This window comes from Sciurus vulgaris (genome assembly GCF_902686455.1).
Source record: "Sciurus vulgaris genome assembly, chromosome: 5".
NCBI lineage: Eukaryota > Metazoa > Chordata > Mammalia > Rodentia > Sciuridae > Sciurus > Sciurus vulgaris.
In genome coordinates this window covers 131,523,861-131,645,756 of record NC_136465.1, presented here as the reverse complement: position 1 = coordinate 131,645,756, position 121,896 = coordinate 131,523,861, and the positions used below count along the sequence as shown (strand labels likewise).

At 37.9% G+C, this 121,896-nt stretch overlaps 4 protein-coding genes, 1 long non-coding RNA gene and 2 pseudogenes across 7 annotated transcripts; 3 read left to right on the top strand and 4 right to left on the bottom strand.

Moving 5' to 3' along the window:
• Positions 1-3,125: 3,125 nt before the first annotated feature.
• On the top strand, positions 3,126-3,992 carry LOC306661395 (small ribosomal subunit protein uS2-like; annotated as a pseudogene). The gene has a single exon. The product of its transcript is annotated as a small ribosomal subunit protein uS2-like (transcript).
• A 19,528-nt stretch (positions 3,993-23,520) lies between these two features.
• Positions 23,521-24,728, top strand: LRRC10 (leucine rich repeat containing 10). Its single transcript, XM_079142217.1, has one exon. The coding sequence runs from the start codon at positions 23,700-23,702 to the stop codon at positions 24,537-24,539; it is 840 nt and encodes a 279-aa protein (XP_078998343.1). The 5' UTR covers positions 23,521-23,699; the 3' UTR covers positions 24,540-24,728.
• Positions 24,729-28,079: 3,351 nt separating this feature from the next.
• On the bottom strand, positions 28,080-48,584 carry CCT2 (chaperonin containing TCP1 subunit 2). Its single transcript, XM_079142214.1, has 16 exons — positions 48,423-48,584; positions 47,399-47,473; positions 47,250-47,315; positions 46,453-46,564; positions 45,850-45,926; positions 45,637-45,749; positions 44,600-44,802; positions 42,944-43,044; positions 42,588-42,715; positions 39,770-39,873; positions 36,116-36,235; positions 35,629-35,757; positions 35,106-35,209; positions 34,406-34,505; positions 31,281-31,422; positions 28,080-28,353 (listed from the first exon to the last, which is right to left on the bottom strand). Exons 1-16 carry the CDS (start codon positions 48,423-48,425, stop codon positions 28,323-28,325), a joined length of 1,608 nt encoding a protein of 535 aa, XP_078998340.1. The 5' UTR covers positions 48,426-48,584; the 3' UTR covers positions 28,080-28,322.
• LOC306662492 (small ribosomal subunit protein uS15m-like) lies at positions 39,955-42,581 on the top strand (annotated as a pseudogene). Its single transcript has one exon. The product of its transcript is annotated as a small ribosomal subunit protein uS15m-like (transcript).
• A 9,365-nt stretch (positions 48,585-57,949) lies between the features above and the next one.
• On the bottom strand, positions 57,950-69,691 carry FRS2 (fibroblast growth factor receptor substrate 2). Its single transcript, XM_079142220.1, is given in 7 exon segments — positions 57,950-63,651; positions 63,654-63,714; positions 65,431-65,498; positions 65,501-65,592; positions 65,941-66,103; positions 66,866-67,052; positions 69,600-69,691. Coding segments are annotated over 7 exon segments (1,524 nt in total). The 5' UTR covers positions 69,666-69,691; the 3' UTR covers positions 57,950-62,764.
• A 40,307-nt stretch (positions 69,692-109,998) lies between these two features.
• LOC306661636 lies at positions 109,999-114,961 on the bottom strand. The gene is made up of 3 exons (XR_013763916.1): positions 114,755-114,961; positions 113,898-114,720; positions 109,999-113,248 (listed from the first exon to the last, which is right to left on the bottom strand). It is a non-coding gene; the product is annotated as an uncharacterized lncRNA (long non-coding RNA).
• Positions 113,268-113,895, bottom strand: LOC306661635 (protein LLP homolog). Its single transcript, XM_079140696.1, has one exon. It carries the CDS (start codon positions 113,846-113,848, stop codon positions 113,465-113,467), a length of 384 nt encoding a protein of 127 aa, XP_078996822.1. The 5' UTR covers positions 113,849-113,895; the 3' UTR covers positions 113,268-113,464.
• Positions 114,962-121,896: the final 6,935 nt, after the last annotated feature.

Here is a 121,896-nt window from a genome sequence, read left to right as displayed (position 1 = left end):
ATACAGCACTAATTTCCAGAATATATAAAGAACTCAAAAAACTCTACACCAAGAATACAAATAACCCAATCAACAAATGGGCTAAGGATATGAACAGACGCTTTGCAGAAGAAGATCTATAAGTAATCAACAAACATATGAAAAAATGTTCACCATCTTTAGTAATAAGAGAAATGCAAATCAAAACTACACTAAGATTCCATCTCGCCCCAATTAGAATGGTGATTATCAAGAATACAAGCAACAATAGGTGTTGGAGAGGATGTGGGGGAAAAGGTACACTCATACATTGCTGGTGGGACTGCAAATTAGTGCAGCCACTCTGGGAAGCAGTGTGGAGATTCCTTAGAAAACTTGGAATGGACCCACCATTTGACCCAGCTATCCCACTCCTCAGCCTATACCCAAAGGACTTAAAATCAGCATACTACAGTGACGCAGCCACATCAATGTTCATAGCTGCTCAATTCACAATAGCCAGACTGTGGAAACAACCTAGATGTCCTTCAGTTGAAGAATGGATAAAGAAACTGTGGTATATATATATATACAATGGAATATTATTCAGCTATAAAGAATAATAAAATTATGGCATTTGCAGGCAATAGATGAAATTGGAGAATATCATGCTAAGTGAGATAAGCCAATCTCAAAAAACCAAAGGACGAATGATCTCGCTGATAAGCAGATGATGACACATAATGGGAGGTGGGAGGGGAGCAAGAATGGAGGAAGGAGGGACTGTATAGAGGGAAAAGGGGGTGGGAGGGGTGGGGGGAGGAAAAAATAACAGAATGAATCAAACCTCATTACCCTATGTGAATGTATGATTACACAAATGGTATGCTGTTACTCCATGTACAACATGTATCCCATTTGTTTACAATAAAAATAAACATGTATCCCATTTGTTTACAATAAACAAATAAATTTTAAAAAAAGAAAGAAAATCTATCCCATTCACAAGAGCCTCAAAGAAAACAAAATATTTGGGAATCAATCTAACAAAAGAGGTGAATGACCTCTATAATGAAAACTACAGAACATTAAAGAAGGAAATTGAAAAAGACCTCAGAAGATGGAAAGATCTCCCATGCTCTTGGATAGGCATAATTAATTTTGTCAAACTAGCCATACTACCAAAAGCACTATACAGATGTAATGTGATTTCTATTAAGGTTCCAATGATGTTCTTCATAGAAACAGACAAAGCAGTCTTAAAATTCATTTGAAAAAATAAGAGGCCCAGAATAACCAAAGCAATCCTCAGTGAAGAACGTGAAGCAGGAGGCATCATGATACGAGACCTTAAATTATACTACAGAGCTATAGTAACAAAAATGGCATGGTATTGGCACCAAAACAGATACATAGACCAATGGTACAGAATGGAAGACACAGAGACAAACCCACGTAAATATAGTTACCGCATACTAGATGTAATACAAAACCCATACTCCGCACTTCCAGGTGCAGCCATTTCTCCCCGCCTCCCAACCACTTGTCAATCTGTGCTCCACCCGCCTCTTACATTACAGGAATTTCCGGCCTACGCTACAGCCATTTTCCTGCTTCCCATGTTACGTCCTAACATGCTAGCTAGCTATTGGTTCATCAGTCAGCTTGCAAGTATTCTCCTCTGCTATTGGTTCCTTCCAGCCCGGGAGATTCCAATATCTGGGAGAAGCGTCCTGGCCATCTTTCTCTTTTTCCTTTCTTTTCACCCCGGAGCAGACGCGCTAGTCGTCCGCATAATAAAATCTCTTGCATGAGGCCTCGTGTCCGCCATGGATTTTTCTGGGAGCTATTCTCGAGTCGCAACTGAGACGGGCGTGCCCAGCGGCAGTTCCGCGGCGGGGGCTGGAACTGCCGAGTCCCGAGCTGAGCTGCATTTTTCCTTACACTAGTCAAAGGCACCAAAAACATACACTGAAGAAAAGATAGCCTCTTCAACAAATGGTGCTGGGAAAACTGGAAATCCATATGTCATAGAATGAAATTGAACCCTTATCTCTCACCCTGCACAAAACTAAAAGTGGATCAAGAACCTAGGTATTAGACCAGAGGCCCTGTGCCTACTAGAAGAAAAGTAGGCCCAAATCTCCATCTTGTCAGCTTGGGAATCAAATTCCTCAACAAGACTCCTAAATCACAAAAAGTAAAATGAAAAAAAATCAATAAATGGGATAGTATCAAACTAAAAACTTCTTCACAGTAAAGGAAACAAGAACTGAAAAAAGAGCGTACAGAATGGGAGAAAAATCTTTGCAAACTGCACCTCAGATAGAGCATTAATCTCCAGGATAAAGAACTCAAAAAACTTAACACCAAAACAACAAATAACCCAATTAGTAAATGGGCAAAGGAACTGAATAGACACTTCAAAGAAATATGAATGGTCAACAAATATATGAAAAAATGTTCAACATCTCTAGTAATTCAAGAAATGCAAATTAAAACTACATTGAGATTCTACCTCACTCTAATAGGAATGGCAATTATCAAGAACACAAGTTGCAATAAATTTTGGTGAGGATGTGGGGGAAAATGTTCACTCATACATTGCTGGTGGGATTGCAAATTGATGCAACCACTCTGAAAAGTAGTATGGAGATTCCTCAGAAAACTTGGAATGGAACCACCATTTGATCCAGTTATTCCACTCCTTGGTATATACCCAAAGGACTTAAAATCAGCATACTACAGTGACTCAGTCACTTCAATGTTTACAGCAGCTCAATTCACAATAGCTAAGCTATGAAACCAACCTAGCTGCCCTTCAACAGATGAATGGATAAAGAAAATATGGTATACATACACAATGGAATATTACTTAGTCATAAAGAAGAATGAAATGATGGCATTTGCCAGTAAATGGATGGAACTGGAGAATATCATGCTAAGTGAAATAATCCAATCCCCCCAAAAAACAAAACCAAATGTTCTGGAGGTACACAGTGAACCAGAGAGACAAAGACCCCTCACTGCTAGAACTTGCCTTCCAGGGTGGGAAGGGCAGAGAGCATACACGTTAATAATGAAGTTTGCCTTTCCTCGCTACCCAGGGAGGGGTCCACACGGCATTGTTCTTGATGCCTGTTGTAACTTAAAGGGAAACTGTCACAATGTCCAGAGCGCTTGATGTCCTGCAAATGAAGGAGTAGGATATCAGCAGGAACCCACTTAGGTGACACCAACCTTGATTTCCAGATGGAACAATATACCTACAAAGGGAAAAGTGATGACATATGCTTCATAAATCTGAAGAGAACCTGGGAGAAGCTTCTGGGGGCAGCTCGTGCCAGTGTTGCCATCAAAAACCCGGTCAATGCCAGTGTCCTATCCTCTAGGAATACTGGCCAGCGGGCTGTGCTGAAGTTTGCTGCTGCCACCGGAGCCACTCCTGTTGCTGGCGCTTCACTCCTGGAAGCTTCACTAACCAGATCCCGGCAGCCTTCCGGGAGCCACGTCTCATGGTGGTTACTGATCCCAGGGCTGACCAACCGCCTCTGACAGAAGCACCTTATGTCAGTCTGCCCACCATTGCTCTGTTTAACACAGACTCTCCTCTGTGCTACGTGGACACGGTCACTCCATGCAACAATGAGGGAGCCCATCCTGTGGGTCTGATGTGTGGATGCTGGCCCGAGAAGTTCTGCACATGCCTGGCACCATTTCCCGTGAACACCCGTGGGAGGTCATGCCTGAGCTCTGCTTCTACAGAGATTCTGAAGAGGTTGAAAAGGAAGAGCAGGCTGCTGCTGAAAAAGCTGTGACCACAGAGGAATTTCAGGGTGAATGGACTGCTCCAGCTCCTGAGTTCACTGCTGCTCAACCTGAGGTTGCAGACTGGTGCAGGTGTGCAGTGCCCTCTGTGCCTATCCAGCAGTTCCTACTGAAGACTGGAGTGCCCAGCCGGCCATCGAAGACTGGTCTCAGCTCCCACTGCTCAGCCTACTGAGTGGGTAGGAACAACCACTGAGTGGTCTTGAGCTGTTCTGCAGACACTTATTAAGCAAAATGGAAATAAGGTTATGGAAAATAAACACCAGTTTCTTAAAATAATAATAATAATAAAGTTTGGTAGGTCGTGACAGTGCTCAGGTGAAAAATAAAACAGGGTAGGTGAGAGAGAGCAAACAAAGTACAATTTTTGAAAAGACAGTAGAGGAAAATTTCACCATCTTTGAGCAACAATGTAAAAAACAGGAAGGCAAATCATGCAATATGTGAGGAAGAATGTTCCAGTAACCAAAACAGTAAGTGCAAAGGCCCTGAGGTGAGGGGATCATTTTCCAGGCATCAGATCGATTTGCTCAATTCTTTCCATTTGCTTTTCCTTTCGGGAGAAAGGAAAATTAGCTCCTTTACCAATTACTGATCCTTGATAAACAAGAGAATGGCTCCCCACACCAATCTTGCTGGGTACTGGCCTAGTAAGCACGAGCCACCTTCTGTGCCTGAGCAAAGTTCACCCAGGATCAAAGATAGCTTGCCGCACTCTTGTTCCCTGCTGCTAAAATGGCCAAGCTCTTTGTAACAAAGGTGGGGGTTGGGGAAGCACAAGAAGGAAGAAGGTTGCTGGCTGCAGTCAGGCTGTGGGGGAGGTTTCAGAGTTCATCTGGGTTGGGGTTCTGATGTGTAAGCTACAGCTGTCAGCCATGACTGCCCTCTGTGGGATCTATCCCCAAACAGGACGCACATAAATGTTCAGGAATCATCTGCTCCTGCCTCCCTTTCACACCTGGTAATGAACATGTGCAAGTCCTGTTCCAGGAGCAAGATATCCGACACTGAGGAGGCCTGACGGCACCCCACCTTCACCAGGATCACAGCCAAAACCGAGCCAAAAAAAAAAAAAAAAAAAACAAGACAATTTCAAGGTGATGAATCTGATAGAGAAAATAAACCAAGCAATGTTCTGGTGACCATGAGGAGTAGAGGGGCAGCTTCCCCTTATGATGGGGGTTTGGGAAATCCAGGGAAGTTTCTCTGAGGCGGTGCCATTTGACCTGCAGGTTGAGTGTCGGAAAGCACCAGTCACTGGAAGGGTTCTCTAGATAGAGGAAGGCCCTGCCAGACCCTGTCATGGGGTCAATAGCAAAGAGGCCAGTGGCCAGTGTATCGGATCAAGGGCTTGGGGAGGTCCATTGGAGGGCGAGCCCCAGACCCAGAGTGAGGAGACTGGATTTTACTGTAGGAGCAATATGGAGCTGTTGGAGGTCCCTCGCCAGTTTCTGTGTGTGATTTACCTTGTTAGCGGATCACTCTGACTGCTGTGCATAGACAGTTCTGGAAAGAGAATGAAGGCTTGGTCTGGACGGTGGCTGTGGAGGTAGGGAGTGGGGGATGGGGCCAGGAGCATGTAGGATCCACGGCAAAGCCATTCAAGGGCTTGGATATGAGTGGACAGGGCAGAGGAGGAATGAGGGAAGACTCCTGCCCTCAAATGACTCGGGTGGTTGGGGATGCTGTCTTCTGAAATGGAAAAGACAGGAAGAACTCTAGGTGGGGGTTGCTCTTAAGAACAGTGTTGTTTCAGGCCTATTAAACCCCATGCAAGTAGCGAAGTCAGAAGAGACCACTGGATATTCAGACGATCTGGATCTTGGAGTTAGACACCAGGGCTGGATAGAGGCGGTGGAGTCGTCGACTAGAAGAACGAAGCCATGGTGCACGGAAGCAAATGAAAGAATACAAAAAGAAAAAGAAACGGATCCGCGATGCTTTACTAAGTATGCAGCGGAGGGGCACATTTCGAGGGGGTGAGTTCACAGGGTTTAGCAGGGCCTGGTCATGAGCGGAGTTGGTCTGTTTCTTTGGCAGGCTCACTTTTGGCAGGCAGGTGATTTTGGCACTAAGGGAGATTGTGAAAGGTCCGATTCCTGAGCTCCCTTTTCCCCTGAGGGTTTGGCAATTCTCTGTTCCCTTCAGCACTGGATGAACTTGCCTACACATTCGCTTGACCCAGGACTCCACCCTCTTCCCATGGCCTCCAGAGCCAGTGACTAGTAGTAAGAGAATGTCCGCCTCCCTCCGCACAGCTGTGTCCTTGGGCTCCCTCAGGGCCCCTTCCCTATGCCCACCGTCCCATCCTGGGGAGATGACCAGTCCTGCCCTGTAGGGAGAATGTCTGCCCTCCTCTCCCAGGAGAGTATTTTGTTTCCACAGCATGTGCATTCCCAGGAGTGACAGGTCAGCTTCTGCTACTGCTACAGAAAGGCAGCCACTTGGTGTCTCTAAAGTTGGTGTCTTTCTTAGCGCCTGGCTGGAGACTTGCAGATAAGCAAGAAAGGAAGTGGCATTCCTATCTTCTCACATCTGTCTACCTATGAATCATGGTGTCCCATGAATCACGACTCCCAGGGCCAGGTGTGCCCTCTGGTGATCATAGTCATAGTGATTTTGATGATGACCACTAACACTGACCATTTCCCATGAGCCACACTCTGTGAAAATCTTACCCAGGCTTCCCCCTGAGGGCTCACACTAGTCCTGTGCAGTTCTGCTGCCCTTCTACTCTTCTCCCATTCCAGAAAGGAGAGAATTTACAGAGGAGATTGTGCTCCTAGACATCCAGTCCCCTCTAACTCCTCAAGATAAACATAAGCCACTCCAGAAGGAGAGGGGGAGTTTCAAAACACATATTTTCCACTATAAAAGCAGGCATGGTGTATGTCTTAGAAAAATTGGAAATAGAAATGACCAATTACCAAAATCACATTTTAACATGCTTCCTTCCAATCTTTATTTTCTCCTTTTCATATTTTTATTATCGTCAAGATATAAATACAAACTCTTCACTGTAGAACATTCTAAAAGTTTTTTTTTTTTTTTTTTTTTTTTTCTCCTTCCAGTACTTTCTATTCTTACATGTGTTTTCCACAGATTTGAGTTTCAAGGCAACAGTATTGGCTTGGACATCCAGGGCAGTCTGACCCAGAGCCGTGCCAGTACTTCTGTCATTTCATGTGTCTGCTGCATACACAGCCCAGAGATTCAGTGTTGCTATGGAGACTTCGTGCAAACTGAAACCTCAGGATGGGTCACAGGGCCTGTCTGAGTGCACTCCACTCAGGGCAGGTGTCCCAGAGGGAAGGTCTGGGAATCTGTGGCTGTCTCATTTCCAGCAGAGGTTATTATAGAGCCTGACCTCAGGCTGCACTTGGTGAGCCCTAGGGAAGTCATTCACAGGGCCTGGGATTCTTGGGAAATTCTACTCTGGACACTAGTGGGACGTGGCTACGAGGCGTCTTTCTCCATGAATCCTTTTCACTTTTTTGCCCTGTTTCCTGGAAAGTCTCTCCCTGACTTTCCAGAGCCAGAAAACTCAGCTTCATTTCAGTGTCAACACACTCCCTGCAGGATGCAGCCCTTCCGGGGCTGCGGCCTCCAGGGTCAGACAGATTTCCAACTCTGTCACTTACTAATTCTGTTCTCTGACCTGTTTCCTTATCTGAAAAATAAGGACAATAAAAGTTTACCCTTTGCAGAGTGGCTAGGGGGATTAAATGGACATTTTGCCAAGTATTCAACACATAGCAAGGGCTTAATAATGGCAGCTGTCTGAGAAATTTTCTCCATCTAGGTGACTGGTAAAGGGAGGTACAGTGCAGTCGTTGGTACAACAGGTAGCTGCACCAGTCCTCTGGAATGTCCAGCTGGTTCCTGCATCCTCTTAGTACAAAGGAAACAGGGAGACTGTCTGTTCCTCCCACCTCTCTCCCTGTGCCATTTTCTAAGAATACAGGAAGCGCTGAACCAGGAGCAACATCTATTATGTAAATGCTTGGGCTGAGCCATATGATGTCAGGCATGGTGCTGAAATGGGATCCTGGAGCGTCCTACACCAGGTGTCACCCCATCTGAAAATGGAGAACAATGCTGGTAGCTACTATGCAGCCCACTAGTGGTATTCAAAGCCCTCAGCAAGATGAATGGCATGAGGTTCATTCCTATTATTAAAAATAACATTGTGGGTAGGCACGGTGGTGCATGCTTGTAATACCTGCCCCTCGGGAGGGATGACTATGCAGAATACTTTTAGGGTTGTAACAATACTCTGTAGAACACTACAATGGTGGGCACATGTCATTATATATTTATCAAAAGACATAGAAAGTACATCTGCAAGATTGAACTCTAGTGTGAACTGTGGACTTTGGGTGATAACGATGTCAGTCTCCACTGATGGTAATAAATGTACCGCTCTGGCTGGGCTTATTAATAGCGGGTGAGTTTGGGGTGGGAGGGATAAGGGCTATGTAGGACATCTTAGTACTTTCTGAACAACTTTGCCATGACCCAAACTGCTCTTAAAAAAAAAAAAAAAAAAAAAAAAAAGTTTGTTAATTTAAAACAAAACAAAATAACAGGCTTCAAACCCAAGAAATTTAACTCCAGAATACACTCCATTAACCCCTGCACTAGACCACCCAGGCCATAATGGAAGGGAAAATCCAACTTTTGATACAAGCTAGAAAGAAAAAAATACATCCATATGAAGGGAGATTGCCGAGTTTAGAATATGACTACAGCTCAGCTTGCCAACCCTTCCTAATCCATCTGGTAGGCAAGGCTTGGAGCCTGACTCAGCTGTTCCTGCCTCACTTGGAGCATTTGATAACAAGCACCTGATGTGTGGCGTGAGGCCGACATCCCCAGGGCCCTTTGATCTGGAAAACAGCTGTGAGTAATCTGGGCCATGGAGCAGAAAGCTTTATCAGCTGGCCTGTCCCAAAGCTGACGGGAAGGCTCTCCATCTGCTGGTGCAGCCGCAGCTCCAACACCCTATTTTTAGACAGTCATTCCTTCCAGGACTGTGCTTCTGATGAAGGAACAAGGGACTGTCCTAAGACATAGGCAGTGAAGATCAAACCACTCATTTCTGCAGGTTTGTGGACCACCCTCCAAAGCATCCAACTAAAGGATTTTAGTTGCTCATTCCCCAGCTGAAGGAACCCAGCATAATAGAGCTTTGTACCCCAGCAAAGGGAACATAAGACATTCAAGGTACTGCTCAAAAAATAGCATCTTGCTGACATATTCTTATCATGCAAGATCAATAAAAAACCATTTTTGCTGTAAAGAAGCAAATATCTGCATCAGAAACTGTGTTAGCTTCCCATAGCTGTGATAAAATACCTGTGATTAATCAACTTAAAAGAGGAAAGGTTTGTTTTGGCTCATGGTTTCAGAGGTTTCAGTCCTTGGCTGCTAGGTCCCATTGCTTTGGGGCCTGTGATGAGACAGAACATTATGACAGAAGGACAGGAAGTCTGGGAAACAAAGTGAAAGAGGAAGGGCCCAGAGCCCAGTATCCCTCAAGGTCACACCCCCAATGATCTAACTTCCTCCCCCCAGGTCCTGCCCCCTAAACGTTCTACCACTTTCCAGTAGTACCACAAGCTGGTAACCACACTTTAACACATGAAACTTTAGGGTACAATTCAGATCCAAACTATAGCAGAGACCAAATACATATTTTTATATGTCACAGAGGAGGAGGTAGGAAGTGGGTAGGAAACTAAGAGGGTACAGAGCCAATCCAGGCAGCTTTAAGTCTTCCTGACACCAAGCCAGGAAGCTGGATAAGGCTTAGGAACAGGGAGAAACACCCCTAGAGTTGGTCCAGGCTCAGTGTCCACCAGGACTTCCTGGGACAATCCCAGACCAATACCTGATAATAACACTTACAACACAAGGATAGTGAGACAAACCATTTTTCAAGTGCTAACAGAGCCAGGGCGAGGCTCACGCCCAGGAACCAAGGTTCGAGGATCGGGCAATTGAAAGAAGATGTGAGGCACAGTGGGAATATCGGTCATTCTTTATTCAGAGGCATCCACAGCCATTAGGCAGCTCCCAGCCAATCCACTTTGCCCCAGTAGCCTCCCAGTCTTTTCCCTAGGCCTTTTCACATGCAGGCCAAACAAAGAAGGCATGCAGCCAACAGGTTACATAAGGGGTGCATGCTCACCAGCTAATGTTTACAACCTTGAGTATATACGCTGAATCAGTAACTCTAACGTAGCTGGTTCCCAGCCCTAGCTACACACTAAAACATAACATAAAACAGGCAGCCAGAAGTCTCCATGAGGGAGCCTAACTAGAGCCATTTGGGGCCCGCCTTCTGTGTGCAAGATACATCAAACACATTATCTTACTGACCTCAGGGCAACCCCATGTCATTATTCCAATTTGGTAGGTAAGTGAACTGAAGCTCAGAGAAATTAACTTAACCCTAATCCATGGCACAGCTGATATTCAAATTTAAATTTTTGTGGCTCTCAAGTTCATGCTTTCTGTGTCTACCTAGGCTGGTTCCTCTAAACATCTTGGGGATTACACAAAAGGAAGACTGGGGCAAAGACTTTGCTAATCTTAACTTTGTGGTCCAGTATTTAAATTAAAATTAAAACAATGTTTTTCCTCCACAATTCCCACCCCACCTACCCCACCCTTAAACTACACTTGCAGCCAAGAGATACAACACATTTGGTGACACCGGAGTCACCCAGTGGAAAGTCCATGCTGCCAAGTTCTTAGGGGCAATATAGTTCAACCCTCTTTTTTCCAGATAAGGGAAAGGAGATCACAAGAAGCTACACAACTTGCTCAAGGTCACATGGCAATTTAAAGAATGCGAACACAGAGCTTCCGAGTCCCAGTTCAGGGCCTGCCCTACCCCACCCCAACCTGTCGCTTCACTCCAGCTGGGCAGGATTCAGCAGGGATTCAAACACCCCTGCTCTCTGACAGACCTCGGCAGTGCCATGTGACTGAGTTGTCACCATTCCTCCCTTTTAAAGTAAGTGAAAAATGAACAAGAGAAAAACACAGCTCGTCCTGGGCCTCCGAAAAATCCAGGTTGGTCTGTGGCATTTCAGAGCCAGATGTATTCAGATCCCCCAAAAGACTCACAAAATCTACTCATGTAATCACATGACTGCTCTTTGATCATCCAGGCATAGAAATACGTCCCGAGAGAAGCACTGTGGATGTCTCCAAGCAAAAGCTTCCAGCTGGTGACATCTGTGAACTCCTCTGGGATCCAAAGACATGCCCACTGGACACAGACTGGATTAAATCCTGAAAAGGCAGAGGGAAGGCTGGGGGTGTGCTCAATGGCAGAGCATTCATCTAATATGCGGAAGGCCTTGGGTTCAATCCCCATGTTTTAGTCAGATTTTTCACTGCTGTGACTAAAAGACCCCACCAGAAAGATAGTAGAGGAGGAAAAGCTTATTTGGAAGGAAAAGTTTATTGGCGGGCACATGGTTTCAGAGGTCTCAGTCCATTGACAGCCGACTCCATGCCTTAGGGGCTCAAGGTGAGGCAGGACATCATGGTGGAAGAATGTGGCAGAGGGAAGCAGCTAACGGTGATCAGGAAGCAGAGAGAGCTCCGCTTGCCATGTATCTACAAATACATACCCTAAAGCCATGCCCCCAATGTCCTACCTCCTCCAGCCACACCCTGCCTGCCTTCAGTTGTTACCACTTGATTAATCCCATCAGGAGATCAATTCACTGATTAGGTTAAGACTCTCATAACCCAATCATTTCGCCTCCAAACCTTTCTGCACTGTCTCACACTTGAGCATTTGGGGGTCACCTCACATCCAAACCATAACACCCCTAGCACCACAAAAGAAAAAAAGAATGACAGAGAGGATGCATGAGGTCCTGGTAGAGGTCCCATCCCCAATTTCGGTTTGTCTCATTCTAATGTCAGTTCAGGAGTATGTGGGGGATGAGAGGTGACAATCAAGAGGAGACAGTGTCAAAAACCAAGACTGTGCCAAGGTTCCCTTATCTCCTCCTAGTTTCAATCTGAAAGCACCCCAGCCCAAGGTCACTTCCACTGTCCTTATTCCATGTTCTCTCTCTACCAATGAGACTTTTTGATAGCTCATGGTTACCAAAGTTGTGAGATTGTTCCTTCAATTTCAGGAAGTTCTCAGGTGGCAGCTATTTTATTGATGTGACTGGAGCTGATCACAGACCTAGGCGCAGGCCTACATTCCTTAAAGGTGTGAGGTGGCACCAAATGAGGATTGACAAGAGAGAAAGTCTGGAGGGGAAAGAATTGACACATATTAGGCTTCTGTATTTTGAGTTTTTATCGTCACTTAATTCTCATCATAATAATACCATACTATTACCCCACTCAAAAAATGTGGGAAGACTTTCGAAGAGGTTACATAACTTCCCTAAGGTAGTATAATTAAAAAAGAAAAAAGGTATAAGCTGGGACTGGGGTGTAACTGAGTGGTAGAATATGTATGTGCTTAGCACATACATGCAAGGCCATGGGTTTGATCTCCAGCATCAAAAAAAATTAGAAAAATAAAAATAAAATAAAATTCCAAACTACCTTCACCTAACTATGGACCCACACACACCAGACATTCTGGGGCAGGATCATGGGTTTTCTTCTTAATCTCCCTTTTCAAGCTAAGGCAGCAATGTGCTCAGCTCCAGGAGACCTGGGTTTAGTAGACTCTACCGTCCTCTGAAATCACCTCTGGTTGAAACCATCTTACAAACAGCAGTTGGTAATAACTGGATCACCACATCACTGCTGTGACAGGAATTAAGCCAATTTTATCCAGGATTCCACCATTCATAGCACTGTTCCTACTGGATTGCAAGATTCACCAGCACACCCCCAACCCCCTATCAACCAAATATAAACAAGTCTTCATTTGTGAGTCCTTTATGAGGCTCATAGTCAATTCAAAAGTCACAGGTGCAAACCTAAAACTGCTTTCACAGTATCGACCCTTCCCTTATCACAAAGTTCTAGGAATATCAAGACTTCCAAAGGAAATTCTTGAAAGTATAGTTGTATTTGGAGTATTTCAATACTATCCCTCCCCACATTAAATTGAAAGAAAATCTTCCTTTACTGGAAAAAAAAAAAAAATCGATTCCATTCAAGAACATAAAATGCTGGTTGTTTTTTCTATTTTATGACCAGAGCATTGCAGTTAGTTCCTGCAAGAGGACTGACTGGCACCAATACAGCCCAGGGTTTCTCTGTCTTAGCTCTAGAGACATTTTGAGCTAAATAATTCTTGGATGTGGGGGTCCTTCCTAATCTTAACAGCGTCCTTCACCCTACTGACCAGAATCAGCCTCTCAGTTATGACAACCAAAACATTTCTTCACATACTGTAACCATCTCCTGGGGGGACATTAAACTTGAGAGAGCCATGAGAACACGCCAATGAAGTAGGAAGTACTGATGTGGGTTCTGAAAGAAAACCCTATCTGTGTAAAGTAGGGAACAGATGGTCTTTGGCTGTAATCACGGGCAAGGCCTCTCATCCAGGCCATTAAGAATGCTAGTTGGGGGCTGGGGAGATAGCTCAGTCAGTAGAGTGCTTGCCTTGTAAGCACAAGGCCCTGGGTTGGATCCCCAGCACCCCCCCCCCCCCCCCCCCCCCCCAAAAAAAAAAAAAAAAAAAGAATGCTAGTTGTAGGAAGCTGGCTCCAAGGGACAGAAGCAGAATCCCAGCAAGGCCCATTTTCCTAACCTTGGTTCCTTCCGCTCTCGTTCAAGCTAAAAAAGGCTATCTCCCCCACTTGGGCACATTCTTTCCCTGACTGCACCCCAAGAGTTGAGAGTAGATGGAATTCCTTCAGTGTTTGTGTTTTATTTCACTGTTCATTGTTGAAGTTTCTATTCTAAGAATAATTGTTTTCACCCAGCCGTTGCTATTGAACAGATTCCAGAAGTGCAACACTGAAAGAGCATCTAATTAACTTCACAGGATATTTTGGGAGACTTCTCTGGTATCCAGCTTGGGATACATCCACAGAGCAGACTCAGCACATTCTCATAGCGGTAGGCTCTGATCTCAGGGGAAACCCTCAGCTTTCCCCCCAGTGTGTGCTCCGGAAAGAATAAAATTGAAGCTCATCCTACCAACTGCCAAGCAAAAATGAAATCTATCCTGGGTTCTTCCAACACTGTATGTATCTTGTTAGTGCTTCTGAATAAATTTTGAGTTCTTCTCTGAACCACTTCCTTTACCTCAAGGATAATCAGTAGTTAAAAAAAAAAAAAAAAGCGTTTATTCATAAATACATACTGTTAGCCAGGCTTGGTGGTGCATGCTTGTAATCCCAGCAGCACCGAAGGCTGAGGCAGGAGGATTGAGTGTTCAAAGCCAGCCTCAGCAAAAAGTGAGGTGCTAAGCAACTCAGTGAGACCCTGTCTCTAAATAAAATACAAAATAGGGCTGCATATGTGGCTCAGTGGTTAAGTGCCCCTGAGTTCAACTCCCAGTACCCCAAAATAACTAAAAGAATAAATAAATACTGTTAAGCCACTGACTCCCAGCAATTTGAGTTTAGATTAGCAAATGGACAACAGTTGATCGTTCATTTGTTCATTCTTTCATTCAAATGCTTTAAAGGAGAGGAAATTTTGTCTGTTATTCAACCTCATTTGTTGAACAGATGAATGCCTACACTCTGTGAAGTACCACCCTTAGTACTGAGAATACTACAGTGAACAGGATTGGCTCAATCCCAGGCCCCAGAGAGTTTATAGTTCACCAAGGAAATAAGAGAACCAAGGAATGACTCAATCAGAAACTGAGCTAAGAGCTAAAATGGAGAGAAACTGAGAATAAAGGCAGCATGCCTGGCCCATTAAGTCCCACGTTTTCAATTCTGTGAATATTTCAATGAAATTGAAACAGATGAATTAAAATAAATTAGAAATCATAATCTAGAGTTTATATATCCTTTATATATATATATATTTAATTTTTCACAATATGTATGGAAACATTTTTAAATGTTCTAATCCCTCACCTATTACTCTTCTCAAAAGAATGAAACTCCAGAGAAACAACATGTATCCCATTTCTTTACAATAAAAAAAAAAAATGAAACTCTAAAAACATAATATTTATTTCACAAGTTACCATAAGTAGTTTATTTGTTGCTCAATTTAAGTTTTTATAGGTGCCCTACATCTGAGCGATGGGACTTAACAGGTTAAATAGGGCTGTCAGGGAGACCCTCTTTGAGAAGACCCCCATTAAAGAGTTGGCCTGGAAAGATTTTCAGGGTGCCTACACAAACAGACACAGACACACACACAAACCCACATGCACCACACATGTACACACGTGCACACACCAAAGGCACAAATACTTTGCTTCAAGGGAACATTTCAGGGAAGAGGGAAAAAATGTCTTCAGCACAAAGGCCCTGAGACTTATTCCTTTGTTTCACTCAGTAAAAAGAAGAGCAAAAGACACTTTATTCCCCATAACAATTGTACTTACTGTAACACTGAGTGAGTAATAGGTAAGAAAACCTTGGACTAGTAACAGTAACTAGTAAGAGGGAATGATAGGAAGTCTTCCTTCCAGGGTCTAGCTCTGGACTTGCTCCCAAATGTATAGATTTCATAGACATGAACTTAGAAGTATTTTTATTATGGGAGAAAAAAAATAACCCTTTATGATTAAAATACCACATGGGAAAGTAACTATATTATTGTCGACTATTCTTTGTTGAAATGTATTTACCCTTATTCCTGTTTTCCACATGAAACAATAAATTTTATTATGTTAAACTACAGGTACATTTCACATCACGTTGTAAAGTCACTACCTACAGCAGTACTGACTGGACTGTGTCCTTTCCAGTACATAGTGCTGTCTTCAGTATTTACAAAATAGTTTCCTGGGTGCAAATCAAAGGTTACTTCGCTAACCAATTAGCACCAGATTATTTGTTCACACTTGCTGAAGACCTGGGGGCACCAGGCCCTGAGTTAGAGACTTGACAGATTCAACTGTAATCCAACCCTCCCCAGATCTCTTTGCCCTCCTGGAGATTACAGTCTAGGGAGGGAAGATGCAAAATCAAGTATTTGCAGAAAAATACTGGTGCATCTGATAAAATTACGCAGTTTGAAGGTCAAGAAGTGATGTGGGGGAGGGCTGGGGTTGTCGCTCAGTGGCAGAGCGCTTGCCTAGCACCTGCAAGTCACTGGGTTCAATTCTCAGCACCGCATATAAATAAATAAAATAAAGGTCGATTGCCAACTAAAAATATAGATGTATTAAAGAAAAAAAAAAAAAAAAAAAAAGGTAACGTGTCAGCTGGCGCCACAAATGAATAAATATTGCCTTTGGCTTGTGACGAAGCAAGGAAGGTACCGGCAGCACCCTGGGCAGAGGGGCTGCAAGAAGGAAGCCGGCCGGGAGGACTGCGGCACACGGGATGCACTGAGAGGGGTCTGGGGAGTTGGCGCCGAGGGTTACTAGGACCCGATGGGCAGGACAGATGGGCAGGGACAATCCTGGAGGTTTTGGGCTTCATTCTATGGGGAATCTGAGCCCCCGCACAGGCTTGAGGTGGGGATGACAGTGCCTGGGTCAGGAAGATTGCCCAGACCCCGGACGACCCCCCGCAGCAGGCACTGGGGCCCACTCCTGGGAAGCAGGTTGATGGGGGCCGCGGAAGGCCCAACCCGGAGATCGCTGGAAAAGCTGCGGGAGCAGGGTAGAGGAGGTCGTGCTTCCTTTTCCAAGTCAAGAGCTCAAGCCCGCATGCTGAACCACAGGCCCTGGGAAACCTCCCAGGAGGTCTGCCAGAAACAGACCTCGCCCCCACCGCTTGCTCCTCAAGGGCCGCCTTCTAGGACACGGACTATTTCTGTCACTCCTCAAAGCCTTTGATCCCCACTTCCAGTTCTTGGCTGATCAGGTCCTGTACAGCTAAGGCCCAGATCCCTCTGGAGTCTGGGCATGGAAAATTGAGTATAGGTGGTCAGTTGGGGTGATACCCCACAGGGTCCCAAGAGCAGTATGTTCACAGACATCATCTGTGGCAGAGAGGTCTCTGGTCTTCCAGTGACTATGAAGATGGTCACATGGATCTATGAAATAACATGGAATGTGAGGACAGGAGCCTGATGACTGATAAAATCCTCTAGAAGGGTGGAATGTTCTGATTTGCACAGGCTGCACTTTGGGAAGGGAAGTGGAGGCTACCCATATGCTCAGTAAAATGCTGCTCACATGGATAGGTCCTTTGTGTGTGAAAGTGACTTCCTAAATCGTCATGGTGTAACCCAGGGAAGGGAGGAGGCCAGGAAGAGGAAACCATCACCTGTGTGTGACAAGAACCACACATGCAACAGGATGTTTGAGATTTGTCTGGACTCTTCAATCTTCTTTTTTTTTTTTTTTTGGTAGTAGGGACTGAACTCTACCACTGAGCCACATCCCCAGCCGTATTTTGTATTTCATTTAGAGACAGGGTCTCACTGAGTTTCTTAGGGCCTTGCTGAGTTGCTGGGGCTGGCTTTGAACACTCGATCCTCCTGCCTCAGCCTCCAGAGCCACTGGGATTAGAGGCCTGCACCACTACCCCCTGGACTCCTCAGTCGTGGTTGCAAGCTGAGGAATGCTTACAAGTGGCTCTCCAGTGATAGACCTGAGGTCCACTATGCAAACTGAGATAATGCAGTTGGGAGAAAGGCCTGGATGGGATACCTGAGTCTAATTCAAAAGAGCAGAGAGAGCTGTCTCGGGGAGAAGAGTGGCTAGAACAGGAGGCCAGGCCAGAGGGAGGCCACATAACATGTAAATGGGTCAAATTAGGATGCTGCACCTCCTGGTGCCTCTGGTCTCTGGAGCACATTCCATCCTTAAATCCCCTGCTCAGTACTCAAGAAGAGAACTTTGGAGCATTGGCTCTGGTTGGATGAGGGATGGCAGAGAATCACAAGCAAGAAAATCAGGTAGAGTCCCTGAACATCATAAGAGTAACCCATATGTCATTTTTCCAAGTAACAGTGATAAAGAGTTAAATTGCATTTCATTTTTTGGATGTCATAGGACTTTTTAAATGTAATACCCAAACAAGGCCCCAAGTTATTTCACCTATATAAGCATACATGTGCCTCTCATTGAATATGTAATACACCCATTCCAATAATTTGCCACTTACCAAGCACCAACGATGTGCTAGCTGTGTTTACACCCCATCTCAATGAAATTTTATAAAACTCCGGCTCTATTCCAGTTCACAGAAGATGGTTTAATCTGGCACTTGCACAATTCTCATAGTTCCTAATGGCTAGCCAATTCCCGGCTCACCGGCTCTTAAATGAAACCAACATAAGTAAACAGCCCTTAAGCACAATGCCAGCTCATAGTTAGCATTACTGTCAAAGACCTTTCTATCTCATTTAATCCTCAAAGTAACCCAACGAGACGGACAACTGAGATGATCGTCATTTTAAAGATGAGGAGCCCAAGCCACAGAAACTTTATATAAAGTCCTAAAACAAATATGTGGCAGAGGGGTGGGGGAAAGGGAAAAAATAACAGAATGAATCAAACAATATTGTTCTATGTAAATTTATGATTACACAAATGGTATGCCTTTACGCCATGTACAAACAGAGAAACAACATGTATCCCATTTGTTTACAATAAAAAAAAATATGTGGCAGAGTCCAATTCAAATTGTGGAATGTTTCTTTAATGAGTCTTTGCTCTTAACACTAAATTATACTGCCACCTCATTAACCAAAATATGATGATAAAAGAATCGGAATTCATCAAAAACCTAAATTATAGAATATAGTAAGAATACATTATTTTCTTTTTTACTTTTAAAATCATGGAACCAGATTAACCAAATGCTACCTCATAGAATTGTTTTGATGAACTGCTTTTATTTCACTTCAGTGTTTATTAGTAATGCTTAATTGACATATTTTCCTAAATAGTACTGTCAACTATTGATACAGCTGTCACATTGAATGTGGCTGAATTCTTTTGAAAAGAGTCTTAAGATTATAAACATTCCATTTGAGATCTTTTAATCCTTTGATTGTTTAGAAAACCAGTCATGTCCAAGCTGTGGGAGTCATCATACATTCCATATTAATTCTGTTTTAATAGACTGTTCACAATAGTCCCACAGATCCAGGAAGAAAAATTACCTGCGCAGGGTCAGACAGCCATAGGAGGGCGTGGGAAGGACCACAGGTTAGTGGTGGAAGACATTCATGATTCTTTTTGGCTGCCAGTAAACAACTCATCTTCCATCTTTGGAGAATTTCTCACTAGATAAATCTTGGTGGTAGACAAATCCACTCCCTGTTATCAATTCTGAAGAGTCAACCAGTGAGCCCCCAGTGGGTTCCTGACTCAACTCTTGGTGATGCAAAGCAGGACATACGCAAAATCCATTCTGAAAAGGGGCTGGCTGTGGAAGTGGCAGCACCAGTGAGAGGTACGAGTGGCAGGAGCTGGGCCCAGGGGAATGTCGATGATACTCTCACAGGACCAGCTCTGGCTCTGCAGCTTGGGGCATTGACCCTGGCTATAGCACCAAAGCTCAGTTGGTTTCCCAGCACATCCAGGATGTCTGCGTTTTCTAGTACCTTATAATGATCATTTTTCAATCCAATTCACCCAAAGATTTGGATGAAAGTTTCTGCTGCACTGAAATTAAGAACCACAACACTAGAACTGCACCTTGAAGCATTTGAAGATCCAGTATCACTTAGTTCTGAACCAAAGTTTGAGCAAACACTTTGGTAGAAGAGTCTGGGTTCAAAACCAGAAGGCGCAAATGGTCAGACTGGGTGAGACAGGGTTGCTTCTAGACTGTTCTTCCGGAAGGTCTGGAACTCCATCTGTAGGCATTCTTCTCTACATCCAGCACCATGGTCACCATGAACTTAAAGGAAAAACTAGCTGCACCTCAAAGCTAACACACTAGAAAACAAACATTTATGTAAACACCATACTGTCTTCCTAGTTGCTTTTTGGGGGGGTGTCGGAGGAGTGGGGAGAGACTGGGGATTGAGCCCTAGGTTTCTGCATGCTAGGCAAGCATTCTACCATTGTACTACATCCCCAGTTCTTTTTGAGTCAGGGTTTCACTATGTTGTACAGGTGGTCTCAAACTTGTGATCCTCCTGCTTCAATCTCCTGAACAGCTGGGATTCAAGGAATGCACACCAGGCTCTATTGTATTTTTTATTGTGAATTATTCATAGTTTTATTTCTTCTTTCCTTTCTTTCTTTTAAAGCATCTTAGTCTTTTCCTGAATGCTATGTCATTCAAGAGCATTTAGAATACAGATCATACAGCAAGACTACCTGGATTCAAATCCTGGCCCTCCTCCCTACTAGCTTGTTCAAACTACAGAACGTCCTTGTTCCCCAATTTCTTCATGTATCAAATAGAAATAACAATGATCCATACATTTCAAAGTTGTTGTAAGCATTTACATTAGCTATATAATCTTATCATGCCCAGCATGCAAATACTATAGTTAACTCTAAATACCATAGTATATACTTAATTGTAATTTTCCTCTGCTCTTTCCAGTGTTTTTGCTTCTTGATCTTTTTTTTTTTTTTTTTTTTTTTTTAATGCTGCTTATTTTTATCTCCATCTTTCAAGTAAGAGTTATTGTCTTAGTATGTTTTCAGGTCAAAATACCCAGCACCGTCCAAAAAAAAAAAAAAAAAAAAAAAATACCTGTGACCAGATACTTCACTGAGAAGTTTATTTTAACTCACAGTTCTAGAGATTAAAGAGCATGATGAGCTCTGGTGAGGACCTCATGAAGGATGGCATCAAGGTGGGAGCACATGGTGGGAGGGAAAGAGAAGCAACATGGAAACACAGGTGACAAGAGACCATTGAGTTTTTATAAAAACTCCTTTGAAACTACTCCACTCCTACCAGGCCAGATTCACTTCTAGGAGACACCATTCATCCATTCGTGAGGGTGGAGCCCCACTGACCCCTAGGCCCCACTTCTTGAAGATTCTCTACCTCAACACTGCCACACTGGGGACCATTTTCAGCACATGAACCTGGAGAGGACAAAACACATCCAAACAACAGCTCTTATCTCTGGCTACCTACTACCTAGGGGCTGGCATTAAGGTGCTGAATTAAAGGTCTGTGCATGGAGGCAAAGTTTGTCATTTGGTGTGACCTAACAAGAAAGAGCTCCACTCCCCTCACCCTGGTAGCATTGGATGTTCCGTGAAAGCAGGGTTCTATTGTTAAGTTATTTGAGTAAACCTCTCTGAGCCACTATTTTCTCATCTGAAAAACTGGGTAAAACATATCTGTGATAAGAATTTACATAACACACCTAAATTTAAGTAACGTACCTAAAGCACATGGGCACAGTGCTTAGCATTTAGCGATGCTCAACATATAATAGCTGTTAGCAATATTATCATCATTACTAGGGACAACAGGGCAGCTGCTTCATGACTATTTGTGGTCGCTACTGAACCAAGCCATATATAGAGGCAAAGCATGGTACTTGTTGAGAGGCTAGTTGTTATGATACATGCTAGCAAAGCCAGGAGAGGGCTCGAGATAATAGTCCTTGACATTCAACATGTACAAAGCCCAAGAACACTGGATTCAGCCTTGATCACAAGTGGAAAGTGGGTTAGTGACATTGCTTCACCAAATAGCTCTGTAGACCCACACCATTCCTTCTCTGTCTGCTAAGTCTGTCACAGTAAAGGCACCGGCAAAGGTTCAAGGTGTGTCTGTCTTCCCCACAGGTTCAGATGTTCTTTCCAGACAGCAGGCAGGCTGATGGATTGTTTCCTGGACATTTATTTATTAGCAGTACTGGGGATTGAACCCAGGCACACTGTCACTGAACTACATCCCCGGCCTCATATTTTTTGTTTTGAGATGTGATCTAAGTTGCCAAGGCTGGCCTCAAACTCATGATCTTCCTACCTTAGTCTCCTGAGTCACTGGGGCTGTAGGCATGTGCCATCACCCCTAGCTACATTTAAAATAATATATGCTATTATATATGTAATATATGTAAATATATAAATCAAACAGTACAAAAGGGTATAAGTGGAAAAGCCAGCATCCCTGTCACCCCCAATCTCTAGGCAGAGTTTCCAGATAATCACTATTATTTCTTGCAGATATTTTTATGCACACACAAGGATTTATAAATACTTTTTCGCAGATGGCAATCATAAAAAAAATTCTGAATCTTTTTTCTCCCCATTTTATCCTAAATAGCTCTCCAAATCAGGATATGTAGATTTACCTTATTTTAAAGAACTCTATTAAGGTACTATAACAGACAAGCTCCCAGATCTCAATGACTTAAAAGTTTACTTCTTTTACCTAAATCCAATTGGTGATTTGAGTGAAGAGTAGGGGGAGAAGGGAGGTGTTCTGCACCTTGCTCTTATTCAGAAATCCAGGATGACCCAAGGCCCAGTCAAATTCAACATATGACTTCCACATACTTGGTGGCTTCTGAAGTCACCCTAGATGACACTATCCAGCCAACAAATGGGGAAAGAATGTGGAGGAAGAGACGTTTCACAATGTGGGCAAGAGACTTGTTTTACAATGAGCCATGTCTAGAGGTCACATCAAACACTTCTGCCCACATTTCCACTGTCGGGGCTTGAAGACCCCATTCTGACACTCCATGAGATAGGAATTTAAACATATTTGACACAGTTGCACTATAGGAATGCATCCTACTTAAGTTCTAGAAAGATAGTTTTCTCTACCCTTACCCCTGCCTTCTGCTTTCCTAATTGTCTTTTGTCAAAAGCAAGTTGGGTTTTGTTTTGTTTTGCACAGTTGGGGATTGAATCCAGGGCCTTGCTCACACTAGGTAAACACTCTACACAAAACTACATCCCCAGCCCAAAGGGAGGTTTTTAAAGTATATAAAAATACTACCCAATAAGAATGAAGAAATAAAAAAATGGACACCTGTGGCCACTGCCTTTTTTTGTTGTTGTTCTTGTAAATGGACATAATACCTTTATTTTTATGCAATGCTGAGGATTAAACTCAGTGCCTCACACATGCTAGGCAAGTGCTCCACCACTGAGTCACAATCCCAGCCCCACTCTGCTTCTCGAGTTTGAAAGCTAATTCAGGACTGGTGGGGGTAGGAAGAATATCACTTTAAAAACCTTTAAAGCATCTATCCTTTGACCCAATATCACCTTTAATATCACATTTCCTATAGCAATTAGTGAATCATTGCACACTTCTGTATATATAAGGATGTTTACAGTAGTCACACATTTTAAGTACTCCAGATGCCCCACTGGAGAACTATTTAATCACTGTATGGTCATACAATGGAATACTATACAGGTGTTTGTAGAATACCTATGAACATAAAAATATGCCCATGTTATTTAAAAAAAGATACATTGGATCTAATTTTCACAAATTGATTACTTACAGCAAAAATGTTGGAGGACCAAATGTTTATATTTATACCTGCAGAATAGAAATGTGGGTGTTCCCCCCCACCTTTTTAATTTGCCCCTTAATGTAATCTCAGTATTTTATCATCAGAAAAAAACAACATAGTTCTTTTCAGCTTTAAATGAAAAAATAAAAAGTAGATGGGTTGGGGCCTAGGTGATTAAAGGCAAGTATGTGAGACACATGGCCTTCCAGGCCCTGCCAGTCTGTTATGTGTGTCACCCAACACTCAAGTTGCTATCAGAGGCACTTTTCTCTGTCAAAGTGACTGGCTTTTGTCACGCAATCCTCACTAATAAAGGGAGGGCAGGACAGCCCCAGAGCAGTCAGAACTCGCCCTTCCCGGGTGAGTCTGTGGGTAGAAGCAGCTCACCATGCCTCTGGTTCCACATGGGGAACACCATCAAGGCCTTTGTGGCCTTCATCCCTGGTGACCGCTGCCAGAACTATGTGGTTGGAGACCTCCAGGAGATGCCACTGGATAAGATGGTAGACCTGAGTGGAAGCCAGCTACGCCGCTTCCCTGTCCACGTGTGCTCCTTCACAGACCTGGTCAAGCTCTACCTGAGTGACAACCACCTCAACAGCCTGCCCCCAGAGCTGGGGCAGCTGCAGAACCTGCAAATCTTAGCCTTGGATTTCAACAACTTTAAGGCTTTGCCTCAGGTGGTATGTACCTTGAAACAGCTCTGCATTCTCTACCTAGGAAACAACAAACTCTGCAACCTCCCTAATGAGCTAAGCCTGCTCCAAAACCTCCGGACCCTATGGATCGAGGCCAACTGCCTCACCCAGCTGCCAGATGTGGTCTGTGAGTTGAGTCTCCTCAAGACTCTGCATGCTGGCTCCAATGCCCTGCGTTTCCTACCGGGCCAGCTCCAGCGCCTCCATGAGCTGAGGACCATCTGGCTCTCAGGCAACTTGCTGACTGAATTCCCCACTGTGCTGCTTCATATGCCCTTACTGGAGGTGATCGATGTGGACCGGAACAGCATCCGTTACTTCCCCAGCCTGGCCCACTTGCCAGGTCTGAAGCTGGTTATCTACGACCACAATCCTTGCAGAAATGCACCCAAGGTGAGGAAGGGTGTGCGCCGTGTTGGAAGATGGGCAGAGGAGACACCAGAGCCTGACCCCAGAAAAGCCAGGCGTTATGCATTAGCTAAGGAAGAAAGCCAGGAGCCACTGGCACCTGCCCCACATCCTCTTCTTTCTCCCACCAGCTCCTAAGGAGCTGCAGTCCGTCAAGGTCAAGGACTTGACTGCATGTTCATAAGATTTCATTACAGTGGGACTGTTCTGCATCATTGGAGGGGCTGATAGGGAACAATGAAGAAACACTGAGAAGAAAAATTTCTGACCAACAGCATCTCTTCCAAGGAGAAATTGTGTGCTTTCAGTGGCCCTGGAAACCTGGAGTCCTCCAAGCAGTTATTTTGAAACGCAGGAGTAAAAAGACTCACCTTTGCCTCTTTCACATTTCAAAAATGACTGGTAATGAGGTTCATAAGATCCTCAATAAGGTATTTGTTAAAGAACCCACTAAAAGTTCAGATGATCTAGTCCTGGCAGGACATACTTTCTTTACTGTGAATGACCATGAACTGTGTAACAAGGTATTGCTACTAATTCAGACCACTGAAAAAGACATTTTAACCTAGTGAGATTCCCAGAAAAAAGCTGTTTGTTGTTACAGAGGCTCACGATAAAACATTTCCCCAGTATTTTAGCACCTGTTGAAAAGACCCCAGATGAAAAATACTTCTTGGGGTTCAGGCATTAAACTTGACAGTATTTCATGTTGATTTCTCTCATTTTCCCTAAAAGGTTTAACTCAAGGTCTACTACCATCTATTTACTGAGCTTGGAAGTCACCTGCAAAGTAGAACCTCTCTTCCTCTGCCAGTCTCACTGAAGTCACTCCTCATTGACTTTTAGGCCACTACTTCCCTACTTCACCAGCACAGCCCATCTGCTTATTCACACCAAGAAACTGAGCTGAATGGAATCCCTTCATCACGGCAGAATCATAAGTTAAAGGCAATAGGTGAGAAATCTGTTATTTGAAATAAGTACTTTGAAATTTGAGTTGCAGGTTGTGGAGGATGTCAGAAGTTGCCTCTTTATTCTCAGTGTATCTGCTTTAGTTCCAGTTTAATTTTTGTAGATAGGGTCTTTTGACATTGTACAAACCAGGTATTTGGGGCATTATTTTGTTAAATACCTCAACTGTGACCTTCCCATGAATAAAGTGGGTAATTTAATAAACTTTTCAGCAAACCAGGACAGTGTTACCTAAACTGAAGCACAATGTATTGAGCTTTAAAAACTGTACTTTTCCCATAAAAGCATCTCAACCCAGCAAAGGTTGGTTCTAAATGAAATAATAAAGCAAGTATTTTTTGTATTCCTGTCAGAAATATTTGTTACTCCAGAGTAAGTTCCATATCACCTTATCACCACCTCCCAGAGCACCTACAACCCACTGATCAGTTGGTTGGGAACCCTTTTAATAATTAAATATAAGTAATCAGCTCAGATTTCTATTAAAACAGAATTTCTCTACTTTCTCATTCCTAATGATTAAAACCAAATGATGCTAAAAATGTTTGCCAGGGCTAGGGTTTGTGGCTCAGTGGTAGAGTGCTCACCTAGCACATGTGAGGTACTGGGTTCAAAAAAACCTTACCTTCTAAACTTTATACCAGTTTATAGATTGCTTTTTTGAGTGGGGGAGGGGTTACAGGGATTGAACCCAAAGGGCACTGACCCACAAAGTCACATCCCAGCTCTAGTTTTGAGATGGCCTGTTGCTCAGGCTCACTTCAAACTTGCAGTCCTCCTGCCTCAGCCTCCCAAGCTACTGGGATTAAGGGCATTGCCACTGCACCTGGCACTGATTTTTTTTTTTTTTTTTTTTTTTTTTTTTTTGTGGTGCTAGGGATGGAACCCAGGGCCTTGTTCTTTGCCTTGCAAGCCCTCTACCAACTGAGCTATATCCCCAGCCCCTGACTTTGTTTTGAACAGTCTTTCCCTCCTAAGTTTTTTTAAAAAAAATTTTTAGTCACAGATGGACATAACATCTTTATTCATTTTTATGTGGTGCTGAGGATTGAACCCAGTGCCTCATGCATGCCAGGCAAACGCTCCACCACTGAGCCACAACCCCAGCCCTCCCTCCTAAGTTTAATGGGCCCATATTTTCCAATGTAAGCTGCAGACTATATAGGTATAAAACTGAGTGAAGTCAATTGATCTATATAAAATTCTCACTGAATGAGCTAACTATTCTGAATCAAAATGTTAAATTATAAACATTTTGGCCTATGGTCAAGCTGTTTTGTTATTCTAAAACAATATGCAACAAACATTACTCAAATAACAGTTAAGTGGTTTTGCTGTCCAGAAATGTTTTCAGTGTAGGTTTTCAATTTTATAAAGCATATAAGTGTGTGTATACATAAATACGCATACATACATATATGTATTTTTTATTTTGGGAGGAGGCGTACAAGGCATCAAACCCTGAGGCACTATACCACTGAGCTACATCCCTAGTCCTTCTGAGACAGGGTCTCACTAAATTGCACAGACTGGCCTCAAACTTGTTATCCTCCTGCCTCACTATCCCTAGTCACTGGGATTACAATTGTGCACCACCACGCCCATCTGCCTACTTCCACAACCCTGTTATTTTGGAGATGCTGACATCATTAGACAGTAAAATAATGGGAAAATACTAAAGCAATAAATAACTTTTTTTATTCCTTAGCTCAAGCTATATCACTATTATAATTTTATGTTTAAAAAATGGGCTTCTGCCCTAAAACTCAACTGAACTTAATCTTAACTAAAAACACAAATAAGTGATCCAGAAGCAGTACAGCATCAGGGTTGTGAGCATGGTTCTTCAGACCATCTGGGATCAAATCCAGGCTCTGTGTTTACCAGTCAGTTACCACCTTTGTGCCAGTTTCCTCATCAGTAAAATAGTTAAATTTATATCAAATAGGGCACTGTAAGAATTAAACCAACAACTGTGTATATACTGAATAGAACAGTGCCCCCGGCATGTGACAATAAATGTGTACATGTTATTTTACTAAGCACTACATCATGATGTACACTTAAATTTACCCTAAAATTAGTATAAATCCTTGTTTGAAGGAAAAAGTATGAATGGCTTTAGAAAAGATCCCTCCCCCAATAATATCTATAGTCCTTAATGTAAAAAGTATAACCACAATTTTGGTCAAACACTCCTGGCTTACTTATACAGAAGAGACCTGATTCTCAAGGAGTTAATTTTTAAATTTATAAGTGAATATTCTCTGCCCTTTCCGTTATTCTAGAAATCACAAAATCACCAAAGCATTTAAAAATGTGACTATTCCTTGGTATTAAGTTTCAAAGTCAGGCACAATGGCACACACCTATAGTCCCAGCTACTTGAAGAAAATCTCAATGACTCAGCAAGAAACTCAGCAACTTGGTGAGAGCCTGTCTCAAGATAAAAAAGAACTGGAGGTGTAGTTCAGTGGTAAAGTTACTCCTGGATTCAATCTCCAGTACTCGGGAAAAAAATTTTAAAGAGAAAGAATAAATAAGATCAATCATTAAGGACTTTGTCTTTTTTAGTTTTTGTGGTACTGTAGAATCAAATCCAGGGCCTATGCATGCTAGGTTAATCATTAATTAAGCTGGATCAATCATTCACTTCCATTAAGCATATTTCAAACAGGGTACACACAGATCATAAGACATAAGAAGTAAATGTTCAAAAATTTAATGCACACTGAGAAATGAATTTTTTAAAATCAACTAAATTGTATGGAAAATGAAACAGCAAATAAATTAGACCCATGTTAAAACAGAAGGTCAGCTAATATTTGAATTTAAGGATATAATGGGCACAGACAGCCACTGATTCCACAGTTTTCTTCAAAAGGTTGAAGTCTTTCAAACAGAACTTTGCTACCAACTGGTCCAGAGATCAACAGCATATGGGAATGCTTAACAGGGATGGTGATCAGGGACACGTTTCCTGTAAGGAAAAAAAAAAGTTAAAAAAAATGTCAATGGTGAAAAACCTGATGTTAACCAAAGTTTAATGCTTAAGATGGACAATTGGAATTTTAATTTTATTAAAACCATTACAACTCAAATTTCCTACAAAGGATGTTTCTACCTCTAACATTCAAGTACCATGTTATCAGAGGACATTAGAAAATCTGTGGAATGTGAAGGCCTGTTGATATTTGCTAGTTTTCAACTTCTCATCCAAACACCCTACTTAAGATACATTCTTCACACTCTACTGTCACGTATATCTAAAAAACAAATTTAAAAAATCGTTCAGAAAAAAAGGTTAATCCTGATTTGTTTTTTTTTTTTTTAACTAATATATATGTTAGGTAATTTTACTATATTAGACACAATTACTTTTTTTTTTAATACCTTTATTTTTATGTGGTGCTGAGGATCAAACTCAGGGCCTCATGCAAGCTAGGCAAGTGCACTACCTCTGAGCCACAACCCCAGCCCAGACAATTACTTTTAACCAGAAGTTTGTGAAACAACAGGACACTGAAGATTCTAGATAAAAATCCTCTGGACCTTGGGTAGGGTTATTCACTTCAGCATGCCAAAAATATTCCTCATGTCAAATAAACATTTTTCACCCTCAGTAGTTTAAGGGGAAACTAGGTTCCTAATCAATGTAAAAAAAAAATTATTAACCAGTTATCACTGGGCACTAATCTGAGAAGCGAGTTCTGTTGAGGGTTAAGAAAAAAATACAAAGGCTGGAATATAGCACACTGGTAGAGTGCTTGCCTTGCAAGCACGAGGCCCTGGGTTCAATCCCCAGCACTGCAAAAAAAAAAAAAAAAAGAAAGGAAGAAATACAAAAAATGAGTTCACAAAGTTTGGCAAGGCTGAGTTGAATAAAAATTATTCATGTTCCTTTACTGCAAAAATACATATTTCAAATGTGGTTGAGTTATTGTGAAGATTTCTAAGGATAAGGTATGGCTGTGATCTTGCCCCTCTATCAGAAAGTTAATGGCATTTAATTGTCTTTGATGGTACTGTGTCCAAGAAAATACTGTCCACTTCTTCCCTCAGTTTTCAAAATATAGAATATTCCCCATTAACTTATCCTGCTAAAACCATTAGCACAATACAGCACTTCTAAATGTTGTAGCAATCTTCTTCCCATTACACCAGAGTAGACTTAAATACCACAGCTCATCTTTTTTCTCCATATTCAAATCACTACTTTTACTCTTTCCTTCCTCTAACAGTAACTGGATGGCTGCCCTTCGTAGAAGAAAGTCAAAGAAATGAGAACTACAAGGTTCTACATGAAGAAATTCCTCATAAATTAGTTCTTCCAAGGGTTTAATTTTAAAAATCATGTTCTCACAACTTCCCTTCAGTTCCAATAATCAAATTCCATTATGCTTTTATATAAAACCAATTCTTCCTCTAGACCTACTTAGTGGAAAGTTTTTCTCTTCTGCATATGATTACCTCTCTACTAAACCTCTCCCACTTAACTTCTTCTTTTGGTTACTGAGATACAAATTCCCTTGGTTGTCCTCCTGAAGTGGCATCCCTCTCAATCTATTTTTAAAATTTTTTAGTATGAAAAAGTTTCAAATGTAAATAAAAGCAGATTTTATAACAAAACCTCCCACACTTTACCCAGGATTAACAATTTTCTACATTTGTACATTCCTTCTTGATGTCCTCTGTTGGATGCTCTGCATCTTTCCAAACTTATTATAGGAGTCTCCAGCACTCAGTCCTTAATAACCCTTTCCTTCTTTACAACATTCACTTGTAGAGGCTCAAGCAATCTGGCTTTACCACATATAGGCTGACAACCCCTAAATTTACAACCACATCTCAGATTTATCCCCTAGACTACAGATTCAACTATCTTAACTTCATTATCAACAGACACCTACATGTCCATAACAGAAACCCCTATATTCCTTCCCTCTTTCTCTCAGAGCCTTTGCATTTAGACAAAAGAAACCCATTTCTTCAGGCAAAAATCCTTGAAACACTTTTAATTCTCTTTTCTCTCACACCCTGCATCCAACACATAATTAAAGCGTACTGGTTCTACTTTCAAAATACATCCATAATCAATCCCTTCATCACTTTCACCACAATTTCCTGGTCCAAACTACCATACTTTCCCATCTCTTTGAATCAATTCTAACAGTAAAAATGAATGACTAATAACTACTAAGAGGCAAATGAAAATCATTAACTGAACCTTCATTTTCAGTTAACCTTTTTTTTGGGGGGGGGGGGGGGGGGAGTGGTAATACTGGGGAGGGAACTCAGGGGCACTTTAATCACTGAACTACCTCCCAGTCCTTTTTTATTTTTGAGACAGGATCCTTGCTACGTTACTGAGGCTGACCTCAAATCTGCACTCCTCTTGCCTTAGCCTCCTGAGTCACCAGGATTACAAGTAAAACCACTGTGCCCAGCTTTCACTTAACTATTTCTGTGAATGAAATTTTAGAACAATTTAAGTTGCCAGAATAAGACCTGTAGAGAAACCTTATACAATGTGTGCTTTAAAAATGTCTAAACAGAAGTGTATCCAGGACAGAAAACAATGAAGCTGGTAAAAATTTTTTTTAAAAAGGGTTATTTCAACACCGCCATCCTCAGCCACCAAGCTCCCTGATATTTGACCTTTCCAAGTCTGGCTCTTTATGTGCTCTTTCAATTCTGAGAGCTACCATGGTTGTCCATGTCTCTTTCACCCAAAGCTTTCCTGACTTAAAAAATCTTAAAAATTGAGACTATATTTTAAATAACTCATGTAGTACTTTTATCTAGGCAAAAATGTCTCCACGTCCCATTAACTATAATTAAATCAAGTAAATAATGCTCTACTTGTCTCAGTGATAGTAATTTTTTAGGAACTAGAAGTGCTCTGACCTTGGTGCTGCTTTGATTATGTTGTCCACACGTAGAATCACCTCTGCTGCTTCAGCTGCACTCAAAAGAACTTGTCGCTTCACTTGGAAACTTTCTGTGATGCCCAATATTGCCATATCTCCAATGGTACCTTCCTTCATATCTGCAAAGAAAAGGTATTTACTTGGTTTAACAACTAAGGTATCAAAACATCCCTAATAACTTATAACAAATAAAGTAGAACCTGAGTCTTCTAAAAAAAAAAAACAAACAAACAAAAAATTCTAAGATTATAACACCCAACTACCTGATGTAGTTATTAGCAAATTAGTCCATAAAAAAACTCAGAAAAGCCGTTTTAAAAATTAAAAAGAGGGCTGGGATAGCTCAGTTGGTAGAGTGCTGGCCCTGCAAGCACAAGGCCCTGGGTTCAATCCTTAGCACTGCAAAAAAATAAAAATAAATAAAATAAAATAAAATCAAAACATAAGATCTACAGCTGGGGATATAGCTCAATAGGTAGAGTACTTGCCTAGCATGCACAAGGCCCTGGGTTCAATCCCCAGCACCACAATAAATAAATAAATAAATAAATAAAAGATGTAGGGCTGGGGTTGTGGTTCAGTGGTTGAGTGATTGCCTAGCACATGTGAGGCACTGAGTTCGTTTCTCAGTACCACATAAAAAAAATAAAGGTATCATGTCCATCCACAAGTAAAAAAAATTTTTTTTTAAAAAGTTAAAAGATCTAACAACAGACATACCCATGTTTATAGCAGAAGAGTTGAATTATGAAACCAGCCTAGGTATCCATTAACAGATGACTAGATAAAAAGAATATAGTACATTTAACAATGGAATTTTACTCAACCATAAAGAATTTGTAGGTAAATGAATGGAATCTGAGAACATCATGTGAAGTGAAATAAGTTAAACTCAAAACGCCTAGGGTTCTATATTTTCTTTCATATGTGGAAGAAAAAAAAAAAAGGTATTTGTGTGTGTGTGTGTGTGTGTTAGAGCTTATGAAAACAGAAGGGAGACCATGTTAGCACAAAAAGAGAGACTGGAACAGAGTGCAAACTCCACGCATCAGCTCTTTCATTCAGGAATGAAGTCTCATACAGGAACAGGAGTTCAGGGATAGAAATGGCGTCGTGGAACTCAGTTTCCTTGGTGGAAAGGGAGCCCCCAAACAAAGAAAAGGACTGGGTTTATATAGGTTATTTTGAGGGGTAGTCTAGTGAACATACATCAGTTTGCTTAGATATGCAAAAGCCTGTGGTCAGGGTCTGCAGACAGTGTTTGAAGAGAGTTTACTTTTGATGACATTAACCAACCCCCCAGAGACTGCTTCCTTTAAGGGTGGTAAAACACTTTCTCCCTATGTGCATCTGGTTGACGGCTGGTAAACATTTGTCCTGGGAGATGAAGGCTGTTCAGTACACAGCCTTCATTTTTCACTCCCTTTACCCAGGTCCCATTATCTTGGGGATCTTTTTATTCTCCATATCCATTAGACCAGACAATTGGTACAGTAATGTAAAGGAAGGGGACCAAGGGAGGCAGGCAGAAAGGGAAAGGCAAGGTAATACATCATCAACTGTGTGCACATGAATATGTAACAAATAATCCCACTATTATAAAGTACCTGGGACTGGGGATGTGGCTCAGTGGTAGAGCACTTGCCTAGCATGTGTGAGGAACTGGATTCAATTCTCGGCACCACATATAAATAAATAAAAATAAATGTCTATCAACATCTAAAATTTTTTTTGAATTATATATAAACTACCAATTTAAAAATATAGCGAGGGCTAGGGATGTAGCCCAGTAGCAGAGTGCTTTGCCTCGAATGTATGAGACCTTAGGTTCCAGTACCACAAACGGGGGTGGAAGATCAAATGTCAATGACTCCTGGGTGCAGTGGCATATACATGTAATTCCACCGACTCAAGAGGTCCAAGGCACAAGGATGGCATGTTCGAGGCCAGCCTGAGCAACTTAGGAGGTCTCAAAATAAGAAAAATTATACATAACACTAGGTCACTTAAATTAATCTTCTCTCTTTACCTATACCCATATAAAATTATTGCAGAAAATTTGCTTATTGCTAACTACTATGGAGTCTTAAGACCTGGAAAAAAATTTATAAGTCACCTACTCAATCTTTCATTGTTTGTCAGACAGATAATTAATTGGCCTTTTTTTAAAATGACTTTCTAAATTCTATATGTGGTGCTGAAGATCAAACCCAGGACCTCACACATGCCAGGTGAGCGCTCTACCATTGAGTCACAATTCCAGCCCTAACTGGCTCTTATTTAATCATAGGATTATATACCTTAAGACTGTTCCCATAATGCGCTGTAGAGCTTATTAGAAAATTTTAATCTGAATTAAATCTGCCTTGTTGGCCACTTTTATCTATGGATTAAAGATCTGCTTTCAAGAATGTCTGAGTTTACTATAAAATTAGGAGTTAGCTGAAATGGTGGCACACTCCTAGAAACCCAGCAAATTTGGTGGATCACAAATTCAAGATCAGTCTCAGCAACTTAGCAAGACCCTCAGCAGTCTCAGCAACTTAGCAAGACCCTCAGCAACTACTGAATGAGACCCTGTCTTAAAATTAAAATAAAAGACTAGGTATGTGACTGAGTGGTTAAGTGCCCTTGAGTTAACTCCCTATATCGTTGATTTTATACACACACACACACACACCACACATATAGGTATTGTGTATATTATATAACATTGATTCTATTTTAAGAAATTACAGTAGATGGGCTGGGGATATAGCTAAGTGGTAGAATACCTGCCTAACAAGTACAAGGCCCTGGGTTCAATCTCTAATATCAAAAGAAAGAGGGCGGAAGAGAAAAGAATTTACACTTATTTCAGAATATACGCATTATTTATGCATCATTATATACTAACCTAGTTATCAATCTTCTAACTAGTTTTACACTTCCTAGGGTAATACTGATAATATGAAGTTAAAACACTTCCCCAGCATATATAAGTTACAAAAAGAAAAAGGAATCTTATACAGTTATCATGCAAACTTCTTTTTCTTCCAAAAAAAGAAAAAAACTTGAGATCAACATTTTTGTCAACACTACAAAGTGCCACATATTTCTTACCCAGTCCAGCAGTTATATTGCCTTCACTATGAGCAGCTCGGAGTTGTGCCACCAGATCTGCACTGTCATAGCCTGCATTGTCAGCTATGATGGTTGGCAACTATGAAATGAAGAAGATAAATTAACTTTATAAAAAAACATAAATTTACTGCTATTTAGAAAGGTAGCTTTTAAAAACTGTACATAGAAACAATGTAAAATCTGCTTTCTGTTAGTCATTGCTTATGAAGAGTATAAAATCCAGAATCAGGGGCTGGGTTTGTGGCTCAGTGGTAGAGCACTTCCCTAGCATGTGCAGGGCACTGGGTTCAATCCTCAGCATTGCATATAAATAAATGAATAAAATAAAAGTCCATCAACAACCAAAAAAATTAAAATTTAAATTAAAAAAAAAAAATCCAGAATCAAATTTGAAAATAGTGTGAACTAATTCATATTCTTAAAGCCAAGGCAGGGGCTGGAGTTGTAGCATGCCTAGCACATATGAGGCACTGGGTTTGATCCTTAGCACCATGTAAAAATAAATAAATAAAATAAACGTCCTATGTCCAACTACAACGTAAAAAAAAAAAAAAAAAAAAAAAAAACAAAGCCAAGGCAGTGACCATTTATTTTATTGTCTTGGATGTAAAATGTGTTCATTTTAAAACATCAATAGCCACAAAATTTAAGTTGAAATTTCTCATTTTTAGTAGCTCACCATTCTCAGTGCTTTAGCATAAGACTCCATTGCAACAGCTTCTTTGCCTGGTGTTCTACTGGCAAGCTGTGTCACAGCATGAGCCATCAGCATCTCAGAACAGCCTACAAATAAAAATTCCATTAAAATATCACCAATTTATCTTCATGGCGCTAAATTATTGACTTCCTTTTTCAGACACTGTCAAGCACTTTAAAATAAGTGCAAAGGCCAGGCACAACACTGCATGCCTGTAAAAACCACCTAACTTTGGAGGCTGAAGCAGGAAGATCACAAGTTAAAGGCCAGCTTGGCACACAAAGAAATCCTGTCTCAAAAAAAATAAAGGGATGGGGATATAGCTCAGCAGTACAGTACCTCTGGGTTCAACTGCCAGTATTGCAAGGGGAAATGAGAAAAAAAAAAAAAAAAAAACCATAAGTGCAAAGACAATATTTATTGGTTCCTTAGAACCAATAAAACCACTTATGAACCATACTGTACTTTAAGAAATAGAAGTGTTTAATATTTTCCAAATGCTTACCTCCTCCATAAACTGTTCTAGAATCCTTTACAGTTTGGGCAAGAACACAAAGAGCATCATGTAAAGATCTTTCTGCTTCATCTAAAATTTGCTGAGTGGCACCACGCAAAACAATGGTACAAGCCTCACCTAAAATTAAAACATAATATTCTTATGTCATAGTGACAAATTAGTCATAAAACACACCAGTATGCCCACTATTATTTATATAGGTGTTCTTTATATTCTTGGATTTTGAAAGCTGATATATTCTCCTATTACACATTTTCTTTCCTATGCTCATAATGATTCTAAGTTATCAAGAAAACTATGCTGAATATGCATTCTTCACAAAGGTACAATAAATACAATGTTTACTTCAAAATATGCCTTTTCAAAAGTTAAGAATTACAAGACATCATATTCCTAGTATGTAACTTTTTTCACTTCAATGTAGCCTAGCAAGGATTTAGGAACCACAAGCTACATAATAACTCTAATAACTCACCAAGGGCAACCCCAGAAAAGTGAATGAGTTTGTCTTCTCCAATCATGACTTCCTCAATAAGTTTGCAACTTCCAAGCTTCACCAGTTCTGGGTGGTCAAAGGTAGAAGCAATTTCTCCACCTACGAACATAAACATAAATTTGATGCAAGATAGGTTTAAAATTTCTGTATTCTAACAAACAGTAGCAGATATATTAATAACATATTAACTACATTTTAAAAACTGCTTACTACATATGCCAGTTGCTCTTTTAAGTACTTCATGTAGATTGGTTCCTCACATCTACTGTATTCTAAAGGTGAATTATCTGATTTGCACATGGCAAAAAACAGGCAGAGAGCTGGTGATGTGGTTTCATGGTAGACCACTTGCCTGGCATGTGTGAGGCCCTGGGTTTGATCCCCAGCACCACAAATAAATAAACAAACGAAACCCCAAAAAAGGACAAAGGTTTAGTGATTTATATAAGGTTACACAGCTAGTACAAACTGAAGCTAGGATTCATATCCAAGTAGTCTAGCTTCAGACCTGTATGCATAATGTGGATACTATTCCCCAAAGGTTAAATCATTTATCTTTAAGTTAAAAACATTTACCCTTAAGTCTGAATTTAAATTCCAATTCTTTTATTAATCCAATCTAGAATACTAAACAATTTCTCAGAACACAACAAAAACCTCTAACCAGTCCTATTGTGGTGACAAATACTTGATAGCTCTAAATTTTCACAATAATTGAAAATAACCAGAAAGTCCCAGTAAAACCTAGAAAAAGGAGAAACGCATACTGAGAATTTCCCAAAGCAAAACTGAGGTATCAAGAGTGAATTCCTTCTAGTTCTTATGTCTTATTTTTATTTCTAGCTAACCTCCATCTTCCATGCTCTATAAATTTAACCATTCAGCTACTTCTTTTTCTGTTTCTGATCAAAGCAAGTTAAGTTTCCATATCAAAATTCTTTTTTTCTAATTGTTTTCCTTCCCTTTTAATAATGTGAATTTAATGTATTATCAAACCATCTTTTCCTATTTTTGGGGAATGAATTTTCTGATTAATAAATGCTGTTACTTTTTTTTAGGGCAGGGGGCTGGGATACCAGGGATTGAACCAGGAGCATTTTACCACAGTTACATCCCTAGACCTTTTTATTTTTTGAGACAAGGTCTTGCTAAGTTGCTGAGGCTGGCCTCCTACCGCAAACTCCTTAATCATTGGGATAACAGGCATGTGCTACCATGATCAGCAATGCTATTATCTTATTTTACCATGAAGACTGTTCTAAATTCTACGAATTTATACTCATGATCTGTATAATCTCTTTACTTTTGGTTGACAATCCTTGAGACTGCTTGTATTACAAATGTGAGACAATTAAAATCTGGGACATCACAAACAAAAATAAATTTAACTTTACTTTTGGTGACATTCACTTCATCTGCTTGAGACATTTCTTGACATTTGCAATAACCAATTTCACACACATTGACAACAACTTAGCACCTACCATGGGGTCAATTTCACAGCCAGAATTATTGTGCTTATTAGGGCAATAAATTTTCTACTGGATGTATATGATAATTTCAGGCACTAAGTCCTTATGATATTAATTTGTCCTATGAATTGTGATATCATCCATACATATTTTTTTTTTTTTGCGATACTGGGGATTGAACACAGGGCCTTGTGCTTGCAAGGTAAGTACTCTACCAACTGAGCTATATACCCAACCCCATCCACATTTTTTATGTCTTCATCAGAAAGGCTGAGGCAGAAGGATTGCAAATTAGAGGCCAGGCCCAGCAACTTAGTGATCTTTCTCAAAATAAAGAATAAAAAGCTGGGGATGCAGCTCAGCGTTAAGAGCACGTACCTAGCATGTGTGAGGCCCCGGGTTCAATATCCACAATCAGGAAGGGAGGGAGGAGAAAGGGAAGGAAGAACAAGGGATTTACTCTGAGATGAGATGATATCTACTTTCCAAATGTTAATACATTAATTTCTTCTAGTATTTATTGCATTTCCAAACTGAAATTTCCTACACCCAAGTCTTCTCAATTCTCAAACTCCAAACCAACTTTCCAACCTATTTATTGGATCCAAATGAAATTCAGATGATAAACTTGGTTTTTCTAGGGTTACTTAGTAACCACTAATTATTACAACAAAAAACAAACAAGAAGACACACATCACTACCTGATTTGTAAACACAATTTCTATTTGACACATCTGGGATCATATCATTCAAACCTCCACTGAAGGATGTTAAGTGTATACTTTCATCATATATTGCTGAACTGTTTCACTTATTCAACATTTATTACTTTCAGAAAATTTTAAAAATTAAAAGTACCAATACTTCACTCTCCAGAACAAAGTGTTCATTAAAGATTACTATTGTAACTGTATTACATAGAATACAAAGCATTCAACTACTCATTAAGCAACAGAAAGACTTAAAAGACTCAATTTTTTTGTTTTTTGTTCTTTTTCTTGGTACCAGGGACTGAACTCAGGAGCACTCAACCACTGAACCACATCCCCAACCCTATTTGTATTTTATTCAGACAGTCTCTCACTGAATTGCTTAGCAGCCTTGCCTTTTTGCTAAGGCTGGCTTTGAACTCACAATCCCTCTGTCTCAGCCTCCTGAGCTGCTGGGATTACAGAGCTGCTGGGATCACAGGCATGCACCACCATGTCCTACTCCTTTCTAAAGCTCTAGTTTGTTTAGACTATATTTAGAAAATTTGTCTTGTAAACTGTTGAGAAAAATTCAGTATCTTTAGAACAATAACACCAACAAAGAGAAATCTGCAGCCATGGTAAACTTTATATAACTTGACATACAGGTTAAACATTCCTAAATTAGATGTTAATTCAAAATATAAATTTTGAACATGAACACAACAGCACAAATGCAAATTTTCCCACCTGATCTTATGTGATGGATCAGAGATGCACTAAAAAAATTGTATAAAATTTCCTTCAGAATGTACATAAAACAAATGAACTTCATGTTTACAACTGGGTCCCATCCTCAAGTTATCTCATTATGTATATGCAAGTATTCCCAAATCAAAAAACAATATCCCAAACAGAGAAACAACATGTATCCCATTTGTTTACAATAAAAAAAAAGAAAAAAAGAAAAAGTTAAAAAAAAAAAAAAAAAAAAAAAACAATATCCCAAATCCAAAGCCTTTCTAAGTCCCAAGCATTTCAGACAAAGATTACTCAATCTGTATTAAAAACACTGTAACTAGTTGGGTGTGGTGGCACACGCCTATAATCCCAGCAATTTGGGAGGCTGAGAAAGAGGATGGCAAATTCAAGGCTAGCTTCTACAATTTAGAAAGGCCCTGAGCAACTTAGGGAAACCCTGACTCAAAATTAAAAATAAATTGAGCTGCAGGGGATGCAGCTCAATCCCTGGTACAGAAAACAAACAAATAAATAAATAAACTAAATTATAAACATCCACAAGTTTAAGTCAGATTCCAGAATAACTCTTAAGACTTCAGAATAACCCTAAAATTCTAAACTCCTTACAGGGATTTCTTCATATTTTCAACAATGAATTGCATATAGTAATGTTCAATAAATCTAAGAGTGGCTGTTATGATTATTAGAAATTAATGCCTTTTATCCATACCTGTAACAAGGGCCAGGCGCTCTACACCTGCGAAATCTGCATGCTCAATAGCCATAACACCAGCAGCACCAAAGAGTTGTTCAGGATAATTATAAATTAATTGCCTGCAAATAAAACATACAAGAACATTATGCTTGGTACCGCAAAAGGAACTGTGGCTGCGGTGCAGGGGGTCAGAAGTCACCATGCTGAGGGCCATGTGGAGGGCCCTGAGTTTGCTTTGAACCCAGGGAGTGACCCAGGTCCCAGCCTCTGGCCTGCTGGGAGGAGGGGGTGCCAGGCTTCACTCCAACCAGTGGGGCCTGACCCGTGGATATGCCATCCAAAAGCCAGTCCAGCCCAAGCAAGACAATGACCTACCCCCTTCCACGCTGTTCAAAGACTACCAGAACATCCCTAGAATTGAGAAGGTTGATTATGTTGTGAAAAGACTTGTCTTTGGAAATGGCCATCCAGAAAGAGAAGCTAAAAATCAAGCAACAACAGTTGATGAACAAAGTCGTGGCAAACCCTGAGACACCAGTTCCCTGGAGGCTTGAATTGTTGCCTTGACCATCAAGATTTGCAATTTGAAGAACACATGAAGAAACATCGAAAGGATAAAGCACACATCTATCTACTGATAAGTACTGACCAGAGGAAAAAATGCTAAAAAACCTCCATAAGACCAACTATGATGTCTTTGAGGAGACATGCAGGGAGCTGGGGAGTGAGTACACCTTTCCCAGTCTCTATTACCAAACTGCTCGCCTCCGCTTCATGGCCAAGAGGGCCCTCTTTGTGCCTCCCAGTTTTCCAGAAGGCACAAAAAGTGAAGAAACAAAAAAGGATCTTATAAGCTGCAGCCATGGCAGCCCCACAACAAGACAAAGGAGAACCCAGAGAGCCTTTCCAAAGCCTGCACAGAGGCACTCAAAACCAATAAAGACTGTCAAAATTAAAAGAAACAAAAAACAAAATAACCATTATACTCAAAACTGTTACTTCTCAAACTAGACTAAAAGAAATGCAAACATTTTTTACCGGACATGCAAATTAGAACAAATTACCATTTCTCAACTATATAATAAATTTACTAATAACACATCCATGCTATCATTCAAAATGTGTTAATTTGCTGGGCATGGTAGCCCATGCCTGTAATGGTGGCACCTCGGGAGGCTGAGATAGGAGAATCACAAGTTCAAAACCAGCCTTGGCAACTTGGTGAGACCCTATCTCAGAAGTAAAGAGGGCTGAAAATACAGCTCTGTGGCTGAGCACCCCTGGGTTCAATTCCCAGTACACACACAGAAAAAGAAAATGTGTTAATTGTACTGTTATTGATTATATAAGCTGGTCCCATAACACTGAAAGAAACTAAATTAGCAGAAATGCATCAAAAACCATATTGATGTTCATATACTTTAACTCCTAGTAATCTAGAGCAATAAAATTTAAATGTTAAAAGTCATAATAAAGCTATTTGTAAGAATTTTTATCTCTGGTTTCATTGTTCCACACTTTAGTTACTCATGGTCAACTGAGGCCCAAAAATAAGTTTTTTTTTTTTTTTAAATATATTTTTTAGTTGTCAATGGGCCTTTTTAAATTTATTTATATGTGGTGCTAAGAATCAAACCTAGTACCTCACACACGCTAGGCAATCACTTTACCAATGAGTTACAACCCCAGTCCTCCCCCCCCCCAAGATATCTTCAGTTGCAGATGGACACAATACCTTTATTTTGTTTAGTTTTATGTGGTGCTGGGGATTGAACCCAGTGCCCCACACATTCTAGGCAAACGGTCTACCACTGAGCCACAATCCCAGCCCCAAAAAACCTAGTTTTAAGCAAGGTTTTTAACAAGACTATTAAATCTTGCATTGTCCTGCTTTGTCTTGCCCAGAACATAAATCACCCCTTTGTCCCATGTCTTCACTGTTTTCTACCTGTCTTTAGTCACTTAGTGGCCATCTAGGTTATCAGATCAACAATCAAGATATCTCTATATAAGTAACCTTTACATAGCAGTCAAACATTACAGGCACAATGTCTGTTTTCACCTCACTTAATCTCACCACAGAGGCACTGTATCATCTCACATCATCACAAGAAAGATGAATACAGTACAGTGAAGTATTGAGAAGGCAATCAAGAACACCTTCATATAACTTTTTATGACACTATAGTTTAAATGTCCTATTTTATTATTGCTGTATTATTGTTGTTAATCTCAGACTGCCTAATTTACAAGTTAAACTTCACCCCAAATATGTATAGAAAAAAACAAAAACAAAAAAACAGTATTCTAAAGGGTTCAGTACTATCCAGTTTCAAGCATCCTCTAGGGGCCTCAGAATACTTCCAACACAGATCAGGTGGGATTACTGTACATGATAAAATCTGAGTGACTTACATGCTGCTAGGAATGTGTGTAAACCACATCTTACTAATTATGAAAATCTGTATTATTAAAAATATGTACTGTAATTAGGTATAGTGGTATACTCCTATAATCAGAGAACTAGGAGGCTGAGGCAGAAGGATCCCAAGTTCAATACCAGCCTAGACAACTTTGTGAGACTCTCAGCAAATCAGGAAGAACTTTTCTCAAAATAAAAATAAAAAGGACTGGGATATAGGTCAGTGATAAAAGTGCTCCTGCGTTCAATTCCCAGCACCAAAAAAGATTCAAAAGTAAAAATAATTACATACTATAGTTTCTAAATAACATTTAATACAAGTAATGCAATATAAAGTTCTTCCATAATTTTGGTAAGGAAAAAAAATCATTTCTTAGATTACAAATATCATTAACACAAGCAAGCACAGACCTGTTAATAAAGCAGTTTATTCCATGCTTAAGAATACGTTCAACTTTCTCCTTCATTTTTTCCTTTTCTGCATGTTCAATTTCTGCAACCTTTGCTGTAGAATCAACTCTTACCCGGGAACCAAATATCTAAAACAAAGGCAAACATAAACACCACATCAGTACCTAAACACAGCATCAGTTTTATTACTCTTAAATAGAGTCCCACTGCACAGTTCAACATTTTTATGAACATACCAACAAGCATGTATATATGTGTATACATTCATACACACATTTTAAGCTTTCCAGTGCATCTGATTCCCAGCCTGAGTTTATAGCACCCAGCAATTACAATTTCAAGAAAAAGTTATATACCTTTATTTTGTCTGTATCCATTCCAGTATTTGCAATAAGAATTTTTGCATTTTCAATTCGCTTTGGTTGATTTACTCCAATTTTTTTATCCAGTAAGAAGCCTACAATAAACATAATAGTATTAAAAGGCTGCATGCATTCATGAAATGACTAATTCAAAAATTTAAGTACAATTTATCAAGCTCCTAGAACCCACAAACCATTCCATTAGAAAAATAATCACAAAAATCAATTTAGTGGGTTAAACTACAGAAAACATCAGAGCACAGCCCAGACAGAAGTAAACCTAAAACTTTGAAACTTTGTTTTTCAGACATGTACTACAAACCTGAATGCATGGACTATAATGTAAAATCACCAGGTTAAATTCACTTTGATTAGCTTAAAACCAACCCAGAAGAAGACAAGCCGTAAAGCTTCAGATACAGAGGATATTACTAGAAATTACTGAACTTTTCAAAAAAACTGAGGCTGGTAGTAAAATGGAAAATAATGGACAATGAATGAGTTGGACAAACTTGCCCAATCATGTCCCTGCTGCTTACTGGCTTATGGTTAATTAAGCATAAATACACATCTGTCAAATAGAATCAGATGCGAAATACCAGCTAACCTTGGAGATTTGGTACCATTATAAGAACCCAGTACTGCTTACCTTTCCAGGCTTCTTTTGAATGCGTATGAAACTTTTCCCTTATTGGGTTTTCTGCTCTATTCAGCTATTCACTCAATGAGTCATCATCACAAGGACTAAAGGACTACAATTCCTACTGCACTGCCTAGCAGACAACAGACATTCAAAAATAGTACTTATCAGGTCCTACACAGTTCTACATACAAAAAATACTACACAGTTCTTGCATACAAGATGCAACCAAAAATATATTTTTTAAAGTAATGATTTTCTTCCCTATAAGAGAATGTCTATACCTTCTATATGCCATTTTGAGAATACAATGTGAGGATGCTTTGTAACACTCAGCTAAGCTGTATCGTCTATCGGGCAGTAGCATATGCCTATAATCCAGTGACTCAGGAAGCTGAGGCAGGAGAACCCCAAGACAGAGGTCAGCCTCAGCAACTTAGCAAAACCCTCATAAAATAAAAAGGACTGAGATTATAGCTCAGTGATCAAATGCCCTTGGGTTGTATCCCTGATATTAAAAAAAAAAAAAAAAATCCTATCATGACATAAACCACATAGGATTATTTGTTAATTCAAGAATTTTCTTAAAATAAGAAATAAAAATTCATCCTCAGTAATCTGCTGACTACAAAATGATCTGGCTTAACCAGATCCCTCTGTATATTACACGTATTACTAGAAAAAGTGCTATCTGAGAGTAGCTAACTTCCTGCAAAAGAAAATTACAATTTATCTTTATTAGACTGTAAATGATTTCAAGGTATATAGTGAAATCTAGAAATTAGAAAAATGTGGGAATGGTTTTAGATGAAGCACACTATCAATATTTAACAAATAGATTAAAATGAAAAAATGGTTCCAATGTGTATGTCCCTAAAGTTAAGTTTTATAGCTCTGTAAAGTGTCACTAATAAGTGTAGTCCTTATTAACTACAAACAAGATTCACTCAGTATTCAGCCCTTCATAAGCTGATCCAAGCTTCTTTCCCAAATCTTACACTCATACATACCTTCATCTAAATAAGAATCTGCCAGACTCCCTCCTAGCTTCTTGATGACATGAATCGCCTCCAGATTACCAGAACCTTTCAATCTGAGAACAGCTTCAACAGCTAATTTGGTAAAGTGATCTTTGTGATGAGTAAGAAGTTTTGAGGATAATGTCGTTCCTGCAATATTCATTAAATCTTGACGGAACTTAACTTCATCAGAACTAAGTAAAAGTAAACAAAGAAACAAAAAGAAAGCCAAGTCCGTTATTAAATGTTAGCCAAAAGAAAACAATCCTACTTTTCAAAATTTATCTAGATGTTCCTTAGTCAATAGATACTTTAACTCTAGCCAGTCAGGTCTCCAAAATTCACATGAAAGGACTAAATCTCACCAGTAATCCAGCAAAGTAAATTAAAGGATACTGTTTTCCCCACCAAACTGCCAAAAGGGACAGGGATGGGGGAAGAAGTAAACAAAAGATATCAAATGTTGTCAAGTACATAGGGAAACAGCATTATCACACAATTAGTGTACTGGGAGTGTAAAAGAAAATTTCTGGAGATTTATTTGGTAATGCACATAAAAGTGCCTTATAACAAGTACTCACCTTTGGACCCAGCAATTTTATTTCTATAAACAGTTCCAGGGTAATAAGTTTGTCACGTTATCTTAAAGCTAAAAATTACCAAAAATACACATCTCCAATTACAGATAGGTTAAGGAATTGCACTAGTCCTACACACAAATGTGTAACTCTATTAAAAGTAATGTTTACAGAGACTACCAACACCTAGAAATGCACTTGTTATCCGACTAGGTTAAAAAGAGACCAAGAGACCCTCTATACAATGTATTTGGGTTTTAGTGGGGTTTTTTGCATGTTTATTTTGATTATATATAAACAGACTAGAAACACAAACTTTCACTTTGGTGAATGTCTCTGGAAGATGTGGGATTTGACTGCTCGGTGGGGTGAAGCAGAATCATGCTCGTATGTTCTTTTCAGTGTTCTTCAGGTTAAAATTTTAGAACAGTAGTATTTTGATATACCAACCCATGATCAACAGCAGAACTCAACAAAGCCTCTCTTGCAGCTTTTGTGGCTTCTCTCCAACCAGCAATGATGGTCTGTGGATGAATCTTTTTTGCAATTAAAGATTCTGCTTCCTATAAGTTATACAAATAATAGTTATTAACAGCTTAATTACTTGTTATTCAAAACCATAGTACCAAAAACCAGTAAGGTTAGAGTTCTCAGTTCTCTTACCCTTAGTAATTCTGCTGCTAAAACAGTAACAGAGGTAGTGCCATCACCAACTTCATCATCTTGAACCCTTGACATATCTAGAAAAAGTGTTAAAAATTATTTCTCTGTAGCTTATTAAGTTATCCAAAATTATCCATTACCCATTAATTCTCACCAACAAAGACTCCTCATCTGACAAATTTGGGGAAACTTTTAGGTTGGAAATCAAAGTTTTATCACTGTTATGATATGAATATGACCCCCAGAGTTCATATGTTAGAAACTTAATCCCTAATCTTTTTCTCTCCCTCATGTGATGCCTTCCAACATGTTGTATCACAGCAAGGAAGCCCAAACACGGTTACCAGTCCTTGGATTTCCCAGCCTATAGTCCCATGAGCCAAATAAACTTCTACTGTTTATAAATTACCCAGTCTATGATTTCTCTTATAGGAGCACAAAATGGACTAAGATAACCACTAACAATTACATGGCACTTCTAAAACTGTATTTTAATAGTGATAGTCAATTAAAAAGTGATAATATCAATTAAAGTAGTCAACACAGTCCATTAGAAAACATTATTTCAAAATGTTAACCAAACAGTATTATCTTCAAACTCACCAACTAAAACTTTAGCAGCTGGGTTGTCAACACCAATATTTTTTAGAATAGTGGCACCATCATTAGTTACCATAAGAGAGGCATCTCGTCCACTGCTTAAAAGAATTTTGTCCTAAAGAGAACACGTTTCAAGTTAAGATATAAATACATATCTTCAAGAATGCATGAATCAATCAGTATACTATGCAATATTCTGCTGACATGTAAACACTTTGGATGGCTATTGGCCATTAAACATTTCCAAAGCACACACCCCACTATCATATCTTGGTTATCTATTCCTAGAAGCAGTAGAAGCACAAGACTCGTCAGAACTCCCTAGATTTGTTTCATTCCTGAGAGAAAACAATGGAAACAGAAGTGTCCATCAGTGAAGTTATAACCAAGCTACAGAATACTATTTGACAGTCAAATAGGAGGTGGTATATCTATTTACTCTGAAAGGAATTTTTAAAAGCACAGAAAAAGTATACAAAAACAGCATGTATGTATGTTATATGAGAACATATCAGGAAAATACTGGGAAAATGAACATCCAAATATTGCTCACCACTAGGGAAGGGCATGGAATTGGGGATAATGATCCAGGTCTTTTGTTCTTAACAAAAAATATATTTACCTCTTATAAAAGCTAAATCTTAATCAAGAAAAAGGCATAAAAAATGATACTAACTATATTTCCAATGAGAGCTTAAAACAATATTAAAACTTACATTTGTGGCCAGCCTGAACAAAATTCAAGACCCCATCTCAAAAACAAACAGAAAAACAAAATAAAAATTTCCTAGTTTTCTTACCATGCCCTTGGGTCCCAAAGTGCTCTTTACCAAATCCCCAATGGCGATGGCACCGATAAATGACGACTGAAATACAAATCAAAGGTTAAAAATTTTGGTCACAGAATAAAATGTTGTATTTTTATAAGAACGAGACAGAATGGGCTTACCAGACGAGCTGTCTCAGCTCTCTCTTCATCAGCTCCAGCCTTAAAGATGTTAACAGGTGCAAGGGAAAGGGATGCCTAAAAAGAATAAGAATAAATAAGAATATCAATGCTTTTTTTTTTCCCCCTTTATACCAGGGGCGCTAGGTTCAATCCTCACCCCTTTACATTCTGACCAGGATCTCACCAAGTTGCTTAGGATCTCTAAAACTGCTGAGGCTGGCTTTGAACCTGCGATCCTCCTGCCTCAGCCTCCAGAGCCACTGGAATTACAAGTGTGCTTCATCGCGGTATGAATATTCATACCCTTTAACAACATATATTTAGATGCCTTCCACTGAATTTAGTAGTGGGTATCTTAAGAATCATTTACAGTGGGCTGGGGAGATAGCTCAGTCGGTAGAGTGCTTACCTCACAAGCACAAGGCCCTGAGTTCAATCCCCAGCACCAAAAAAAAAAAAGAATCATTTACAGTAATTTCAAACCCAATGAAGCATCCATCATCAAGGACTTACAGGAGAGCGCCAAGAATAAATAATACATGTCAGAGAGACTGAACCTCAGTAGGGCAAAACTAGCGACAATATTAACCTAAGGACTAGCAGTAAGAGACTGGAGGCCACTCGCTTGACGACCGCCGGGCGGGCGCCCTCCATCTTCCACCCTAAGGGCGGCTCCTTCCCGGCCCTCCAGACTCCGCCTCCAGCAGGAGGGCGGTGCTGTGCGGGCACTAGAAATTTCTTCGCTGGGGATGAGGCCCGAGTCCCGTGGTCCCCGACTGTAGAAAGGCCGGACAGAAGAGGAACGCCGGCATTAGGCCCACTCCTCCTCCACGCCCGCATGGAGGGCTCCACCGGCTGAACCCGCACAGGCCTCACGCCGCGCGACCCGCGCCATGTGCGGCGGGCCCAGAAGACAAGACATAGGCAGCCCGCGACCCTGAGAACACGGAGGGAGCAGCGATGTTGCGGGGCACATCGGGGCTTGGACAGCGATAGGAGGTAGAGAGAAGGAGGCCAAGCTCACCATGGTTCCGAGGAGTTCGGCACGCGAGCAAATCCCTCACAGCTCGCGCCGGCAGCTAGCAGGGAAGAGGAAGCAGGAAGTGACGACAACGCTTTATCGCAGGGGGCGGGGCCCTGCCGCGCACCGCTACGGCCTGCCGCCGCTGCCGCCGCCGCCGCCGGAGCATCTCTAAGTGGAGCCCCACCGACCGGAAACGTAGCTCTTCACTGGGAAGGCGGGGCCTCGGTTCGGGCTCGGCCCCTGCAACACCAACCGCTCCGGACGAGGAAGGGGCGGGGCGACTTGGAGTCGAATCTCCGAAGAACAAAAGAGACGCCGCGCCGTGGGAGGTGCCATAGCAACGGAGTTCCACTTCATATTTTTAATTTTTCTATTTTAAAATTTAATCTTTATACCGGACATCGTGACTCATGCCCACAATCCCAGCGACTCCGGAGGCTGAGGCAGAAGGCTCAGCCCAGGGCCAGCCTGGGCAACTTAGCGAGGCCCTGTCTTAAAAATTTAAAAAGGGCGGGGGGATGTATCTCGATGGTAGAGCGCCTTTGGGGGGTTCAATCTCCAATAATATAAAAATTAAAAAATATAAAAATATTTATATAAAATATAAAATATTTTATAAAATATAAAAATAATCTTTAAAAATTTGGATTAAAGTCACATATACAGTTTTAAGTATTTTATACTAATAATGAAAAACAATTTACTTCTCTCATCATTTCCTCTTCCCAGAAGCAACCACTTTAAACTTTTTTGGGGGAGGGGTGCTACTTATTGACATATTACTAAATTATATATTTATTGTTATTTTAATTTTTAAAATTATTTGCTAAGTATTACAAGGGAAGACTTCCTTTCCTTTTGTGGAGTTTTAAAATGCTATTTGTACTGGACTGCCCAGTAGGACATGGTCGTGGAACTCAGCCAAAACGTTTACTTGTCTTTGCCTTTTTTACGAATTTCAGGAGGTTGTGTATTTCACTCATTTCTTTCCCCCTCCAACAGTAGGGATAACTCATGTTCTTAATGTGATGTTCTGATAGAGATCAAAATTCCAAATATTTCAGTTTACTAAAAATAGTGTTTTTGCTTTCTGTAAGTTGACCCCCAACAATGACCAGAAAAAAATGTGCTTTAAAATTTTAATTTTCTATCACTTTTCTTCCTTTGACAACTTATCAAGTGCCTGGATTTTGACAGTGGCTAACACTAAGAGGTATTTAAAATTTGTAGTTGATTTTACCCCCATTTATACACTGGGGGTTAGCAACCTATACAGAGTGGAATCCAAGCTGTCAGTTGTTTTTGTGTGACCCAAGAGCTAGGAATGGTTTTTATGTGGTTGAAGAAAAAAAGAACATTTCATGACACATTGAAAATTATATGAAATTCATATTTGGTGTTCATAAAGCTGTTGGAACACAGGCATACTCATTTATTTTTAAACTGGCAGCACAATGGCAGAATTACATGATGAGTTGAATAGGTATGACAAACTGTATGGGTCCATAAAACCTAAAATATAGGTGGGCACGGTGCCACCTGCCTATAATCTCAGTGGATCCCGAGGCTGAGGAAGGAGGATCAGGAATTCAAAGCCATCCTCAGCAACTGGATGAGACCCTGTCTCTAAATAAAATACAAAAGTAGGGCTGGGGATGTGGCCTAATGGTAGAATGCCACAGAGTTTAATTCCCAGTACCAAAAACAAAAAACAAAACCTAAAATACTTACCATCTGATTCTGTATAGAAAAAGCTTCTCACCCTGATTACAATTATTCCTAAGGTCCAATGTGAAAAAGCAGTGTTTGGGGTGGACAAATAATTATTTTAAATCTATCAAGAGTTCTTTATTCTTTGCTAGAAAACCGGCTCTTCCCTCAGGATTTTTCTGGGTTTTTTGTTTTTGTTTTGTTTTGTTTTTTCAGTGTTGGGGATTGAACCCATGGTCTGATACATGGTAGGCAAGCACTCAATCACTGAGCTACATGCCCAACCCTTGTTTTATTTTGAGTCAAGTTCTCGTCGAGTTACCTTGGCTGGTCTACACATTGTGATCCTCCTGCCTTGGTCTCCCAAGTAGCTGGGATGATGAGCCACCCTGCCTATTTGGAAATGTATTTTAATGGGCAGATCCCAAATGGGAATGAGAAGAGTCACAATGAGAAACTAAGATGCCTTGCACAATATTAAAAAGGGCTATTTTTATTGTGGGCAAATCACATATCTGGATATATATATAATATATATATATAGTTTATTATGTCTTGCAGGTGGCAGGCAAGCTTAAACTTGTAAGTGATGGGGAAATCAGTGTCCCCTCCTGTTAATACTTTGGAGGATGAGTACAGCATGATGCATTTGGATGGGGACCAGGAGGCAGACCCTGTAATCTCATGGAGCGGAGGCTAGAGACAGTCTATAATGAGACCCTTGGGAATTTGTCTTTTCTCTATTGCATCATCCAGTCCTTCCTCCTTTCCTACTTTCCCTCCTTGGTACCTGTACTATACCCAGAAATTAAACACTCAGCTTCTTGAACCAGGCCACATGGGTTTGAATTTCAATTCTTATTATATACTAGTTTGGTAATGGATTTCAGAGACTGATCAATTAGCTGAATTTACCAGCTTACCAAAAAACATGTCTCTTAGCTTTTTATAAATTGTACAGCAATTTGTATTAGATAGATTAAGGGATAAGGAGGTGGTGAGATATTGGGATGCCATGTTTCCATAATAGACTCTTCCCTTTTGTCTCTGCTCCTCTGAACTCTCCTCTTCCTTCCTCACAACTCTTTTCTGTCGCCTTCATTCTCCTCTCTCCCCCTTCACTGAGATGACATTGGCCAGCTTCCAGTTACATCACCTCTCTGTGCCTCTATTTCCTGTTGTGTGAAATGGAGATAATAATAGTACCTATGTCACATAACTGTCACCAAGACAGAATTGCTTAGAACAGTGCTTGGCCTACAATAAACTCTCGGTTTAGGTTAGTTATTTTTCCAATAAGCTTTGCTAATAAGCATTGTGGCCTACTATGGATGTGCTTGACATTTTAAGGAAAATACTATACCATATTATTTGATGGGTAAAGACGATTGTGAACAAGGAGTCATTACCTGGAGTGGAATATCTGACTGAAGTGGCACAATCATGACCAGAACAGAGTTATGGGACTTGTCAACATTTTTCAAAAACACTCAGAATATCAGGGCAGGAAAACCAGGTAAAGAATTTGAAGTCCACAGTTACACTGAGTCAGGGTACATCAACTCTACATAGTGATGAAAAGGTTGGAAAACTTGACAAAATCCAGATATCACACACAATTCCGACAGTTGGTGAAGTCTGGCACTGGGAACAGGTCTCTTGAGTCTTAGCAATTAAGGCCAAGGTCATTTTCAAGGTAAATTAATGAGATGTTTGTAAAAGTAGTAATGTGAAGCACCAACACAATTCAAAATTGCAATTTCTATGAAAAGAATTTACCAGTATTCAAGCAATACATTGCTCTAGATTATGTAGTCACTTGTTGATGCTGTTTGTGTTGTGCTAGCTTCCAATTCCAGTGGTTCTTTTTTTTTTTTGCTTTATTTTATTTATTTTTTTTATTTTATTGTAAACAAATGGGATACATGTTGCTTCTCTGTTTGTACATGGCGTAAAGGCATACCATTTGTGTAATCATAAATTTACATAGAGTAATGTTGTTTGATTCATTGTTATTTTTTCCCTTCCCCCCACCCCTCCCACCCCTCTTTTCCCTTTATACAGTGCTTCCTTCCTCCATTCTTGCCCCCCTCCCTAACCCTAACTCTAACCCTAACACTAACCCTTCCCTCCCCCCATTATGTGTCATCATCCACTTATTAGCGATATCATTCGTCCTTTGGCTTTTTGAGATTGGCTTTTCTCACTTAGCCAATTCCAGTGGTTCTTACTGGGCTGGTCCTGCTCTGGTGGTAGTGAGTGGAGAAGAAATTTTCAGAAACACGTGGAACCCTTGTAGGCTATCAAAATGACTGAAAATCACTATTATAATTTGTAGGGAAGGAGACCAGGGAACCCAAATATCCTACAGTGCACCAAGAAATCCCTTATAACAAAGATTTATTTCACATCCTATGTGAATTTTTCAGGTTCCACACAGGTTTTATTCACATAGCTGAACAATCTATTCATAATAAGTCTAGAACCTAAATCTGTCTCTCTTGCACTTGTGTTTGCTCACACACACACACACACACACACACTCACATTCACACAACATACACTTTTAAAAATATATATATATATATTAGATGTTGATATACATTTATTTTATTCATTTATCTATATGTGGTGCTGAGAATCAAACCCGGTGCCTCACACGTGCTAGGCAAGTGCTCTACCACTGAGCCAGTCCCACAACATAGACTTTTTATAAAGATTTTAGTATACAAGTAAATTTTTACATGTAAAATTTTTTAAGATAAATACAGATTGAAGATAAACTATATTCTATTGTTGAAGAACTTCACTGAAAGTTATTCAAACATTTGGGGAAACTCACATCACTGAAAGCAAAACTGCCTATGATATTTGCATCACCAATATATATGCCTTTGTAGTCTGCATTTGGCTGTGATTCCAAGTTTAAATGTGAATATCCAACCAACCAATTGTGTTCCACTGTAAATCCTTGAGTACAACTGTCACTGCTTTTCTCTTTTTAAATGTGTATTTTTTTTTTTTTTTTTTTTTTTCAGTGCTGGGATTGAACTCAGGACCTTGATACTTGCAAGGCAAGCACTCTACCAACTGAGCTATCTCCCCAGCCCTAAATATGTGTATATTTTTTAAAGTTGTTGATGGACCTTTATTTAGTTTATTTATATGTGGTGCTGAGAATCAAACCCAGTGCCTCACACATGCTAGGCAAGTGCTCTACCACTGAGCCACAACCCAAGTTCCCACTATTTTTCTTCTTATTTTTTTTCTTGGTACAAAGAATTGAACCTAGGGGTGCTTAATCACTGAGCTACATCCCAACCCTTTTTTTTGCGGGGTGGGAGTGGGGGACAGTGTCTCACTAAATTGCCCAGACTGACCTTGAAATTTCCAGTCCTCCTTCAGCCTGCCCAGTAGCTGGGATTACAGCTACTTGTAAATAACCATGCCTAGTTATTTATCCGTTCTTTATAAGGCATTGCATTATTTTTGGGGATTATGTATAATAGACTAACTCATCAGTAGTTTTCACTTAAAGAGAGTAATGATGATTTACAAAATACTTATTATAAAAGAGAAATTGTTGGGCTGGGGATGTAGCTCAGCTGGTAGAGTGCTTGCCTCACAAGCACAAGGCCCTCGGTTCAATCCCCTGCACGGCCAAAAGAAAAAAAGGTTGGGTCTACTAGGGTTAAGAGGCATTGAAATTAAATTTTAATACTCCATTCAGGTTAAAAGAGAATTTAAAAAATTACATTATGCCTCTTTCCCAAAGGTTCCTAGTAAAAACCATTCATCAGGTATTTACTGTTTTGTTTGCACAGTCCTGTGACAGGAGATATTTTCATAGCTTTTTGGTCATAAGTATTTCCTGACTCCATCCTTGGGGTACAGTGTCTTCTACAAATCTGTAACTACTACCTAGATGGCTCCTCAGTTCCAGACTTAGATGTCATGCAAGCCCTCTAGTTCTCCAGGATTTCTAGGTTAGCACTTCTCAAACGTCTATGGTGAATGACTGTTTTTTAAAAAAAAATTCTAAACCATCTCAGACCAATACTTTTGGAATATAGCCTATCTTTGTACATTGGGCCTGGCTAGTTGGAGTAAATCTTTTATACAATTGTGGAAACTGTCATAAGAAAAGAGGGAACTCTTAGGAATTGTCATACACCTTCAAAAATTGTCTTTGGAGAACCTGATCAATAAATGGGCTAAGGAACTGGGCAGACACTTCAGAGAGATATACAGGTGATCAACAAATACATGAAAAAGTGCTCATCATCTCTAGTAATTAGAGCAATGCAAATTAAAACCACCCTAAGATTTCATCTAACTCCAATTAGAATGGCTATTATCAAGAACACAAGCAATAATAAGTGTTGGCGTGGATGCGGGGGAAAAGGCACACTCATACATTGCTGGTGGAGTTGCAAATTGGTGCAGTCACTCTGGAAAGCAGTATGGAGAGTCCTCAGAAAACTTGGAATGGAACCACCATTTGACCCAGCTATCCCACTCCTCAGTTTATACCCAAAGGACTTAAAATCAGCATACTACAGTGACGCAGCCACATCAATGTTTATAGCAGCTCAAATCACAATAGCTAGATTGTGGAACCAACCAAGATGCCCTTCAATTGGCGAATGGATACAGAAACTGTAGTATATATACACAACAGAATATTGCTCAACCATAAAGAAGAACAAAATTATGGCATTTGCTGGTAAATAGATGAAGATGGAAAACATGATGCTAAGTGAAATAGGCCAAGCCTAAAAAACCAAAGGCCAAATGTTTTCTCTGTTAAGTGAATGACGATATATAACAAGGGGCCGGTGGCAGAGGGAAGAGAAGAATGAAGAAACTTTGGATGGTGTAGAGGAAAATGGAGTGGGGGATGGAAAGATAGTAGAATGAGACAGTATTATCCTATATATATGTATGATTACATGAATGGTTGTGAATCTACATTGTATACAACCATAGAAATGAAAAGTTGTACCCCATTTGTGTACAATGAATCAAAATGCAGTCTGTAAAAATTTTAAAAATTTTAATAAAAAAATGTCAAAATATCATCTTTGGAAAGATCACTTATCTTTGTTACTGGGGAAATTACTACTGGTAGAAAATCTGAAATCAGTTGGGTCTTGCAGGGCATACCTGTAATCACAGCTCCTTGGAAGACAAAGGCAGGAGGATCACAAGTTCCTCCTGGGAACTTATGAAGACCCGGTATCAAAATGAATTTTTTTTTTTTTTTTTTTCTTTTTTTAAAGGGGACTGGGGATGTAGCTCATGCTGGAGAACTTGCCTAGCATGTTTGGGGCCCTGAGTTCAATCCCAGTACTTCAAAAAACATATAAATATATTAACAAAAACCAGAAACCATCTATCCGACCACTAGACATATATCTCCATGTGGGTAACCCACCACTTTCTCTCCAAATCTATAGCACCAAGTACATTTTTAATCTCAGTGAACTGGAGCCATGGACAATCCAGTCATTTAAGCTAAAGAGCTGGGTGAGGGTGGAGTCATCCTTGCCCTCTCCATTCCCGTTTCTCTCATTCCTGAATCTCTGTATTGTTCCAATTTTTGTGTATGTGCTGCCGAAGCCAGCAAATATTGATTCTTTTCCTCGAGGCACTGTTACATTGGTAGCTCTGAATAACCTTTTTTGATATTCACAATGTTGCATAATCCTGCCCATGAATCTGGGTAGAATTCATAATTTAATAGAATGCAGAACTGATATTGTGCCAATTCTGAGTTTAGGCCTCAAGAAAGCCTAGCAAGGCTTGAGGGTACAGATCAGTAGTAGAGCGCTTACCAAGCATGTGCAAAGCCCTGGGTTTGATCCTCGGCATTAAAAAAATATAATAAAAAAAAGATTTAGCAACTTCCACTTTTATTTCTTGGAAACTCTAAACTGCCATGTAAGAAAGACCCCAAGTCTACATGGAAGAAAACCAAGGAACCCAACTAACAGCTAGAACTGAAGTTCTGACAGGACCCAGTTGAGCAGCTGTTTCAGCCAGTTCCCAGCTATTGGAACCTCCTAGCAGAGGCACAGGTGAGTGAAGGCCAGCCTTCCAGACATCAAGTGGAACAGATGCCATCTCTGCTGTGTCCTGCTTACCCTGATCTGTGGCAACACAACAAATATGTGATTGCTGTTTGAAGCTACCAAATTTTAGGGTTATTTGCTGCACAATAATCAAAACACTCAATTAATGATGCCTTTGAATAGGCATTTATCAGGTCTTAGCTCCCATTTCTGAAAAAGAAAAAAAAAAAAAAAAAAAACTCCTATCCAGTCTCCCTGGTTTACTAAAATGTCATGCCTTTCAATGTACCTTCCACACCGATGTCTGAATAATTTTTCTAAACTGTTATTTCTCCATTGTTTAAAATTCTTCCCATTCTTATCTCGTTTGAACAAAAACTCCTCAGCATTTTGCATCTGTGTGCTCTCTTCATTTCTCCCTTCTCAATCCTGCCTTTGCACTTGAGTTCATCAAACAGAACCTCTTGCTACATGGACCATTATGTTATTTTCCCAAACTAGCCCCATTCTAGGGGTAGAGAGACATTAACACATTTTAAGGCTTGAGGGGCAGGCATTGCCCTCATGAGAAGGGTCGTTATAGTTTAGATGTAGTGTCCCCCCAAAACGTACATGAGGCAATGCAAGGTTTGGAGGAGAAATGATTAAGTCATAACTTTAATCAGAGAAATAATCCCTCACGTGATTATCTGAGTGGTATCTGGATTCAGGTGGGGTGTGACTGGAGGAAGTGGTTCATTGGGGCGTGGCTATGGGGTATGTATTTTGTATCTGGAGAGTAGAGTCTCTGCTTCCTGATCATCATGTGAGCTGCTTCCCTCTGCCACACTCTTCCGCCACATTGTTCTGCCTCACCTGGAGCCCCTAGGAATAGAGCCGGCCTTCTATGGATTAAGACCTCTGAAACCCTGAGCCTCTAAATAAACTTTTCCTCCTCTACGGTTGTTCTGGTGTCCTTTAGTCACAGGGGCAGCAAAGCTGATTTAAAGGGTGATCTAACTATAAATTCTTTTAAGGATAAAGACTGTTAACTAGCGTAAGACCTGGTTCACACTCATTAAGGATGTGTGAATAGCAACTATCCTCAGAAGAGCTTCAAAAGTAAAATACATAAACAATCCAAACAAGTTTTTTTGTTTTTGTTTTTTTGGTACTGGGGATTGAACCCAGGGGGGTGCTTAACCACAAAGCCACATCCCCAGCCCTTTTTAACATTTTATTAGAGACAAGGTCTTAATGAATTGGTTAGGGCCTTGATAATTTGCTGAGGCTGGCTTCCTCCTGCCTCAGCCTCCCAGGTTGCTGGGATCACAGGCAAGTGCCAACGTGCCCAGCCAAACAAGTTTTTTTAAATTCTGAGAATGTTCTGAGGTTTTCCAAGATGCAATCTTTGCTACCATATTGTATTTAAGTATTCCCTAGTGTGTGGCACAAAGTGTAAGCACCCAATCATCTGTGGGCCTGTCTACCCACTACCTCATATAAATGACCTGCATCTCAGAGCCATACTCAACTAGGCTTTGTAATCTCATTTAATAGCTAAAATCAGGTTTAGAATCCCAGACTGGAGAATCACTAGTTTGGCCATAAAATGCAGATAAAATTGTGAGAAAGTCTATCAAATAAACACATGATCTTTAACACAGCATATGTTCACTTTGAAAACGAAGGTAGTGATATGAGACCAGGAAATAAAACCTTTATCATAGAGTTTCAAGGAATGCATGAAATATAAATACAATAGAACTTTAAATAGGTATCCAACCAAACTTTTATTGGGTTTTATTGCAATCTACTTTTGGCAAGAAGGGGAAAGTGACCATAAGAACTCTGATCAGATTTTATTCAACAAAGCAGTTTTCATGAATGCTTAAGATCAGTGTATAGTCAGCTCAGCTTCCAGTATCAACTTGAGTACCTCAATGTGGATATTTAGGCCAGAATGACAACAGTAAGGCATTGCAAGATGCTACATCATCTAAGATTAAACCACATTTTACATATTATAATGTTTAGGACAGTAAAGTATTCTAATACTCTACAATAAATAAGGATTTTAAAAATGTGTTGCTTAGCCCTTGTTGTACAAAATTCAATTATTAGCTTATTCTTTAAGTACTCCAGTTAATAAAGGTTTGATTGTACTTCAAGAATCTGACTTTTCCAAAGATAAAAAAAATCAGTTATTTGTTATGACAAAAATTAAGCTTAAAAGCACATTCACACTTGTCCCTAAAAGCATGTTTACATCATATATAACTTCTCATGTCTGATAACATGGCTTATATGGCAAAAAGTTATATGCAAAGGACAACTAGAGGGCAATCTCCCATCCCCACTTCCTTCAAAAAGCCACACTCGGCCTCAGTGTAAAAGTTATATTTTATTGCCATGCTACAAAATGTATGAAGTTGGCACTGACAGGGAGAAATAGAGAACAAAGGGTGGGAAGGGATAGAGGGCAAATGATGTTGTTACATATACAACAAAGTTTTATTTAAATTAACAGTGGTTAAGTTTTGCCAAGATTAAAAATGCAAACCAAAATTTAAAATGCTGATATGAAACAGCATTAAAATACGACTTATGCATAGTACAGAATCACTTATGTCTTTCATTAGAGAAATATGGAATGTTTTTAAAAGAAATTATGGGGGTAAAATTCATATTTCATATACAATTTGGCAATGGTAGTCCCACTGTTAAACAATTTTTATAAAAGAAAAATCAAAAATCTAATAAGCTACCTTTATACAAAGTTGCTATATTTATGCCTTTATGTAGGAAGAAAACATTTATAATGCAAATTAGGACATATAATCTTACAATACTATACAATGCAAATAAAAACATAACACAGTTTGTCCTTTATAAAATGTATATTTTGCATTTACTAATGCAAATGTGGCACACTGGTGACTACTGTACTATTGATACCAGTCTGTTTCCATGCTATAGTGTCCAATTGTCATAAAATTGCAACTACAATGATGCTACAAAAGAACCATTATACCCCCCCAAATGAGGAAGTAGGGATGGGGAACAGAGATGTAAAGAACAGGAAAAAGATAGATAGGGTGCTGGTTTGGACAGAGTATACTGTGGTATGTCATCAAATATCTGTTAAATTTTCAAGCCAAAAACATTTTCTATACATTCTGTAATTTCGTACCAATGCCTTTATTCAAATTTGGCAAACATCAAGGAAAAGGTAATTAGTACCATATACCTCACATATCAGAAATATGAATGAGATGCCAATATATCAGTTACTTCTGAATGATGCCTCTGATGGTATGTCTATTTCACAAATATATGTATTTATACACACACACTACACATTGCACAAAAACACTTGGGCATTACGGGTCAGGAACAGCACAGGGGGAAACTGGGAAGTACTTTTCAGTTTGTTAGAACCTTTACCTTGAGGCAAATACCTGATGGCACATAGTTGTGAAATTATGAAAACATAAGGCCCCTGTCCCATTTTTAATAGAACATTATTGAGGTACATTTTTCTATTCTGTGCCACAGAGTTTGGGAAGTGGGTGGGGAGATAAACATCAGTTTAACTTACTCTAATAACATTGAACTGGGGGGTGGTTGTCAACATTAATCTATAAAAACGAAAACTGCTTGGCAAATATTTTTAAGTCCCAAATGCAATCTATTCTGGAGTATACTGGGAAGTGAAAAGCTTTTTACTGAGTCTTCAAGAGTAAAGTGCGTATCTCATCACTCCACAGCAGCAGTCAATAAAAGGAACTCTTTGCCAATCTTTCTGGAGAGGGTGAAGGCACCATATTTTCATTTTTAAAAGGAAAATGAAACAAATAAATCACTAAGAAAAGCACAGGTAATATTTCCATATCAGTTTCCACCCCTGGTCTGGGATAAATATTGTTATGATCAATATGAATAAAAGAGGGTTCTACTTGGGAAAACCAAATGAACAATGGTTATATTTCTGAAACCAAAAAGTAGGATCACATGGTCTATGAACAAAACCAAATATCTAAAACTAGGTTCATCTCAGAAAATCAGAGACATATGGCCACATTTACATGCCAATAAAATATTGCAATCTAAAATGCACCTGGTAATAGGTACACTCTTCCAGGACAGGGCCTACTACCCGTTACTAGACTACCGTGAAGGACAAGTAGTATTCTAACTTACTTTTCATTAAATAGGAATACAGGTGACTTCCAGAATACATCCAGAATTAACACCAGTTGTATATCGCTTCCTAATATTCTTATAGTACCTTAAAATCAACTTCTTAGCAGACAAATTGGTCCCATTTTCATTTTTAAAGCACACAGTATTTAAAGCATAAAATTGTACTGATTATATTAGTTACCTAAAAAAAAAATATAAAACTAATTTGAATCTGGAGGGAAAAGTGAAAAAGATGAGAAAAAGAAAGAATAAAGTATCCAACCTCCAAAATGAATAAACAGATCAGCCCTTTCATTTGGAGATTTATATCCTGTGTTTGCTTGTTTCAAAGAAAACCATGTGCATTGGTTCCATTGTAATTCTTCTTCCACATTACAAAAACCATTACATAAATTTGGCACAATTAGCAATCTACTCAGAAGAAAGGATAAAAGGAACAACATATTAATTATCGAAACTGTAATCAGAGAAACTGCACATCTATACCACTGCTCTTTTTAAGAGAACAGTGATCATTTTAGTAAGCACCAAGTACACAGGGGAGAAAAAGGAAAGACAAAATTCTGCTATGCTAATAAAACAATGGCACTGAAAATGACAAAGACACCTGTAGTATTTTTTTTATAATGGTCCCACTCTATTGTTCTGCTAATCCATTCATTCTTCTATCACTAGCTTGTTTATTGGATAAATTGGATGTTACCTAACTGAAATGTTTTCATATTAAATTAACCTTAGTTACATCTGGTGGATCCAGATCACAACCTCAAACTTCCTCATATTTAGAGAAAAACAGTAAAATATTTTGCAAGGTTACCTAACCTTCTTTCTACTCTATCTTCTCTTATATTTTCTAGTGTTTGGAATATGGAACATTGATTTTCCAAGAGTTTGACATCTGAACTCTCCTCGGTATATATAAACTTCAGTTCACTTTAAACTCTAAATTATGACACAATCTCATTACTACAAGACTTCATCTGTACCTGCTATGCTGGCAACAATATTAACATTCCACTGAAATCAAGGGATAATCATAGATTTGGCTACAAATGAAAGGACAGCAGAGCCACGGAACAGCAGAGTGGGCAAGAGTACAACTGCAGCAGTGTAGCTGACGGAATCCCGGCTAAAGTGCTGAGGAGGGTGCCCACAAAGAAAACAGTACCTTTAGGGAATTTTGCATGTTGAAAGAATTTTTCTTTTCTTTTTTTCTTTTCAGCTGCTAAAGATACCACATATGGACAGAAGTGAAATTTAAAATTGAGAGAATGTTTCTTCAACTTGAAAAGTAAATAGCATATAAATAAATACTGGTCAAGGGCAACCCTGTTATAGAATAACAGTAAGTTCCAAATGAACCTTCAAAACCATAATCGGACGAAATGCAAACTAAATAACAATGAACACATAATCCAATTTCAAAACTATATACAAACCCACACATTTTAAATTTAAAAAAAAAAAAAAAAAACAAAAACATTAAGCAACAAAATATGACATCCCAAACACCAAAGGAAGAAACTGAAGTTAAATGGGAACCTAATGACACAAATGCCTCCAGAAAACAATGTGTCATCAATAACGTACAGAAGAGAAACTTCAACAGATCTTGGTTCAGATTCTCAAAAATGTTTTTGGGTAAAGTGACCTGAGACTGATTCTTAAGCCTACTGTAATTCTGAGTAAGATATCTGGACATGCCCTTCAAATGACATCATGAGATGAGTAAACAGAAAATCTTATCTCCTGCCTGCCTTTCAGCACACCAACAGCAAACTACATTCATGACACAGACTCTTTCTAGTAACATTGAAGGCAAAGGAGCTGACTGCTATCAAAGGAGGTGTGGTATTTCTGTTTCCTTTATATACGTTTTGGCTCAAGTCAAAAAGCCTTTAATTAATGAAATAAAGGATTCCTCATGTTAACATGCTGGAGGCCACACACTGTGAACAGTGAATCTGCAAATATCACTTTCAAAGCCTAGAGTTATCTGTTAGCAATGCACATTATCAAGAGGCTTTATAAAAATTTTTAAATGCCAACCATGACATAGACGTGAAAGATACACTTAAGTCCAGAATGTTGAATAAAAATCAACCAGCATGTAATTCATTTCAACTCTCATTTTAAATAGGCACTGTGAAAATGGGAATGCTGCTATACAATAATGAGTAGTATATAATGAAATTAGTGTTCTTAAGGAGTACCTGCTCTACATTAATTCCCTTTAGTAAGATGCGCATGAAATATTCGGAAAAATTTTTTATCAGTCTATAAAAGGAGTTAGTGTAGAAATGAAAATGAAGCACTTGCATCTTCATTTTTAAAAACTTCACAAAGGTGCAAACAACATAATGCTTTCCAGGCTCACATGGGCAGATCAGTACTATTATGTCTAGTTTTCCTAGATGTACCATCATCTCGTGGCAGTGCTTTCTGCAAATTTGACATAGCAGCAGTTCTCTCGATGTCTATCACAGCATACAACTCTGTGCGCCTGGTAGGGGTTTGTGGAAGGGGAGTGGTAGGCGTTTTTGGAGTCTGAGGGTTGTCAGAGTCACTGCCACCTTCCAAGTCAACCTGTATGTAATTGAGCTGCCTGTGTTCTAAACTTGGGCGTCTGATATCAAAGTTAAAGACTGTTGGTGTACAGTCCCGACGCCTTGAATATTCTATTTTGTGAGCACTTGCTGGCACTGTTACGTTCTCCGTATTTACATAGTTATGCATTGGATCTAGATTATTATGGTAGCCATTGAGAGATGGAGTCTTTGGTCCTAAATTGTCATCTTCATCCCTACTTAGCTTGCGGGCTTCCCAAACTGGAGGCAAAGATGGTAAATTTTCATAGTTTAATAATGCAGTTCTTCTCTGAGCTGAGTTGTTGATATTCTGGGTATCTGAGGTACTGGTAGATGTCAGACGACCTCTCCTGACCCCTGAGGCACTAGGGATAGATAGCCCATTTATATTTTCATATACCAGTTTGTTAACAGAGGGTGCATCTCTTCGTTCATCACTGTCATAGCCAGTGTCCCATTCTGTGTTATTTGCACCACTTGCACTAACTTGATCTCTTCCAAGTTGCTCCAGTTTCTCTTTTTCCATTAATTGCTTCTGAACAGGGGTTGGTCCTAAAACAAATTTGACTCCTTCAGGTTCCAGAAGAATCTGAGGGTCCCTGTCTTCAATACTACTTGGTTCTTCTTTTGGTGTGTTGCATTCAGTGTTAGAAACTCTTGCCTCCAAGGGACATGCACACTTGTGCGGTTTTTCCGCTCTTCCTGTACACCTGTAGTGTTGACATAGGTATGTATCTAAAATGAAACAAAGTAAATAACATTAAAAAAAAGGAGAGAGAGATAAACATTAAAAGCCTGACCCCATCATTTTACCACTAAGCTACAAGTTCCTTTTATTTTTTATTTTGAGACAAAGTCTTGCTATAAGTTGTCAAGATTGGCCTCAAACTTGTGGTCCTCCTGACTTGGCCTCCCAAGTAGCTGGTATTATAAGCATGTACCACCAGATTAACTCTCCCTCATATGTACTCTCTATTTTTTTTGGTATCAGGTATTGAACCCAGGAGAGCTTAATAACTGCAGAGCCACATCTCCAGTCCTTTTTTATTTTGATACAGGATCTAAGTTGCTTAGGGACTTACTAAATTGCTGAGGCTGGCCTCCAACATGCCATCTTTCTGCTTCAGCTCCCAAGGTGCTGGGATTATAGGTATGCACCACCACACTGTCTCAAAATAAATAAATAAATAAAAAGGGCTGGGGATGTGGCTCATTGGTTAAGTGTCCTGGGTTAAATCCCCGGTACCACCCCCCCCCCCCCCAACAAACAAAACAAACAGTAGGGAGAGCGGGAGAAATGGTAAAAATATCTAAATTATGTTCCTACTTTGGTAAAACAATAACTAGTTTAACATGCAGTGTTATAATTATGGTGAAATATAAAAAAACATTCTATAAGAAATCATGAATAAAATAGGGATTATCACTTTCCTGTTGTTCTATAAATTCTTACCAATGCATTAAAATATGATTCAGGAATAAGAAAAAACAAGTATTGAAAAGGAAAAGATAAATTTATCACTATTTACTGATTATCTGACTGTATAAAGAGAAAAACCCTAAAATGGATAGATATAAATAATAACCACAGTAAGAAATCATCGCTTCTTAAAAAGCTCAATGGCATTTTGGAGAGATGATAAAAAATATTTGAAAGTCTCTATATAAAATTTTAAAGACTTAAGAATGAAATGTGAGACTGGAAAAAATGTAATTAAATAATGTAAAAACCTTGTTACTATATAAAGAACACAAAGAAATTTACTTTAAAAATACTAAAAACCTCTGATTGCTGAAAAAATCATATGAAAGGCTAGTCTAATTAATACATAGAAGATAGTCCCACCAGAGCTTGCATTCCACAATGAAAACAAGAATAGTCAGAAACCTAGCTCCATAGCATCATCAACAAAATCTACCTTTCTATGAGTAGTTCAATGATTATAGACTGCAATATGAAAAGTAGGATAAACTGGGGGAGAGGGGTTAGGGGATTGAATTCAGTGGTGCTTCTACCACTGAGCCATATCCCCAGTCCTTTTTATATTTTAATTGAAATAGGGTCTTACTAAGTTGCTTAGGGACTAATTGCTGAGGCTGGCTTTGAACCTGCGATCCGCTGCCTCAGCTTCCTGAACCCCTGGGATTTACAGGGATGTACCACCGTGTCCAGCCGCATAAATTCTTAATCCCTGGGGTTATTATAATGGAAAACTAACTGTTAGTACATCTTTGTCAATCTACAGATATACCATTCTATGAACCCACAAATTACTACAATGATAAGTTTTCCCCAATATCTGTATATATTTGAGGTTATGACAGCAAATATGTTATTTCCTCAATCACTGTAAAAGTAACTTACAAACTATAAGAGTAAAAAATCTTCAAGAATTAGTACAACACTTAACACACAATCATCATCACTGTCATACAGTGGCACATGCTTACTTGTTCCTCAGCCACAAGCAAAGGATGTGTAGATTCTTCACCAACTGAAGGTAAGCGAGCACTTCCACAGAAGGATGTCTGCTTGAAGGATGAGATGAAGCATCTCCGAAGAGGGATATCGGGGATAATCCATTAGGTAAATTCTGAGCAGCAAACCTGGGGCTGAGTTTGTTTATTGGTTTAAGAAGGCAGGATATGGGGGTAGGACAGAGAGAATAAAAATGAATAAGAATCTAATGTGACATAGGATTAAGAAAGGGGTTTCTTGCAAGACATATAGAAATTAGAGCAAAAACAACATTCCTCCACCCATATTTTAGATAATATGAAAAAATATTTTTAAAACATTTAAAATGCTTATAATTATAGCTAACAATTTTTAAAAATTGTTAACCATCTTTCTGATAAATGAATGGTGACTTCTAGTGCTATAAATATTCATAACCTATAGCTTTTATCTCATACTCCCCATAATCTCATGTTCAAAATACGAGACGGGAAAAATGCTACTTACTCGTAGGTGTTCGAGGTGTTCTGGGGACTTCCAATTCTGTCTGATGATTATTCCTTTCTACAACTGGCTCTTCCACCACATTTATACTATTGTTCTGCATAATCTCTTGCAACATGTTAAATAATTCTTCTGCACGAGCACACTTAAAGGCAAAGATTCCTACAAATAAAGGCAAAAAGGGAAAAATAGCAACCACACCTTAAAAAAAGTTGTTAAGAGCATCTGTCAAATAAGAAAATTGTCAAGAAAGCATTCTATTTGCCAACAACAAAAAGGCCTTGTAAATAAGTTTGATAAATTAATGATATTCCCTTTTTCAAAATATAAACCCAATAGTAGAGTTCTCAGAATACTTTTCACTTGTTTAAAGGAGATGGCCCAAAACAAAGCAGACAAGATATCTATACTCCACTCTGCTTTTAACAGCAGGGGGGAGCCCAACTCACCATTAACAAGGCAATTCTTTACCATTTAACAAGCCCCTTGTTAAGGGTTTTATTTCATTGTCTTGTTTATTATAATTCTGCAAGATAAGTATTACCATTCCCCTTCTATAAAGTTCACGAGAGGACAAGTAACATTCCAAGGCCTTTTAAGTAGTAAGTAGCAAAACAAAACAAAACTGTTTAATTTGACTCCAAAGTTTATATTCTTTTCCCCAGTTAAAACAATACAGATACCAAGTCAATTTAACAGGAAAAGTCATTTACTGGCCTATCCCTTAAAGTTAACAAAAGTCAAAATTTCTGACATAGAAAGTGTGCTTAATAAATGCTTGATAAACAAATTTAAAAACTTTGCTATATTTTTTTCTTAACAATCCACCTATTTGGGAGAATTTTCTTTTCACAGAAAAATAAATATTAACTTCGAAACTGTATATAAAATAACAGAAAAACAATATTTCAAATATTATAATACCTTGTCCAGTTTGACACCTTCGGCCACTTTCAAAAGAAAAGAGATTCGAGTCATAGCCATAGCGTCGCAGGCAGAGGTAGTGCCATTTTACTGAATCACGCTTTCGGGTATATAGAATCAGTTCTGTGTCTGTAAGTTCCATTATGCCAGAACCTAACTCATTCCCATCATCATCCACATTAATGACCTAAAAGATGATAGTCATACAAATATTTCACCAATTCATCAGGAAAATGCACTGTTGCTGATTGTTCAGTTACTTACTTGTTGTTCAATCATCAACTAATATGTGTATAGGGCATAAATGTGTAATAGTTTAATAACCAGTTCACATCTGTTAGGAATTTACACTCCTACTGAAGAAACAAGATACAAAAACACAAAGTTGACACAATAAAACTGTGTTATTAATGACAAATGAATGCAACAGAGACTACTGAAGGTAGCAACTGTCACCAACAGTTATAGGAGAAACCTTTATACAAGAAAAGGAGGGCCTTTAGTTGGACCTGGGGTAAAATTAAATTTAGACAGGAAATCAAATAAGAGGGAATATCTGGTTGTTCAGGAGGTATAGGCCACAAAATAAACATGCAATGCTAAAACAGAACAAAAAAGATACCTTTCAAAGAGACCAAAATAAGACTGGCACAGAGTTCAGGTAAAGAAACATCTTGTACTGCTGAGCTTCAGAAAATGCCCCAAGACTAAGAATAACAGATAACATTTATAGAGAAGTTATTCCCCTGTGACAGGGTAAAGTGCTTTATGTGTATTTTTCTCATTCAATCTTCATAACAATCCTAGACTGCAGGTCTCCATTGTACAAAAATGCAATTTAAGACCTAGTGACAGGCTGGGGATATAGCTCAGTTGGTAAGAGTGCTTGCCTCACAAGCACAAGGCTCTGGGTTCAAACCCCAGCAACACACACACACACACATACACACACACACACACACACACACACACACACACACACACACGTTAAAAAAAAAAAAAAAAAAGACTTAGTGATAAAGTAACTTGCCCAAGGTCAAAACTATAAAGTAAAAGGGGTGTAACCTAAACTAGGCTGGTGTGATCCAGAGGCTATGACTTACAGCAGACTCAAGTCAGATTTCGAAAGATACTTAATAACTGTGGGTGCATTTAGCCTATAGGTAACAAAAGACCACAGGAGTTTCAGCAAACAAGTTAATGAATCATGAAAGAAGATGAATTTGATGGCAACTACAGGATGGGTCACAGAGTGACTGGACAGTAGAGTACAATTAAGAAATCATCTAGGTATGCATGAAAAGAATGACTGGAAAGTGGTGCTACAGTTTGGATCTTAAGTGTCTCCTAAAGACCTATGTTAAGTGTTAAAGGCTTAAGCCCCAGCCAGGGGCATAAGTGGAAGACAATGGAACCTTTCTTAAGAAATAAGGCCCAGTGGGAGATCTTCTGGTTAGTAAGGGTGTACCCTTGAAGAAATACTGAGACTTCTTCTTTTTTGGTCCTTGCCATGAAGTGGGTGGTTCTGCACTTTGCCATGATGTGCTGCTATCTTGTCACAATCCCAAAGCAATGGGGCCAATAGATCATGGATTGAAACCTCCAAAATTGTGAGCCAAAATGAAAACCTTTTCTCTATAAGTTGATTTATCTCAGATATTTGTTACAATAACAGAAAACTAAGAGGTGGAGATGAAACTGAAAGGCACCTATAAAATGACATTTTAAACAAAGTATTACCAGAACTGAATGGCTAACTGAATATAGAAGACCAAAAGAAAAATAAGTAAAAAAGGATTCCTGTTATGGTTAGGATGTTTCTAGTCACCCAAGGATTCATGTGTCAGAGGATTGATCTCCAGTGTGGCAATGTTGAAGTGGTCTTTATGAAATTGGGGCATGCCCTCAGAGGTACTGAGGTAGTTCTTGTGGGACCCCAGTTAGTCCTCAGTGACTCTTTGGTTTCTGGTATTGGAAACTGAACTTCTTGCATGCATTCTCACCATTGCGATTACATCTGTCATGAGGTGGTATAGTCAAGGGGGTCAGAGCCAGGGCTGTGCTGCTTGGATTTTTAGCCTCAAGTCTCAAAAACTGTGAGCTAAATAAACCTCCCTTATAGTTTAGAGATGAGACATCCCCCAAAAGCTCATGTGTGAGACAATGCAGAAAGATCAGAGGCGAAATGACTGGGCCATAACTCTTAACCTAATCAGTACATTGTAGACAGTTGTGTGGCTGGAGGTGGGTCTTGGGGACATGCCTTTGGGGTATATACTTTGTCCCTGCTCGGCAGTGTCTCTCTTTCTGCTTCCTGAAGGCCTGTCCTGGGCTGTTTCCTCCTCCACACCATTCAGCCATGATGTTATCATGCCTCGCCTCAGGCCCACAGCAATGGAGTTGAAACTCAGACCTCTAAAACTGAGAGAGACAAACTTTTCCTCCTCTAAAATTGTTCCTATCAGGTCACAGCAGTAAAAAAGTTGGCTAAAACAACCTCTTTCCTTTATAATTAATCAGCCTAGAGTATTTCATCATATTAATGAAAAATGGACTAAACAATTCCATATTGTCAGTAAGAAAATAATCATTATTTATTCAAACAAGAAAAGGCAAAATGGAAAAAAAAAGGAAATGAGAGTCTTGTGATAAAAATGAAAAGGTAAGCTATATTAAGTAAAAGAAATAAATCCAAGTAGGTGGTGAGATATATAGCTCAACCGATTTTACTGACCTTAAACTTATTCCGATGGTTATCTGGGACCGTGTCTTTATCTGGACAGCTACAACAGCTACCCATGGCTTCTTCAGAAGACCATGTGAGCACTACATGAAAAATAATTTGGAGAAAATTATTTGGCACAGAATATAAAAACCATAAAACAGAAAAGGACTGTGGAAATCATCTAACATAGCCAGGCCCAGCAGTACACACCCATAATCCTAGCTATTCAGGAGGCTGAAGCAGAAGGATTCCAGGTTTAACACAAACCTGAGTAACCTGGCAAGACCCTACCTCAAAATAAAAATTTAAAAAAGGACTGAGGATGTAGCTTATCAGTAGAGCACCTCCCTAGCATGTATGAGACCTTGGGTTCAATCCCCAGTACTGGGGAAAAGAAAAAAATCACCTAACAGCATAATATTTTTAATTATAATTATGAATGCATATTAACTGTATAAATCAATGAGTTTCACTGTCTCATTTCCATACAAAGTATAATATTTTGATGCAGAAAAAAAAATAAGCTCCAACAAGGTTTATGGCTGAAGCTAAATTTCACACAACTAGTTGGTCAGTTTTGTTCAGTGACTTATTGAACAAATTTTGTAAAGCAGATGTGACAGAAATCTCAAATTTCCAGTTTAATTTGCAAAATCTGTCACTTATTTTTAAAATTACCTAAAAAACAAACCAATTTATAATCTGATACTAATACTATTTAAATAATTAATGTACAGTTATTTAAGAGTTCATCACATAATTAATCCTTTATATCTCATCAGGAATTTCATGTCCTTTTAAAGCAATTGCCAAAAGATGCTAGACTTTTAGCTAGGTAGGCTTTTTTTGGGGGGAGGGGGTGACTGGAGATTGAACCTAGGAGTTTTTTACCACTGAGTTACATTCCCCAGCCCTTTTTTTATTTTTGAGACAGGGTCTCAATAAATTGTTGAGGCTGATCTTGGAACTTGTGATTCCCCTGCCTCAGGCTCCTGAGTTGCTTGGATTCAGGCATGTCCCACAATACCCAGTTGCTTTTGACTCTTGTTAGTCATTATAGGATCTCTTATGTACCCTCAAGACACGAAAAGAGTTCAGTGATAATAAGACACAACATCAATTTGGCTAGTTCGTTAGTAAGAGAGAAGACCAACTCAAAATTCAAGCAGTACTGTTACACAGAGAATATTGGCAGAATGAGTAAGTATATTTATAAAATTCTTTCCCACAGAAGATTAGCATTAAGAAGTTATATAGGCAATTTTAAGTGTTCAAGAGCATCCCAAATGAACAAACAAGAAAAATTCAAAGTAACACTTCTAAACAGGAAAGAATCAGAATGAATGTGACGACAGCTGAAAAGGGAGAAGGAAGGAAACACAGGAGCTACAAAACATGAACATAAATCTGACTGAAACATGCTTAAAATTCTTTAGTGGTTCTCTACCACTTCCAGGATAAAATTCAAAATTCTTCAGTATGGCGTAAGGTCCTTCAAAATTTGGTCAACAGGTCCAGTCTTAACTCTCCCTGACATCTGTTTAAGCCCTACCCTTAGTCTAGTCGGACTGAACAAGCTACAGTTTCCCCAGAGAATCTTATTTTCTCACATCATTCACAACCACTCTCCTCTTGCTTCTTCCCTTTCTCAAGATTCGGAAGCAGTTGCCTCTAGGAACTCTTTTTGGCTCCAACAAAGCAGGTGATTTAGACTTCTTATACACTCCCCCTCACACACATCCTGGGCTCCCCCATACCACAGCATCTATCACACTTTTGAGTAGAAACTGTGAGAGGCAGTTTGTTTAACTGTGTTCTCCCTTTCACTGTTAGCAGAGGCAGACCTAATTTGTTCTTGCCATTCCTAGTGCCAACACAATTGCTAGCACACAGGAGGTGTTTCTAGTTCCTTTGTGATCTGCACAGGGCTTTAATGAACAAAATAAGAATGCCCTAGCAGACCTTAAGTATTAAGAAGATGAAAGTATCCTATCCAGTAAAGTTAGTAAGATTCATGATACTTTTGCTCTAACAATGCACCACCTAGTATCATGGTGCAATGGTGATTAAGTCAATGCTGTACCTCTGAAGAGCAGTAAGTCTAAAGGGAGAGAAAGAGATGTAAGTAAACAATGCACTATAATCAACCTTATATTAGAATACGAACAGAATTCTGTGGGCCCAGGGAAGAAATAAGATGGGTAGAGCATAAAGAGAAGCTGAAGTAGATAACATTTATCATCCTAAATATCTATTGTAAAACAGAATGCAAGGCTTGCATAATGAGGGATTTGTAGAGACTGGTAGGATTAGTCTCAAAGAACTACCCGCCCCCCAAAAGGTAGCTGGACTAAGTAGGCTGTGATGAGAACTCAGTGGAGGATACAGAGCAAGATTATACAGATTGGTTAGCTATGCTCTGCAGTCCAGGGTCAGAGATAAGAGGGCAAAGGAACTGAAGATGTTGGCAGTGCCTGAGTTTGAAGTGATAGATCATCAGGTTTGGTCAGGAAAGAGTTAAAAGAAAGATGAGGGCTAACTAAAAGAAAAATGGAAACAGAAAAAGAACAGAAGAGCCTCAGCGGCTTAGCAAGAACCTATCTCAAAATAAAAAGAACTGGAGATTGTAGATCAAACCCAAGTACCAAAAACAAAACAAAACAAAAACAACTAATGGGTTTGGTATGAGTGAGGAACTGAAACTGCTAGAATACAGGCAGCTGTCCATCTTCCAACTTCCAGAAGGAGGAACCCTGACATTCTTTTTAAAAAACTTCCTTTCTTACTTACTTTATCTGCTCATTATTTTGTTCTTAGCGATTGAATCCAAAGGTATTTTACCAGAGTCACATCCCTAAGCCTCAGTAGAGATTTTTTAAAAAGTGAAACTTATTTACTTCCCCGACTCTTTTTTTTTTTTTTAAAAGATGGACACAATACCTTTGTTTATTTATTGTTATGTGGGTGCTGGAGGATCAAACCCAGTGCTTTGCACATGCTAGACAATGCTCTCCACTGAGCTACAACCAGAGGTCCTTCCCGTTGACAACCACCTACTTCTCTTGAACCACAAATCCTAGGCAATGGGGAAAGGCTAGATGCTAGCTATTTTTGCATTTATGACCACCAGATTAATATTGGAGACTAATATGAGTTGAGACTTAATAATCTGCACTAAAACTATCTTAATGAAACACAATGAAAACTATCTGATCTCATCCGCGTCACTTCTCTAAGTCCACAACTCAGCAAAAATGCAAATGCTCTTGTTATACACACTCAAAAAGGCAACTAGGATATATTCAAGAACAAAGGTAGCTTCTGCTTGGGAAGACTGATAATGCAATGAGTCTGCTGAATATTTTAAGTTAGTATATACTGTCTCAGTTTAATTAAAATCATTTGTCCTTATTCTTTGGAGGTGGGGGAGTCAGCAAATAGGAGACAAAGTGGCTGCTTTCAAGAAAACATTGTATGTGGGGGGGTGGGAATAGGAAAGATAGTAGAATGAATCAGACATAACTTTCCTTTGTTCACATATGAATACATGACCAGTCTAACTCCACATCATTTACAACCACAAGAATGGGAAGTTTTACTGCATGTATGTATGTCAAAATACACTCTATTGTCATGTATATCTAAAAAGAACAACAATAACAAATACATTAAATTCTCCAATTTAAAAAAACATTAAGTTGTGGAATTGGGTCCTTTTTTCTTAAGGTAATTTTAACTTACCTAGATCTGGCCATTAATATTCTTAGCCTCTGCTGCTGCATCAGGAGTTTAATCATACTTCAAAATACCATGTTTTCTTTGTTTGCTGACTTAACCTAAAAATAGTAGAAAAAAGTTGAGAATTTCTTATTTCTTTTAAAATAATAATTTTTCTGGGGGGAGTGGGGGATGAGGTGGGGTGGTTACGAGGGATTGAACCCAGAAGCACTTCACCACTGAGCCACATCCCCAGCCCTTTTTATTTTTTATTTTGAGACAGGGTCTCACTAAGTTTGCTTAGGAGCTCATTTAGTTGCTGAGGCTGAACTCAAACTTCTCAGCCTCTCAAGTCACTGGGATTACAAATCCTTCTGCCTCAACCTCCTAAATCATTGGGATTACAGGCATGCACCACTGTGCCCAGCTCCTTTATGAGATTTCTGATAGCATTATTAGCTCAGTTAATTTATTTAAACAAACTCCAAATTCCAAAAATTAAAAATTCTTTAATAAGATATATATTTAAAATTAATGATGTGTACATGTTAGCATTTTTTAAAGGAAGTATAAAAATGCAATACTCCAAATTCTGTGATGTGTCTGGTTTCTCCACTATAGTTATGACACTGGATAACTCACTTCTGCATACTTACAACCTAAGCCATAAATGAGGGTTAGATTAAACCACATTCAAGACCCTACTCCAGCTCTAAACCCCTATATTTCAGCCAGAGGTAGACTAATTCTCCAACGCTGTTCACTTTTCCTAAACCTCACTTGCCATCATTTCTTTAGAATCCACCCTCCATATCTCCTATTTCACATGATCCCCCAGAACCAGAAGTTAATCAAGAAAATAGTAAGAAAAAGCATGTCAGAGAATCACAGCAGCATAGTGACATTACAGCAATAGATTAAAGTTATAAGACTATTCAACATAGCTTTGGAATTTAAAAATATATATACATATATATATTTTTTTATTTGTCAATGGACTTTTATTTTTTTCTATGCAGTGCTGAGAATCAAACCCAGTGCCTCTTCACATGCTAGGCAAGCTTTCTACCACTGAGCCACAACTTCAGCCCCAGTTTTGGAAATTTTTCATTCAACTTTTTCACAAAGAAAAACCAAACTTATTCAAACATAGGCACTGAGCTAGGAGTTTCAGGAAGAAACTACCTACCTACCTACCTACTAAATAGAGTTAACAAATCTGATCCATAGCCAAAATGAACATTTCCAAAATCATGCACCAACATAACCAACTTTCAACTCTGACTTCAAACACCCTATCAGCATGCCAGGTGCTGGCTTACAACCCACTGTGAACTGCTGTAATATCTCACTTTCAGCTGGTAGCACCCAGTGCCTCTTCTATAGTATCCCGTTCTATTCTCCAGAAGCTTAAATATATATCATGCTTATAAATCTCCATACATCACTTCTCTTACGTAAATATATATTTTGGGTCTGGTTCCCTCTTGTAAAAGCTTCAGTCCAATTAACTCAGGAAAATCTATTTCCTTGCTTTCCACTTATACATAGAAAATTTCTAACCCCCATCCTGAAGTGAGTTTAAGGATACGAAGTAAGATTAAGGGGAAATGAGAGTGACTGCACCTCTAACTCAAACACAAGGAAAGTTCAAGTTTGAAGTGAAAGTATAAACATATTAAAGAATCAGTGTACTGAACCCTATAAAATTCTTGAAAATATTAAAATGTCCCTATTTTAATCTGGAAAAGTTTATTCTGACCTCTTTTTGGGGATTAACATTTACTGAGTTCATTGTTCATTATTTTGACTATTAGCACTGCCAAAGGTACTGTGGAGGTTTTTTGCTTGATTTAACTGTTTTTTCAGTGTAAATATCTGCATGTCAGTTGTGTCAGGAATTAAAGGACTTCCTACCTTAAGGATTCTTTCTACAAGAACACACCAGTCTGAGTTCCAAACTGGACATAGCCAAAGCACTCTTGGTAAGAACATAACTCATTGGAGCAATGGGTATCCTCGTTTGGACTTAGAATACAGATGCCTTACCCAAATTAGAATGGCGATTATCAAGAATACCACAGCAAACAATAGGTGTTGGCCAGGATGTGGGGAAAAAGGTACACTCATACATTGTTGGCGGGGTTGCAAATTAGTGCAGCCACTCTGGAAAGCAGTGTGAAGTCCTTAGAAACTTGGAATGGAACCACCATTTGACCCAGCTATCCCACTCCTTGGCCTATACCCAAAAGACTTAAAATCCAGCATACCACAGTGGATACAGCCACATCAATGCTTCACAAGCTGCTCAATTCATAATAGCCAGATTGTGGAACCAATCTAGATGCCCTTCAGTTGAAGAATGGATAAAGAAACTGTGATACACACACACACACACACACACACACACACTGGAATATTACTCAGCCATAAAGAAGAATAAAATTATGGCATTTGCAGGCAAATGGATGAAATTGGAGAATATCATGCTAAGTGAGATAAGCCAATCTCAAAAATCCAAAGGATGAATGATCTCGCTGATAAGGTAGATGATGATACATAATGGGGGGTGGGAGGGAGGCAAGAATAGAAGAAGGAGGGACTGTATAGAGGGAAAAGAGCGGTGGGAGAGGTAGGGGGGGAAGGATAAAAACAGAATGAATCAAACACCATTACCCTATGTAAATGTATGATTACAAAAATGGTATGCCTCTACTTCATGTACAGAGAAACAAGATATATCCCATTTGTTTACAATAAATAATAAATTTTAAAAAAAGCAAGGAAAAAAAAAAATACAGACGCCTCAGATACTCTTCATGACTTCTTACCCATCTTTGATTCCCAAAAGGTAATATGGAAGTAATGAAAGAGAAGAGGGTTATAGGTACTATTTGTTGCCAAAATCTAAACTCGGTTGTTTTTGTATCGGGGATTAAAACCAGGGGTACTTAACCACTGAGTCACACCCAGGCCCCCTTTTAAAATTTTGAGACAGGTCTTCCTACATTGCTTGGGGCCTAAATTGCTGAGGCTGGCTTTGAACTTGGGATTCTCCAGCCTCAGCCTCCCGAGTCGTTGGGATTACAGACATGTACCACCGAGCCCAGCTGGAGCTAAAAATCTTTTTTGTTTGTTTTATTATTAGAGCTTTATGGTTCTACATAAGTTGGGTTCATCCTGACGAACGCATATGCATGGAATTCAATTTCTGTTCAGGATCCCCTTCCTTCTCCTTCTGTCCTCTCTACCCTCTCCCATTCTCTTTTCTCTACTTTACCTCATTTCCTTTCCCTCATTTATTAGTTTGTATTCAATTGATTCTTTATGTTTTCTTATCCTTCCCTCCCCTTTTATTTTATTTTAGCTTCTGTTTATGAGAGAAAACATTCAACCTTTGAGTTTCACTTAGTATGATATTCTCCATTTCTATCCATTTACTGGCAAATGCCATCATTTCATTCTTTTTTTATGATTGAGTAGAACTCTACTGTATTATATGCCACAATTTCTTAATCCATTCATCAAGTGATGGGTATCTGGGTTGAGTCCAAAATTTAGCTACTGTGAATTGTGCTGCTATAAACAAACATTGATGTGCCTGTGGTATGCTGATTTTAGATCTTTGGGGAAAATACCAAGGAGCAGGATAGCTGGGTGGTTCCATCCCTAGGTTTTTGAGGAATTGGAGCTAAAATCTTATAGTTGTAACAAGGATGTTTTTCTGTAAAAACAGGTATATATAACAGCATCAACTATAAAATGTACTCAAAAATACCATGATTTTACCAAGAAAATTATCAAGAAGCCAAGAAATACTGTCTATAACCACCATTATTTTTCTACAGCAAACTGATTTTAAAGTTTTTACTGTATGCTAGGCATATAGTCGTTCAGATTAGCTCATTTAATCCAAACAACCTCATGAAATAGATACTACTATTATTACCAAGCTCTAAATGAGGAAGTTGAGGCTTTAAAAGGTTAGTTTTCCCAAGATCAGTAGCTGATGAGAGGAAGAGCCAGGCTTAAATCCTGATCAGACTCCAAAACCCTAGCTCTTATTAATTTTATATGTAAAAAGCTTAAAATAGTGCCTAGTATATTGTAAGTATTCAGTACATGTTAGCTATTGAAATAACAATAATATCATAAAGCAATGCTGTAGGCCTTTGGCAGTCAGTTAACTTTTCTGTGCCTATATTCCTTCATTTTTAAGGTTAGAACACCTACTTATTAATAGCATTACTATGAAAACCAAATAAATTCTGGATGTAAAGATATTTAGGGGAAAAAAAGACATTTAGAAAGACAGCATTATTATATCACCACTCCAGGTAAAATCCTGTCTCCTGAATCACAAAGCCGCCTTCAGTACTATAAGCACCAGGAGCCTAGGAATTAAGCACCTTCCTTATAACAAGTGTTACATTAATAAATTTAGTAAGGCTATCCTAAATTATTCCAAAAGATTTCTGCAGAATGACAAGCAAAGAACACTGAACTCTATTCACAAGTGTGATTATATATTTGGTGCTTAGAAAGGCATATTTGCTCTTTCAGTTTCACTAACACCAAGGGTAAATCTGGCTTATACTACAGTAGTTCTGTTCAAATACAGTCAGCACAGAATATCTATAGTTAGAAGGACAGAAATGTAACTCTAGATTTTGAGAGAAACTGCCATGTTAAATTACATTTAAAATTCATGAGAATAGCACTCAAAACCTCTTGTTTTTTCTGTCAGTGGTCTGGCTGGTTTTTTAAACCATTGGTGAGGTCTTTTTTATTTGTATACATTAGTTTTCTATTTATTCTTAACATTGATAAAGATTTATTGATATTAATCTAAAGAAGACTTACAACAAAAAAGCCAAGAAAAGATCCTCATTATATCCTTCCAAATACCTAAACCAGAGTTATTATGTGAAAAGCAAGGATGTATGCAACAGTTTTCATGTTAGCTGAAATTTAAAAGTAGACACATACACAAAAATTAAAGGGTAATTTTAAGCATCTATCTGTTAATAGATTTCTTTTCCTTTAGTTTTTTTTAATTTTCAAGACAATGTTGGTGAACTACTTTGCAATTCATAATAATACCTATCTAGCCTTTTCTAACTCTTGGAAAAATTAATTACATTACTTATAAGTCATTTCAATATTTGGTTATTTATTTTTTGGAAACTCTTTAGGTCTACTCTAAATTTCTTGTACTGAAAGGTAAACCAGATTCCTCTCATTTGTTTTCTCTGTAAGGGGGACAAATAAAACTGGGGTGATCAAGAAAGATCAAACACAAGCTTACAAATAAACTATCATCAATTCATCTTTGGGCAGATAAATCTAAAACATTAAAGTAGTATTTCTTTATTTCAGATAAAGTTGCTTAAATTAAGCTAACAAAAGTTACTTAGTAGATAAAAGTGATTTGTAAACAATTATCAATGCTAAGAAGGGAATAAAAAACGAATTCATTCACTTCTGCATGCACACCACAACATTCAACAAGTATTCCCCCACCCACTTTTTTAGTAGGGTCTCACTGTGTTGCTCAGGCTGGTCTCAAACTCCTGGGCTCAAGAGTGCCTCCCACCTCAGTTTCCCAATAAGCTGGGACTACAGGCATGCACTACCTTGTTTGGTTTCCAACAAGTATTTTCTTAATACCTACTTTCTGTCAGGCACTGGCCTGAATGCTAGAAATAAAGATAAGAACACATTCCCAGATCCCAAGGAGCTTACTACTTAGTGAGAGACAGAGAGAGACAGAGACAAGAAAATGAATACCTTGTAGAATTGGTGACTCATGCACTGGTGCTATGAGAAAGAAAGAGAAGTATCAAGGAAAACTTCCTGGGAAAGATGATCCCTAAGTTATATCCTGAAAGATGGGTGAAAGTTAGCAAAGAAAGGGGCAATGCAAAACAAGATGAACGTGTGCGAAAAAGCACACAAGCCTTTTAAAAAAAAAAAAAAAAAAAAAAAAAAGGCTTACTCTGAGAGCAGGCAGGTACATTGCAGTTCCTTAAAACTGGAATGTATGGGAAAGTACTACAAAGTAAGTAGAGAGCATCTCATGAAGGGTCAGGTCTGTATTACTGAGGAAAGTTCACATTTTCCCTTACAATCTTAAAAGCTCCCACTAATGCCCTACCAAATACTTTTCAAGATTATGTATACAGGCAATTGAACTTACAACTTGTTAAGAATAAATTAATTGTGCTGCTTTTCTATCTGTGGTGCTCAAAGTCTAACCTTCAAGACACAGCATCCCTCTATAAACATAAACCGCCTCCCACCTGCCCTGCAAGCACCTGGACTTGCTGTATCATCACAGGTAACATCCAGGACCTCAGATCCTCAGATTTCCCCTGCCTTCCAAACCTAAAATAGTCATCCATCTTTGTCCCCTTACAGTGAATCTTCACTTTCAATCATGCGTTTTCATTTTTAGGCTAGAAATAAAAGAAAACAGATTCCTCTGTGTGTGTGTGTGTGTGTGTATAGACACGTGTGTATATATAAAACAATTTCACGTGTATATTTAGCAAATACTGAGAAGATGCTATCACAATGGCTTGCCAAAAAATAATATAAGAAAAAGCAAAATGGAATGTGATATAAAATATAACCTCTACATTTAATAATGCTGGTCACAATTCAATCCTGGAGTAATCTATAACTTTGGAGGATACTTCTGTCCAGAAACACTGTGATAAAATTTATAATTAAATCTGAGCACCCATAACTCTGCCCTAAGAAATGTGCAAACCCGGTAAATGAGTCACTCTGCCTTAGTTAATTCAATAATGTATTCTATACCAGAGTCAATAATCCCATACTTTCAATCCCAAGAAAAAAAATGCCATCAATATTTGGAACTCTCTCAACAAAACAAAGTGGTTGCAATATAAAAATATGTACAGAACAATCAAACTGTCCTCCAGCAACATCAAAGTGATGATAACGTAGCTCTCTCCACTAAAACTTCAGATTGCAACACAGAAAAAACAGATGTGATTGCAAAGCACTAGTAAGAAAATACAGGTATTCTCCAGAAAGCATTTATTGCTAACTCTGAAAATGTGAACGAAAACATTTGATGTTATAGAGATAGTACATTTTCTATAAATTGTATTCTAACACCTCATGTTTATATTCTTTGACTCAGTAATGATTTCTATATACTAATTCTTATAAAGGCATCAAATTAAGAAGTGAATAAGCTGGGCACGGTGGCACACACCTGTAATCCCAGCGGCTAGGGAGGCCGAGGCAGGAGGATCCCGAGTTCCAAGCCAGCCTCAGCAAAAGTGAGGCACTAAGCAACTCATTGAGACCCTGTCTCTAAGTAAAATACAAACTAGGACTGGGAATGTGGCTTGGTGGTCAAGTGCTCCTGAGTTCAATCCCTGGTACCCATCCCCCCAAAAAAAGTGAATAGTCATAAGCATCTAGTTTGTAAAATTGCTAATAGTCACTAATCTAGTAAGACTAAACATGATAAAAACTTAACTTAGGAAAAGTCGTATATTACAGAAAATCTGTAAGCCAATTAATATTTACTAAAAAATATTGTGAAATGCAAACTGCTATTTCTCAAATAAATACCATATTCTTCTTACTATACTTGCTGAAGAACTAAAATCAATTCGGTTTATTACATTAATACACTTAGATTTTTAGCTAATGAAGTTTTACTGAAGTAAATGATAAGAAGAGGTATGAATTTTACAATATTCTCCTTAGCATGGTACTAATACTTCTTAAAAAAAAAAAAAAAACTGGCCTGTGGCTTTATTCTTTAAAACAAACTATAAATGTGAGTTACTCTAATTTCAAACTTTATATTAAATATATAAATCATTCAATATTAAACTATATATATTTGGGAAGGGGGTGGCAAGGAAATGAACCCAGGGGCACTGGACACTGAGCTGTATTCCCACCCCTTTTTGTTTTTTATTTTGAGACAGGGTCTTGCTAAGTTGCTTGGGGTCTTGCTAAATGCTAAGACTGGCTTTGAACTTGTGATCCTCCTACCTCAGCCTCCCAAGCTCAATATCATCAATAGAACACTAAAAAATATGTAAGAAAATCACTAGGCATCTTTACTTTTTATATAATATACTTACCCTAGAACTAAAAAAAAAATTAATGAAAGATAACATTAAAGTAAATAAAAAGGTATTTTCCGAAATTGAATATATTAAGTTAATAAAGTAAAATTTACTATAAATCTGTTTTTTCCAAACTCAGGGGATCATATTCATTGTTCAAAGACTACTTAATGACAAAGAAAAATGTTCATAATATGGGAAAAAGCAGGAAAAAAGGAGTAAAATTGTTATTAAGACAAAACTCTAAATGCAACATGGTATCCTAAGTTGGATCCTGAGACTAGAAAGGGACATTAGTTGGAAAACTGGTGAAATTCAAATATTGTAGTCTGTAGTTAGTTAACAGTACTGTACCAGTGTTAATTATTACTTTTAACAAATGTTCCATGGTTAAGTGAGACGTTACATAGAGGAAGCTGAGTGAAAGATATATAGGATATATGTGTTGTATTTGCAACCTTTCTATGATTCTAAATTTGTTCTAAAAAAAGTTCATTTAAAAAATTACTCTTCATATCCAGTAGCAATTTTTGGAGGATTTGCATTTAAAGAAATAACACTTTACATTTATTTTTCTCTCCCCAGCACCACCCCCATATCTAAATGAAGGAAAAAAGACTAACACATACCGAAATGTTAAATCGATTCACTTGGAAGTAGAATAAAAAGCATTTTTTTCTCTTTGTATCTTCTATAGGGTGAATTACTTCCATAATCAAATTATTAACTAAAGAATATACATATCAATGCTAATTAAAGGTTTCTTTAGAAAGAATATCTATAAATGTCTAAGCAGAGCCTAAAGGCAGACTACACAAAACAGGTTAAGACAAAGTATGAGGAACGCAGCAGCCAAGAGAAACTGCCAGAAGAATTCAGGCACAACGTAATTAGTAAATGCTGGAAACTTGCCAATACACAGAAATGCAACATCTACTCTCAGGCTCAAGGTGCCCAGAGCCAGCAAAGTTATGCTGAGTCTTGGTGAATGTCTGAAAATGCCCCCTAATACAGAGTTACACAGTCTGCTTTTTGTTATTGTTTGTTTCAAACAAAAATAATGCAGCTGGAAGCCTGATACACAACTGCCTACTAAGAACTTTTAAGAAACACTCATTAGAATCATAATGTGTTTCCTAAGTTTTTCTCCCATTTCTTTCGAAAAACACATTCCCATCTCTTATTCCCATTCATCAACCCTCTGGCCTAAAAATAGCAACCTGGTGTCATTTAGTAACATGGGAAGAATTATCAGGGTATTACAGATCACTAGAATTACCAAATCAAATTCTATTTCAGATTGTGAGACATACTTATCACCAAACTTTTTTTCTGATACTTCCAGAGCGAAATGTCTTAGCAATTTTATTACATGGGATCAGAAAGACTGCACTTTGACAAAGAATTTTCCAAGTTGTAATAGGGGAGACAGGGTGATTGATAAAGATTATCTGTTCGCTCCTCCTGAAATGGGTCTAAGTAGTCAGTTCTGGGTGTTGTGTTGTTTTTTAAAAGTAGTTTTTATTTAATTCTTTGTTTATAAGTCACCCTCATTCTCAGCTGACAGTATAGGTAAGTTGTTATAATGCTACTAGTAACCACGTATGTGCATTCTTTTTTACTTTTTTGAATCGTTAATTCTAATCAGATACCCAAACTTATTATACTTAGTAAGGTGCAAAATGAGGGCCTATACTCAGAGCCAAAAGGGGTCTTGCATGTTAAATTAAAGTGCTTGGCCTTTACTTCATGAGTTTTATAACAGTCATTTCAAGCATCGGAAGCCTTTGTGTTTAATTTCCATTATTTGTAATGTTTAAGAAAACAGATATCACTAAAATAATAATTCTTGGGTATAAGGCTACGACATTAATTTTTATTATTTTGAATACTAATACAGTCTCCTTTAAATCCTCTCTAATAAAATCTTTGAGCTTAATTCAAGAGTTAGCTACAAAGAATTGAAGTTTCATACAATTATGTATATGAAATATTCATGCCAAACCCTTAAAATTTTTATATTTTCCACATGCAAATTACAATTTTGAAGTCCCTGAAATTATTAGACTTTCTAAATAGAAGGTACGATACTGCCTGGACAAGATTTTTATTTTAACATAACTGACCAATGGTATGTATAACCTGTGTACTACCTAAATGTACTTTAAATACAATATTAGAATCTAAAATAAAAAAGGATTTTTTGTTTTAAATATTCAAAATTTCTCCAGTAGGAGGCATTATCAATCTCTAATAACACCAGCAGAGCAGGCAGCACAGTGTAGTAAGAATATGGGCTTTGAGACTAGAGAGATCCAAGTTCTTACTTACCCTCTCTGAATCTACAGTTCCTCATAGGCAAGTTAAAAACACTTCCCACCACCCACTACAGATTTGAAAGTTGTTGCAGTAATAACCATGAGGGTTAATTAGAGAAGTGAACAATGAAAATGGAGAAATGAGGATGAATTAGAGTAATGCTTGGGAACTAGCATCAATAACATCTGATGAATGATTACAATGGGAAGAAAAGTAGGTGTCACGGAAAACACACAGCAAATATATATATTCACTAAGCAAAGAAACACAAAAAGAAAACAAGGTTTAGAGAAGTACATACATTCAATTTTAAATGTACTGTGATACCTGTGAGATATGTAAGTGGAGATGTTCAGCAGGCAAACTGAAAACTAGGTTGGCAGTAAGAAAAATATCTGGGAGCAGTGCAGCTTATAGATTCAAGACGCGGGACAAGGTGTTAGAGTGAGAAGGAAAGTAAGACTTGCTAAAACCCAGAAACACTTAAGGAAACTGCAGAGGAAGAGAAGGTCACAAAAAATCTGGACATTCACTGTTCAAGAAGCAAGCAGGGGAGGGGATGTAGCTAGTACAATGGCAGAGCTCTTGTCTAGCATGTCCTTTGGCCAGTTCTGATGACAATGACAACAATCCAGCAGCAGCACCACCACCAGCAACAACCTGGTGCAGGGCGGCCGGGGGAGCGTTGGGGAGTGGGGAGGAGAAGAAAAAGCAGAAAAGCAGCAGCAAGAGAAAAACCTCCTGAAGAGTGTGGTATCAGAAACCTAGGAAAGAAAGAGCAAAGGATGAATAGGGTTAAATCATTAAGGTTAAGACTGCAGAAACCAGGCTTAGCTTGGAGAAAATAATATTTAGTATGAGTTTGGAAAAACAGAACAGAGAGTTGTCTTCAAATTTGTCTTATGGATTCATGGTCTTGACTTGCTCCTGAAACAGACTTCTTAATACCAAACCTTTTAGGAATAAAACAAATTTCCTTCTAACAAAGGATTTTGTTCTCTTTTTTAATTTTTGAGTTCCCAATCACTAACAGTGTCTCAGTAAATTCCACTACTAGGTAAGAATATGAATGAGATGACCTGAGCTTCCTTGAAAATGAAGTGAATTTCAAGAGCTAAATTAAATCTGAAATACTTAGCATTAAAGGAAATAAAGGAAAAGATATAAAATGGCTTTTAAAAATTTATAAACTAATAGTTCTATGAAGTTTTAAAAATTAGTCAATTAATTCTAAGTAAAGCACATAAGGCATTTTTAACTACATTAGTCCAAAGTAAAACATTTAATATGATATAAAACGTTTTAAGTCTCCACCAAATTTCAGAGTTTTTTAAAAATATATTTTTTAGTTGTAGATGGATATAATACTTTATTTATTTTTATGTGGTGCTGAGGATTGAACCCAGTGCCTCACTTGTGGTACACAAGTCTCTACCACTGAGCTACAATCCCAGCCCTAGAGTGGTTTTTAATGGCATTAAAACCTACCCAACTTAGTTTTTCTAACTTTCTACTGCTAAAAAATTTATTTTCTGTCTTTCCTTTTTTGAAGTTCAGGCACATAAATGTGTTTGTCTTAAGGTAGAATTTAAAAGTGATTTCCAATGTAGATATTTTTCATTTTCCCTCCAAATCCATTCTCTAATATTCTCCACTCTACTCTGCCCTAGGAGACCTTCGTGGAATACTAGCAGACCAGGGTGGCTGCAGTTGCATTTCTTTCCCAGGCACTCTACTACTGATGGCCAGCCATCTTACATCCCTACAGTTCTTGATGGTTCAGGTAAACACTTCCTCCCCAGTCACTTTTAGACCTGAAGGTGTTAACTTTCTGTACATCCTCACTTTCTCATTTCCCTTAATAACCTAACCACACTCTAACCAATCCCTCCATTAAGTTCTCTGTTATAGGGTTCCTTCTAGAACCCTGACTGACAAAGTTGTTAATGATATTCTCAATTCAGTAATTATGTATTACGTGATAGTCACTGGAGAAAATACCTTAAGAAAAAAGAAGAGCCATGGTCGCTAGTTCTTACATTTCTTTGTCAAACCAACTAAATTCCTAAGAATGGAAAATAATAATTATGAAACTAAAAATGGTTTAAAGGAAAAAAGAATTACTTGTAAATTTTATTAAGATAAATATCTAAAGAAAACAAGTCATTTTTGACACCTCACTCTCTCACATTCCATATCCACTCCATTGATCCTTTCAGATCTATCTTCAAAATTTATCCCAAGTTAAACTGCTGCTTACCATCTCTGCCATTATCTGTCTTGTTCAATATTAACATTTCTTTCTTTTCTGATTTTTTTTGCAACAGCCTTCTAATTGGTCTCCACCTCTGCTTGTCCTGCTCTGGTCGTTTTTCAACAGGACAACCAAAGTAATTCTATAAAGAAAAGTGTCAGGGGTTGAGGGTAGCTCCATGGTAGAGCACATGCTTGGCTATGTGGCACATAAGAAAGAAAATAGTGTTAATGGGCACTTTTTTCTTCTTCATTTTTCTTCCCCCCAGTACTTGGGATTGAATCCAGAGGTACTGAGGTATACCCCCAGCTCTTTTTATGTTTTGTTTTGTGACAGGGTCTCACTAAGTTGTCCAGGCTGACCTGTGATCCTCCAGCCCCAACCTCCCATGTCCCTGGTATGCACACTGTGGATGCACACTGTGCCCCACTTGGACACATTTTAAATGGTAAAAATCATGATTCTTATAAAGATAGTAAAGTGAATATATGCCAAAGATATTTAACTCATTAATTAACGACAGAACTGGTTCAGAGGGAAATTCCAAGAAACACACATTGCATCCAGAATAGGGCTGGGGGCTGGGGAGATAGCTCAGTTGGTAGAGTGCTTGCTTTGCAAGCACAAGGCTCTGAGCTCAATCCCCAGCACCACAAAAAAAAAAAAAAGAATAAGGCTGGGCGCAGTAGTGCACACCTGTAAATCCCAGCAGCTCGAGAGGCTGAGGCAGGAGGATCTCATGTTCAAAGCCAGCCTCAGCAACTAAGCTAGGCCCTCAGCAACTATGGAGACCTTGTCTCAAAATAAAATGTAAAAAGGGCTGGGGATGTATCTTAGTGTGTTAAGCACCCTTGGGTTCAATCCCTGGTACTTAAAAAAGGGGGGGGGGGGTTAGGAATTTACAAACTGATGCAAAATATGTATATTCACAGGGTCAAGAATTCAACTGCATTATTTATTTTTTGTTATGGTGGTATTAAAATATATCTAACATAAAATTTACCATCTTAACCATTTTGTTACTAAATACCTTCATAATGTTATATAACCATCACCATCACCACTATCTGCTTCTAAAACTTGTACAAGTGAAACTCAATACCTAATAAATAATGGTGTAATTATAAATAATTCTCTATTCTTTCCTACTCGCGGCCCCTGGCAACCACCATTCTACCTTGTGACACTGCACTTTTTTCAGAGAAGTGGAATCCTCATGTAGTACTTATCTTTCTTCTTTCTTTCTTTTCTTGGTGGTGCTAGGGGTGGAACCCAGGAACTTGCAGTGCTAGGCAAGCGCTCTACTACTGAGCTACATCCCCAGTCTTTTCAAAAATTTCATTTATTGAACCCAGGGCCTCGTGCATGCGAGGCAGGCTCTCTACCAACTGAGCTATATCCCTAGTCCTAAATTTTTATTTTGAGATGGGGTCTTACTAAGTTATCCAGGAACTTGTGTTCTTCCTCCCTCAGCCTCAGGAGTACCTGGGATTACAGGTGTGTGCCACCATGCCTAGCTTGTGGCTGGTTTATTTCACTTAGCATAATATCCTTAAGATTCATCCACCATCCACATGTTAATATGTTACAGAAGTTCCTTCTTTTTAAAGGTTAAATATTTCATTGGTCTTTGCACTCTTGTCAAAAGTCCTTTTTTTTTTTTTCCTTTTACCATATGTGACAGTTTATTTCTGGGTTTTCTACTCTATTCCATTGGTCTATGCCTGTCATTATGCCAGTTTCACACACTGTTTTGATTACTGTAATTTTGTAGTAAGTCCCTGAAAGCAGGAAGCGTGAATCTACAGTTTGTTCTTTTTGCTAGCTGCTTTGGCTATCTGGAATCCCTGGGATTTCATGACCTTCAGGATGGGCTTTTTAGTTCTGCAAAAAGATGTAACAGGACTATTAATTTTTTTTAAAGGTATTGGGGATTGAACACAGTGATGCTTAACCACTGAGCGACATCCCCAGTCCTTTTATTTTTATTTGAGACCAAAAGGTCTCACTAAATTGCTGAGGAAAGCTTGAACTTGCATTCTGCTGCCTCAGCCTCCTGAGATGGGATTACATGTGTGCCCCCACCATGCCAGCTGTCATCAGGTCGTTTTTTTTTTTTTTTTTTTTTTTTTTTTGATGGGGTGGGTGGGTTTACTGGGCATATGAACTCAGGGGCACTAGACCCACTGACCACATCCCCCAGCCCTTTTTTGTATTTTATTTAGAGATAGGGCCTTGAGTTACTGAGTTACTTAGGGCCTTGCTAAATTGTGGAGGATGGCTTTTGAACTTGAATTCTCCTGCCTCAGCATTCCCTAGCTGCTGGGGTTATAGAAGCTGTGACTGGCCCAGGTCCAAGTATTTTGTGGATCTGTATTCTCTACTGAAATGTTTTTTCTCTGATTAGAATGGGATCACAGGTTTGGGAAACAAAGAGAGATAACAGCACCATTTCCATCATACTATATACCTTGAAATAAGTCTATAAACATGACTTCTCATGGCTGATAACGCTGATCATCTGAGGTACCGTGTTTGTTACATTTTTTCCCTGTGAAATTCACTCCTGCCCACTCTCCTTTTCCATAATGTGCTCTGTGGATGTATTTGTCTTAAAAGCTAAGACATTAAGTCCACACTTAAGGAATGGAAAGTACATTTCACCTTAATGAAGTCAGACTACTGACAAATTATTTCGAGTTCTTCTGCACAGGAATTTTGTCTCTTCCCCATTTATTTATGTTAGGTCATTTACTTATGTTAGTATGGACCCATGAACTATTTATTTTAAATTCTGGGTTATATTCAGTGCTAATTTTACACTTTTACTTATTTTCTTGTTCAAATTATTTCAATTGTGGGTACTGGGAGCTCTTTCATTTGGCTCCTATGTTTCTTCAACATATTCCATTATTGTGGGAGATTTTTTTGGCTTCTACAGGTAGCTCCTGAGCTGATCTTATACATTTCTTGACCACAGTTCTAGAATCAGCCTTTTTCCCAAGGAATCCTGGTTCCTTTCAATGAAGAATGGCTTTAGAAATGAAGACCTAGATTGTAGGTAATCTTCTGTAAATTGCTTCTAACAAGGGTATCATTGCTTCTAGGAAGGAACTGTTTTTAACTGAATTTATTTAACTTTTCTTGGAAAATGGAATGAATAAAATATAGACATCAAATTCCAAAGACTAATTACATGGAACTGCAAAATGAATGCAATTGTTGATAGGGTATTTATCATCACATTTTAATAGATGTATTCTGAAAACAATCCAAAAAATATAAGGGGAACTAAGTTTTAATATAAAATTAAAACATTCCCTTTTTTTTGTTTGGAAAAAGGAAAAAGCAACAAATGTATAATGTCAGGAATAAAAAACAAATATAGTTTCTGTAGGTCACAAAGCAGCTCGCCAGCTTTTCAGTCTTAGGACTCTAACACACTTAAAAATTACTTAAAACCAAGCAAAAAAAGCATGCTTCTTAATCCCAGCAACTTGGGAGGCTAAGGCGGGAGGCAGGAGGATGACAAATTCTAGGCCAGCCTCAACAACTTGGTGAGACTCTCTCAAAATTAAAAAAAAAAAAAAAAAAAAAAAAAAAGAGCCAGGTGCAGTGATGCACACCTATCATTCCAACAATTTGGGAGGTCAAGGTGAGAGAATTGCCAAGTTCAGGGCCAGGGTGTAGCTCAGAGGTAAAGTACCCCTGATTATTAATTAATTAATGAAATTTTAAAGAGTGCTGCAGATATAGTTTGGTGGTAAGTGCCCCTGCATTCTATCCCAACTATTGTGCCCCCTCCCCTAAAATGAAAGTCTAGCCCAGCTGGCTTTATAGATGAATCCTGTCAAACATGTAAAAGAAAAAAGTTTAAACAAAGTATTCTGGAGGAGAATCCTTCCTTCCCTAGCATAATTAGCATAACTTTGATACTAACTACCAAAGGACTAGCAAAGCACAATAAAGTTAAATACTCATCTCTTTTGTGATAATTCAAGAAAAAAATCTCAAACTGTTAGAGAACTGAGTGAGTCCAATAACATATAAAAGGGGTAATGCCTCATCCCTTGTTGTAGTCATACCAGGAGTCAAGGGTTGGCTTAATAGTAGCAAAACCAAAGTTAATTGTTCACATTAGCAGTCTAAATGGAAGAAATATTCCAATGTTATTAATAGACTCAAAGAAAATAACATTTTCAGGGGTTTCTCTCAATAGAAAAAGTAGAACTATAAGCTGTATTCAGATATTCAAGTAAGACACAGTTTCCCAGTTTCAAGCTGCTATGCTTACAAAAGGGAAGACCTCTCTTAAATGGCAAAGGTTGTTCCCCATAACACTGCCTCCAAAAGGAAAAAAAAAGAAAAAAAAAAAAAAAAAAAGGGGGGTCAAGAGTCCTAACCAAGCTTTCTTATATTTCATATTAAATGTAGTCATACTTGGTGTGCCATCACACATTTGTTCTAATAGCTTACCAACAGTCTTTTAACAATCAATTTGTAAGACAATGATGGCCTACAATACTGCTCCCCAACCTACCACCACTTACCAATATCACCTGCATTAAAGGAGAGATGAATGGCACATTTAAAAAAAAAATCTTATTCAGAATACCTGTGTATAATTAACGTGTTCCTACTTTGTTACTACCCATGAAAGGGTTCTCTACCACTATTGTTTCCACTAGGACAGATATTAAGGAAGCTCAGTAGATTCTATTTTACTCCAATTTAAAACAGACCTGAAGTCAACTGGTTAAAGCAGGAAATTCAAACACACAGAGGTTGAGAGTATACGCAAAGTGGTAGAGTTCGTGCTTAACTTAAGAGACCCAGGGTCCAATTACGAGCATGTATGCATAAATAAACAAACAAACAAATAAAAAACATTATTTGATTTTAGGATAAACATATAAAAAGTAATAAATTAATCAAGCTTATGAGTAAAATTTTCCTTTTTAAAATGAGAACCCACTAATTGGAATTCTGAGTTATATTTCTTAAATAAACCTTACCTAAAATGTATACAAATGGATCAAGAATCCACTTCTGGCAATATGGCAAGTAAGTTACCCAGACTGGCTCTAATAGACTGCTCAATCTATGGTGCTACTTAAGAGAAAATTAAGAAAAAAGAAAAAAAAAAAAATTAACAACTTCCTAATTTAGCACAAATGTAAAAACCTATGGAGGGTAGCTTTTGACTTAAAGGTGACTCCACATCACTGCTTTAAAACACAAAAACTGAGGGCTGGGGTTGTGGCAGAGCACTTGCCTAGCATGCATGAGGTACTGGGTTCAAATCTCAGCATATATAAATAAATAAAATAGAGGTCCATCAACAACTAAAAAAATGTTTTTAAAAAATGCAGGAGAAAGGCTATATATTCTGAGACTTCCTTACATATAGCTGCAAAATCCAAAGGGCTACACCTGCAAAATATACCTGAAGGAGCAATAAACCTCCTTTGCAGAAGGTGACAGCAAGCGAACTAGCCTGCTTTACCTTGATGCTGGTAGAAAAAAAGAAAAATATCTGAGAATTTATAACTACAAGCTAGGTGTAAAATGAGTTTGTGGAATAGGAAGAAGATGAAAAGGGGTAAAGAACATGGAAATAAACTATATATCTTATCAGCGAGTTATAGAAGGAGAAATAGAAACAATAAGCGTCATTATTCAAGATCTCTCCACACTTATTCAGACATTATCATTATCCTCACCTGCAGGAAGCTTGAAGAAACCCAAGTGAGACTACAAAATAATATTAACAACAACAATAATGAAATGAGGGGAAAAAAACACCTTAACACAATATAATACTGCAGAACACTAAAGAGGGGATAGCTCTGAAACAACAAAATAAGAGATTACTTACAAAGGAAGGGCAATTAAAACTTCAAAAGCAACATAGGCAAAGGACTGGAAAAAGCCAGTGCATATACCTATAGTCCCAGATTCTCAGGAGGCTCAGACAGAAGTATCATAAGTTCAACGCCAGCCGGGACGACTTAACAGAACCCGATCTCAAAATAAAAATGAGCCAGATGTGCTGGTGGTGGCAACCATAAATGGTGGCACACACCTATAATCCCAGTGATTTGGGAGGCTAAAACTGGAAGATCACAAGTCCAAAACCAGCCTCATCCACTTAGTGAGACCCTCAGTAATTTAGCAAGACCCCGTCTCAAATAAAAAGGACTGAGGATGTGGCTCCACGGTAAAGTGCCCCTGGATTCAATCCCTAGAACTGGAAGAAAAAAAAAAAAAAAAAAGAAAGAAAGAAAGAAAGAAAAGAAAAGGAAAAGAAAGGAAAAAGGCAAGAAAGCAAGCAAATAAATTTTAAAAAACTAAAAGGGGCTAAGGAAGCCAGGCACAGTGGTGCACACCTATAATCCCAGCAACTCAGTAGGCTGAGGAAGGAGGATCGTTAAGTTCAAAGTCAGCCATGTCAACCAAGTGATTCCCTAAGTAGCTTAGCAAGATCCTGTCTCAAAATAAAAAGGACTGGAGATGTAGCTCAGTGGTAAAGTCTCTTTTTCACCAAAAGATCTTCACTAAAGGAACTTTTAAATCATGTAGTTCAGGTAGAAAACAAAATTATCATGGAAGTAAAGGAAATCTAAAAAGATACAGTGAGCCAAGAAAACAGTCAAGTGATAAAATAAATTAAAAAGAAATTTTTTTTGGCAGTATTAGGGATTGAACCTAAGGGTCTCGAGAATGCCTAACAAGTGCTCTACCACAGAGCTACATCTCCAGGTAAAGTAGTCAAATAAATTTAAGCAAAGATTGATTACTTAAAACAACCATTTGTCTAGAACTTTCAATGTATGCAGAAGAGGAATATGCTAAAATTAAGATTATAGACAGTAGTGTTACTCGTTAGAAGAAGGACAATCAAAGCATTCTAAGTTACTTTATTATTCAGGAATAGGTTAAAGTCACTGAATAATTTATTTAGACTTTTCCTAAGAAAAGTATGCATGTTAAAAATAACTAGTATAACCACTGAAAGAATTATAAATGTATTAACTTGATAAACAAATTAACACTGGTAAGATACTGGAAGATGGAATGAGGAAAAAAACATGCACACAAAAAAGCATGCACACTGTGAATTCAATAAAGAATGGTAAGAGGGCTGGGACATAGATCAGTGGGAGAGCACTTACCTACCATGTGGGAAGTCCTACGTTTGATTCCCAGCACTGGGGGGAAAATGAAAACAATAGGAGGTAGGAAAAGTAGAACAAATAGGCAACAGAAAAGGACAGAAATAAATCTAAATCTATCAGTTACCACTATTGACACAAATTCCAGTTAAAAAATAAAGAAGGGCATTCAGAACAAAAACAAGGTTGGGTGTGGTGGTGCACACCTGTAAACCCAGTGGCTTGGGAGGCTGAGGCAGGAGGACCAGAAGTTCAAAGCCCGTCTCAGCAATTTAAGGAGGTTCTAAAGGGGGATGTGGCTCAGTGGTTAAGTACCCCTGGGTTCAATCCCTGGTATAAAAAAAAATTTTTTTAAAGAAAAGAAACAGAATGAAAAATACTATTCCAAAAGAAAGCCAGAATGACTATATTAATCCAAGAAAACAGTAAGAATAACAAAAACAACATAAAAAACCATAAGGCTAAAAAATACTTTTAGAGCATCTTTTCATAATGATAAAATGTTCAACAATAAATAAAAGTTCCAAACTGTTTTGTTATTTTGTTATAATTTTATTTTGTCATTAATATGCTTAATAACATAGACTGAAAAATATATCAAGTAAAAATTAACACATCTATAAGGAGAAACTTCCAAGACTACACTCCTGGTAAGAAACATCAACCTACCTTTCTCAAAAGAGAAACTGATAGAGCAGTCCATTCCCAAAGTAAAACCAAATCCAAAACCAAATCCAAACAAAAGGCAAACTTAAGATTTTAATAAAACCACCAACAACGTCATGGATATACATGCAATATCATCCTTAATAATGGAGAATTTATGTTCTTTCCACACACATGGACCATTTAAGAAAACAAGTCATAAGCTAAGTCTTCAGTTAGTCTCTACAATTATGACATAGTCTCTGATAATAAAAAAAATAATTGGAAAGTGTTACAATAACTTATACTTAAAAGTGTATTTGTTATTTCTGTGGTGCTAGGGGATATAACCTAGGCCTTGAGCATGCTAAGCATGCACTCTACCACTAAGTTACATCCATAGTCCCCAAAATTACATATTTTGAAATTAAATGTATGCTCCTACTCCTAAATAACTCATGGGATAAAAAAGGACTATTGTAAAATGAACAAACCCAAGAGTATCATGTATCCAAACTTGTGGGGAGGCCACCTAAAATGGCACTGAAAGGCAGTTTTAAATCCAATTTAAAGTTTTTAAAATAGGAAAAAAAAACCCTAAAAAATCTGAGATAGGCATGTGGCTCAGTGTTTAAGTGCTCCTGGGTTCAATCCCTGGTACAAAAAAACAAAAAACAATAACAAAAAAAAAACTACTCTTTGAAATACAACAATAAATGAGGCTGGGTGTGAGGCTCAGTGGTAGAGTGCTTGCCCAGCATGTGTGTGAGGCTCTGGATTTGACCCCCGGCATCACAAAAGAAAAAAAAAAAAAAAAAAGAAAAAAAGAAAAGAATCAAAAAATATAAAAAAGACCTCCAGAAAAACTAATTGTAAAAACTTAATAAGAATGAACATGGAACATCATTACAGATATTACAGATTCAACTGATAAAAGAAAGAGGACAATACTTAATACAAAGCTACCATCATCAAGCATCAAGTCATCAAGTGTGGTACTGGCAAAAGGAGAGATGTCCAGAGAGTCCACATATAAACCCAACTGATTTTCAACAAGGATGCCAAAAAATTCAATGTGAAAAGAGCAATCTCTTCAACAACTGATGCTAAGACAAATGGATTTCCACATGCAAAATAACGAAGTACAGTCCCTATTTTATACTAAACACTAAAATTAACTCAAATTGAGTTAATGAATTAAGGTAGGCATTAAAATTATAAAGCTCTTTGAAACAGTATGGGAAGAAAGCATATATATATAGAGAGAGAGAGAGAGAAAAGCATATATATATATATATAGAGAGAGAGAGAGAGAGAGAGAGAGAGAGAGAGAGAGAGAGAATGTGTGTGTATCCCTATTTTATTTTGAGATAGGGTCTTGCTAAGTTAACAGAGCTGGCCTTGAACCTGTGATTCTCCTGCCTCCTGAACAGCTGGGATTATAGGCATGACACTGAATCTGGCAAAAATATCATAATTAATGGTGAAATATGAAACAATTTCCTTTGAGGTCAGCAACAAGATATGAAACAAAATTGAATATCTACAGATGTCTAAGACAGTAGTAATGGTCTGAGGTAGACAAACAGACGAAGAGTATACTCAGAAGAGTACAGACACAAAACTATTCATATATAAAACTTCATTTATGATACAGGGAGCAGATCAGAGAGGAAATGAAGGTCTATTTCAATAAAAAGCTACTAGGAGCCAGGTGCAGTAGCAAATGCCTGTAATCCCAGAGGCTTGAGAGGCTGAGACAGGAGGATCTTGAGTTCAAAGCCTGCCTCAGCAATTTAGCAAGGCTCCAAGCAACTCAGTGAGACCCTGTCTCTAAATAAAATACAAAACAGGGCTATGGATATGGCTACTGGGATAACCAATTATTCATCTGAAAGAGTGAAGTTGTATTACTTGTCTCTCACTCTCAAAATAAGCATCAATTACTAGGAGATTTAAGTACTGAATATGAAAGGTAAAATAAAGTTTTTAATGGCCAATGCAAGGGGTAATATGTTTATAATTTGTGGTTAGGAAAAGATGTTTTATGATTAAACTATAAAGAAAAAACTGATACATTTAAGTATATTAAAATTAAGGACTCCTGAGAGGAAATATATAAACTTACTATATACTTTACTGTGTTCAGGGAAAGGGGACAGGTTATACTTGAATACCATCAAAGGTTATCATGAAGTCTAAAGGAGAAACGTCAAATAACCAACTGAATTTAAAGATCAAATTATTTTAATTCTTTTTAAAGCTCTTCCATATTTTATAATAATAAAATTAATTAAGAAGGAATCTTGTCAAGCAAGATTATTTGAAAAAATAACATGATGCTAATACAGGGTTGTCACTATTTCAACTACTTTATATCTTAAATACTACACATTTGTGCCTGCATTTAATAAGATCAACAAATCATTGTAGGAATTTGAAACAAACAAACAAAAAAGCACATAGCTCATTAAGTATTTTCATCAATGTCTGCATCTACATCTTACTTCAAGTATTAGTAATGATGCCCATAGTCGAATCCCTATAGTGTCTCAGGTAAGTGGGATGTTAGTTTTGCCTTTCCCACTATCACTGGATCATTAGGTTTTAACCAAATGGGATGGGTTACTCATTTGTCAAATGTAATGCTAGAACCTCTTTGGATGCTTCAGGGAAGAAACAATGTATTAAGATCACCCTAGATGGATGTGGGTAGCTTTTTTTTAAAATTTTTTAATATTTTTAATTGTAGATGGACACAATACCTTTATTTATTTTATTTTTTATGTGGTGCTGAGGATCAAATCCATTGCTTCACATGCTGAGCCTACAACTCCAGCCTAGGAGTGGTGGCTTTTTGACTAAGTCCTAGCTGGGGAGACTGACGCAGGAGGATCATTTGAGCCCAGGAATTCAAGGCCAACCTAGGTAACATAGTGAGATCCTGTTTCTTATAAATTGACTTAAAAAAAATTTTTTTTAAATAAAAGGTAAGAGCTCCCTTGGAAAAAGTAGTAATTTCTTTAAAAAATAAATGGAGCAAGTAGATAACATATTTTTAGGACTTTCTAAATAATTATGAAATTACAGTGCCAAAGAAATACAAAAAACACATCATTGACTTGGGGAAGTATTGACACTGTATTTATTACTGAAAAGGATGAGTTCAAAAATCAACATTTATCCCAAGATAAACACATTTTTTAAAAAACAATCAATGTACACATGTCATGAAATCATATAAATTTATTCCCATTTCACCCAGCACCAAGGTGCCTCCCCTTCACTCTAAACACACACATACATATAAGTAGGACATTTTCTTCTAAACCATAAGCATCTGGCTCATGTGAAAACAGAACGATTTGAAACACACATAAGCTCCAGCATTCAGACTTGTAGTTTCGACATGCTGCCCACACAGTACTTTGTGAGCATGTGATTAGGAGTAATGATGCACAATCACACCACATTCTTTCCCTCAGCTCACACATCAAGAACTTGCCCTCTCAGCTGCATTCTTCTCTGCAAACAGCCACAGTCACCTTAGCAACCCTGTGCTCCTAATATGGACAGCTGGTCCATTTAAAGTCAGTTCTTCTGGCAGGGAAACTGCTTGTTCTCCAAATTGGGGGAGAGAGGAGAGCTTTTTCTTTCAATACACATTACAGGGGTTGATTTAACTTGATCAGCACTTTTGTTCTGGGGTAGCAATTTGTGTGGAGTTTCAACCTATTCCGAGGGTTTTTTTTTTTTTTTTTTTTTTTGGGGGGGGGATTTATGTTTTTGTTTTGTTTTAATCTAATAGCAAGTAGCTTAAAAAAAATAATCAAACCAGCGCATATGGAACTCTAAGAGAAGAACATGAAATAAAAAGGAACCTAAAATAATTATATATTTTTAAAAACTATAATATTCCACATTTTTGTGAATAAAATTCGACTTCAGTTAAACTGAATGATTATATCTGACATCTTAATATATAATGAGAAATTGGAGACAGAAGACCTGTGTCTTAATTTCATAGCCTATTTTTTAAATATCAAAAATACTGCTAGGAGGGGAGGTGAAGGGAGAGGAAGGGGTAAGGGGGTAGGAATGACAGTAAAATGAATCAGACATTATTACTCTATGTGCATATATAGATTACATGAATTACATGACCTGTGTAACTCTACATCATGTATAACCAGAAGAATGAGAAGGTATACTTCATTTATGTATGATGTGTCAAATGCATTCTACTAAAAAAGTGTTCTATCATGTATATTAATTAGAGCAAATTTAAAATTAAAAAAAAGACAATTCAGATGATAAAAAACAAAAAACAAAAAAACACCCATTGCTAGGGGCTAGGGATGTATGCATACACCCTGTGTTCCATCCCCACCACAGCAAAATAAAATAATTAAATTAAAAGCTAAACATCAAAGTCCCATGCTCCAGGGCATTAAGCAGTCTTTCTCCACTCTTTTATTCCACCACCTACATGTGAAATTTCTCACAATCTTTCCACAGGTTCACATGAAACTAAGTGGTTAGCATATCTGAAGACCCAGAATGGACCTAGGATAACAATGAACTACTTACTCATAACCAATTTTGATCTCTGCCTGTATCTGGAACTGAACCCAATTAAGCCTTTCTGGATAAAATATATCGGTTTATAATCCAGTATACCTGATTTCTACAATACAAACAAATAATTTTGGGAGAAGGAATTGCTATACGCAGAAATACATGAGATAAAATCGCTCTTTCCATTACGATGAAGGGATTTAAATTTCAGTGCATCAAAACTAAACACCTAGCTGGGTGCAGTGGCATACACCTGTAATTCCAGTGGCTCAGGAGGCTGAGTCGGGAGGACCCCAAGTTCAAAGCCAGTCTTAGCAACTTAGTAAGATCCTAAGCAACCCAGGGAGAGACCCCGTTTCAAAATAAAAATAAAAAGGGCTGGGGATAGGGCTCAATGGTTGCACATCCCTAGGTTCAATCCTCAGTACCAAAAAAAAAAAAAAAAAAAAAAAAAAAAAACCCAAAAACAAACAAAAAAACCCCCCTAAAATTAAACCCCTAAACCTCTAATATTTAAGGAAAGTAAACATAAACTAAAAATATCTAAATTTATGATAGTCACTCTAATTGAAAGTATTCACGGAATACTTTTTCTATATAACACAGTTAAAGCAAACCAATATTAAATAAATAAATGCTGCTTTAGTGAATCTTAAGATTAAAGGACTACCACGTACATTATTCATTGCTTTCATTTTTGTTTTTAGTTGTGTTTTTTAAACTTCTCAGGCTATGAGATTCTTCCTGGTTGGAAACACTTCTCTTAAGACTAAACTAGTAATTACATTTTCTATATACAGCAAAGTATCAGCTGATAGAGTGGCAGTATGGGTTAGTAAAAAGAACCTACAGTCAATTCTACAGTTGTTTTCCTTATCTCTAAAATGTAAATACTATCTATTTTGATAATATAACAAAGTGAAAATAATAAAATTATTTTGCCATACAAGACTCAAAAATTAAAGACACTGGAGAAAGGGACCATGTTACTTGATATCTAACTCTCTAAATTGTTATTTTTTTTAAATACATATTTTGTTAGTTGTAGATAGACACAATACCTTTGCTTTATTTATTTATTTTTATGTGGTGCTGAGGATCAAACCCAGTGCCTCACATGTGGTAGGCAAACTTCTACCACTGAGCCACACCTCTGTCCCTAAATTGTTATATTTTTTTAAAGGGTAGAAGTATTCAAGGAAGCATGGACTATGAAATCAGTAACAACTTCAAGAGTTTCTGGTCTTTCCACCAAATATTTTATAAAAATATAAACATAAATATTTCTCTCAAAAAGCCTCAATCTTGACTTTATCTTTATGTGAATTCCCTTCCTGCTATTGTGTTCCCTCCAACATTCAGATATCCAAATAATGGTCAATGTGATGGTATTATGAGGTAGTTAAGTCTTTAAGAGGTGTTTAGGCCCAGACATGATAGCAAGTAACTGTAATCCAAATATTTGGAGGCTGAAGCAGAAGGACTGAGTTCTAGGCCAGCCTAAGCAGCAAAACCAAGACCCTGTCTCAAAACAAAACAAAACAAAAAGTGGCAAGAAAAAATAATAATAATTAAAAAAAAAAAAATAGTGGCAAGAGACATAAGGGCTTCTCCCTTGTGAATAGGATTAAGGCCCTTAACAAGGGGGCTTCACATAGCCCTTTCACCTTCTACCAAATACACAGCATTCCTCTTCTCTGGAGAACACAGTCCTCACCAGAGAACACAACCTGCCAGCAACTTGATCTTGGAATTCCCAGCGTCCAGACTGAGAAATTTCTATTCTTTATGAATTACCCACTGTAGTATTTTTGTCACAGCATCAAAAATAGACTAAGACACTTTCCCTTTTCCATTCCACTATGAATCAATTCCATATGTCTTCCTAGACCCCAGAACTAAGTGCCCCAAGACCTTCCTTACACACCAAGAAATTATCCTAACAAGGTACCTTCAATTTATTCCACTAATGGCAGTTACTCTTGGATCTGACCACTGCTGTCATTATTTCCTGCTTAATGTTAAGAAGGATACCATCCTCTCACAAGAGCTCCTCCCTCTATCTTCTTTTAACTGCTATGGGGAATCCCATCACCATGAACTTGGGAGCTTTAAAGTTCATAGAACATGGCTCTATTTCAAGGAAGTAGTAGGAAAATAGATTAATGTTCACATACAATACAATGTAGAAATTAATTAGTGACAGATAGTGGGAAGGTTTCATATTACTGGTATTACATTTCAACTACTAAGTTTTTGCGGGGTTAACACTGTTTACAGAAGAGACATACATTTTTGTTACACTCCACCATTCTTTTCTTTTCCTCTTCTGGTATTGAAGATTTAACCTAGGGATGCTTTATCATTGAACTATATCTCTGGTCCTTTTTATTTTGAGACAGAGTCTCACCTAGTTGCTGAGGGTCTCATTAAATTTCTGAGGCTGACTTAGAACTTGAGATCCTCCTGCCTCAGCCTCCCGAGTTGCTAGGATTACAGGCATGCCCCACATGCCAGGGTCCATCATCCTTTGCTTTGACTATTCTTATAAGTTTTCAATAGGCAGATCTTCTAAACAGAGGTCTATATTTCTTCCTCTACACATTCACCACATTTAACTCACATTATTTAACTTTAATACAAAGATATAAGCACAAATTGGCCCTTTCTTAAATGCCCACTTTAGATGCCTTATACTTTTACGGAAGTTTACATGTAACATTTTCATAAACATAATCTGGAATACAATGTAGCAGTTTGACAAAACAAACTTGATGAACACTCAGCAACAAGGCCAGATTTGGGGGAAGAGTGGAACAGGATTCAAGAATAAGACATAATATATCCCTTTCACATGTTAAAATATGGCTCAGAATATAATTCAGTGATAAAACTCTAGCCAAGCATGCACAAGGCCCTGTGTTCAATCCCTAGTACCAGAAAAAAGGAGAAAGGGAAGGAGGGAAAAGAAATGTATGTAGGTTAAATCATTTCATTCGAAGGTTTGTTAAGGTCAGCTAGAGTACTTTATGCTCTGAGTTCCTTAAGTTATATTAGGCATGGTTTAGGGTGACGGTCTATCTTTTATATAAATTTCAATACAGGCACAATATGTGGTGGACATGCGTGCAATTCCAGTGACTCAGGAGGCTGAAGCAAAATGATCACAAATTCAAGATCATTCTTAACCATTTAGCAAGACCCTGTCTCAAAAATAAAATAAAAAGGGCCAGAGACATAGCTCCAGGGTAAAGCACCTCTGGGTTTGATCCCCAGTACCACAAAATGGTGGTAGTGATGATGATGATATATACACACACACACATATAAAAGAACACAAATAAAAGAATATACATAAAAATATTAAAAGGTCATATATATCAGAAATACACTTAAAGGAAATAAAAGAATAGTCCTTTAATGAACCAACGATGACAGGTGTGACACAAATTAAGCAACAGTCTTAGTACTCCTATAACCTGATATTAAAAACGTTACATCAGAATCTTCCTCGTTCATAAGTTACTCAGAAATTTAAACAAAATTGTGTAAAATATACTATGTGATGTAAAATTTACCATCTCAACCATTTTTAAAAGTGTATGCATAATTAACATTTTTCAAATATTACCACTGTCCCTTTAATACCTAGCTCTCTAGCAGGATGATACTATACAAATGTGAACAATTTTCCCTTGAAAATTTCTACCCTAAAAATAAAAATTATAGTAGGATGCATGCCTGATATCCCAGCTGTGCAGAAGGATCACAGGTTTGAAGCCACAATGGGTTGGCTATAAGCCAGTGAGACCATGTCTCAAAATAAAAAATAAAAAGAACTGGGATGTGGCTCAGTGGTTAAGTGCCCTTGGGCTCAATCCCTGGCACCAAAAACTAAAATAAAATTATAAAAACATCTAGGTGCTTATAAAAATAAATATTTAACAAACAGTTTACAAGGAAACCCTAAGAGTACCAGACATTATGATTCATCATCATGGTGTATCATGCATTCTATTAATGTAAAAGATTTAAATTTCATTTGCCAAAAGAACAATGATAGAGATGTAATAGTAAGTTCACTGAGATTAAAGTTTTTAAAATTTGTCTTGCTTTAAGCACAGTGGTACAGGAAAAGAAGGTTCTCTATTTCTCCTGAAGCACCGCCTCACCATCTTTGAGAAATGAAGATCAAACAATGCTACACAAGGGTTCCAGGACCTCCTCCTTTCACCTCTTAGAAGTAAAGAAAAATAGAGAAGAGGAATTTCACAAGAAACTGGAAAAGGAAAAATCTTAGTGATCTGCTCTCCCTTCAGCTAGTGGGTCCCTTTATTTTAATCCTTTATTTCCAAACCAGCATAAAAATTGACCCAATTAACTAAAGCAGTTTCAAAAATGGAGAAAAAGATATATCTGTGAGTACATGCGCCACTCAGATCATGTGATGAGAAAAAAGTGAATACTTAATAAGAAAGAGTTATCAATCTCAAAAATTCATTATAAAAGCATTTTTAATTAACAGGCTAAGTTAATCTACAGTGATCACTACTATCTATCCCAAGAAGTTCCTGAAAAAATTTAATCAATGTAAGTTCTTAAACCTGCCAAACACTTGATTTCAAGTTCTTGGACACAAGGAAAACAAATCAATAAGATTTTATGAAATAATCACTTAACATTTTATCCTTCAGAAATCTAAAGGATAGTATAAATTAAGTATGACTTAAATCCACTAAAAGGTAAGCATTTAAAGGAATTTTTTAAACATACAGCTGGGCATAGTGGCACATGCCTATAATTCCATGGCTTGAGAGGTTAAGGCAGGAAAGATCAAAGCCAGCCACAGCAAAAGTGAGGCGCTAAGCAACTCAGTGAGACCCTGACTCTAAATAAAATACAAAATAGGGCTGGGAAAGTAGCTCAGTGGTTGAGTGCCCTGAGTTCAATCCCCAGTACCCCAAAAATAAAAATACACATTGGAAGTTAATCTTTACAATCAATCTAACAGGAAGCATCCATATTTTAAATATAGTAGTTATACAATTTCCATTAATGAGAACATAGCTAAACTTAAATCTCCTTCAATTTAAAGCCAAGAGAATTTTACGAGACCTCTCTTTCCCCAAAGTCATTTAGGTAGTATGCACTGAGTAAAAGATGAACGAGCTTCAACAGAACTTTTATTCCTAAGAGGAATAAATCTACTCTTAGGTTCTAGGAATAAGCACAGTATTTGAGTTTCAGAGGTGACCACTTTTATCATACCCTTCTAATTCTTACATCAAACAAGAGGACAGTATCTTACTAACAAATTCTGAGGGAATAAAAGAGAGAATAATAAATTTATGCAAGTAGCAATCAAAAAGATATGAAATAATTATGGGAAACAGCATATAAAATCAAGAGCTATTAAGCCTATATACAACTACATTTGGTTCATTATTATATGAACAATTTCTTACCTTGTGGAATTCTCTTCTGAGGAAAACAGATACAATTTTGTTCCTAAAACAATTTCAGGTAAAAAAGTTGAGATGTTAGTTTCAAAACAGTCTCTTCAAACTGAAGTTACAAAATGTTAATATGGTACATTCAGAGTATTTTGACTCAGAACTACATAAGCTTGAAATAGTAGATCTCTAATAACAAAAGTACATTTAAATAAAATACTTATTATAAACGTCTTTTTTTGCCTCACTTTTTAAAAACTTTTTATTTGTAATTATTTTTATTATTACAAAAACATAATTCCACTGACAACATCAAATCATTTGCTAAGTATATAATGATTTATGGCACATTTTCATATTATAAAGCATCAGCAATCATGTATTACTTATTACTCTCTCCAGGACTTGATATTCTAAAGGCTTTTTTAAGGCATAATTCATATATCATAAAATTCATCCATTTCAATAGAAATTTTTAATGTATTTAAAGTTTTGTAACCATTATCACCACCTAATTCCACAATTTTTTCATAACCCCAAAAAGAAACCCCATAGTGAAGGATGCATTTCTAATTCAAGGTAGAAACTTCTGAAATAAATTTGGTTTGAAGAAATATTCAAGAAGCATACTGTTTACAATACTATGTTCATAATTATATTTCAAAAACATGTAAAACACACACCTGTAATCCCAGTGACTTGGGAGGCTAAGGCAGGAGGATTGCAAGTTTGAGGCCAGACTCAGCAATTTAGTGGAGCCTAAGCAACTTAGCAAGACCCTGTCTCAAAATAAAAAACAAAAAGGACTGGGGATGTGGTTCAGTGGTCAAGTATCCCTGGGTTCAACCCCAAGTACTGAATATATATATATATATATATTCCCCCCCCCAATTTAAAATTTTTAAAAACCCTGTAGAACAAAGACTGGAAGGAAAATAAATATCCAAAAATTATAAGAGTAGTTGTATTTGGATAGTAGTATCATAATGATTCTTTTCCATGTTTTCTTTAAAACTATGATTCAGGGTTAGGGTTGTGGCTCTGTAGTAGAGTGCTTGCGTAGCATGTGTGAGGTACTGGGTTCGACCTTCAGCACCACATAAAAATAAATAAATAAAATAAAGTAACTGTGTCCATCTACAATCAAAAAATTTTTTAAAACTGATTCAGTAATATTATCTTCATGATTCTTAAGAAGGTACAGCACAGACTTTCCAGAAATACATGATTGAAATTAAACTACAAAATAAAAACAAAAAATACAAGGTGATACTTTTAATGTCCACCATATTTATTTATTCAATGTTTTTCATGGTAGAAAAATAACCATAAAGTTGATAAAAAAAAAAAAATTTGGTTATACTTACTAATCTGGTTGAAAAGCCACAGATGCATCTTACTTTATGACAAATGGACTGTTTCATCACCTTTGTATCTAGGCATCTACTTCTTAATGGTCATTTCTGAAATAAAGGTACAGTTATTAAAAATATGATTTTTGAGTGTACTGTAACAAAAAATATTTTAAAATCTTTAAGGACACTTATCTAAACTTCAGTGACCAGAAAGAATGATAAAAATACTTCCTGAGCAACCTCCTAACAAAGAATATTATGAACAGGGCTGAAAGTGAGGTGGGAGGGATATAAAATGGATTATTATCCCACAGGACCAGAATACCTCATTGCCTTTCACCTGGCTTGGGGTTAAAATTCCTGAGTGGACTCAGGAATTTAGAGGTTGGAACAAGTAAAAAGAAATGTAAGGTAGACACTGATAAGTGAGTCCTAAAATTGACGTTTTTTAACACAATAAATCAACTGATTTTATACACAAGCAACTTTTTTCCTATCTATTGTCTATTTACCCTCTGTCCATTTTATTTACTGGTATCTTTTAAGTATCTAAAAGGAGAGTCATGCCATTAAGTGCTCAGTAAATATTTACTGAAAGAATGAGTAAACTGACGAACTACTTAAGTTTAATTGATAAAATATTTAACCTAACAGTATTTTAAAACAGTAAAATCTCAAAATGCTGTTTGTTTCACTGTAGCATCAATAATGTTAATGCCAACAATATCATTATGTTTCTTTTTCCTCAATAAACAAAAAACATACTTAAAAGACAATGACGACATGGTCCTAAGCAGGGAACCACAGCAAAAGCATGTTACCATGCAATATTATTAAGTGCACTTTTGGTAAAGACTCCTAGAAGGGGAATTACATGCAATTTTGCCAAATACTGGCAAAGGGTTGGGTGGTGGTCTTTTCCTTTTTAAATGTGTGTTCTTTGAGGTGCCTGTTGTGGAGACAAAGAAGAATTTTTATGTAAGGAGTAAAAAGCTGCTCTGACAGACCTTAAGAATAAACTTCAAGGAATCCAGTAGTTTCCTACTTCCTATTCCATAGCTGAATGGTATTTTACAAAATGCTACTCTTTTTGTAAAAAAATTAAAGGAATTCAATATAAATACACATTTGCTTTTCTTCTTTTGCTTTCAGAAAAGCCACATGGAATGATAAACCAAAACTAAGTAGCTACCTATGGAGAAAAGAGAAAGTAGGGTATAAGAGACAGGAAAGAAGCTAAAACTTCTCAGATTATACTTGTTTTACAGTTTTTATTTAGAGATGTATTTTAAGATAATTGAAAATACAAAATAAATTCAAAAAGAGAAAATACACAAAATTAAGAAATGGAAACAAACGAACCAAATCATACAAAGTTGGTGGTATAACCACACATAGAATTATTTTAAGCCACTTTAAAAACAAAATTTAACAATATATTCTTAGCCAAATGTAAGAAAAAGGAAAAACAAACCAAAACCCTCAAAAACTACATTCGGTAGTCTTGTTACTACAAATACTGGCAAATAGGTAATACCTGTCATCAGGAACCAAGAATTGCAGCCATAAGAGAAAACAGATTCAAATATAAAAATCATGATAAAAATTGTATAATCTGAAATTAGAATTGGGGTATCAATAAACTTATGATCAATTTAATCTCATAAATACTCACTGCTTAGCTGGGTGCAGTGGCACATACCTATAACTCCCAGAGACTCGGGGAATACAGGAGGATATCCTCTTAGGCAAGAGGATCACTAATTGGAGCTCAACCCCAGCAATTTAGCAAGGCCCTAAATAACTTAGTGAGACCCTGTCTCAAAATAAAAACTAAAAAGGGCAGGCATGTAGTTCAGAGGTAAAGTGCTTCTAGGTTCAGTCCCCAGCACCAAAAAAAATAAATACCCATTCCTTGCTCTTTTCCCTGAAAAAGCTTTGAAGCAATTATTACCCAGTTAAAAACTACTCCTATTGTAAATTATGGTCTCTCCATACCATTTCCCACTTAAAGTGACTAGACTTCTGGGGTATTCGTTGTGCTAGGAAGCTAGCTACCAAAGACTACCAGGGTTGTAGGAAAAAGTGATATAAAGCCAACTTGAAGGACAAACGGTGCCCACTAGCCAAAGGGGAATCAAATTGAACATCAAAAAGATAACTACCAACTAATTGAAACATTAAATACATTAAAAGTTCAATTAAAAGTTTTAAATACATTAAAAGTTCATATTCACTTTTGGAAGTTGCTAAGGTACATACTTTAGTTGAACAGTGAGTACCCCAGAGTAATCAAGCAGTCAATAAATGACAGGTCTTCTTTTTGGGGACTCAAAATATCAGATGTGGAAGAGATGTTGGGATTAAAACATCACCATTTTGTAGCCCCTGATGATATAACCAATCTAGAAAATGAGCAGTGGTTGCCTAAACCATTGGGTAAAGGGAAATGTAACAGACACATTAAACTAACAAAACCTGAACACAGGATTACTATTATCATTAAAAATGATAGACAAATAGACATTGTGTGCAGAAGTACTAATTCTGATCCATGAAGTGTTCCTCTAGGGAGCTCCAATTTCCAAAGGTATCCATACTACTACCACTTTTACCACGTCTACCACAGTCCATGCCACCTTATTCTGTATGTACACTACTGTAATCATTCTGTCAAATCTCCCTGATTCTCTTAGTCACCTCGACAAGTCAGTCAGATCAGGCATGTTCAAAGAATATTAGATCATGTCACTCCTCTGCTTAAAATCTTCAACTGAGTCCATCTCACTGGCACAAAGGCCCATTAAAAAAAAAAAAAAAAAAAACACCCAACCCGCCCCCCACCTTCCCTACTTCTCTGATTTCATCTCCTACAATTCTCCTGCCTTTTGTTCATTCCATTCAAATCACACTGGCTTCTTTGCTTTCCTTGAACACATCAAGCATATTCTGACTTCAGGGCCTCAGGACTTGTTTTTCTCTCTGAAACACCAGTTCTCTCTGGCTTACTCCTCTTCTTCTATTTAAGACTTGTTTTTTACAAGTAATATCATCAAAGAGATCCCTAGTACCCTGGGCAAGCCCAAAGTTATCTGCCTTAGCTTTCCTTATCTGACAGAATATGTGAGGAAAAATAAGTTATACATTTTGGAAAGGGTACTCTTCAAACACAACATCATTATCATCAATCTTCAGATTTTTGTTGCTAAACATCCACAGGGCTTATTAGCCCTTTAAAAAGATTTGTATGTTCCCAACTTCAAAGAATTAAGGAAGACATACAAAAAAATGTTTGTTTTGTCTTTAAATCACCTCTACAAAGGAGTAGTAGAACATTTTAATTAAATAAATTTCATTAAAAACCAAACACCACCTGGCACAGTGGCACACACCTGTAATCCCAGTGCCTAAGGAGGCTGAGGCAGGAAGATCATGCGTTTAAAGTCAGTCTCAGTGAAACCTGTCTCTAAATACAATACAAAATAGGGCTGGGGATGTAGTTCAGTGGTCGAGTGACCCCTGAGTTCAATCCCCAGTACTCAAAAAACCCAATTACCAATAAAATAGCATTCCCTTTCCTCCTACTCCTTTAGGAATTTCTGCTTGTTGAACACATTATAAAGTTCCAAATAACCTCAGGAAAAGTTTACTTGAAATTTATCTGTTACCTTTAGGTACTATGACCACCAAAGAAAATCAAAAGAACTTACTAACTCTTAACATCACTAAACCAACCAACTATAACATGGTAGGAATGCTTGAATTCAAATTACTTTTGCTTTACATAAACAAACTCCCCCTAGGCTGAAGTCTACTGTGTCGTTTAAGTATCCTTTGGCTGGCAATCTTCAGGGTCTTAACAGAGATAACTAGGGGATAGAGAAAACAGCAGGTATGACTCTGTCAGTGATCCCGTGAAACAGTCCCTGAAGACCAAAATAAATATACTACTTCTGGCAAGAGATCTTTTGAACTGCCCAAAAACTAACTTATCCACATACCTTTCATCTGAACAATTTATTTTCCTTTTAAGTTCACAAAGCACTGGTTATATGCCTATCACATAAACCAAGGTATAAAAATAAAATAAGAGTAAAATGAAAACAATCAGCAGGGGTATCAAGAATTAGATGATGAAATTTAATGTTCAAATTTGTCTGGGGCAGGTAACAACTTTCTCAATAGGATCCATAAAACTCAGAAAATAATGTCAAGAGTTAATAAATGGGATGGCATCAAATTAAAAAGCTAGACAGCAAAGGAAACAATTAACAATGTAAAGAACCTACAGAATGAGAGAAAAATCTTTTCTAACTACTCTTCTGATACAAGATTAATATCTAGAACACATAAAGAACTCAAAACACTTAATAACAAAAAACCCCAAATAACCCATTAATAATATATTAATTATTATTAATATATTAAACAGGGCAAATATATTAAACAGTCCTTCACAAAAGAAATACAGCTGGGTGGTGTGGTACATATCGGTAATCCCAGCAGCTTGGGAGGCTGAGGCAGGAGGATCTCAGGTTCCAAGTCAGCCTCAGCAACTTAGTAAGGCCCTGACCAACACAGCAAGATACTATCTCAAATAAAAAGTAAAAGGGCGGGGATGTGGCTCAGTGGTTAAGTATCCCTGGGTTCAATCTCTGGTACTACAAAAGAAACTACTGTACAGGAATATTTTCTAAGTTATAAACTTAGCTTTTTTTTTTTTTTTTTTTTTTTTTTTTTTGGGCAGTGCTGGGAATCAAACCCAGGGCCTTGTGCTTACAAGGCAAGCACTCTACCGACTGAGCTATCTCCCCAGCCCCGTAAACTTAGCATTATTATTAGATGTGACTACAGCCTACACAACACAGTAAAATAATATATCTACTCTGAAATAAAAACCAAAATGATTCCTTAATTATCAGGACACATTACCCAGTAAATGTCATCAATTATTCAGAGAAAATGAAAATTTCTTGAAACAAATAACCATTACTGAAAACTATGCCATTTAATATCAAGACAACTTTCTGACTTACACAGAGGAGAAATTCAACATGATTAAATTTTCCCAAAGGACTGAATACATATGCCAGTATTATAAATACATTTGTCCTGGGATTTTCAGCAAAATGAACACTTAAAAAAAATTCCCTCATAATCTCCATTCATTGCACTGATGGTTAAGAATGAAGAGGAGAGGGGAAAAGGGGTGAGGAGAGAAGAGAGGACACATTCTCTCAAGATACCAATTATAAATAATAAAACATTTTTAAAAAGCCAATTTATGATTATAGTGTTTCTCAGCAACAACAACTATGCAGATCTGAAAATAGGATCAAATAAAGATAATGGAATGGTCTGTACAGTTTGAAATCAATACTGGGAATATTACCTGCGGCATTTGCTTTTTTGTTTTGGCAGCTGAAAGAACGAAAGTTCACAGCATAGAGTAAACACTGTCTCTTAAAACTTCAATACACACCAATCTCTCTATAGTCAGTATCTCTTTTGTGTAAACTCATATACAACATGAATGTCATATTTTAAAACCTTCTGTATACAGACAGGCTATTAATATTCTAGGAAAGTATAAAATGTATTTTTAGTAAGAAACAGTTTTACATCTTAACATACAACTCTTAAACACTGTTACTCTTACCTCCAGAAATTATTTTCTTCTATATTTTCAACAATATGCATAAGGGATATATAAAAATCTAAATAAACATCACCAGAGTCTAGCTGTATTATTTTTCAGGAATTTTAACACAATACACAAAATAACTGTTGTGAAGAATTTCTTGGCATTGTAATTTAATTTTAATTTCTTTGCCTTGTTGCCAGGCGTGGTGATGCACGCCTGTAATCCTAGAAACTCGGGAGGCTGAGACAGGAGGATCACAAGTTTGAGACCAGCCTCTGGAATTTATTGATGCCATAAGCAACTTAGCAAGTAAGGCCTGTCTCAAAATAAAAAATAAAAGGGTTGGGTTCAGTGGTAAAGTACTCTTGGGTTCAACCCCAAGTACAAAAAAAAAGGGGGGGGGGATTGCTTCTGATATTACCCCTTCTACTAGATTACCAAAATGGCTTTGCATTTGATAGCCTCTTCCTGAAAAGGCCATCTTCAGAGGAATGTGCCCCAGAAACTGTCAACTGTCAGCCTGGTCCATTAACTTCCTCAGATGTAAAGCAATTTTTATAAAGTACACTTCATCCCCTTTATTTTCTAGAGGATTATCCACAACTTCAGAACAAGTCAATCAAAAATATTCATGATTTTTTCCCCCTCAATTTCTCCTTTATCTGCTAGGGGTAAAATTCTATCTTCATTTTTCTGGTAGGCTCTAAAGATTTTTTTCAGCAAATTATAGGATATACAGACAACATTTCTCACAGTCAAACTCTAAGGTAATTTCTCATGGTGGGCTCTGTAAAAGGGGGAATGAAAGAAGGAATGACCAATGTTTAACAAAGTTCTAGCAAATTCATGTCTCATGAAAGAGCCTTTAATAAAATCATATTCCAAAACAAGATGTCGTAGTGCATTTTCAGGTAATGGATTACCTGATTATGGGTTCTTTATTTAAAAATAAATAAATAAAGAGAATTATTTGTCTCAGTTGTAGAGGCTGACATTCCAAGCCTTTAACAGGTGGCTCTGTTCTGGTGATAGGCTTGTGGCAGATGATATTGTAATGAAAGGACTGCATGTGGAAGAGATCACACAGCAAGACAGGAAGCCTGAAATCAGGAAGGGGCCAGCCTTGCTCTTTTAGAACAACCCAATTTTAAGAACAAACTAGGGTTCCCCAAGATCTACATTACTTCCATCAGGGCAATGCCATGAGTGCCCTAATTATCTTTCATTAAGCTCTACCTCTTAAAGGTTCCACCACATTCCAACATCACCACATTGAGGACCAAGCTTCTTACATGTAAACCCTTGGGGTACAACTCACACCATAAAATAAGCTATATGTTTTCTCTGAACTACTGCTATGAAATATTATTTCTCCTGAAATTCACAAAACCTTAGTTACAGTCATAAGACAATCCAAATGAATTCAGTGGCTATCATAACATGGACCTACTTCATTATTCCTCAAGAATTTGCTTAATATTCTACATTTAAATGCCATGTAGGAAAAAAATGCTAGGAAGAAGAGCAAAAAAAAAAGACAAACCCCACAAATTGGCTATATTAGAAATACCAGAACAATTTTGAAAGTAGGAAAACAAAGAACAAAAAAAACCCTGTTTACAGATGAAGAAACTGAAGCAGTTTATGAGCAAGGAAAGAACTGAAGTTCGCATTATAAATGGTGATTTCCCTCCTCCCAGAATTACCCATTCCAATAAATCTATAAGATATTTTAGATTAATATATATGATATTTAAATCAGAACATACTGCAATGCTAAACAAACTGAATACATGAATTCTGACTATAGTAAACAAGTTAAAGTAATTTAAAATGGCCCAAGTGCCCTTTAGAAATTATAGAACTCTAAGTAAGTAACCTATATTCTAGGTGTAGCTCTTTAGGACAGTCTGGGGTAGCTAAACGAATCACTTCTCTGGTCCAACAGGACATTTCTTAAATAGATGAATCAACTTATCATTAGCTAAGTACTGTTGCTCATTTGAGGATTGTCGGTTTAATAAAATAGTTTGGACAATCCCAGAGGCTCAGGAGGCTGAGGCAGGAAGATCCCAAATTCAAAGTCATCCTCAGCAATTTAGAAAGGAACTGAGCAATGTAGCAAGATCCTGCCTCAAACTAAGAAATAAAGGGGTGGATATGTGGTTCAGTGGTTAAGCAACTCTGAGTTCAATCCCAGAACCAAAACAGGGGAAAAACAAAGGAGAGAGAGAGAATATTTAACACCAATTACACAGATACAAAAATTCATTTTATACAGCTTGCAATGGACCAAAGAAAAAAAAGAATAACAATAACAGTTCTCAAATTAAAATTTTCACCTTATTAGGAAAATCAGATAGGAATTAGGACAAAAAGCACAGTATACTCCATACTGAAATTTTTTTTTTATTTTTATTTTTTTTAACCAAAGAAAATACTTTATTCGAGTTCCCAAAACAATCTTGAGGAGTTATTCTGGGTTTGAAGAAAAAAAGATTAATTTAAAATATGAAAACAAATAGTTTTTATTTAGTGAGAGTCAAAATCAAGGTATACATTTTCCAATCAAAAATGTGTCCCATGTGGAATTTTTCAAGCTTTTAAGGGTCTACCAGGCCAAACCCTTTGCTGCCTTTGCTGCTTTTGCTTTGCTCTTCCCCTTTCCTTTCTCTCGCTTTGCCTTCAGTCTTTTTCTTTGCCTCTGGTTCATCCACATGGGGTACTGTCCATGCTGGTCTAGAAGAGTCTTTTTATTTCTCTTAATCTCAGTCTCCATTTTCATGTCATCATTTTCATCTTTCACCTCACACTGTGTTTTCCCTTGACAATGTTTGGGTACCACCACAGTTGCTATTTCTTCAACATCTTTCATTAAAACATCACTGCCTATTTTGAGAATACTTTTAAGTCTGTTGAGCTCTTTTGGAGCATTCTTTTTCCTCTTTTCAGCACGCATCTTCCTTTTCCACTTACTCCGTAAGCTTTTAGTCATCTTTTACCTTCTGTAAGCAGCACGTCGACCAGAACTTCCGCCTTCCGGCCTGAAATTTTAATACTTAAGGGAACAAAGGTCACTTTTAATTTCAAGGACATGTACCTTCCATCAGCATTTCTCTAGCACCCAGCCCACATTTAGACAGTTTACATGAATTGTGTGTAGAGACGGGCACTCAATCTTCAATTTTATAAAAAGTATAGCTGTCCATTTTATCCAAAGGGCAAAAATGAAAAAAATAATATTACTATAAATACTGTTTTGGTAACATAGAAAACTCCACAGGACAGATTTGTACTTTCAAAGGAATTATTAAAAAGAGATGTACTTTATGAAGAAATGCTCTAGATTGGTTGACAGCATAGAAAGTATGGGAGCTTGTCTTTATGATTTTTCCCTCTTAAACCAAGTTGGATACTCCCCAAGTTAAGTATCAGTTTCTATCTATTATTCCTAGATACCACTACACTTTTTAGCTTTGAACTAAAGTAAGTCAATTTAAATTGAAAACTGGTAGAGAAGTTTAATACCTACTGCTTACTCTAGGGAAAGCATTGATTCAAACTTTAAAAATGGGAGGTAGGGGGGTCTGATGACTTTCCTAAAGCAAAGGAGGAAAGAAGCCTATCATTTTTCAACTGGCTATATAACTAACAAAAAAATATATATATACGCATGTGTGTGTGTATGTTTGTGTGTGTAAAATGCTGCTTGTAGTGTATAGGGTAACATATGCACATCCCCTTCCATATGTATTTGCCTCTATCTCTCCTTTCGAGCTCTGTGTGTGTATGACATTTCTCCCTCAGTCTTGGTCTCTCCATCTCCCCTATTCTTCATGTCCATGATATCTCTCTCTCTCTCTCTCTCTCTCTCTCTCTCTCTCTCTCTCTCTCTCATAACTCAGTTCCAAGCACTGATTTTCAGAAAGAAAGCATTTTATTAAGTTGTAGCCTATAGCAGAATGAACTATAAAAATAGTCACAAAATGAGAAAGAGTCAAATCAGGCTGAGGGTACATCTCAATGTTAGAGTACTTGCCTAGCTTGTATGAGGCCCTGGATTTGACCTCCAGCACAAAAAATAAAAATAAATAAATACACTCACACACACACACACACACACACACACACACACGCACGTAACAGAAATCACTTAATCATTGGTTTAAAAGATAAATTAAAGTCACAAATTTTCAACTTTCTTTAAAATACCAAAACATATACATAGAACATGCACAAAATCTTAAGCTTAGTGAACTCAATCTAACAGATTTAATTTACAGAAGTTTGAGCTAAACATACCAGGGAAAAAAAATTAGTCAGTTTAATACAATAATGAGTACATCTTAACTTTAAGAACTTCACCCATCTTATGTTTTCATAAGGTTCAACTCTTCCCCACATTTCCTTTATATCTAAGACATGTGCTTCGTCAAATACAGATCTAGCTCAGGCTAGGAATGGGCAACAAGTGAGCAGAAAAACAGAGAGCAGAAGGAACTGGCTGTGATACTAATTGAAAAACTGCAGCAAGGTCAAGTCCAGGGCATTGGTGGCAGCATTTAGAGTTATCTGGAGCCAGCAGTGTTACTGGAGCAGTTTGTGGCGTCTGTCTGTCTCTAGATGGTACTGGCATCCTCATGGGAATCATTGTGCAATGTGATTTTAGGCATTGTTTCTGGCTGCTTAGCCCTTATAACAATTTGTTGAGCCACTGGGTTCAACACAATATCCTTTAAAAATATAAGATATGCTTGAATTGTTTTTGTTTCTTCTCTTTGTTGTTTGGTACTGGGTATCTAACCAGGGATGCTTTGCCACTAAGCTCCGTTTTTTTTTGTTTGTTTGTTTTTTAAGAGGGTCTAAGTTGCTAAGGGTCTCACTAAATTGCCAAGGCTGACCCACAACTTGCTATCCTCCTGCTCTGCCTCTGGAGTCACTGGAATTATAGACAAGAACCATATGCGCCACACCTAACACACCTGTCCTAAATTTTTTTTTTTTTTTTTTTTTTTTTTTTGGTATTACTAGGGATTGAACCCATGGGTTCTGTACCTTGAGGCTACCACTCCGAGCCCTTTTAGTTGTTTTTGTTTTCTGAGGCAGGATCTCACTAAATTGCTCAGATTGGCCTAGAACTTGGAATCCTCCAGCCTCAGGCTCCTGAGTTGCTGAGATTACATGTGTGCACCACCATACCTAGCTTGAATTGATTTTACTACATTCAGGAATTCTGACAGACACATCTGATTGTGGTGACACCCATTCTCACCTCCCCACCTCACCAGGAAACAGAAAAAAAAAAAAAAAAAAATCTATTTTCAATCTCTACAAAGAAACACAAAAAGTTAAAACTGCCCACTTTCAATCTATGAATTTATTGGAATTTATTGGGAATTATTGGAAATCTTATGGTCAAGGCAACTTTAGATTTATTCCAAAGGAACACTATAAAGGAGAAATGATGACACAGGAAAATGAAAACACAAAAAGTAGTTTTCATTGATGGAACAGAAATCATTCTTGCATGCCTGACATCAACCTTTTTATTCCCAACATGTCTTCCCATATGGCGTTTTTCACCTACTGCTTGATAATCAAGGAGCCACCTGATTGAGCCACTAAGGTCAACTGGGCACCTATAATCCCAGCAATGTGGGAGGCTGAGGCAGGAGGATAACAAATTCAAGGCCAGCCACAACAATTTGGCGAGGCCCTAAACAACCTAGGGAGACCCTATCTAAAAATATAAAATTAAAAGGGCTGGGGATGTAGTTCAGAGGTAGAGCACCTGGGGTTGAATCCCCAGTACTGCCAACGGTAAAGAAAACACACACACACACACACACACACACACACACACACACGAATTGAACCCACCGGCACTTTTAACACTGAGCATCCCAGCCCTTTTTCTTATTTTGAGATGGAGGTCTCACTAAATCGCTGAGGCGGGCCTTGAACTTGTCATCTTCCTTCCTCAGTCTCCCAAACTGCTGGGATTACAGGCATGTACCATCAGGCCTGCCTCCTCTCGTTTTAACAAATAACTCAGTAAAACATCTGCACAGCAGAACAATTCACTTCTCTATTAAAATAGTACCCAGCAAATCAGTGTCTGATTCTCACAGGCTGGTATACATTCCTCTTCCTCTGCCACATTTCTCTACAGTTCTCTTTTATAGTTTGGTAATACTTTTCTCATTGTCTACAGGTTAAATTTCAAATTTTCTTATTTGTCAGTATATATGACACAAGATTTGTGGGGAGAGTGGAACCGGGAGACTAAATCTTGTTTTCTGAAAATCTCAGGAGCCAGTTTCCATACAGAATTGTTACCATGTAGAGTTGAAATGACAGTAGTCCCATCCATGGTTTCACTTTCTATGGTTTCAGCTATCTGGTGAACCATGGTCTAAAAACTCCAGAAATAATTTTTAAGTTTTTTTTTTGTTTTGAACGCTAGGAATCAAACCCAGGGCCTTCCACATGGCTCAGCATGCACACTATCATTGAGCTACACTCCCAGCCCAAACACAAGTTTTAATTATGTACCATTCTAAGTAGTGTGATAAAATCTTGCACATTAAGATCTGTCCCACACAGGACATGAATTTATCCAGCATACCTACGCTGTATATACTATCTGCCAATTGGTCACTTGGTAGTGGTCTCATCAACTATACTGAGTATCATAATATCACAGTATTTGTGATCAGATAACCCATATTGTACTAAATAAGAACCCGAAAGCACAAGAGTAGTGATGCTAGCAACTTTATTACAGTATATTGTTATAATTAATGTATTTTATTATTAGTTAATGTTGTTAATCTCCTACCGTGCCTAACTTATAAATTAAACTTTACAAAGGTACATGTGTATAGAAAAAAATATAGTATAGAAAGTGCTTGGTGCATGCTTTCGAGCACGCACTGTGTTCTTGGAACATATCACCTATAGATAAGGGAGGATTACTTCATGTTTTAGCAAATAAAAGAATAATCAGAAATTTTTAATTCAGATGAAAATTTAGAAAATAAAACCAAGCAATTGGAAACGTATATTGATGTCTAATGTATACCTAATGTATCTAAAATCAGAAGAAAAAGCCAAACACTGAATTTTGGCAGAGATCTGGGAGTAGAGGGTGTTACAGAATTACAGGGTTCATGGCAATCACATATTAGAGCTTTGTTAAGACTAAAATAGTTGAGGCCTTAAGAATTAAGCAACTGTGTGTAATCCCAGCGGCTTGGGGGAGCTGAGGCAGAAGGATCAGGAATTCAAAGCCAGCCTCAGCAAAAGTGAGGTGCTAAGCAACTCCAGTGAGACCCTGTCTCTAAATAAAATACAAACTAGGGTTGGGGATGTGGCTCAGTGGTCAAGGGCCACTGAGTTTAATCCCTCGTTACCACTCCTCCCAGAAAAAAGAATTAAGCCACTTACCCAAAGAACACTGTTTATTAGTAGAGTGATATTATTAAAAGATCAAGTGAACTGAAGTTCATTGAATACCATTAGAATTATAATAAGTCCAAGGGCAGTAATTTAAAATTCAACTTAATATAAATAATGTTCTGATTTATAATTCATAAATATCCTGGATGCATTAACATAGAAAAAGTGATAAAGAGGGGGCTGAAGTTGTGGTTCAGAGGTAGAGCACTTGTCTAGCATGTGTGAGGCACTGGGTTCAGTTCTCAACACTGCATATAAATAAATGAATAAAAATAAAGGTTCATCAAACACTAAAAAAAATTATTTAAAAAAAAAGTGATAAAGAAATGTAAAAACAGTTACTCTATCCACAAGTTCATTCTCTATAACTCCCAGGATGTGTTATGAAGTAAAACATCATTTTTGCCTATGTGTAAAGGACTAGTTCATTAATTACCAATTTTATATTGGCTGTTATTTCATACTCAGAATTTAACTTATATATTAAACATTGAATTTAAATTAATGCCAATTAACAAAAACAATCTGGTCACAATTCACCCACTTATAAAAGAATGCCACTAATCCCCATATGGAAAAGTTCCTTTGCAATTGGTTAGCTTACACTAAGCCCAACAGGAGATTTTTACACAAAGGAATTCAAAGAAAAGGTTCACACAAAATCTAGCTCTTCTTTAAAAATGAGACATGTCTAAGGCAGCCTTAAAAGTTAGCTATATTTGTGTTTTATGAGCAGTCTAGAAGAAGGACTAAAAAGGACCTAAGGCTAGTCCTGAATTACTACTCTATTGTGAAGAGTAATTATGCTACAAAGTAACAACAGGAACATCTAAGACACTAAAAATAAAAATGAAGTATCAAACTCCTAACAGAATAAGGTGCAAGAACAAAAAGTACATGAAACCTGAAGAGAACAGAGAAAGAGAGTGTATAGAAAGAGACAAAGTTTACAGCACCAATGGCAAACCTAAGACACATGTAAATGCCACTTCCCCTCCTTCAAAACTGACAGACACAGGAAACAGGTAACAACTCTCTGGAGTCTGGCAAAGGCCTAAAAAAAAACCTCAAGATTGCTATTACAAAGCACTGGGAATTGTCACACCAAATAACATTGCCATCCCTGGTTTAGTTTGACTGAATTAAGATTGTGCAGAAAATCCAGTTAGGAGTGAACAGTAACAAGAGCAGCCAGTATTTAAGAAGGTATTTTTAAAATTCATTTTTAGGTTACGTATATTTCTTCACTAACTTTTCAGAACAAACTTCATAACTCCTAATAATGTACCCATTTAGTAGATGAAATAAAATAAAAAACAGGGCTGGAGTTGTGGCTCACTGGTAGAGTGCTCACCTAGCAAGTGCAAGGCCCTGGGTTCATCCTCAGCACCACATAAGACAAAATAAAGGTATTGTGTCCACCTGTAACTAAAAAATACATTTTAAAAAGTGTACAAAAAAGAAAAAATAACAAACCTGAGATTTCCAGAATTTTAAACCAACATGCCAGAATTAAGTAATAAGTATGTAACACTATGCACATTACTTCTTTAGTTTAAGTTATTATCTAAGTGCCATAATCTATTATTGTCCCTGGAAATAAGTTCACAATGTGCATATATGTACAAAGAGCTTCAAAGTGCCAAATAATTTGCATTCTAGTTAGATTCGTCATTTTAGCTTGATTTTCACTCACAGGTTCTAATGCTATTATAGTGGCTAATAAACCCACAAAGATGAAAAACAGATTCATTAAAAGACAATGTGAGAAGGCATGTTGCCCACACCTCTAATCCCAACAACTCCAGAGACTGAGGCAGGAAATTCACAAGAACAAAGCCAGCCTCAGCAACGTAGTGAGATCCTGTCTCAAAATAAAAAATAAAAAGGGCTAGGTATGTAACTCAGTCTGGGCTCAACCCCCAGAACTTTAAAAAAAAAAAAAAAAAAGAACAGGTAGGGTACTGAGCTAGTACCCTAGATGTATTCATTTAATCTCTCAACATGACATAGGTATTATTACCTCTATTTCACAGGTAAAGAAACTAAAGCACAGAAAGGTTAAGAGATGTGTTTGTTTCTGTGAACCTAGGCACATCCCTGAATCACTATACAGTATTGACCCAATAACAAATAAAAGCATTTAATACAGTTTTTGGCATAGCTTTCAATGGACATTAGTGATTAGGGGCACAACAACAATACACTTGCCAGAAAAGACATTATATCAATCCAGATGGACTATTTATTCATTTAGTAAATAATTATAATTATTATCTGTCATGGGCAATGAACTGCGTCAGAATGCAGGCACGTTCTCCAAAACTTCAGAAAACAGTGTAAGAAAAAAAGATGGAGAGATCATGTAATTTAGGTATCTAGTTTAGATAAGCAAATCTAACATACAAAGAAGAAAACAGTTATTCACAGGTGTCAAGACACAGAAGGGGTAATTAACCCTGTCTAGAGCACTCAGAGTTGTACAGAAAAGGAAATAACTCAATTGCATTTTGAACAACAGACTTCTACAAAAATCTCTGGCTAACAGCCTCTCCCCAAAATGACTCCCACAGAAAGATCAAGTGCTAATCACTATGAAAAATACTACGGTAAAAGTACAGAATGTGGTTCAGCAAAATAGCACCATCTTAATGTGTGCAAGGAAGGGGATGGTGCTCAAGGTTGTGAAGGGCCTGGGCAATCAAAACCCTGCCAACACAATAGCAACCAGTGATTAAGAAGGAGTTTATTAATCAAGCTTAATTTTAGAGTTAATGTGAATCTAAAACTCCTTTGGTTTGGCATACCTGTAAATTCCAGGGGTTTTGTTGTTATTTTTGTTTAAAACAGTCTCACTATGTTGTCCAGGTGATGGACCTAGACTTCCTGGGCTCAAACAATCCTCCTGCCTCAGTGTCTTAAGTAGCTGGGACTACAGAGAAGTGCCATCACACCCAGCTGCTAATAAATTCTTAATAAAAGATATCTAAATTTTAAAAAACAGATGAGGGGCAGTCCTTCAGTTAATCATGAATGAATGACCTTGACTTCTTTCTGAAACCTTACTTTAAAAAATTAAGAGTTTTTAGAAGCATAAAAGCCATAAGGATGAAGAAAATGGAAAAGATGCAAAAGATGAAGCAGCAAATGAGAAAACATCAACAACATTTTGGAAATGAGAAATGGAGAAACTATCCTATCAAGACGAAGAAAACTGAATCATAAATCTGAAAGGGAGAGGCATTCCAAAGCAAGATGATGTAAATGAAAGTAGAATAATGGTTACTAATGGCTAGCTGAGAAGGAATTAAAGAGTTATTATGTAATGGGTAGTTCTAGTTTGGGATGATAAAAAATTTCTGGGAAAAGTTCTAGAGCACTTGTCTAGCATATATGAGGCTTTGGGTTTGATTTTCAGCACCACTTACTTACACACACACACACACACACACACACACACACACACACATACTACTACTACTACTACTACTACTTAGCTGGGGCCGGGTGTAGAGCACACCTATAGTCCCAGACACTGCAGAGGTTGAGGCAGGAGGATCACAAGATCCATGTCAGCCACAG

What these genes read in the sequence shown, in the direction of transcription:
- LRRC10 (XM_079142217.1), top strand. Translation starts at nt 23,700, where the DNA reads ATGGGGAACACCATCAAGGCCTTTGTGGCCTTCATCCCTGGTGACCGC.
- CCT2 (XM_079142214.1), bottom strand. An exon ending in TAGCAGCAGAATTACTAAGG is followed by an intron (nt 45,750 to 45,849) that starts GTAAGAGAACTG and finishes TATAACTTATAG; the next exon opens with GAAGCAGAATCTTTAATTGC. An exon ending in CAATATAACTGCTGGACTGG is followed by an intron (nt 31,423 to 34,405) that starts GTAAGAAATATG and finishes TTTTCTTTGCAG; the next exon opens with ATATGAAGGAAGGTACCATT.
- LOC306661635 (XM_079140696.1), bottom strand. Translation starts at nt 113,848, where the DNA reads ATGACTAAAAGCTTACGGAGTAAGTGGAAAAGGAAGATGCGTGCTGAA.